Source organism: Sinohyriopsis cumingii, chromosome 16 (assembly GCF_028554795.1).
Source record: "Sinohyriopsis cumingii isolate HCF-2022 chromosome 16, ASM2855479v2, whole genome shotgun sequence".
NCBI lineage: Eukaryota > Metazoa > Mollusca > Bivalvia > Unionida > Unionidae > Sinohyriopsis > Sinohyriopsis cumingii.
In genome coordinates, this window is record NC_142976.1 from 13,308,733 (window position 1) to 13,452,911 (window position 144,179).

General features: G+C 37.7%; 1 protein-coding gene across 1 annotated transcript; it reads right to left on the reverse strand.

The window, feature by feature from the left end:
* Nucleotides 1-804: 804 nt before the first annotated feature.
* LOC149779964 (tyrosine aminotransferase-like) lies at nt 805-67,175 on the reverse strand. The gene is made up of 11 exons (XM_089936682.1): nt 67,098-67,175; nt 53,273-53,466; nt 47,911-48,015; nt 46,190-46,257; nt 39,962-40,120; nt 37,327-37,518; nt 33,639-33,721; nt 32,136-32,205; nt 22,418-22,630; nt 11,084-11,182; nt 805-8,688 (listed from the first exon to the last, which is right to left on the reverse strand). The coding sequence occupies exons 2-11, from the start codon at nt 53,418-53,420 to the stop codon at nt 8,560-8,562; spliced, it is 1,266 nt and encodes a 421-aa protein (XP_089792808.1). The 5' UTR covers nt 53,421-53,466; nt 67,098-67,175; the 3' UTR covers nt 805-8,559.
* Nucleotides 67,176-144,179: the final 77,004 nt, after the last annotated feature.

Below are 144,179 nucleotides of genomic sequence, written 5' to 3' on the forward strand. Positions count from 1 at the left end.
TTAGTGATGAAAACCGTATATTGATATCATCATCCATTCATGTTGATCAGTGATAACAAGATTTTCATGATGGCTGCTGTAGTTGATAATGCTGGTCATCAGATTAGCACCATTTTCATTTAGGACCAACCCTATGTCATAAGAAGTCAACTGTTGAGAACCTTATCTCAATATGACTTTCCATTCAGAAGGAGTAGTGATAACAAAATTTTCAAGTCTTTTGATGAAAACTGTATTGATATGACCATCCATTCCAAAAACTAACAATCACAAGATTTTCAAGATTGCTGCTGCAGCGATAATATTGGAAATCAAATTAGCATCAGATGGCTGCTGTGGTGGCCATATTGAACAACAGACTGGAACCATTCAATTTTTCATTTAGGTCCAACAAGACATCAAAAGAAGCCTTTTAGTGAAAACCACATTTGATTACTATCCATTCAGGAGTAGTGATAACAGGATTTCAAGATGTCCATGATGCACCATTTTCATTGAGAACTAACAAGATCATGGGATGCATGTGTGTCAGGTTTCATGGCAATCCTTCACATACTTTAGGAGTAGCAATTACAAACATGTGATAACAGAGAGATGGTGAAGAGACCATTCCATGGAGTCATCTGGTTTATGACCAGTAGAGATGAAATTGAATGAGCTGTGTAATTTTGTATACTACTAGATCAAGTATGTAATACATCAATTCCAGGATGAATGTGCAAGCCTTAATACTCTGTCTGTCTGTCTGGATGCATATAGGAAGTGAAATTACAAAATAATAATAATAATAATAATAAAACTACCTTTAAAAATAATCAAACTTTAATATAAGCAACTCAAAAAGATCATCAAGGAGAGATTCTACAAAATCAAGCAGAGATTCTACAAAAAAACCTAAGTTGTCATTCTATGCAATACTAATTTCTTGATCTACAGTAAGCTCACATGGCCTTGCAGTCAGATGAGCTAAACATTGCAATAAAGGCATGATATCTAATAAGTCATCTACATATACAAACATGCCAACCAAATTTTATTTGTCTACTATAATTGATTTTTGCTTCACTGTGCAAGCAGGGTGATCATAAAAAAATGTCCAAAAAATAAAAAATAACTGGATGAACTGAAAATTGTCTATAATAGCTGATAATCTAATGAGATGACATACGAACAGATCATCATATCAAATCATCTATATATACATAAACATGAACACTATATTCAATTTATCTCATCAAGTAGTTTTGGCACAAATGTGTTAACAAAGTTTTTATTACAACAGTAATAGTCCACAAAGTTAAAAAAAACATGCAACAATGTGAAATACTGCTGTCAGAGACCGAGCTCTAACACTTCAATGCACTATCTTACCTTGAATGACACAAAGTCAAGAGTCTGACTAGACAAGTTACCTGTACAGAATGAGACCATGTTGTTCTATTGACATTTTCACTGCTCATACAAACTGAAAGCTAAAGATGAAAGCTAACGTAATGCTTAAAGCTACTGTCATGTATATCATTTCTTTTGACATCAAAAGATTGAGAATTCTGGTGGAATGGAAGGTTAGGGAAATATTAAAGATCAAACAAGATCAAAGAGATGAGCATAAATTTGTTCAAGATTGATAATCTTGTTTTGATTTTATAATCACAAGCATATTCCAATATCCCTCTTAATATACGCAATCACAATTATAAATCTTTAAGCATTTAATCTCATTTCTTAACAAAGAATGGATTATACAAATTCGTTAAAAACTTTGCAACAAAATTTCTGAGCAATTACTTTTTTTGAGCATTTTATACTGAAATGATTTTTTAAATATACTAATTAGAAACTGTCAAACTATGTCAATCTTAGGATAAAAATGTTAGATATGTCTCTTTACATATCTAGAGTCACTTTTGAAGGGGAAAAGCCAACGGAGGTAATTATAGAAGATATCAACCGGCTGGTACCTTAGCTCTTTACCTGGGACTACCTGATCTAGTTGCTCTGCCAAGTGTCCAAATCAGAGGTCAAAGGTGTTGCATGATAAGCTTATGGTAATAAAAAATTCAATTTAAAAAAAAACGTTTGAGAATCCGACAGAGATCTGTGGGCAAGTGATTCACACAAAACTAAATACTGACATGAATCAAAGGTTGTTGCAAAACATTTGTGTTATGTGTTATCTCAGAGCATGTATACTAAGTCGTGTGTGTGTGTGTGTGTGTAAACTGTACCATATTAAACTAATACTAACATATGCTTTAACAAGCACACATCCCTCTTTTGATCAAAACTCTAATATAATTTTTTTTTAGCATGTCTTGGCCCTAGCATACTTTGAGCTGCTAAAATAAATCCAATCTGATTAAAGTCAAATCTCCACTGTCCTATATAATGATCTGACAGCAGCAACTTAGGGGTCATGTTCTTGTGACCTATGTTATTACCATAATTGCTAATTTTATCAGCCAACCAGATGAGGTCTTATATCTTCTTGTTTGGGAGACTGAGGAGTATGACTGAAAAGCATTAATGTGTGCTGTATGATTTGATACACTTTCAATTTTGTGAAAACGGCATTTCCATTGACTAATTCAAAGGTTATCACAACAACTCTAGAAGCGGTCACCGTCAGATCTTCAGGCAGGACAGTGGAGATCTGATTTAGAGCAGATTGAAATACATCATGATTTTTTAAGAGCCTACCTAAATACATGTTGTCCCATTAACACTTGACTTCGATCAGCATTAATAATGAATTTTTCATGTGGTTTATTAGGTGTGACTATAATGGGAGACCAAATAAATCTCAAAAGAGGAGAGCCCTTAATAGACAAAGGTACCTAACTCTTGAAGTATTTCAATACATGTGATGGAGTGCTATGTGCTTTATTAAGATGAGCTTTTAACCTCGTGAAATTTATCCACATATATTATTTAATTATATAGTGTGTATATGACAAATTATCGCTATATATATTTAAGCATACAGGGTATACATAATTTATCTAAATGATATTATTTAAGCATATAGTGTGTATTACATAATTTAACAACATGATACTGTTTAAGCATACAATGTGGGTACTGCATAATTTTTCAAGATGTTAGTATTTAAGCATACAGGTTGGGTATTATATAACGCATGTGAATTTTAACAATACTGTATGAAGAACATTTATCTATGCTTTAATTTTTTGCAATCATCTTGATATGGTCACTAACTGTAAAAATACTGATTTCAAGAAAACAGAATAAATATTAAACAGTGAATTTATCAAAAACAAAATACTCCAAAAATGTATTACGTCCAAAATGCACTCATTTAAATAATATACAAAACAAGTTTTCAAGAGTACAACAATGTCAAACCTCTGTTGTTTTATGTTACCTCCATATCCTTAATCTTGATGAAAAAACTTCAAATGAAATTACATGTATACAAGAATGCTTTTTATTCTGTCAAAATACTGCTTTCACATTTGCCGGTGTGTAATTATTTACTTTGTATAAAATGTAGACACACTGTACATTGGTATATCAACCCCGAAAAATGTTTGCTTACAATCACAAAAATGATCTAAGAATAATACATTTATAATATAAATAAAATATGAAATTAAACATGTTATTACAGTATAGTGACTAATTGCCAGTTGATTATGAAATTCTGATCTTAAAACATTTCTGTGTCATTTTTATTTTACAGTTTGGCCAGTCAGATATTAGTTCTTTGTTAAATTTATAATTTTTTAAAAACCAGCACAAAAATATTTTATAATTGTGGACAATAAAGTGGTCACTGGACTGACTGATGATAGAGATAGTGAAAATAATTCCTTGCAAAAATATTGTTGTAGAGTACTTGCATAACAAGTTCCACATTTATTGTGCACAGATGTTTTATCAAAACTAAGAAATCAGATTCATTATCCCATAAAGCCTTTATTAATGCAGACATAACAGTAGCAGATTCAGTCTGCTCTGTTTTTTTTGTTGTTGTTGATTAACTTATTTGCAATGTACTTGTAGAAAAAATTGAAGGTGAAACTACAGATGAAAAAGAAAGAAAGAAATCATGCAGTGTGTCTAATGTCAGACTGAATGCCAATCTACATTCAAATGATACGCTCTTGGCCATTAAAAAAAAACCTTACTGTAAAAATGTCTCCAACATAATTTTTAAGTTTGTAACACTAATTATTACATGAAAAAACTATCATTATGGATTTCTTTCCAATTTCTGCTTTCTTTGGAGTATATAGGAACTTTAATTCAATATTATACCAGTTCTCTGCAAAGGAGACACTACAAACCAAATCCTAAAACATCTTGTACCTTACTTTAAAATAAAAATATACTACTGCTAAAATTCTATCAGAATGAAATATTTTCACAAAATCATAAAATCAAACATTCAACCAGTAAAACTTTAAGGGGTGTTTGCTTGTAATGAAATTATATATTTGCTAATGAGGACTTAAATTTATGGCAATTTCCAACCTGACTGAAAGTAAATAGATGATGCTAGAAATAATAAAAAAAGAAATTTCTTCTAGTGAAGAGATTATATACAACATGTCTTGTACATATATCATAAATAAATGCAACATGGACATTCCCTTTAAGGCGTGGATCTAAAGTGTCATTCAATGTGAACCTAAAAGTTTATGACTTTTATTTCAACTTGATGTTTGCACAAAAGAAATTAAATATATAAAAATATACATACAACCAGTGAGAAAAAATTTATACCAAAAATGGGTAATGAAACGTCAGATATAACTGAAAGAAATAAAGTAATTTAATTCTAAAAACAAAATTAAACTCAATGCTATGAAAACTTGAATGTACCAAATATCGGGCTCGACCTTTTAGAAGTATAAAATATATAACACTGATTAATGGTCAAATCCTAATTGTATCTCTCTCACACACACACATTATATATATATATATATATATATATATACACACACACACTTCTATAGTAGTCAAAACTTCATTTATTCTAATAAGTTCTTGCACTCGTTCCTTTATAGTGACAAAGTTTGTCCATGTGCATCAAAGTCATCATATATTAAGTAAATCTGTCATATGCACTGCTGTAGGATAAGGAAAATTCCCTCAAGGGAACATTACTCATTGGCAGGAACAAGGCTTTGTCAGGTTCTGTACACAAATTATGAACCTGAGGATGGGATTTCTCAATGTCACACCAGTAACTATAGTTCATCATTTTTCTCTCGTACCTGGATTAAGCAACAAAGATAAAACAAGAAATATATCCTGGATGGTCTTGGTGACACAATGAAATTAAAGGGACATGCAAATTTAAAAAACATGGGCCGTTAACTATAACATTCTGCATGAAAATAATATGCTGGCCTTGACACTCATCTCTAAAATACAAAAATTATAAGAGAATGGAGTTAAATCGCATTAAATAAATAGAGAAAAGTCATTTACATTGAGGTTAATGTTGGGTGTGGACTGTTATATCTATGGAAAGCTGAACAAATGGACATGCACACAGACACCAAAATAATGCTATGTTGGGCTTCTGCCATGGTGAGTTTGAATGCATACTGACAATAAGGTAAGCTTGACAACAGGATGGGTTTGATAAAAATCAGACTTGAACAGATCGTGTTCATATAAAGCTTCATACCAAATTTTGTATCATTAGGTCCTTCAAAATTTATTAAATGGAAACTGAAGAGAAACATTTTAAGTCAAACAGGAGCCATACCTCCAAACAATGTTGCATGATGAAAACTGAACTGGGCCTAGGTCTTGTTAATGTTAAACTTAATGCCAAATTTAATTTAATGGAGACTTCCAAATATACTGAGTGGAAATAAAACTGAAGATTAGTGTTCCAAGTGAAACAGAGGCATTAACTTCACAGAATTTTTGCAGCCAACCAAACAAATATTTGACCAAGTCTTTTAAAAAAAATCCTTACAACAAATTTGATTTTAATTTTTAAATTAGTCCTTAATTGGTGACTAAGCAGAAGTGGAAGCGAAATTGAAGGGTAAAGTTCCAAGTCAGTCAGGGGTCATAACTCTGTAAGATTGTGCAAGAAATTGGTGATAACTGAACTTGATCTACAATGTAAAGCTTCACACTATACCTGATTTCAATCCATAAAGTCCTTCAAAAGTTATGAAGTGGAAATGAAGTTTGGAGCACACATGATACAATGTGATTGACCAGAATGGGCAATATCACAGGAGCACTGAAAGCATATAAACATAATGATTCACCTTTGGCACAAGTAAAGCTTTATAAATGACAGGCTGCCATTGAAAGTCCTTGTTTATTTAGAAAGAGGATACAATTTCCTTTATACTGCATTTTCCAATGTGAACTTTAAAGTGTTGGTAAAACACAACAATTTTCTTAGATAAAATCTGAAACAATAACGAACTGTCATGATGTCATGGATGCAACAGTGTAGGAAACACTAGAGCAGGAATGCTCAAATGACACTGCTACTGTGAGGTAGAACAGAGAAATTCTGCATTGGGTTTGTATATTGTAAGAAATGGTCCATACACATGGGAATGTGAGAAAATGACCCGTTCTGGGTTTCCAGTTACAATTCTGCATGTATGACGGAGTCTACTAATAGGAATGCTACATGAATTTTTTAAAATAAATCCACATGCGTAAACTATATATTATGATGAATGCATTAAGAAATTATTTTTAAAAAATGCTTTGAGTGCAATTTGGAGTTACATCCCTTTCCATTAGCACAACTACTATTAACCTTTCCTACACAAAGTTGTGTGTGTGTGTGTGTGACGTGTAGCATGATGTCCCACCCAGTCACATTATCCTGACACCAGGCCGACCAGTCCTAACACTAACCTCTTAATGCTGAGCGCCAAGCGAGGCAGCTGTTAGTACCAGTTTTGTAAGTCTTTGGTATGATTTGGTTGGGGATCAAACCCACGACCTCCTGCATCCGAAGTGGATGCTCTAACCACTAGGCCACCGGAGCGGTTCCTACACAAAGTTGAAATGTTGGGTATAAAACATATACATGTGGCTGCTATTTCTATCAAAGTATATAGATGAATACATGAAAACGCTTATGAACCATTCAATATTTGCTTTTGAATAAGGATGTAGATCACATTACACAGAAACTTAGCCATCCCTTAGGCTGCTATCCAAAATATCCTACCACAAAAGAAAGAACTGATACTCATAGCTTACATTTTGAAGTGTAAAATAATTTACTAAACATTTTTTTAATTTGAAGAAAGACACACACACACACTCTACACCCGAACTTTATAGTGCTCAACCCTATGTGTATTAATAAAATATTTTCAAGAAAGATAGTTACCTGATTGAGTGTTTAAGCTTTGGAGTTACCAGTAGAACAAATATTATACTGACCCTGATCTGTCAGTGTCTTATGTAAAAGCAGATCAGGGTCAATGTTGTTTGCAGTTGGTACTAACTATAATGCATGTATATACAGAAAATATTTTCCACTAGTCATGATTATACTTTCCTGTTAATGATGTTATTACATTATCAAAACTGATTACCTATAAGCCCCTAGCAATACACCTCAATGGATTAAGTACTTCTTAAATATACCAGTAGTGATTTATGGCTAAGCACCACACCAGTCTCAGATTTAGGTCAAGCTGTAAAACATTAAGCACAGACATTAAACTTAGACGAAGAGGTCAAACAGTTATTACAATTATTATCACAAAACATGCAATGTACATTTGACGATTGCACTGCATCCATAATAATGATCATCATTTTCTGTCTGATGTTTTTAAATACCTTATGCACAAGGCCTTAGGTTTATTTAATCAACGTATTGAGAATGTGGATGACTTGGAGGAGTAAAGAGAAATCATGTTAAAGATGGAAAGACATAACTCCTGAGACACTATTTTTTGTGGTCCATTTTACTACCATACACCTACTGATCTACATAATTTGTATAATATTTGTTTTCTGCATTTTCTTTTCTATACCTCACTTGAAAATTTATATCAACTTTCAAAATATTATTTCCAAAATTACTCTGATTTTCTTTAATGGAGTATTTTCTGCTATTGTTCCAAGTATTGCCATCAGTGAAACAATATCCAAGAGAGATAACTACTATTAGTTTTAATCATTTATCTGAATTTGAGTTTGCCTCCATTGACATAAAAAAAGGACATGAAAAGACAGTGGGTATATAATTTGTTACTAATGTTAGTAAGACAATGAAGCTTGTTACTTTTGTTAGTAATACAAGCTATATTTAGTAACACAGAATGGACATTATACCATAGGCATGGAAGAATTGAAATCCTCCAGGCCAAGAAGGATAAAAAAGATCATCCTTACTCTAATCTGACTGACAATTTAAAAGCTGTAAAAGCAAGTGAATACATAAGATGTGTGAATACACAGCTTGATAAATATACACACTTTGTAGGTATCATTATATCATTAACGCTTTCAATACAAATTGTGGAAAATAAAACATTTCATATTTGCAATTATAATTTCATTTAGAACCATTGACTTTTACATCGCCTCCATACCAACATCACAATAGTGCCTTGTACAGAACTCTGCAATCCTGTCACAAGCTAGCAATAGTTTGTCTCTTGGAATTGTGAGCACAACACGGAAAAACCCTGGGTACTGGAAACACTGGAAAGAAAAAAAATCATTATACAGAGATGTTGCCAGAAATTTTAGTAAGGGGGGAGGTCCCACACACCTACCTCCAGAGGGGAGGGGAAAATCATCAAGGGGGGAAAGGAGTAAACAGTGCTGAATGGTAGCTGATAGAAGACAACAAATTACAAATGAGTCTGAATACTAAGAAGCATATATGCATCCCATCTGGCAGACTTACTGAATATATAAGCAACCAAACACAGGACAGGACGAGTCTTGGAAGATCAAATTTCTGACTCTTTAACCGAATTTTTTCTCTCGAATCTACAAATTATTGTTTATATTTCTGAATACAAGTCATTTAAATTTTTTTCTATTTTTAGTAAAGCCTGCCATATTTGATATTGGATCTGCATAATTTGTACAAATTTCAAAGCCTTCAGGCCAGATGCTTAGTGCCAAGCTAAGTTCATATTGGTTCAGTGGTTTCTGAGAAGAAGCAAATATTGATGGATGACAGATCCATAACTGGAAGAGTGCATTCAACTATCAGATACTCCAGGGTCAGTTACTATGGTATATCCTTGGACAAGGCACATTGCTCACAAACTGCCTTCAAACTAAATGACCTACTTATATTGTTATACTGTAAAATATTATAGCAAATGAATTCTGTCCTAATGGTGGTGACCACAGTGAAAATGACTACCTTTTGCTGCTTTGAATATGGTAATGTTTCATCATGGAATCAATCATGCTTACAGGTAAATCATACAAATTAGTAGGCTTTTAAACCATTTTCATTTAATATAGCTGTTGTTAAACAGGTACTAATAGATGTAAATGAGGAAACATTCTATTGTATGCATGTCATGGGGGCCAAATTTTTATGCTAGGCACCTTCAAAGGAATTTTCTTAAAAATGAGACATGCAGCATATCATTTTCATCATTTTAAATTTTTTTCTTGGATAGATCATATGGGTGTTTTGCTAGTTTTACCATGAAGGTATAGTAAATTGACCCAACATTAACATTACAGTAATGAGGTTTGTTGTTGTTGTTGTTGTAGGGTTTAATGCCATTTTTCAGCACACGATAGGCTATAGATGGCGGCCAATATTAATGGTGGAGGAAGAACCTGGGAAAACCCCGGAAAGAACCACTGACCCACGAGAAGCTACTGGCAAGCTTTCTCACATACCCACATTGGCTGAATCCAAGACTCGAACCCACACAGACAGAGGTGAGATGGCAGTGATCCATAACGGACAGCGCTTTAGACCACTCGGCCACTCGGGGCCCCCTAATGAGGTTTGATTTAGTTGTCTGTGACCTGTTTCTGAGGTCTATGTAACTTCCACATGTCTGTGACCTGTTTCTGAGGTCTATGTAACTTCCACATGACTGTGACCTGTTTCTGAGGTCTATGTAACTTCCACATGACTGTGACCTGTTTCTGAGGTCTATGTAACTTCCACATGATTTTAATCTTAATGATTTTATTAGCCAGATTATCTGTGCCATAATAAAAACTGTATCATATTTAATTAAAAAATATTTGACTTTTCATGTCATTGGCCACTGCAGTTTGATAAACATGCAGTCAAGTATGCTACTGACAGAGTCATTGGCCACTGCAATTTGATATACTTGCAGTCAAGTCAAGTCTGCCACTGCTAGACACAGTCATTGACCACTGCAGTTTGATATATTAGCAGTCAAGTCTGCTACTGCTAGACAGAGTAATTGGTCACTGCAATTTGATATACCTGCAGTCAAGTATGCTACTTTGAGTACTTGAGTCCAAAACTTTGGTTCCCAGCCCTTGTAACTCCATACACAGTTAAAGCTAGATTAGCATTTGCCAGCAAAAAAGTTATCTTACCAAGTTTCCAATTAGAGAGTAGTGAAAGAATGCAAAAAGGTAGCTTAAAGGTTATCTTAAAATTTTTATAACATAAATCAAAAAATCTGTTGACATTACTTAATCGCTTCAGATCTGTACTTCATGTGTATCGTTTAATCATTTCAGATTTGTACTTCATGTGTATCGTTTAATCATTTCAGATCTGTACTTCATTTCTGAACAGAATTATGAACATATTAAGGTATACTAAATTAAGAAAGTTGTTGCTGTTGTTGGTGTTGTAGGGTTTAACGCCATTTTTCAGCACACGATAGGCTATACATGGCGATCAGTATTAATGGTGGAAGAAGAACCTGTGAAAACCCCAGAAAGAACCACCGACAAACGAGAAGCCACTGGCAAGCTTTCTAACATACCCACATTGGCCGAATCCGAGACTTGAACCCACACAGACAGAGGTGAAATGAAAGAAGTACTTTTATATATAATTAAGACACCTGGTAGATTAAGTATGATCAGTTCTGTATTAGAAATTTGATTATATCAATATGTTTACCTTAGCTGGAAGGCAAAAGACACTTTCTTCGCGAACCAAAGCTTCCGTAAATGCAACGTCATCTATGTACTCCGGAAATTTTTCCATCTCAATACCAATCTGCAAAACATGAAATGTACCATATAGCAGAATATTTTGTGGACATAAAATTGGTCAATTTTCTTCAATAATGGGATTTTAAATTTTGGAATAGTGACATTCTAGTAACATGGATGTAGAAAAGTTAAAAAAAATTAAAGTGTTAAATATTCATGGGATTTATTTTTGTCATCTAACTCCGAGACCACTAACAACTGCTGCCATATAGTATTAGGCAAACAGTAAGTTTCTGAAAGTAGTATGTTTTTCTTCAATCAAAACTTACAGTCCCAGTCATAATACATTAAAAGTATGTCCATTACCTTAAACAAGTTCATCCCTGCTAAGCCAAAAAGAGATGTTCAATCATTTTGGTTTGGTTTAGCAAGAATGGTGCTAAAAGGTCTGCTTGCTTAAAAAGTAGTTCAGATGAGAGCAGTCTCCCTTGGAAATTGGTTGTGTTGTTGTTGTTGTTGTGGGCTTTAATGTCAATTTTCAGCACACGATAGTCTATAAATGGCGGCCAGTATTAATGGTGGAGGAAGAACCCGGGAAAACACCAGAAAGAACTACCGATCCACGAGAAGCTACTGGCAAGCTTTCTTAGATGCCCACATTGGCTGAATCCAAGACTCGAACCCATGCAGACAGAGGTGAGATGGCAGTGATCCATAAAAGAGAGCGCTTTAAAGCCCCTATGGAAATAGGTATTGGCACAAAAAGTCTACAGTCATCTATTACTACTAAAGTGAAAGTTGAACACTACAGGGTTGCAACTGCAGAGAGAGCTTGGGAGGGTGTGCCTGTATTATGACTGGGTAAATATTATAAAAGAAACATTTTACTTTCTTCTTCAAATATACTGCATGATCATTATGTTTAACTTGGGCAAACAGGAGAAAAATAAGAGTAATTTCCCCTTACCCCAAAGTCTCCCCAGACTCCAGTCTTCTAATGTGTATAAAACAACTTTGCTATGAAGAAAATGTAGACTAGAGTTAGTAAGTGGCATAGAGAAAGATTTGTTATGTAACAGGGCAAATCCAGCAGAAGTAGATTAGCCTGCATTTTTACAGGTCTGCCACCTAAGTGTATATAAAAATATAATGAATCTGTGATACATGGTTTCAAATTCAAGAAACCTGTCTGTTTTCTTGGAAACCTGTCAAGTACAGTTACTATAAATAGAAAATAAGGAAACTATTTGATGTGCATGACCAAATGGTTGCACACTTCGAAAGAAAACGTAAGATCATTTGATGGAGGACTATGATGGATGCATGTGTTCTAGGCTTGAGCTTAAGGCAATGGAAAGCTTTTAGCTGAAAATTTTCATGGATTCTTACTGTTTAATAAGTACCATTCAAATCTGTTACTGTATTTACTTACATATAAGTCAGTTCCAACAGCATATAGACCCTGATCTGCTTTCACATAATGCCTTATGTGATGGCAAATCTGGTTCTGTGTAGGTTGCAATTAGATTCAACTTATAACGATTATACATTGTATTTCTTACTTGATTTAGTATGTCCACAAGCTGACACAACTAGATGAAATATAGGTGTATCAATATTAAAAAGTCATAGCTTTTGTGATTGAGCCAGTGATCTTGAAGCATTGTTGATAGTTTAATTAAAATTGCTGCTGAAATGCAGTAACATCAGCCATGACCAGTAATGGAAAAAGCAATTTTTGTCTTATGTCCACCAAATCTTGACCTGTGCAACCCATGGATGTGCTTTATCAAAACTTAAATTGAAAAATACACATTCAAAGTTTCATTAGCAGATGTCCATTATTACATATATTTAATTTATAGCATGAACTTCACTTTTGACTATGATTGTGGGTCGAGTTATTTTTGCAATCCTATTTTCATAATTGCAGTTGAGGGCTGTGAGTGGAGTTTATGCCTACCTGATTTTTGACAAAATTTTAGTTAGTCAACAGGATGTTGAGTGGAATTTGTTACACTGTTTGTCCTTAATAAACCTAAGCATAAAGATGCTGAAAATATTTCAAACAATATATGCAGATGTCGGACCTCAAAAACTTCAAGTGGACTGAGTGATATTTTCCAGTGTTAGGTGGTGTTAGACAGGGCTGCATGTTGTCACCACTGATTTTTCACTCATTCCAAATGACATGCAAAGAACATATTCTAAGAGTAACAGTTGTATTGATATAGAAAATGTGTCAAAACTCTTCCTTTTATTTTATGCAAATGCTCTCATACTGGCTGGTGCAGCATTTATTAGATTGACTTGTCCAATACTGACTGGAAACTTAATGTAATTCTTGACAGACAAGATAATGGTCTTCTGCAAGGGAGATATTGTAGAGGTTATGAAAAATGATACATGTATTTTAGGGATAAGAAACTTAAGGTTAGTGCTTATCAGATTATGGGGCTGTTTTCTCTTCAATGGGAATTTTTAGCAAATGCCAAAAACATTAACAGAAGAAGCATTTATGCAATCCATAGTAAACTGATTAAATTTGGAAAATTTTAAATCTTTTATTTAAATTTTCTGATGTAGAAAGAATGCATGATAATTTTTGTAAATATGTCTAACAGTCTGGCAAAATCAAGTCCTAACATCTTTGCTCATTAAGAAAGGTCAGATATCTGTTAAAACTGTATGCTGGATCTATTGAATATTGGTTGAAACTATCTGAAATGTCAGAGAACTGATTGCCAAAAATTATATTTTAGAACAGTTACCGTAACTTGGCTTGAGGGTACAAGTAGTTGCTGTACATAATGTCAATAATTTTAAAGAGTTCTGGTTTTGGTGAGGCATGGTACAACCATGAAGGGGGCAATAAGGAAACTTGTATGAATATATGAATAGAGCCAGACACACAAAACTGGCATGCAAAGGTTAATATTATGGACAGGCTGCAAGAATATAGGTATTAGACAGGCTGCAAGAATATAGGGTATGGACAGTCTGAGGGATATAGAATATGTACAGGCTGCAAGAATATAGGGTATGGACAGGCTGCAAGAATATAGGGTATGGACAGTCTGAGGGATATAGAATATGGACAGGCTGCAAGAATATAGGGTATGGACAGGCTGCAAGAATATAGGGTATGGACAGTCTGAGGGATATAGAATATGGACAGGCTGCAAGAATATAGGGTATGGACAGTCTGAGGGATATAGAATATGGACAGGCTGCAAGAATATAGGGTATGGACAGGCTGCAAGAATATAGGGTATGGACAGTCTGAGGGATATAGAGTATGGACAGGCTGCAAGAATATAGGGTATGGACAGTCTGAGGGATATAGAGTATGGACAGGCTGCAATAATATAGGGTATGGACAGGCTGCAAGAATATAGAGGATGGACAGGCTGCAAGAATATAGGGTATGGACAGGCTGCAAGAATATAGGGTATGGAGAGGCTGAGGGATATAGAGTATGGACAGGCTGCAAGAATATAGGTATTGGACAGGCTGCAAGAATATAGGGTATGGACAGTCTGAGGGATATAGAGTATGGACAGGCTGCAATAATATAGGTATTGGACAGGCTGCAAGAATATAGGGTATGGACAGTCTGAGGGATATAGAGTATGTACAGGCTGCAAGAATATAGGTATTGGACAGGCTGAGAGATATAGAGTATGGACAGGCTGCAAGAATATAGGGTATGGACAGGCTGCAAGAATATAGGGCATGGACAGGCTGCAAGAATATAGGGTATGGAGAGGCTGAGAGAATATAATGTAAGGACAGTCTGAGAGATATAGAGTATGGACAGACTGAGAACAGAGGGTAAGGACACACTGTGAGAATAAAGGGTATGGACAGGCAGTGAGAACATAGGGTATGGACAGACTGTGAGAACATAGGGTATGGACAGGCTCCAAGAATATAGGGTATGGACAGGCTGAGAGATATAGAGTATGGACAGACTGTGAGAACATAGAGTATGGACAGACTGTGAGAATATAGAGTATGGACAAGCACTGACAATATATGGTATGAACAAGCATTGAAAATATAGGGTATTGACAAGTATTGAAAATATATGGTATGGACAAGCATTGAAAATATAGGGTGTGGACAAGCATTGAAAATATAGGGTATGGACAAGCATTGAGAATATTGGGTATGGACAAGCAGTGAGAATATTGGGTATTGAGAAACAGTGAGAATATAGGATATGGACAAGCAGTGAGAATATAGGGTATGGACAAACAGTGAGAATATTGGGTATGGACAAACAGTGAGAATATAGGGTATTGACAAACAGTGAGAATATAGGATATGGACAAGCAGTGAGAATATAGGGTAACAGTGAGAATATTGGGTATGGACAAGCTGTGAGAATATAGGGTATGGACAAACATTGAGAATATAGGGTATGGACAAGCAGTGAGAATATAGGGTATTGACAAACAGAATGCTGGGTATGGACAAGCAGTGAAAATATTGGGTATTGAGAAACAGTGAGAATATAGGGTATGGACAAGCACTGAGAATATAGGGTATGGACAAACAGTGAGAATATTGGGTATGGACAAACAGTGAGAATATAGGGTATTGACAAACAGTGAGAATATAGGATATGGACAAGCAGTGAGAATATTGGGTAACAGTGAGAATATTGGGTATGGACAAGCTGTGAGAATATAGGGTATGGACAAACATTGAGAATATAGGGTATGGACAAACAGTGAGAATATAGGGTATTGACAAACAGAATACTGGGTATGGACAAGCAGTGAGAATATTGGGTATTGACAAACAGAATAATGGGTATTGAGAAACAGTGAGAATATAGGGCATGGACAAGCACTGAGAATATAGGGTATGGACAAGCAGTGAGAATATAGGGTATGGACAAGCAGTGAGAATATAGGGTATTGACAAACAGAATACTGGGTATGGACAAGCAGTGAGAATATTGGGTATTGAGAAACAGTGAGAATATAGGATATGGACAAACAGTGAGAATATAGGTTATGGACAAGCAGTGAGAATATTGGGTATGGACAAGCACTGAGAATATAGGGTATGGACAAGCAGTGAGAATATAGGGTATTGACAAACAGAATACTGGGTATGGACAAGCAGTGAGAATATTAGGTATTGAGAAACAGTGAGAATATAGGATATGGACAAACAGTGAGAATATAGGTTATGGACAAGCAGTGAGAATATTGGGTATTGACAAACAGTGAGAATATAGGGTACTGACAAACAGTGAGAATATTGGGTACTGACAAACAGTGAGAATATTGGGTATGGACAAACGGTGAGAATATTGGATATGGTCAAACAGTGAGAATATTGGGTATGGACAAGCAGTGAGGATATAGGGTACTGACAAACAGTGAGAATATTGGGTATGGACAAACAGTGAGAATATAGGATATGGACAAGCAGTGAGAATATTGGGTATTGAGAAACAGTGAGAATATAGGGTATGGACAAGCACTGAGAATATAGGGTATGGACAAACAGTGAGAATATAGGGTACTGACAAACAGTGAGAATATTGGGTATGGACAAACAGTGAGAATATAGGGTATGGACAAGCACTGAGAATATAGGGTATGGACAAGCAGTGAGAATATAGGGTATTGACAAACAGAATACTGGGTATGGACAAGCAGTGAGAATATTGGGTATTGAGAAACAGTGAGAATATAGGATATGGACAAACAGTGAGAATATAGGTTATGGACAAGCAGTGAGAATATTGGGTATTGACAAACAGTGAGAATATAGGATATGGACAAGCAGTGAGAATATAGGGTATGGACAAACAGTGAGAATATTGGGTATGGACAAGCAGTGAGAACATAGGTTATGGACAAGCAGTGAGAATATTGGGTATTGACAAACAGTGAGAATATAGGATATGGACAAGCAGTGAGAATACAGGGTATGGACAAACAGTGAGAATATAGGGTATGGACAAACAGTGAGAATATAGGGTATGGACAAGCAGTGAGAATATAGGGTATGGACAAGCAGTGAGAATATTGGGTATGTACAAGCAGTGAGAATATAGGGTATGGACAAACAGTGAGAATATAGGTTATGGACAAACAGTGAGAATATTGGGTATGGACAAGCAGTGAGAACATAGGTTATGGACAAGCAGTGAGAATATTGGGTATTGACAAACACTGAGAATATAGGGTATGGACAAGCAGTGAGAATATACGGTATGGACAAGCAGTGAGAATATTGGGTATTGACAAACAGTGAGAATATAGGTTATGGACAAGCAGTGAGAATATTGGGTATTGACAAACAGTGAGAATATAGGATATGGACAAGCAGTGAGAATATAGGGTATGGACAAGCACTGAGAATATAGGGTATGGACAAACAGTGAGAATATTGGGTATGGACAAACAGTGAGAATATAGGGTATTGACAAACAGTGAGAATATAGGATATGGACAAGCAGTGAGAATATTGGGTAACAGTGAGAATATTGGGTATGGACAAGCTGTGAGAATATAGGGTATGGACAAACATTGAGAATATAGGGTATGGACAAACAGTGAGAATATAGGGTATTGACAAACAGAATACTGGGTATGGACAAGCAGTGAGAATATTGGGTATTGACAAACAGAATAATGGGTATTGAGAAACAGTGAGAATATAGGGCATGGACAAGCACTGAGAATATAGGGTATGGACAAGCAGTGAGAATATAGGGTATGGACAAGCAGTGAGAATATAGGGTATTGACAAACAGAATACTGGGTATGGACAAGCAGTGAGAATATTGGGTATTGAGAAACAGTGAGAATATAGGATATGGACAAACAGTGAGAATATAGGTTATGGACAAGCAGTGAGAATATTGGGTATGGACAAGCACTGAGAATATAGGGTATGGACAAGCAGTGAGAATATAGGGTATTGACAAACAGAATACTGGGTATGGACAAGCAGTGAGAATATTAGGTATTGAGAAACAGTGAGAATATAGGATATGGACAAACAGTGAGAATATAGGTTATGGACAAGCAGTGAGAATATTGGGTATTGACAAACAGTGAGAATATAGGGTACTGACAAACAGTGAGAATATTGGGTACTGACAAACAGTGAGAATATTGGGTATGGACAAACGGTGAGAATATTGGATATGGTCAAACAGTGAGAATATTGGGTATGGACAAGCAGTGAGGATATAGGGTACTGACAAACAGTGAGAATATTGGGTATGGACAAACAGTGAGAATATAGGATATGGACAAGCAGTGAGAATATTGGGTATTGAGAAACAGTGAGAATATAGGGTATGGACAAGCACTGAGAATATAGGGTATGGACAAACAGTGAGAATATAGGGTACTGACAAACAGTGAGAATATTGGGTATGGACAAACAGTGAGAATATAGGGTATGGACAAGCACTGAGAATATAGGGTATGGACAAGCAGTGAGAATATAGGGTATTGACAAACAGAATACTGGGTATGGACAAGCAGTGAGAATATTGGGTATTGAGAAACAGTGAGAATATAGGATATGGACAAACAGTGAGAATATAGGTTATGGACAAGCAGTGAGAATATTGGGTATTGACAAACAGTGAGAATATAGGATATGGACAAGCAGTGAGAATATAGGGTATGGACAAACAGTGAGAATATTGGGTATGGACAAGCAGTGAGAACATAGGTTATGGACAAGCAGTGAGAATATTGGGTATTGACAAACAGTGAGAATATAGGATATGGACAAGCAGTGAGAATACAGGGTATGGACAAACAGTGAGAATATAGGGTATGGACAAACAGTGAGAATATAGGGTATGGACAAGCAGTGAGAATATAGGGTATGGACAAGCAGTGAGAATATTGGGTATGTACAAGCAGTGAGAATATAGGGTATGGACAAACAGTGAGAATATAGGTTATGGACAAACAGTGAGAATATTGGGTATGGACAAGCAGTGAGAACATAGGTTATGGACAAGCAGTGAGAATATTGGGTATTGACAAACACTGAGAATATAGGGTATGGACAAGCAGTGAGAATATACGGTATGGACAAGCAGTGAGAATATTGGGTATTGACAAACAGTGAGAATATAGGTTATGGACAAGCAGTGAGAATATTGGGTATTGACAAACAGTGAGAATATAGGATATGGACAAGCAGTGAGAATATAGGGTATGGACAAACAGTGAGAATATTGGGTATGGACAAGCAGTGAGAACATAGGTTATGGACAAACAGTGAGAATATTGGGTATGGACAAGCAGTGAGAACATAGGTTATGGACAAGCAGTGAGAATATTGGGTATTGACAAACACTGAGAATATAGGGTATGGACAAGCAGTGAGAATATAGGATATGGACAAGCAGTGAGAATATAGGGTATGGACAAACAGTGAGAATATTGGGTATGGACAAGCAGTGAGAACATAGGTTATGGACAAACAGTGAGAATATTGGGTATGGACAAGCAATGAGAACATAGGTTATGGACAAGCAGTGAGAATATTGGGTATTGACAAACACTGAGAATATACGGTATGGACAAGCAGTGAGAATAAAGGATATAGACAGCAAGTGAGAACATAGGATATTAAAACCAGATTTTTGTTTTGAAGAATATTTGCATTCTTTATTTGGAACATATTCAGTAAAGTGAGAGCAGCATTAATTGATGTTATACCTAATTCAGAATGCTTTGAGGAACTGAAAAATGAAGATCAATTCTGTCATTGCTGTGATCTTAACAGTTTGTATACAGTCTCAGTATCACTTTATTTGCTGTTGTCCAATATTTACAAACATTCGTGATATTTTCTGCTGCCTTGAGAAAAATTCCTACAGATACTACTGTATCAAATTTGTAAGTCTGTATTTAGTTGAGAAAAGAGAAAACTATTAAGAAAATATAAATATCTACAGTCTTGCTGCATTTGTTATACCCACCCGATATTTCTTTGTGTCTTTAATACGTATACATGTAATTCAGGCCAGTGGCCTACAATGCTGAAATAAGGCATTATTATATCATGACCATAAACTAAACTTTGAATAGATTCTGAAACCATTGCATAAAGTATTGCATGTGGGTATCTTGTTAGGTTTAATTCACTGGCCTTTGGTATATTACCAATACAATAATGAAGAATATACAGTAAGTTCCAGATTTATGCATATTAAACATACTGTGTCTCACGTTTATGTGAATTTATGTTAACACCCAAGTAGAAATATACATTTTGTGACATTTATATATACATGAATGTGCAGCATGGGTTCCCAAAGAGAACTGCAGTTTATGTGCATATTCAACTGGGATGAAGATTCCAATCCTCACTGGATTCAAGTTATACAAATCTGACATGTGCAAGGTTTCTCAGAAATGCAATATACACATAAATTGGGGGCTTAGCTGTATATTTAATCTGCAGTTTCAAGCAGAGGCCAAAAGCAGGCAATTCAATACAGATGGGTCTAAGTCTAGAAGAATCTTGATTTTTCTCATTCAGCACTTGGTGAAAGCACTTGCCTAGCCTGACACAGTCTCTTTCCTTTCATGCCCAACTTATCATGATTAGGTGTGGTGACCACTTAAGTGATACTGCCAGGATTTTATCTAAAGGGGAGAGCTCTCACCTTGTCACCAAAGTAATGTGGGAGAAGAAAAAATGGGGAGAAGGAAACTGTTGTAGTTCAATAATTACTTATCACTTAATATTCATCTCTCTTTCTTCCTGTTTCACTCTATTAGAGCTCTACTGAAATCAAAGTTTTTTAAAGACATTGGCTCTAGTTATATAAGCATTAACCTGTTGATTGTTTCTGAGCTTAATCTGTACTTTATCTGTGTATGAATATTGTATTGTGCTAAGATACCCCATCACAGTCTGCTGTTTGAAGGGGCATGTACATGCATAGATAACTTAACATAAAATACATGAATACAATACACATATTCCAACATATATTAAACATATTGAGAGTCTACTTCAATTCTGTAATTTATTTATAGTTTGCAACATTTTCAGCATTACTATTGTATTATAAAGTAGACCCACAGTAGCTTCAGCATTACTATGGTATTATAAAGTAAACCCACAGTAACTTCAGCATTACTACAGTATTATAAAGTAAACCCACAGTAACTTCAGCACAGTAACTTCAGCATTACTACAGTATTATAAAGTAAACCCACAGTAACTTCAGCATTACTACGGTATTATAAAGTAAACCCACAGTAACTTCAGCATTACTATGGTATTATAAAGTAGACCCACAGTAACTTCACCATTACTATGGTATTATAAAGTAGACACGGAGTTTGTACACAAAACGTCATCTTCCTAAACTGATTGTTTTTTTGTTAGTTTAATTTACATGTTATTATATAACCTCAGGTTTGCTTATTTTCCTTATTATTCTGTCACCTGGAATTTTTTAAATACTTCATTGTTATTTTTATTCATGAAAGGATATTCATTTCATTCAATAAAGCAGTCATGGATTAATACCAATGAACCTGACGATTCTGCATGATAAATATTTTCCTTATTAACATGATGGTACCCAGATCATAAGGATCCCCAATGAATTATAAATATGAATTTTATACAGAATTCTACAATATTCTATATCTATTCTATATATATATAAACTGCTCTGGCGGCCTAGTGGTTAGAGTGTCTGCCTCGGATGCGAGAGGTCGATCCCAGGCGGAGTCATACCAAAGACTTATTTTTTAAAAATGGTACTAACAGCTGCCTCGCTTGGCGCTCAGCATTAGGAGGTTAGTGCTAGGACTGGTTGGCCTGGTGTCTGGATAATGTAACTAGGTGGGACGTCATGCTACATGTCTATGGCATTATGCCCCAGTGCTAGACATCACTATAAACTGCCACAATGCACACATCATAGTGATATAACTGAAAAATTGTTAAAGCTACATTAAAAATCCAAATCAAACACACACAATATTCTATAAATATACAAATAAAAACTATTTTCGAGTAAATTTCACAGTGAACCATCAAGGAAAGACTAACTAACTTGAGCTGATACGCCTACACTATTTCAGCAAAGCACCTCCAACCCCATCACCCCTTTCTGTCTATTTTTCAAACATCTACTGCTAGTTTTTTTAAAACTGAAATCTAATTTTAATGGATCAAGTTTTCATTAAGTATGGCTCTCTAGGGGTCCAAAAAAGGGAAAAATTAATATTATCAACAATGTGGCTTCACACACAATTTTCCCACTTACCATCATATACATGGCTCCTTGTGGCATTACAGGCTTAAGACCAGCAATTCGAACTATGTTGTTGTAAAACAATTTTGCATTTGTTTCCACAAATTCAATGGTGTCTTCAAAAAATGTCTGAGGTGTCTTGGTAAGAATTCCTTCTACAGCTCCTTGCACAATACTGCTTGGACCAAGAATTCGTTGCGAAAGGCTGATCAGCCCCTGACGGACCTGTGACGTAATCATATATAGAATACAGTATGGCAATGAAAAGATTAGAGTAAATTATTCAAAAATTTTAAAGTGACTTTGTTACAATGAAATATTTCATGTATAAACTTGCTTATAAGTCAAATCCAACAGCAAACTGCACAGAATCAAACTGCCATCAAATATGGTTTTGGCTGATCTGGGTCTCTGCAGTTTGTTAGCAGAAATCAGTAGAACAAACATCATAGACCCTGATATACATGCACATTATGTGATGGCAGATCAGGGTTTTTTTGTTTGTAGTTGGACTTATAAGTGAGTATATACTGTATGTCTCTTTAAAGTACTTTTGGAGGGACACACATCATAAGAATTGCTCTAAAAACTCCTAGAGACCTGATAATCGGGAATACAACATTCAATTCTAAAACTCATTACAATAAACAAGACAACATTCAACTCTTGGAGACCTTAATATGGGCAATACAACATTCAATTCTTATAGACCTGACAATAGACAATACAACATTCAACCCTTAGAGACATGACAATATGTAATACAACATTCAGTTCTTAGTTTTGACAATGGTAAATACAACATTCAGTTCTTAGTTTTGACAATGGGCAATACAACATTCAATTCTTATTTCTGACAATGGGCAATACAACATTCAACTCATAAACACCTGACATAGAGGACCTGACAATGGGCAACACAACATTCAACTCTTAGATCCCTGACAATGGGCAATACAACATTAAGTTCTTCCTGGTAGTTATGACAATGGGCAATACAACACTCAGCTCTTAGAGACCTGACAATGGACAACATAACATTCAACTCTTAGAGACCTGACAATGGACAATACAACATTCAACTCTTTGATCCCTGACAATGGGCAATACAACATTAAGTTCTTCCTGGTAGTTATGACAATGGGCAATACAACACTCAACTCTTAGAGACCTGACAATGGGCAACATAACATTCAACTCTTAGAGACCTTACAATGGGGAATACATCATTCAACTCTTAGAGAACAGACAAAATGCAGTACAACATTCATTTCTTAGTTTTGAAAATGGGCAATACAACATTCAACCCTTAGAGTCCAGGCGATTGGCAACACAACATTCATTTCTTGTGTGTGTGTCTGTGATTTGGATTTTTAAATAGCTTTAACAATTTTTCAGTTATATCATTATGATCTCTGCAGTGTGGCAGTTTATAGTAATGTCTAGGACTAGGTCATCATGCTGCAGACATGTAGCATGATGTCCCACCCAGTCACATTATCCTGACACCGGGCTGACCAGTCCTAACACTAACCTTTTAATGCTGAGCACCAAGCAATGCAGCTGTTAGTACCATTTTTATAAGTTTTTGGTATGACTCGACCAGGGATCAAACCCAAGACCTGCCGCATTTGAGGCAGATGCTCTAGCCACTAGGCCACTGGAGATGTCACATTCAGTTGTTCATTTTGACAATGGTCAATACAACACTCAATTCTTAGTGACCTGACAATGGACAATAAAACATTCAATTCTAACAGACCTGACAATGGTCAGTACAACATTCAATTCTTAGAGACCTGACAATGGTCAATACAACATTCAATTCTTAAAGTCTAGACAATGAGCAAGAGAACATTCAATTCTTATGGACTTAAGAATGAACAAAACAACATTTAAATCTTTGAGACCTGACAATGGGCAACACAAAATTCAAATCTTAGAGACCTGACAATGGGCAATGCAACATTCAAATCTTAGAGACCTGACAATGGGCAACATATCATTCAACTCAAAGAGACCAGGTGATGGGCAATACAACATTCAACTCTATGAGACCTGATACTGGGCAATACTAAATTCATTTCTTAGAGACCTGACAATGGGCAATATGACATTCAAGTCTTAAAGTCTAGACAATGAGCAAGAGAACATTCAATACCTATAGACTTAACAATGAACAAAACAACATCTAAGTCTTAGAAAAATGACAATGGGCAACATAACATTCAATTCTTAGAGACCTAACAATGGGCAACACAAATTTCAATTCTTAAAGACCTGACAATGGGCAATACAACATTCAATTCTTAGAGACCTGACAATGGGCAATAGGACATTCATCTCTTAAAGTCTAGACAATGAGCAAGAGAACATTCAATTCTTATGGACTTAACAATGAACAAAACAACATTTAAATCTTAGAAAAATGACATTGAGCACAGACTCGATGATGAGCAAGAAGATATCCAGCTGATACATCGGACAATGTGCAAGACAACATATAAACTTTTATATAACTGACAATGAGCAAGACATCTTTCAGCTCTTATAGTCTTCACAAAAAGTATGATGACCTTTTACATTCTACAGAGCTAACAATGAGCAAGACAAAATGCAACTCCAATACATTTGGCAATGTGTAGGACAACATTCAACTCTACTACACTTGGCAATGAGTATGACAACATTCAACTCTAAAGCACTTGGCAATGAGTAGGACAACATTCAACTCTAATACACTTGGCAATGAATAGTAGGACAACAATCAACTCTAACACACTTGGCAATGAATAGTAGGACAACAATCAACTCTAATACACTTGGCAATGAGTAGTAGGACAACATTCAACTCTAATATACTTGGCAATGAGTAGTAGGACAACATTCAACTCTAATATACTTGGCAATGAGTAGTAGGACAACATTCAACTCTAATATACTTGGCAATGAGTAGGACAACATTCAATTCTAATAAACTTGGCAATGAGTAGGACAACAATCAACTCTAATACACTTGGCAATGAGTAGGACAACATTCAACTCTAACACAATTGGCAATGAGTAGGACAACATTCAACTCTAACACAATTGGCAATGAGTAGGACAACATTCAACTCTAATACACTTGGCAATGAGTTGTGGGACAACATTCAGCTCTAATACACTTAGCAATGATGTGGGACAACATTCAGCTCTAATACACTTGGCAATGAGTATGACAACATTCAACTCTAATACACTTAGCAATGAGTAGGACAACATTCAACTCTAACACAATTGGCAATGAGTAGGACAACATTCAACTCTAACACAATTGGCAATGAGTAGGACAACATTCAACTCTAACACAATTGGCAATGAGTAGGACAACATTCAACTCTAATAAACTTGGCAATGAGTTGTGGGACAACATTCAGCTCTAATACACTTGGCAATGAGTATGACAACATTCAACTCTAATAAACTTGGCAATGAGTAGGACAACATTCAACTCTAATAAACTTGGCAATGAGATGTGGGACAACATTCAGCTCTAATACACTTGGCAATGAGTATGACAACATTCAACTCTAATACACTTGGCAATGAGTAGGACAACAATCAACTCTAATACACTTGGCAATGAGTAGGACAACATTCAACTCTAATACACTTAGCAATGAGTAGGACAACAATCAACTCTAACACACTTGGCAATGAATAGTAGGACAACAATCAACTCTAATACACTTGGCAATGAGTAGTAGGACAACATTCAACTCTAATATACTTGGCAATGAGTAGTAGGACAACATTCAACTCTAATATACTTGGCAATGAGTAGGACAACATTCAACTCTAATAAACTTGGCAATGAGTAGGACAACAATCAACTCTAATACACTTGGCAATGAGTAGGACAACATTCAACTCTAACACAATTGGCAATGAGTAGGACAACATTCAACTCTAACACAACTGGCAATGAGTAGGACAACATTCAACTCTAATACACTTGGCAATGAGTTGTGGGACAACATTCAGCTCTAATACACTTAGCAATGATGTGGGACAACATTCAGCTCTAATACACTTGGCAATGAGTATGACAACATTCAACTCTAATACACTTAGCAATGAGTAGGACAACATTCAACTCTAACACAATTGGCAATGAGTAGGACAACATTCAACTCTAACACAATTGGCAATGAGTAGGACAACATTCAACTCTAACACAATTGGCAATGAGTAGGACAACATTCAACTCTAATAAACTTGGCAATGAGTTGTGGGACAACATTCAGCTCTAATACACTTGGCAATGAGTATGACAACATTCAACTCTAATAAACTTGGCAATGAGTAGGACAACATTCAACTCTAATAAACTTGGCAATGAGATGTGGGACAACATTCAGCTCTAATACACTTGGCAATGAGTATGACAACATTCAACTCTAATACACTTAGCAATGAGTAGGACAACATTCAACTCTAACACAATTGGCAATGAGTAGGACAACATTCAACTCTAACACAATTGGCAATGAGTAGTAGGACAACATTCAACTCTAATACACTTGGCAATGAGTAGTAGGACAACAATCAACTCTAATACACTTGGCAATGAGTATGACAACATTCAACTCTAATACACTTAGCAATGAGTAGGACAACATTCAACTCTAACACAATTGGCAATGAGTAGGACAACATTCAACTCTAACACAATTGGCAATGAGTAGGACAACATTCAACTCTAACACAATTGGCAATGAGTAGGACAACATTCAACTCTAATAAACTTGGCAATGAGTTGTGGGACAACATTCAGCTCTAATACACTTGGCAATGAGTATGACAACATTCAACTCTAATAAACTTGGCAATGAGTAGGACAACATTCAACTCTAATAAACTTGGCAATGAGATGTGGGACAACATTCAGCTCTAATACACTTGGCAATGAGTATGACAACATTCAACTCTAATACACTTAGCAATGAGTAGGACAACATTCAACTCTAACACAATTGGCAATGAGTAGGACAACATTCAACTCTAACACAATTGGCAATGAGTAGTAGGACAACATTCAGCTCTAATACACTTGGCAATGAGTAGTAGGACAACATTCAACTCTAATACACTTGGCAATGAGTAGGACAACAATCAACTCTAATACACTTGGCAATGAGTAGGACACCATTCAACTCTAATACAATTTGCAATGAGCAGGACAACATTCAACTCTAATACATTTGGCAATGAGTTGCAGTACATCAGTCAACTCTAATACACTTGGCAATGAGTAGTAGGACAACATTCAACTCTAATACATTTGGCAATGAGTAGTAGGACAACATTCAACTCTAATACACTTGGCAATGAGTAGTAGGACAACATTCAACTCTAATACACTTAGCAATGAGTAGGACACCATTCAACTCTAATAACTTGGCAATGAGTAGGACAACATTCAACTCTAATAAACTTGGCAATGAGATGTGGGACAACATTCAGCTCTAATACACTTGGCAATGAGTATGACAACATTCAACTCTAATACACTTAGCAATGAGTAGGACAACATTCAACTCTAACACAATTGGCAATGAGTAGGACAACATTCAACTCTAACACAATTGGCAATGAGTAGGACAACATTCAACTATAATAAACTTGGCAATGAGTAGGACAACATTCAACTCTAATAAACTTGGCAATGAGATGTGGGACAACATTCAGCTCTAATACACTTGGCAATGAGTAGTAGGACAACATTCAACTCTAATACACTTGGCAATGAGTAGGACAACAATCAACTCTAATACACTTGGCAATGAGTAGGACACCATTCAACTCTAATACAATTTGCAATGAGCAGGACAACATTCAACTCTAATACATTTGGCAATGAGTTGCAGTACATCAGTCAACTCTAATACACTTGGCAATGAGTAGTAGGACAACATTCAACTCTAATACACTTGGCAATGAGTAGGACAACATTCAACTCTAATACACTTGGCAATGAGTAGTAGGACAACATTCAACTCTAATACACTTGGCAATGAGTAGTAGGACAACATTCAACTCTAATACACTTGACAATGAGTAGGACAACATTCAACTCTAATACACTTGGCAATGAGTAGGACAACATTCAACTCTAATACACTTGGCAATGAGTAGTAGGACAACATTCAACTCTAACACAATTGGCAATGAGTAGGACAACATTCAACTCTAATACACTTGGCAATGAGTAGGACAACATTCAACTCTAATACACTTGGCAATGAGTAGGACAACATTCAACTCTAATACACTTGGCAATGAGTAGTAGGACAACATTCAACTCTAATACACTTGGCAATGAGTAGGACAACATTCAACTCTAATACACTTGGCAATGAGTAGTAGGACAACATTCAACTCTAATACACTTGGCAATGAGTAGGACAACATTCAACTCTAATACACTTGGCAATGAGTAGTAGGACAACATTCAACTCTAACACAATTGGCAATGAGTAGGACAACATTCAACTCTAATACACTTGGCAATGAGTAGTAGGACAACATTCAACTCTAATACACTTGGCAATGAGTAGTAGGACAACATTCAACTCTAATACACTTGGCAATGAGTAGTAGGACAACATTCAACTCTAACACAATTGGCAATGAGTAGGACAACATTCAACTCTAATACACTTGGCAATGAGTAGGACAACAATCAACTCTAATACACTTAGCAATGAGTAGGACAACATTCAACTATAATAAACTTGGCAATGAGATGTGGGACAACATTCAGCTCTAATACACTTGGCAATGAGTAGTAGGACAACATTCAACTCTAATACACTTGGCAATGAGTAGGACAACAATCAACTCTAATACACTTGGCAATGAGTAGGACACCATTCAACTCTAATACAATTTGCAATGAGCAGGACAACATTCAACTATAATAAACTTGGCAATGAGTAGGACAACATTCAACTCTAATAAACTTGGCAATGAGATGTGGGACAACATTCAGCTCTAATACACTTGGCAATGAGTAGTAGGACAACATTCAACTCTAATACACTTGGCAATGAGTAGGACAACAATCAACTCTAATACACTTGGCAATGAGTAGGACACCATTCAACTCTAATACAATTTGCAATGAGCAGGACAACATTCAACTCTAATACATTTGGCAATGAGTTGCAGTACATCAGTCAACTCTAATACACTTGGCAATGAGTAGTAGGACAACATTCAACTCTAATACACTTGGCAATGAGTAGTAGGACAACATTCAACTCTAATACACTTGGCAATGAGTAGTAGGACAACATTCAACTCTAATACACTTGGCAATGAGTAGTAGGACAACATTCAACTCTAACACAATTGGCAATGAGTAGGACAACATTCAACTCTAATACACTTGGCAATGAGTAGGACAACAATCAACTCTAATACACTTAGCAATGAGTAGGACACCATTCAACTATAATAAACTTGGCAATGAGATGTGGGACAACATTCAGCTCTAATACACTTGGCAATGAGTAGTAGGACAACATTCAACTCTAATACACTTGGCAATGAGTAGGACAACAATCAACTCTAATACACTTGGCAATGAGTAGGACACCATTCAACTCTAATACAATTTGCAATGAGTAGGACAACATTCAACTATAATAAACTTGGCAATGAGTAGGACAACATTCAACTCTAATAAACTTGGCAATGAGATGTGGGACAACATTCAGCTCTAATACACTTGGCAATGAGTAGTAGGACAACATTCAACTCTAATACACTTGGCAATGAGTAGGACAACAATCAACTCTAATACACTTGGCAATGAGTAGGACACCATTCAACTCTAATACAATTTGCAATGAGCAGGACAACATTCAACTCTAATACATTTGGCAATGAGTTGCAGTACATCAGTCAACTCTAATACACTTGGCAATGAGTAGTAGGACAACATTCAACTCTAATACACTTGGCAATGAGTAGTAGGACAACATTCAACTCTAATACACTTGGCAATGAGTAGTAGGACAACATTCAACTCTAATACACTTGGCAATGAGTAGGACAACATTCAACTCTAATACACTTGGCAATGAGTAGTAGGACAACATTCAACTCTAATACACTTGGCAATGAGTAGTAGGACAACATTCAACTCTAATACACTTGGCAATGAGTAGGACAACAATCAACTCTAATACACTTAGCAATGAGTAGGACAACAATCAACTCTAATACACTTGGCAATGAATAGTAGGACAACAATCAACTCTAACACACTTGGCAATGAATAGTAGGACAACAATCAACTCTAATACACTTGGCAATGAGTAGGACAACAATCAACTCTAATACACTTGGCAATGAACAGTAGGACAACAATCAACTCTAACACACATGGCAATGAGTAGGACACCATTCAACTCTAATACACTTGGCAATGAGTAGGACAACAATCAACTCTAATACACTTGGCAATGAATAGTAGGACAACAATCAACTCTAACACACATGGCAATGAGTAGGACAACATTCAACTCTAATAATTTGGCAAAGAGTAATAGGACAACATTTAACTCTAATACACTTGGCAATGAGTAGGACAACATTCAACTCTAATAAATTTGGCAATGAGTATGACAACATTTAACTCTTATATATGTAAATGTTCAAGATGACATTCAACTCTTATGGACGTAAGAATCCACCATACTAATGTGAGGCTAAGTTGACCTGCATGGACATAATTATTCCCTACATGGGTCTACTTGAATGACTCAAAGCTGATTCTAACATATCTGTAAATGTGTGTGTGTTTTGGATTTTTTATATAGCATTAAAAAATTTTCAGTCATGTCACTATGTCTGCAGTGTGGCAGTTTATAGTGATATCTAGCTCTGGAGCATCATGCCGCAGACATGTAGCATCATGTCCCATCCAGTCACATTATCTTGACACCAGACCGACCAGTCCTAACACTAACCTCTTAATGCTGAGCACCTAGCAAGGCAGCTCTTTGCGAAGCAGCTGTTATTACCATTTTTAAAGTCTTTGGTATGACTTGCCTGGGGTTCAAACCTACAACCTCCCACATCCAAGGAAGATGCTCTAACCACTAGACCACTGGAGCAGTAAAAATGTAATGAAGCATCTAATTATTGTAATATCTAAACACCTTCAGACTAGCTGTATTTATGACAATGTATAAAAAATAATACAACTGTAAAAAGGTATGCTCCATCCAGATAGGAAATCAGTATTATATTTGAGCCCTTGAGGATGGGTTTAAGATACTACAAACTTTACTGTGTTACCAATGATATACATTTTTGTTCAAGTACATGAAAGTTATCTGATAAAAATGAGCAGAAATTAAATACAAAGAAACTTGCATGTCACCAAATACTAGGCATACAAGAAGCACAGAGGGTTAATATTTCTTTTCTGTGTTTGGTGTTGAATGGAGTATCAACATAAGAAACATCATACTGAGTCAACAAAAGTAAAATTCCAAAAGAGGAAACCTGACCTGGTCTGGGCAGGATTTAAACCCATACTTTTCTGGTCATTAAGACTGGCTGCTCCCTGAAGGATAAGGATATGAGAGATTACGATATTTAATTTAATTTAAATGAATAAGCCTCTATAACCATAAAATGACATTTTCAGAATAGTATAAAAAATACTTACCTCTGCTTCAAATACATCATTTTTATCAAAAATAATGATCCATCCTAACCTCCAACCGGGTACAATAAACCTGCAGAAACAAATGAAGATAACTTAGTACCAAATATAACAAGAAGCCCAAGTGGGCCTGATATCACTCACTTGATTGACATCTGCTTAATGATGAAATGCATGAGAAGCTGGCTAAGAAATCTGGATCAGCAAGATGTTTTCTGTAGAAGTTTATTCCAATGCTGTTGTTTGCATATATTATGAAAACAAATGCTGTGCATTTCTCTTGGCCTTAATGCCAGATGCTTTCTGTCAAAGTTGGTCAAACTTCATTGATCAGCCTCTGAGAAATTTATTTTTTTTCTTTCATGAAGTAGCCATAGTTGATGACAGAATGGCATAATTTGTATAAATCTGAAATGCGTCTAAGATGCCTACTGCCAGATTTGGTCAAAGTCTGTTTACTGGAACTGGTTTTGATAAAACGTTGTCAGAATATTTTTCTGTTTTTAGTAACATTGACCATATTTGATGGTAGATCTGCAATGATTGCAGAATTGTGAAAATCCTTTATTCCAAATGCTTTCTGTAAAATTTGACCAAGTTCTGAAAAGTGATTTATGAGAAGCCCAAGCATAATTTTATAAATCTGAAAGCCCTTCATGACAATGCTTTCTGTCAAATGTGGTAAAATCTTGTGAAGCAGCCCTTGAGAAGAATTCATTTAAAGGTGTTTCTGTTTTTAGTCACAGAGGCCATATTTGATGGTGGATCAGCCCAGCTGTTATCTGTTTCACCAAAAGCTGTCAAGTAGTTTTGTAGAAGAGATGTTTCAAGTTTGTCTTTTATTACTGTAATGGTGACCATATTTGATAATGTAATGGGATTATCTGTGGAATTTGAAAGCCCTTCTTGCCAAGATGTTTTCTATCAAATTTGGTCAAATTATGCAGAGTTGTGTGTGTGAAGCTATTCCTCAAAGTTTTGCTATTTTTAGTTCTGAGAGTCACACATGAGATAGCATGAGTAGATGTGTTAATGAGACAATATTAGCTGAGCTAGTAAGACAGTATGAGTTGTTGAGCTAATGAGATAGTATTAGGCAAGTTAGTGAGACAGTACTAGTAGCTGAGCTAGTATGAGAGTATGAGTAGTTGAGCTTATAGTGAGCTAGTGAGACAGTATGCATAGTTAAGCTACTAAGACTGTATCAGTAGCTGAACTAGTGAGACATTATGAACTTTTAAACCAGTGAGAAGTACAAGTAGATAAGTTAATGGTTAGTGAGACAGTATTAGCTGAGCTAGTAAGACAGTATGAGTAAATGAGCTTAAGACAGTATGAGCAGCTGAGTTGGTGAGACAGTGAGCAGCTGTCAGAACTAATGAGACATTATAATATCTTTAGAATACTATCAAATGGAGTTGAAATAACTTTAATATTAACTTTAGTAACTGCAATGACATGCAATCATGTATTTCAACAAAAGCATGTCAATAATAATGAACATACCTTTTTGTGAGACCACTACAAGAAAGAACTGGCACAGTCTCTGTCAAAGAAGCTATGGGGTAATATGTGTTTCCAGCATATACCTGAAAAAGGTGCAAATGAAAATCTTGCTTAAAGCACAGCCCAGTTTTCTTCAATATCAGGTTGCAGTCATAAATTTAAGAGGACAAATATTTAGATAATATCTTTTATTTTCTCTGCTTTATTTCTTTCAAAATGTGGATTTACAAATTTAATCTAAAAAGTAATTTGGTCTAAAATTTTCAAAATATTATTAACTAAGTCATATGCAAGGAAAGACAGCCAAATGCAGTTTTGATCTTAAGAAAGTCAGAGCAGAGAAAAGAAAGACAGCCAAATACACTTTTGATCTTCTTAAGAAAGTCAGAGCAGAGAAAAGAAAGACAGCCAAATGCAGTTTTGATCTTAAGAAAGTCAGAGCAGAGAAAGGAAAGACAATCAAATGCACTTTTGACCTTAAGAAAGACAGAGCAGAGAAAGGAAAGACAGCTAAATGCACTTTTGATCAAGATCTGATATTATTATATGCTCATTTTTTTCTCCATTAACTTTACATTATCAGAATCGTTCAATATTACCTGATACTGAACTCACGTGCAAATACACATATTGCATTCATGTGCATAAAGGAACTACTTTCTATTTGTAAACAAACAATCGATGCAGACAACAGCACTTTTGATTTGCAAACAAATCATGTACACTCATGTAAGAGGCACTTTATGTTGTGGTTGTTTAAATTTGTTTCTGAATGAACTAAAACAGACTGCAACATACCAGCTGCTTTGGCACATTCCGCATTAAATTTGTTGATACAATGTTGCAGATTTAGGCTAGCTACAGTATACAACAGATGCAAGAAAGGGTCCTTACAAATAACATACAAGTGAAAAGTCGTATACTGTCTTCTTTAGCTGGTGATAAGAATGGCAAAAAGATATACTCAGTTTTACATCCTGAATTTCCTCAAAATGTATGTTCTTAGTTCTGCAAATCTGAATTATATGAGCCATGTCATAGGTTCTCAATCTTGATTACACATTTCGAAATTGTACTGTATTTTCGATGATAAGAGCAATTACGTCCTCCTTACTGCACTCAAAATGAAATAAGCACTAAATTCCATAGCGTCTTTTTGATAATTGCAATTGAAAGACTTCATATTTTTCCCACATTATGATTTCAAACATTCAGTGACAGAAACAGAAACACATTTGCAGATGTCAACATGCTTCTCCCTCGCTTCTTCAATCCCATGTATTTCATGTGGAATTGTCACATATAAATCCAGTCCATAATCATGAAATTTCGTAGAATCGAAAAAAATATACAAAAATCTATTCATTCCAGATCAAATGGAAAAGTTGTTGCAATGCGCATTCATTCACAATATGAATCCAGATTCCAATTTTAACTAGACCTGCCATTTTCTTTCAAAAGTTATGTTGAGTGCGCGACTAAGTTCAAATTTATCTGGGCGGAGTTATGTGCGCAGTAATAATGTTGTTGTTGTGTAATGATGAATATGCACTTGTATATTTAGTTTCGAATGCAGCATCCATTCAGTTACTTTGTTTCGTGTAGTGTATTTTGTTAATATAATTAAGCATCAGGTATAATATAAAAAATTAGCATATAATAAAAAGGTTACTGCATTTGTATGGGAAAATATAAACTCGTTTTGTTGGATGGATATAGTGCACTCCCAAGGTCGTGAAGTATTTCCATTAGAAAAATTTGTTCATATTTTCCCATACAAATGCAGTAACCTATAAATACTTTCTGGTAATGAAAGAAAATCATATACTTATTAAGAGTCAGTAAGAAAAATGCTTGGAGTCTGAAGTAGCCATCATTTCGATTTTTCTAACTAATCTTTTGAGAGACATGGTAGTTGAAAGCATAGGCAACTAAAGAAATTTTGTTTTGAATGCAAAAGTATCTCTCCTCCCCCCAAGCATGTCCTGCACTTTAAACAAAGTATTCAGCTCACAGTTAACAGAACCTAATCAGGTCTTGTGACCCACATAAAGTACCTAAGTATTAAAAGTGACAGATGGATATAAAGCAAAAAATCAATTTTTCTCCATTACTTAAAATTGGACGCTTGTAGAAGTAATCCAGTAAATCTGTTGCAGCAAATTCCTGCACATGAACACAAACCTCCAAATATTTATGTACCCCAAAAACGCATTCATATGCATATCTTTTACATTTGGTTACAATCAAGCATTTACAATTTAATATCTCCATGTTCTCTGTTTATCATTCACTAAGTTCTATTGTTTGCTTATCATTATCAGGAGTCATTCAAAAATGGTGTGGAATTGCATTTGCAAACATTTCAAATGTTTGTGAGACTGGTACTTTAGAAAGAATCAAAATTTTTAATGTTTAATAATTAATTTGTATGAAGTATAGTCAAATGATCAATATTAAATCATACTGTTGTATCTCTAACTTTGGTGGGGTACTTTTTACAGATTTAGTTCTTGCCTCAAACCATGACTTCAATGACCCAGTGAGAAATTAGCCACATGTGACAAAGATAACCCTCTCCATCTCATTCTGTGTTTCATTTCTATAGATCAACAAAGCTATTTGATAGCCGAAAGAAAGAATGAAAAAGAATTATAAAACATTTTAAATTGATTTAATGCACAAGCATGTGTATGGCATCTGGTAGCTGTAATTTGCATTTAAATCGATATGTTGTGAGATAAGTAAGGATAAAAGGAAAAGAGAAAAAGCTAAAAGTATTCAAACACTAGCATGTTATTTAAACTGAAAGAAAGAATTCTAAATGATACAGAAAAACCTGTCTTAAAACACCACTCTATCTGCCAAATAATTATGGGCTCTCAAGACAGGTACTCTGTCATTATGAGTTATAATACTATATAATCAATCAATCTGTGCTTTGAGGACCTGGTCTCTCTGAATAGGTGGTCATTCAAGACAGGTTTTACTGTACTAGTGTATGAAAATCAGATTTATTACTTATTCTAATGGATTTTTCATGTGAACTGGAATTATCCATTCAGCATGAATTGGTTTCATTAATAAGATTTTAAGGTACACTAATACAGTGCAAAGAACTTCACCAGTCATGTCATCCTTTTACCTGTGTAACATATCAATAAGGGAAACATTATTCTCCTTTGTCATCTTTTTCTCTAAAGTCTGGTGGCTGAAATTTGTTTGTACACAAGGCAGGCCCAATCAAATGATTTAGATAGCTGATCAAGTCTGTGATTGACATGTAAAATGATGACATCCAAACAGACAGGGGTCAGTTATGCTGAATTTGACCACTCTTTAGACCCTGTGTTGATGCCACAATCATCAGATGGTGCAACTTTATGGAGAGTGTTTTAATGTAGAGATCATTATGCATACACTTTTATACCAATTAGCATTTTGTTGGCTGCTTCAGCTCCCTTTGATGTTGAGTTTAAGTGATTGATGTTGACAAATGTCTGATTTGTGCTCATTAACAACTCACTATACACTGTGCTCATTAACAACTCGTTAACAACTGAAGCAACGTTTGTTGTCAGCCTAGTTTTGATTTCTATATGTAAAGTATTTTTATTTTTAACCTTGCTTAAATAAGCAAACTCAGGGCAGATTCATGGAATCACATGAAAGGACAAAAATTGCTTACAAAATGTTCATAGATTTCATCAGCTATGATTGGAATTTTGTACTTGTCTGCAAGATGCAGAATTTCAATTAGGTGCTCTTTGTTGTACACAGAGCCACAGGGGTTGGAGGGGTTGTTCACCACAATGGCTGCTGTCTTGTCATCAATGAGTGACTCCAGGTGTTCCAAATCCACTTGCCAGGATTTATTTGGCTGAAATAAAATTGAAATGGAAACTATCTGTTCATCGATATATTATTTTGTTTAAAAATCAAAAACTTCAAACCAAGTGACTGAAATTAAATCTATTCTTAACAGAAAATTTTGAGAAGAAATTTCCCCATCATTTTAAATTGGGCTTTTTCTTAAAGGTTGCAATTTAATGACTACATAAAGGAAGGGTTTGCCAATACAGTGTGGTTTTAACCCATTTGTTTAAGTTTTCAGCACATTTATTTTTTATAATAGGATATGAATCATCTGAATGCCTGTTTTATAGTAGACTTTTGGAACTTTAAATTTTTAAAAAAATCCATGTGGCCATCAGTAACGAGTAGTGAAAGTATAAAAGAAGGAAGATAAATAATGTCCAAGATTAATAAAATTTTTGTACCAATTACAGCTCTCCTTTGCTATAACATGGTAGCTGTGGTACATAACTGCCAATCACATTATGTATTGAACTGATTTATAGTGAGAACTGTCAAGTATACAGAATTATAATATACTAAGAACATGTTAGATACCGAATTGCAGTATAGGGGGAATGATCAAAATATGTTAAATTGTGTTTTCAAAAGGAAATACAGATATAACACTAATAACTTCATGTTGTAATCTTCAACACATGCTTCCAAAAGAGTACAAACTTAGCCAATCAGATGCAAGATCACCTCATTAATAGGCTTGGATTTGACTCATTCAGGGTACAATTCCTTAACCCAGTTACAACAGATAACTGAAAATCATTGCTGGGCAAATACAATTTTAAACAGCAGCAACATTTTCACATAGAAAGATGAATACAAGTTTTAAATATATGGCCATTTCTCCAGCATTGTTTTCCAGGTCAAGTAAGTGAGAAATGGAGTTCTTGCTCTGTCTTCCAAGTTCAATCAAAATCAGATAAAAAATATTGGTACCACAGTGGTAAGAAGCAATTGTTGATGAACAAACACCCATGCCTGCCTTAACATGATGTGTCATGTGAAAAACACTGTTACTGATACAGTCATCTTTAAATAACAAAAATATCAGTAACCTTAGAAACTTTTTGTTGTTGTTGTTGTTGTTGTAGGTTTAATGCCATCTTTCAACACACGATAGGCTATGCATGGTGGCCAGTATTAATGGTGGAGGAAGAACCCGGGAAAACCCTGGAAACAACCACCGACCCAGGAGAAGCTACTGGCAAGCTTTCTCACATACCCACATTAGCCGAATCCAAGACTCGAACCCACGCAGACAGAGGTGAGATGGCAGTGATCCGTAATGAAGAGGGCTTTAGACCACTCGGGGCCCCACCTTAGAAAGTAAAAACAAAAACAGATTTCTTTCCCACCATGATATATGCCCGAAATCTGTACAAACTGTCCTACCACTCCGGTGGCCTAGTGGTTAAAGTGTCTGCCTCAGATGCAGGAGGTCGTGGGTTCGATCCCTGACAGAGTCATACCAAAGACTTACAATAATGGTAGTAACAACTGCCTCACTTGGTGCTCAGCGTTAAGAGGTTAGTGTTAGGACTGGTCGGCCTGGTGTCAGGATAATGCGACTGGGTGGGACATCATGTTACATGTCTGCAGCATGATGCCCCAGTGCTAGACATCACTATAAACTGCCACACTGCAGACATCGTAGCAATATGACTGAAAAATTGTTAAAGCTATGTTAAAAATCCAAATCACACACACACACACACACACACACACACACAGAGTCCTGTTTCCTGCAGGAATTGCTTTTACAATGACAAGTTCCTCAGATTACTGTAATGACCCATTCTGACACTATACTCTAACATACTTTAGAAGAGTGTTGTACTATGAAGATGAATAAAGAGCTCCTTATAGTGTACCCTGTTACCCTGATGATGCCTGTATGTATTACATATTGAACAGTGTTGTTATATGGAGATGTACCATGCCTTCCTTAACAGTGTACCCTGTTACCCTGATAATGCCTGTATGTATTACATATTGAACAGTGTTGTCCTATGGAGATGTACCATGCCTTCCTTAACAGTGTACCCTGTTACCCTGATGATGCCTGTATGTATTACATATTGAACAGTGTTGTCCTATGGAGATGTACCATGCCTTCCTTAACAGTGTACCCTGTTACCCTGATGATGCCTGTATGTACTACATATTGAACAGTGTTGTCCTATGGAGATGTACCATGCCTACCTTAAAAGTGTACCCTGTTACCCTGATGATGCTTGGTTTCCACAACAGAGAACAATTCTAGGTTTCCATATACAAAATGACATTTGAACAATATTAAGAAATTCTAAGTACGATTACTCATTTTTGCATTCAGAGTCTGAGCTCAATAAATGTACTCAGGCTGTTCGGTAACCATGGCACCAGAATTACGTAAAATCACTTGTCAGTAAGTTAAATCTTTCGGTAATAGTGCTCATTAAGTAACTCACCAATAAATTATAGGCTTTGACCATAATTGCATGAGATTCAGCAAGAGTTTTGTAGATGGAAAAGCCCGGTCGTGGAATCAGCAGATTTTGTCCTGGGTTACACAGACAGGCAATACACAAATCCAAGGCTCCTGAACATCCACTTGTCAAAATAACATCCTGCAAACAGATCATGTGACAATGTTTATTAATATATGGAGATCAAGTGATGAATGTTGTGACTCAAGAAGTTTCTTCTCTTGTACGTATCTTTTAATCTACCACAGAGTGTGGCCTTAATTATCCTTGGCTACTCGGAAGTAATATGATTTGCTTCTTTAGTCATTCATCACCCCTAACTAGTAATAAATCAAATATAAACCATCTGACTTTAGGATGAACCATTAACTGTACAGACTATACATAAGATTCTAATTACAACCCACTTCCCATCACCACTTGCTGGTGCTATAATGATATCAGGGAAAAGGTTACCAATTAAAGTGGGTCTTTCAAAAATGCTAAATAAAATGCAAGCAAAATTCACAGGAACTTGGGTAAAATATAGTTACCATTGATATACCAAATTTATATGACAGGTATCTGTATGAATTACCTAACGTGTTTGCTAATTATTGATCATTAAATTAACACAAATTCAGTTAACATATAGTTATGTCAGAAAAACAGTTTATTTAGCAGTTATGCAGTTATCTACCAGTGTGTGTGTGTGTGTATGTGTGTATAATCAATGTTCTGGACAACTGAATTTGATCCATGTATCTGGATAAAATGGATCCAAAATTTAGTATAGGGGGCTCTGGATAGAGGTAGTACCTTTGTTGTCTGGCAGCTGCACTCTGAGTGGATGGACGCCCTGGCCCTCAAAAGGCACATCCATCTCCCAAATCTCTCACATCTGCCTCCAAGAAGGAATCATTCGCAGCATACCCCAGTACACCACTTCAGCTGGCGGACCTAATGATGCTGAGGGGGTGATGTTAATACTGCATCACTACGTGTATGAACGATTACAGTGAAGTCACCAGCTAGGGTGGAAAGTCTCTACAGATCAATGGCCAAGTGTTCGGGACCAGGGTGCACCATATGTATTAGTGGAATCGACTGTGGCTGACCAGCTATGGTTTGAAATAGCAGGGATGGCAGATCTCTTTGGCCATGGTTGGTCATCTGCCTAGGAGAGGGAAATGCCGATATAAAACCTACATCCTGTGGACCTTGCTGTCACCGTCCTGGATTGCTGGGCCATGCCAGATGAACCCCAGGTTTAAAGGGTGGGACCAGTTTGCCCAGACTGCGCTCCACCTAAAAGCTCCATTGAACAGGCATGAAGGAACCGTCTACTGTCTGCTGTTTATGTCTACCCCTAAATCTGTAAGACTATCAATCCCTGCAGCAATGGGAAGGGGGCAAAAAAGGCAGATGAAAGATGTCACTGGAAGCCGCAGTCCCAATCCTACATGCAGGCGACTCAGGCCTTTGGCTGTCTGATGTTGATCTGGAGATGACACCATCAGCCTGAGTGATCAAGCAGCCTTTATTAGGGACAGCACTGCATGTTCCACATGGAGAGAGGCCTAGAAAAAGTGGCCTAACCAAAGCTCGTCTCTTCCCCCTCCCCCAGTTGGCCAGCTGCAGCCGATGAGCATCTTCCATTGCGGTCAAAACAGCAGAAAAAACAAGGCATTCCCTACCTGCCTTACATCAAGGGAAAAGACTAAATCTGGCTTGTTAGAAAATTAGAACAATGCTAGACTCAACTGACAGCAACAGACCAGAACGATGCTCTGCCTTAACTGCACATAAACTCTTTTGTCTTTGTGTTGACATTACTGTACTTAGCGAAGTCCTTCTTTCAGAGGAAGGAAGTCTGAGAGAACTCGGCACTGGATACACCCTGTACTGGTCAGGAAAACCAAAGACTGAAAAACGACTTTCAGGAGTCAGTTTCATGATCAAGGACTCAATCGTCACCAAGTTAATAAACTTTTCCACCATTCACACCAACCGCATCATGTCCATGTGTCTCCCATTAGGGAACCAACAACACAACACATTCTTTGGTGTATATGCTCCAAAACTCCAGGCAGATCATTCTGAAAAGAATAAATTCTATGCTAACCTGTAAAGACTTCTCAAAATGTCCCAGAGAGTGACAAAATAATCATCCTTGAAGATTTCAATGCCAGAGTGGGCCATTCTTGGGAAACATGGCATAGCTGGCTGCAACGACAATGGGCGCCTGCTTCTTGAATTTTGTGCAGAACAACAGCTCACCATCACAAACACCATATTCCAGCAGAAAGACAGCCTGAAAATGACCTGGATGCATCCTAGATGAAAACACTGGCACCTAATCGATTACATCATAGCACGCCAGAGGGACTTAAAAGATGTCCTTCATACCAGAGTGATGCCCAGTGCAGAGTGACACACAGATCATCATCTTGTCCAATGCCAACTCAACTTCCACTTCAAGCCCAATCCTAGACAACAAGGAGGCACCTCATGAAGGAAGCTCCTGGTAAAAAAACCTGTTGTCTGCAGATGTCAAAGAAGATTTTCAAAAGAGCCTGCAGTCCAGACTTGAAGAACCTAATTTCCCACCAGATCTACCTCCAGAAGAGATGTGGAACACATCAAGGCTGCCATTCTGCAAACCTCAGAAGAAATCCTTGGATTCACCACTAAGAAACATAAAGACTGGTTTGATGAAAACAACCAAAAAAGCCAAGAACTGCTTGCCAAAAAGAGATCAGTGCACCATGCCCACTTCACTCAACCATCCTGTCCACAGAAAAAAGCAGCCTTTTGCCTTATCTGCAGCTCCCTCCAGTGCAGGCTCCAAGACATACAAAATGAACTGTGGACAAAGCTTTCAGAAAGAACCCAGCTGTACGCTGACATTGGTGACTACAAGGGGTTCTATGAAGTGTTGAAAGCAGTGTATGGTCCTTCCTTCCAAATACAGAGCCCCCTACGGAATGCAGATGGCCAAGAGCTACTCACTGACAAGGAATCTATCCTGAACCACTAGTCAGAGCACTTCACATACTCTTCAAAACTAGCCACACAGTCCAGGAGGCAGCTACTGATCGCATCCCCCAACAGCCATTAAAGATGGAACTCGATGGCATGAAACAGGGCTGTGTTATAGCCCCCACATTGTTCTCAATCTTCTTCAGCATGATGCTCCAAAAAGCAACAGAAGACCTTGATGATGAAGACGGCATCTATATCTATTTCATAACCTCTTCAACTTAAGGCAACTTCATGCCCACACCAAGACCTTGACAAAACTGATTAGAGAACTTCTCTTTGCCGATGCCGCCACTCTTGTTGCCCATATAAAAGCTGCCTTATAGCGCATAACATCCTGCTTTGCAGAAGCTTGCGAGCTCTTTGGTCCTGAGGTCAGCCTAAAAAACACCCAGCCTGCACCCAAGGAAGAGTACTGGCCACCAAGCATCTTCATTGACCAGACAGAGCTGAAAGCAGTCCACCAGTTCACCTATCTGGTCTGTGTGATCTCCTCTGATGCCAAGATCGACAAAGATATAGACAACAGACTGGCCAAGGCAAACAGTGCCTTTGGCAGACTCTATAAATGAGTCTGGTACTACACAAGTCTCAAGAGAGATACATATATCAGCATCAACAGAGCTGTCATACTGACCACACTCCTATATGGTGCCATATCCTGGGTCACCTACAGCCGCCATCTCCGCCTCTTTGAACACTTCTATCAGTGCTGACTCTGCACAATCCTCACCATCCACTGGAGTGACTTCGTCACCAACACTGAAGTTCTCAAACAAGCAGAGAACACCAGTGTTGAGACCACACTCATGAAGATACAGCTACGCTGACAGGGCACGTGTCCAGGATGGAGGATCATCGCCTGCCAAAGATCGCACTGTATGGTGAGCTGTCCACTGCGCACTGTGATAGAGGGGTACCTCGAAAGAGATATAAAGACTCCTTGTAAACGACTATCACTACCTGTGGAATCAACCACTGCCAATGGGCATCACAAACTGCTGACAGTGAAAGCTGGCGAGATACAGTTCACCAGGTCACTGTCACTTTTGAACAAAACAGATGTAGAAATGATGGATGGTAATATTTTAGTGTGGCTTTGATCAAGGTAAACTCAACTGACCTGGATCCTATTCATACCTGTCATGGTAGGTCAGAGGTGCACAACCATAATCCATGGGCTGGATCAGGTCTGCAAACGTGTTCTGTCCGGCCCTCAGGGCAAATTAAAACACAGAAATCTGGCTGATGAACTGTAATTATATTAAAGAAATTAGTATTTGTGGCCCTCGAGTGGTCTTAGAAAATCCAATCTCGCTCTTGGCCAAATAAGGTTGTGCACCCCTGTGGTAGGTGATTCAATTTTAACACTCACTTAGCAACAGTCAGGTGTAAGAATTAACTTTCTTCTTTGTATCTCACTGGCCCCTCCTCATCAGTGGCATAGCAAGAAATTCTGGGCACCACGTGGCAAAACTAAAATATGAGGCCCGTTCCTGATACAAAAATTGTTTCATGGGAATTTTGGGCTCCATTGGCCCTGCCCCCCAATGTGTGGGAGTTGTTTGGGAGGTTCCTATGCCACTGACCTAACAAAATGTTTTACTTAACAAGTTAATATAATTATTCATAATACCATTGAAATTATCATGATTGATTACATTTGATCATTTTTCTTTCTGATTTCTGTTATTCTTTTCTATATTGATTTCTTGATAAGAAAATTAGTTTAAATTATAGATACATGTAAGATGTAATAAATAAATATTTGGGGGATATAGTAGTAGTTCATATCAGTGTATAATCTGGATAATTTGCATCCAAATTTTTATGCTAATTATATGCTGTCTCAATTATTATGAATTGTAGAGCATGTATGAATTACCTTATACATTGTGAATCATCTGCCTGGCATCTTTCTATTACCCTATATCAAACTGTCAATACCCCACAGCAAAGAACAAATCATTTGTAAACTGTAACTTTATTAATTGCTTTAGCAATTAAAACATAATTCCCTCAAAATACCCATTGGCATATTACATTTTGTACTGAAAAATACGATTTGCATTTGCAGTGTTAAAGAAAAGTACCATATACACTTGTTATAAGATGAGTTCAACTGCAAACTGCACAAATCCAAATCTGGAGTCATATAATGCACCAACAGACCTGGGTCTATGCAGTGTGTTTGGAGTAATAAGTAGAAATAAAAACAAAGACACCAATCTGCAGAAGCGTTATGCAATGGCAGAATGAGTTATATGTTGTTTGCTGTTGACCTTGACTTAAAAGCTAGTATATACACAATGTGGTCATTTTGATCCACATTTCAATTAGTTTTTTTACCATAATTATATAAACCTTGATAGCCATTTTGAACTTGAAGAAGACGGGCAAAGGTGGAGTAGTTACTTAATATATGTGACAGGGCTATGCCAATTAGCAAATGGTGGAGTAGTTACTTAATATATGTGACAGGGCTTTGCCAATGGGGAAAGGTGGAGTAGTTACTTAATATATGTGACTGGGCTATGCCAGTGCAGCTTAAGTAAGATTCTCAAGTTTGTTACACACTCTATTATTGTCACTGATTATATACTTTGTAATTATTAACTCATTGTAAGTAGACTATTAAGCAACTCCATGATAATATTTAATGATTACATAACTTAAATTCCCTCAAGTCTGCACATTTTAAAAAGAATTATATATTTATTAAGTGCAGGCTTTGTAGTTGACAAATATATTTCTGCTGACCTTTTATGGTAATCAGAACAGTTATGGAAATAATTTCAACATAAAAACAGAACCTTTAGATGACAACTTCTTGAACATAGCAAGGCGCTAATCATATCTAAATGACTAAATGCAATCTATTCATTTGGTTTTCATTGATTCTGGTGTGACAAAAATTCTTCACTGGTCTCATTGAAATCCTTATATGCATGTTCCAATGAATCTGATTTTGGTGTACATTTCTTGTCCAGGGGAGAAAAAATAGAAACATTTTCTGGAAGGTCCATAGAAAACCTCCCATCAAGATTAAATAACTACTGGTCATTGCTTTTGATCAAACCATGTGTACTGTACAAAACAAGCACTCTTGGTACAATCTCTGCTAAATACATTTTACTGGTAGTACATTGGGCCTGGACAAAAGAAAGAGTATTCTTGATGAAGTCTTACCTTGGCTGTAATTTTATATCCCTCTTTTGAGCTATATTCGGCAATGGCAGCCCGTGCTTTCTCTATACCTGTAAATCAACATGATATGGGAGGTTATAGCACCATCAAACACATTGCTATAACTCTGTGGTCTTATTGTCAAGAAGTTTAGGAATTTCCTAGCGGAAAAACATGTCCTAGACTCATATTCAAATAAACATGTTTACCTCCAAATATAATGATCTAAATAGTTTATATATACTCTTATAGAAATATTAGCTATGTATTAAGTTGTTTACAAACTAAATGTCACTGGTCAGGTACAACATGAACTTGATTTTGGACAAGGTTAAGTACAAAAACAGATGTGTGTGATGTTTCAGTCTTATCGCCATGATGTCTGTAGTGTGACAGTTTATAGTGATGTCTAGCACTGGGCCATCATGCCACAGACATGTAGCATGATGTCCCACCCAGTCACATTATTCTGACAGCAGGCCAACCAGTCCTAACACTAACCTCTTAATGCTGAGTGCAACGCAATACAGATGTATATCACATATAATCATTAAGAATAGGCAAAAAATAATACAAATTAAATATACATAACAACACACATGCACATACACACAATTTTGTGTGTGTGTGTGTGTGTACAACATATTCAACACAAAATTTGAATGATCAATATTAACATATTATTGAATAAACAACAAAATAAACACATTTTCAGAAAACTTTATACAAATCATGTACTGTATATTTTAGCACATTCGTAATGAAATTAACTTAATCCACTCATCGCTTAATCCCTTCTTCTCAAATGCCCACTCAAATTCTTCCTACCAGTCCACCAAATCCTCTCAGGATTCCTACCAGCCTTTCTTGGCTGGTTGTGTACCATGACCTTGCTTTCATATCAGGTAACTTTCCATCTGGAATAAAAGTCCCAGGCATTTTCTGTACACGTCCTTTTCCAGTCCAAATCTTATAATGTTCTGTGTCTAACACCAGCTGAGACAGATGACTTTAGTATTCAAAGTTTATTAAGATATGTAAGTGTGCACTAACTTGCAATGATAAAAGACAAAAATCTAAATCTCCAAAATATGAAACAAAATTCAGTAATGGCTGTAAATGGAGATTACAGTGGCTGGAATCAAGTTCAAAGAGACAAGATTATGCATACAGCCATTCCTGTAAAGTCGATCTGAAGAAGTACTCCCCAAATTTGACCCAGAGGAAAACTGGATCCATTAACGATACATCATCTCCTATGCGTTGAACTCGATAATTGATGACTTCCACCAATACAATCCAGATAATGATTTCCAAAGAAATACTAAAAATGCTTTATGTACATACCAAAAATGCTTTATGTACATATAAGGGGAGATTATGAATGACATGTTAATGTGAAAGGACTGTATGCATGAATGGCAACAAGTTACTCTGAAAGGACTGATGAGATGAGATGATGTGCATATCTTAATATTTTTTAAAAAATGGAAAAAATTTTGTTTTTGTCATTTTTGTCTTTTTGCAAACTAAAGGACAATGACCATCCAACCCCATCTGACATAAAAACTCATACCAAATTTTGCTATTCTCCTGGTCTGTCCTAAACCAACATCATTGTTCTGCCACAAAAATATGCTCACTGTACTTTAGTCTTGCCCATAATACTGAACAGTACAATAACATAATTGATAAATATCCAACAGTTTGGTTTGGAATCTTACCAAAAGATGGTCCGTATCCGTTAAACTTCCCACTTTTCACACTTTCTATCATACTTTCCTCAGCTTCATCCGGTAATGCCATATTTCCAAATACAGTTGGATCCCCTGTGTTAAGAAAAAGTAGTATATTTGTCAAGACACAAAATGTTTTTCATATGTGCTTTTTGCCATTAAAAATAAAGTGTATGCACACTAAAGGTATGATTCACACCTACTAGTGATATATTCATACCGGGTATCTACTAGTATCATTCACATCTACTAGTGATATATTCATACCGGGTAAATATGTACTAGTATCATTCACATCTACTAGTGATATATTCATACCAGGTATCCACTAGTATCATTCACATCTACTAGTGATATATTCATACCAGGTATCCACTAGTATCATTCACATCTACTAGTGATATATTCATACTGGGTATCCACTAGTATCATTCACATCTACTAGTGATATTGATTTATTTACTAATGGTATCATTCATATCGACTAGCGATATGATTCATATTTACTTGTGGTTTCATTCATAATTCGAAATGATACTGATTCATATCTAATAGCAATACAATTTTGTATTCAATAATGGTAGTACTCACATCGACTAGTGATATATTTCATATATATTCCTAGTACAATGGAATCTGCATATTTATTTTGATTCTGGTCAAAAAGAGAGGGATCGTCCTGGGATTCACCAATGTCGCAAATTGTGATTTTATTTTCCTTATTGGCGACAAAATATACCATATGGCGATTTTTTGGGTGACATTCTTTTCCATTGTTTAATTTGATATTTTGAAGAAGGAGTGTGTCATCAAACATGAATCCAGGCGGGGTAAGTAATATATGTTAATTTTGCTCATTGATCTTTTATTTTTCTTGTCATTCCCGTGTTACGATTGTAGAGACTTAAACTTCGCAGTAAAAAATCGCAAAACAAACAAGTTTTGCATAATTGAAAATAATTTATTTCTCAAAATACAGGAGTGAAAGAATTAAATTAACTTACAGCATGGTGAATGAACTCCTATTTTCTAAAAGTCCTATCCATTCTAATAGTTCCAAGAAATACAAAAAACGTTCCAATAAAAAATGCCCCTTCTGTGCTGAAGTTTCAAATGTACAAAAATAATTAATTTCCAAAAGAATTCAAATAGTCATTCAATAAATTCAGTTAATGCCGTACTATTATTCCATCATGTCATGCAAAAAATAAATCTTTTCAAAAGCCAAGTCGGGAGATTGAATCCAAAAACATGCAGATTGGGACCTACCATCGGGAAGTTTTTGTGGCATATTTAAGCATCATTTTCACTAAATATTCTCTGATTCTTTGGGTCCAATACACCTGAAATTCTAAAAAAAGGACATGCCATTTCTCCCTGTGGAGTGTGTTATTTGCCCCCCCCCCCCCAATCCAATGTGCCCCATTCATATTCTATACAATAGCTGAAGGTTAGACTTAAGCCTCTTCGACACACTTTAAAGAAACCGCCTGTTCTAAAGTGAGTGAAAGCACTTGCAATAGATTGACAAATAAACCATGCCCTTTAGGGGCCCTGAGTGGCCGAGTGGTCTAAAGCGCTCTCCGTTACGAATCACTGCCATTTCACCTTTGTCTGCGTGTATTCGAGTCTCATGGGTATGTGAGAAAGCTTGCCAGTAGCATCTCGAGGGTCAGTGGTTCTTTCCGGGGATTTCTTTGTGGCTTACTACAATCCCGACTGATCATCATGTGACATTCTATAACATTTTAATTGTGCAAAGTCATGTAAAGATTTATTTTGTAATATAATAGCTGTATTGCTTGCTGTCAATAAAGTAATAACTATCCCATCTTTTCAATTTTCATTGCCTATTACATTAATAGACTTGGAAAAATACTTGTTATGGTGACATTTTTTGAAAATTGGTGACAAAATATTCAGGATGGCTATTTTTTGTGGTGACAACATTTTAAAAGCCAGGACCATCCCTGAAAAGGAAATTCATAGTTAATTAAACTGTGATAAATCAGTTAAAACATCATTTCTAATATTAGTGATACAGAACAAGTTACTATAACGTAGCTGAATTTGCAAGTTTGGTGGGAGACTGATGATCCCAGCACTGGCCTATAGAACAGAAGGCATCCATATGGGTCACTGTTAGAACTGTGACAATCAGACCCAAGGAAAATATACTTTCACTTTGGTGAGCAAATGAGTATAAGCAAAAAAAGCGGATAAAATAATGAGATGACCAAAATGCAGCTATCATCACATCCTCCTGACACTAACAAGCTAGACTGGCCCATGAGGCAGCAATGACTCGAATCTTATAAGCTAAATTTCATGAATGAAAGATTTCTCTCTCACAAAGGGACTGATAAACACTACTAATAGGAAATTCAATCCACCTCAAATAGTGAAAGTTAACAGAAATATTTGAACCTTAAGGGGCAGGAAAAGATGCTTCTCACCCTTTCTCTCCCTTTAAAAGCTTAATGCACTAACTGACAAAAAAATCGGACTGTCACAGATCAGAATCAGAAGTGGAACAACACGATGAAAGCTTGTGTTTGCTAAAAATCTGGCTGGCAAAGAGGAGAAGTTGCCTCATAGTTCCACTGACAAGGCGTGGACAAGGATAACATATCAAGATGCCCTTGCTGCTACTTCCAACAAATTATGAAGGCAATGGGCAACAGATTCCACCCTCAACAGGTTGAATGATGCTGCCAAAAAATGGTCAGTATGCGAGGCTAACTGACCTAACCCTTGGTCCTAAAGATTCAAGTGTTTCAAATGGAAGGCAGGCACAAGTCCCGATATCCAAATTTGAGATTTAATTGGCCATGAACTGGTATGAAATATATAGGTTGATGCAGAGACTAAGGATACCAATATGGGGGTGGGGGAAGAAGACATTCCCTTATGTTGTCAATCACAGTCCTGGTCCTTACTACATCTTTAGGAGGTGCAAGAAGAGATCTGGTTGAGTTTGAGCCCCAGAAATTTCCCAAGATAGACAGAATTAGTGTCCCCAGAGTTTTAAGGCTTTGGACACAGATCACTGATTAAAGATGGTAAACCTCATTTACTACTTTTCAAAGACCAGATCTACATGAATCTAATGGACTGTACCTTTAGAAGACTCATCAGGAGAGCAACTCTCTACCCTCCTGGAATGTTTGGGGGAAGAAAACCTATCCCCCTCCCTCTGTTTTGACTCAAGGTCATAACAGGAAGATGTAGGTTCACAGCCTGCAACCTCTTTACCATGTGGCCAAATGGCAGCATGAAGGGAAGGGAACAATTGCTTCCCTGCGGTGGAAGTCCTCGCATCCCATAGGCATCCACCATGTGGCCAAGTGGCAGCATGAAGGGAAGGGAACAACTGCTTCCCTGCGGTGGAAGTCCTCGCATCCCATAGGCATCTACCATGTGGCCAAGTGGCAGCATGAAGGGAAGGGAACAACTGCTTCCCTGCGGTGGCAGTCCTCGTATCCCATAGGCATTTAGACAGATTATATGAAAAACAGGAGGATGCCTTCATCAAAACCCCCTCCCTAGTCTGGTATGATCATTCCAATCCCTATTCCCCCAATGGGATGAAACTGCAGTCTGGAGAGAAGTAGATCTTGACTCAATCCTTATCCCAGTACTGAAGGGCTACAATTATATGGTGGCAGCAAGAACTCACCTTTTCTAGGTGCTGTCTCAGGGAATTCAAACAATTACTGCTGTTTTAATTCAGAAAGGAAGCAATGCTAAGATGAGAATGAATTGGTCATTGATAACTAAACTAACAACATAATGGGAAAATTTGCTGTGTGACCAGTGCCTTTCTGACATAAAGGTATCACAAGTCACATTAAAAGAAAATGTCAAATATGACGATTCATTATTGGAATGTTTGGGGGAAGAAACCCAGCAGTGTCAAGAATTGGTGATGACTATATTGCTAACAGAAATGATAACAAAAAGGAATACTATCCAATACTAAGTATGAGAATGAACTGGTCTATGAAAGCTAAACATGAAACATAGAGGGAAAAAATCTTGTGTGACCTGCATTTCCAAGATAAAAATAGCACACGTCACATTAAATTAAAAGTTAAATATGAAGATTCTTTACTGTAATAAAACAATAAACAGAATCCATAAGAGTCCATAGACCAAACTTGGTAAGGATAGGGGTATATACTATATACATACCCAAGCTAGACCTAAATGCATGGTCATATCATAACGTAACCAGAATGAAAGCTGAGAGAGAGAGAGACAGAGAGAGAGAGAGAGATTTGAACATAAATTATTTTTGATCAGGAGAAATTCCAAACAATATAAATGGTGCACATGAAGAGAAAACTAAAAAGTCATGATGTAAAACAAGTTCTGTATGACACTGCATTCAAGCAGCCAGTAATCGCTGCAACCAGAAAAAGAATGAAGGACAGTCAACATGGGCAAGGTATCTGTGGGTTGGACAAGAGGCAATCTCAGGTTCTATAATCTTCTTGTTCACTCTAATGGGAGAATGACTTCTTATCATATGGTCGGGGTATTTTCTGCCCAGAAATATGTCAGATATGCAATAGCAACTGGTTTTTTCTTACATGTAATTTAAAAAGCAAGGTTTCCAAGATGGCTGCCATGGCATACGACATGTCTTGGATGTATCACAACCGTAACTGACTGATAGAAATTCTAACACAAATTGTTAACACTGCTGACACCACAGCCCCTAGCATGGATGATTAAAACCTTTGCCTCACCATGTTGTTCTTGTTGTTATAGGGTTTAATGGTTTAACGCCATTTTCAACACAATACATACATAGCAGCCAGGATAAATGGTGGAAGAAGAACCCAGGAAAACCCTGAAAAGAGCCACCGACCCATGAGAGGCTCCTGGCAAGCTTTCTCACGTACCCACAGTAGCCAAGCCTGAGACTCGAACCCACATTGATAGAGTTGAGATGGCAGTGATCTGTAACAGTGAGCACTTTAGACCACTTGGCCACTCAGAGGTCCCGCTTCACCATGTTAACATAGGTGACACAATTAGATGCAATGGAAAAAATCAGTCATGACAATATCTCTGTAATAGTGGAAATCTCATATATTGTTCTCAACATGCATGTTAACTTGGCAATTTGTTCTCTGAATAATTTTGCTTGAAATCTTATTGATTTGTCAATTAATTCTATTCATATCAGTGTAGTCAATTACATGCTTATATTTATATGCAAAACTGGGTAGAATGAAATTAATATCACATAATTTGACATCAGAACCATTATAGGTCAATGTCAATGGTCAGCATAGTCTGAGTACCCTCTGTATAATGCTACAGGATCTACAAAATATACCTATTGACAAAGCAATCATGTCCTTTGCTGGATTTGGTGTCAATTTCATTCCATCAACAATGCTACGGATAGGATTAAAGGTGTTCTTGGCAAATTGTGATGAAGGTACATTCCAGGTACGGCAAACTTTCTTGGTGACAGGTTCCATTCTGTGAAACTTTTTTATGAAGTTAAAAGTATGCTCTCTTTTTTATCTGAAAGGAAAAAGTTTACAAATAATTGATTTACTAAATGCACAATTGGGATAACTTCTGCATTTATGTGTTTTAAAGTGATTCGATCATTTGATGGAAACTAATAACCATTGCAACCAAAATTAGTATCTAACTGTACTGATTAAAGTGTCTTATATACAGACATAAGGCTCAAAAGCATTTTGAAAAATACTTTCCTTTGCAAAAGAATCTGAACATGAAAGGACAGAACTATGCGATAAATATACTTCTCTCCTTGAAGACTGTTACATATATAATAGAAATGATAAAGTTTATAATCCAACTAATCAAATATACTGGACAGAAAAAAGGAAACAACCAGTATCACTGTAAGACACAAAATATATCCAAAATATAATTTTGTTTGCATTTCCATAAAGCCTAATTGATTTGCTGTAATTCTTATCAAAACTGTTATGCAAATTAAAAGGTATTACACTCGTTTTCAACGAAAGGACGATATCTACCATTTGTTATTGAAAGGCATAACATGTTTTTGCTGCCCCAAGATATACAATTATATTTTATTGGGTCCCAACAAACAAAAACAAATTAGATTTTTCTTTGTAAAACACAGATGTTCCCACTATTCAAAGAGTCCTAAAATTGTAGACAAAACTTTAAAACATTGCAAAAAATGAGATGAGAATCAAACCAAGTCATCTACATGGGAATCAAGTTTTCTACCTGTAGTGACTTTTGCTTAATTGTACTAACAAAGTTTTCAATTTTAAAAATTCCCCAAAAGTATTAAATAATTAAAAGATTGAAAAAGATGCTGTCATGGCATTGAAATCTAATCAAGTCATCTGCTTATGAATACAAATATGTGTACCAAATTTGATTTGTCTATATAGACATATGGACAGATGGGCAAAGGAACATACTGACTGGACCAAAGCAAGAGATAAGCAGTGTTATATCTTGCCTCCCACTAATTGGTATGTGTGTGTGATTTAGATTTTTAACATTGACTTAACAATTTTCATCATATCGTAAAGATGTCTGCAGTGGGGCAGTTTATAGTGATGTCTAGCATCAGGGAATCATGCTGCAGACATGTAGCATCATGTCCGACCCAGTCACATTATCCTGCCACCATACTTTTCAGTCCTAACACTGATCTGCTAATGCTTAGCACCAATTAGGGCAGCTGCTAATACCATTTTTAAAAGTCTTTCATATGACTCGGCTGGGGTTGAAACCTAGGACCTCCCTCATCAGATGCAGACACACTAAATGCTTAGGCCACAGAAGCAATTCCCACTAACTGGATCAAATTAAGACATAATCAGTTCTATATCAAGACATAAGCATTTATATATCAAGACAAAGGTAGTGCCCCAAATAGCCGAGTGGTCTAAACTGCTCACCATTATAGATCACTGTCATCTTATCTTTGTCTGTGTGAGTTCAGGCCGAAGGCATAGCCAAAGTGGGTACATGAAAAAGCTTGCCAGTAGCTTCCCTTGGGTCAGTGGTTCTTTCCGGGGTTTTCCCAGGTTCTTCCTCCACCAGTTATATTAGCCACCATGTATAGTCTATATTGTGCTTAAAAATGACATTAAACCCTATAACAACAAAACATAAAACAACAAAATGATGATATAGCAACATCTGTACAAGACAATGTGGAAATGTTCAACAATTTCTTCATAAGTATCTCCAGTAACAGTATTCAGAACCAGACTAACACCCCAATTGAACTTGATGCTCTTCTATTATTTATAAGAGCTAAAATTCCTGATGATAATTATTTTTCAATAGCTAATGTTAGTGAAGCTGATGTTTTTGATATGCTAATTAAGGTTAACATTATTCCTCTGGATTGGATGGTATTGGTCCATGAATTCTTAAAATTGCTGCACCAGAAATAACAAAGTCACTAACGCATATCATAAATTTAAGTATAATGAGTGCTAATTTTCCAGAAACACTGAAATGTGCAAAGGTTACACCTATCTTTAAGAAAGGAGAAAAGGAGGATCCAGGAAATTACAGACCAATATCAATTCTACCTGTATTGTCAAAACTATTTGAAAAGCATGTAGCCATTCAGGTCTATAAATTTTTCGAAACATACTCTCTATTTCATAAAGCGCAATCAGGATTTAGAAAGTATCACTCGTGCCAAACAGAACTTACCAAATTAATTGATCTTTGGCTGAAGGAAATGGAAAATGGACATATGACTGGGATTGTTTTCCTTGACTTCAAGAAAGCCTTTGATCTTGTTGATCATGAAATTCTGCTGCTAAAGTTGAACTGTTACAGGTTTGACAATCCTTCTTTAAACTGGTTTAGATCATACCTAAACCAAAGGTCTCAGCAAGTAAGCATTGGCAATATTAGCTCTCAAACTTGCACAGTTCATTCAGGGGTCCGTCAAGGCTCAGTTTTGGGCCCTCTCCTCTTCCTTATCTATATCAATGATCTACCATTAAATAATGAATCCACAAACAGATTTGTTTGCAGATGATGCAACCTTGTATACATCTAGTTCTCATATTGAAGTTATCCAAATGAGATTAAATTCGGACCTTATTAGAGTCCAAAACTGGGCACAACAAAACAGGATGGTAATTAATGAAGGCAAAACAAAATGTATGATTTTGGGGACATCACAAAAGCTACACAAGTCAGGGAACCCAAAACTATCTCTTGCAATAAATAATCATCCATTAGAAAATGTCAAACATGAAAGGCTTGTAGGTGTGTCTGTAGATAATAATTTATTATGGAATGACCATATTGATAAGTTTTGTAAAACACTGTCATCCGAAATTGCCCTTCTCAGCAGAATCAAGAAATATTTACCTATGGAAACTCGCAATCTATACTACAAGTCATATATTCTTCCAACAATGGATCATTGTTCTAATGTATGGGGAAACTGTGCTAAATCTGAGCTTGACAGGACTTATAAACTTCAGAAACGAGCAGCACGTGTAATTTTAGATGCATCTGTTGATCATCCCTCAAAAGCATTATTTACAGAACTCAAATGGTGCACAATATATGTCAAGATAGATTTTCACAAGGCAGTTCTTTTATATAAATGTCTACAATGAACTGCACAAGAGTATCTTCAGGACTTATTCAGGTCTTTTTCAACACAATACCAGTTGAGATCAATATCACATGGAAACCTTCTAATACCAAAATCAAGAACAGAGCAATTTAAAAAGAGTTTTCAATACTCTGGTACAGTTCTGTGGAATAAGCTTCCACTACATGTAAAATCTGCTGAAAATATTAGAGTATTTAAGAAAAGATATCATGAGCATGTATGTGTTTCTAATAGATAATGGAATTTAGTATTTTAATATTAAACATGTTAAAATAAACACTAATTATTGCTATCTCATATAATGTGCATTGTTATACTCTCCTTAAGAGGGCCTCAAGGGAGAATAGTCCTTGACTAATGAGTCACCCTCTATAAATAAAGCATTATTATTATTATTATTATTATTATTATAAGGAGTCTTATAACAAGACATGTGCAGTGCTGCATCTCATTTTCCACAAACTGGACCAAATCAAGAAATATGCAGTACTCCATCTTGCTTCCCAACAACTGGACCAAATTAAGACATGAGCAGTGCTATATTAAACAAAAGCAGTTGAACAAAAACAGTACTGTATCAAACAAAAGCAGTACTATATCAAGCAAAAGCTGTGCTATATCTCACTTTCACTAAAGTGGACCTGTCACATATCTGAGTTCAAGTAACATATACTGCACCTACAAAATTGGACGAGCCAAACAGCAAATTAATCATGCCTTAGACAAGTGGCCTACTCCTCCAGAAATGCCCCATATAGCTTGCGTCTCTGATCACCTCTGTCAACTAAAATCCAGCTCCTGGCCTTCATGTGTGGCTTAGCTTCTAAGTCCAGCAGATCATCTTTCCACTAACAGGAGAAGGGTGAAGGTGGGCCACTAGTAACTTAAAACCAGTCACTTCGGGTAGAGGGGACTTGTAAACCTTGTATGGCAGCTAATCAAGAAGAAAGAAAACTCTGATACCAAACCTCTTCTGCCTTGCAGCTATACCCACTCACGGTAAAGGCTAAGGGAGTAAACCCCAACAGAAAATCCAGAGACGGAGTCCCTAAGGTGGTCTGACATTGACTTCAACATCATTCCAGCAACTCCTGCGATGCAGTTGGTGCCAAGCTCTATTGGCATTCGTCATTCACTTGGGTCCACCAGTTGCATGGAGAGGGGGGATCTGCTGCATGAGCAACAGCTGATTCTCCATACCACCCTGCCTAGGCTTCATAGATCCACTACAGAGGATACTCCAGTGTCATCGTAAGGCATTGGCACAACATGGGAAGCAGCAGTTTACTGGTTCTAAGTCAAAGCTTGATTGGAATAGAGCTTGGTGCCAGGGATTGCTTCCAACAGTGGAAGAGATCACCATGTCTCACTGGACAGCTACCTCCCGCCTCAAGCTGGGTGGCCTCCAGTCAGTAAAGTGCTGCCCTGCCATGGCCTGCCTGCTTCACTGGGTATGTGGAGCTTAGAGAACCATCTTCAAAAGTGGGTCACAAACTCAAAACCAGACAAGACTCAAAGAAGAAATAAGAATACTCCAGCTCTTTGTTTCCCAAGATGGAACATCAGGACCATGTGTCCTTGATTCACCACTGACCTGCAGCACAAACACGAAGCACAAAAGACTGCCGTCATTAAGAGAACTCTCCCGACCAAACGCTGACACTCTGCCTTCAGGAAACCCAACTGGCCAACAGTGCCACCATCAGAGAAGCCAACAAAACCTTCTTTTGGTAAGGGAAGCCCTCAGATGAATCTAGCTAGCAAGGTGTTGGCTTCACTGTAAAGAACACACTATGTGTCTTCATTGAGCCTCAGTCATCAGGCACTAAGAAGATCCTTGCCCTCCGACTGTCACCATCCTCAGGCCCAGCCAATATCTTCAGTGTGTATGCCCCAACCCTCTGCTCCACCCACGAGGAGAAAGACAAGTTCTTTGAGGCTCTGGATCAAGCAATATCCAGTATCCCCAACAATGAAGGCTTCTACTTACTAGGAGACTTCAATACTAGAGTAGGAGCTGACCATGAGGCCTGGTCCACCTGTCTCAGCTCTCACGGAATGGGCAAGATCAACTGCAAGGGCAGCGACTGCTGGAGGTGTGCTGCTCCCATAGCCTATGTTTGACCAACACCTTCTTCAAATGCAAGGAGATCACCAGGTGTCATGGAGACACCCACGTTCAGCCACTGGCACTAGCTAGACTTCGTCATCACCAGGCATGCAGAACTGGCCAGTGTCCTCCTCACCCATAGCTACGACAGTGCCGACTGCAACATGGACCACTCCCTCATGGCCAGCAAGGTGTGATTAATACCCAAGAAGCTGCACCATGGCAAGAAGAAGGGTCGCCCACACATCAACACCTGCTGTGCAAGCAACCCAGAGAAGACACAACAGTTCATCAGCAAACTGCAGGAGGCTCTTACCAAAGAGACACCTGATGACACCATTGACTCCAAGTGGTCCCACCACCGTGACATTGTGTACAGTTCGGCCATCACTGCCTATGGGAAGAAGGATTGCAAAAATGCTGACTGGATGAGGCCAACTGGGAGGAGATGGAGCCTGTGACTGAGGCGAAGAGGAATGCCCTCCTGGCATACAAGGCTGCACCTAGCCCTAGTACACTACAAGCCCTCAGGACTGCCAGGAATAATGCTCAGCAAACTAATCGCTGCTGCCCCAACACCTACTGGCTGAACCTTTGCACCAGTATAGACAGCTGCCAACACCAAGACAGGGATGCAAGAGGCATGTATGAGGGTATCAAGAAGGCGACAGGCCCCCCACCTCCAAGACTGCCCCCTCAAGTCCAAGACGGGTGAAGTCATCACAGACCAGAGGAAACAGCTACAGTGATGGGTTGAGCACTATCTCAAGCTGCATGCAACCCAAAATGTCATCACCAACACCACCCTGAACACCATCCCTGACCTGCCAGTCATGGAGTAACTAGACACACCACCCACCCTGGAAGCGCTTGGAAAAGCCATCGCTTGCCTCACTTGTGGGAAGGCTAATGGGAACGATGGTATCCCACCTGAAGTCCTCAAGAGTGGGAAATCAGCACTGCTCCAGCCCATGCACACACATACTCCTCTGCTTCTGCTGGAAACAAGGACACATCCCACAGGACATGTGGGATGCCAACATCGTCACTTTGTACAAGAACAAAGGAGACCATAGCGACTGCAACAACTACAGGAGCATCTCACTCCTCAGCAATCATCGGAAGGCTTTTGCAAGATCGCCCTGGCATACCCTAGACTCTGCATCTACCAGTGTGGCTTCCGAGCTGCCCGGTCAACTGCAGACATAATCTTCTCACTACACTAGCTGCAGAAGTGTTGTGAGCAGCAGATGTCCCTCTACATCGCCTTCATAGACATGACATAGATATTTGACCTGGTCAGTCGGAGCAGACTCTTCAGGCTCCTGCAGAAGAGCGACTGCCCCCCACGACTGCCCGCTGTCGTCATATGGTTCCACGAAAACATGCACAGCACAATGGACTTCAATGGTGCAACATCAGAGGCCTTTCCAGTCAGCAGCAGAGTGAAGCAAGGCTGCATCTTTGCACCGACGGTCTTTGCCATCTTCTCCATGCTCCTCCAGTATGCCTTCAAGGACTGCAGCGAGGGAGTGTACATCCATACCAGGGCTGATGGAAACCTGTTCAGCATCACCCTTCTCTGTGCTAAGACTAAAGTCATAGAAGTTCTCATCCATGAATTGCTCTTTGCTGATGATGCAGCCTTGACATCACACACGGAAGATGGACTGCAGCAGCTGGTATGCCACCTCCTCCACCCTGTAAGGAGTTTGGACTGACCATCAGTGTGAAGAAAACAAACGTCATGGCGCAGGATGCAGACTCCCCTCCCACCATAGCCATCGATGGGTACGTGGAGAACTTCACATACCTTGCGTCCACCATCTCCAGCTTGCTCTCCATTGATGCTAGTCCAACATCAAATTATCACTGTACATATGACATCTCACTAATCAACATCAAATTAATAATGTACCTGTGAAGTCTCACTAATCAACATCAAATTAATAATGTACCTATGATGTCTCACTAATCAACATCAAATTAATAATGTACCTGTGATGTCTCACTAATCAACATCAAATTAATAATGTACCTGTGATGTCTCACTAGTCAGCATCAAATTAATAATGTACCTATGATGTCTCACTAATCAACATCAAATTAATAATGTACCTGTGATGTCTCACTAATCAACATCAAATTAATAATGTACCTATAATGTCTCACTAGTCAAACACGAAATCAATCATGCTGTAGATACATGAAAATGAATTAAATGAGACACTTCCTGTCTATTTTGATCTTACTTTAATCTTTATATATGTTTTATTCCTTGATTAACCTTCCATTAAAATCTGCCAAAAATATGATTATGATTGCTCTCATGTCTGTAATTAAAAAACATGACCCCACCTTTGCCACTTCAAACCATAATGTTATATTCCAAAAAATTACAAATTGATGAAACGAAAAAAAATTTAATAATAAGGATGAAAATTTATTAACGTCTATACATGTATATGTACATACATTTACATAATGGGCCTGAAATTGAAGCCAGAAAGAAAGAACTTTGATGGGTAAAATTCTAGGAATGTTTAGTATTTAAAATAGAAATATGTTTGTGGACACTGAAAATAGCCTTCTTTGGCAAGTTGAAAATATTACATATCAAAATGCTCCTAGGATTGAAAAATGTGAAACCCTGAATGTGTACCAGATTACATTTTTCTACCCAAAGTGATTTTTGTTTGCTGAACAAGCTAACAATGAAAAACAAAATTTGATGAACTATACTGTATGTCTTTCTGAAGCATAGAAGTATATGTTTTACCCCTGAGGAAATATAACTAAAAGTAGACTTTGCCCAAATAAAAAAGCAGACTTTGTTCCAAGTCCTGGATGAACATTAATACATCTTTTGGCAAAGAACCTTCAAGAGAACTTATCCCATCTGAACCCTACTTTTTTGTTATGCAGTAAAATACCAGATCAAGTCGGTTTTTTACTGGTATGTACGCATGGTAGTACTATAATGTACTGACCCTTTTCCTCCATTTCAAATATCAGGGTCAATATTTTACATTGAAGGATTAGTAAGCATACATAATTAATATAATAAAATAAATGTCTGACAGGGGATTTTATAGATATAAGATTTTGTAACTAAACAACTATGCAAGTAGGATAAATAAAGCATACAGAACAGTATTTTCTACTTCTTGCATTTTTAGCAGAACAAACTCTGGTTGTAGTCAAATATAACATTGTAACTGTTAAAATCACAGACACTTATTTCTATAAGCAAAGAAAGAAAACAATGGACAACATTCACCCCTCTTCTACTAATTATTGGTTGAAAGGGAGTGGGTGTTGGTAACAATTTTCTGTTTTACTGTCAGAAACTAGTGCCTGTTTTATGATCTCTCACCTGGTCTAACTAAACATAGCAACCCTAGCACCCCCACCCTCATAACTTTACTTTTCTTCCCAAAACTCCCCAAATTGATCTTTGCATCTAATTGATCCAGTTTACTTGAAGTGCTTAGTATATATATATATATATATATATATATATATATATATATATATATATATATATATATATATATATATATACACACACACACATACATACTGTACCTACCTATCCTAATTTTACAACCAGTGCAATAGGAAACATACATTTTTGGGGAGTAACTGAGATGAAATACAGAAGTGTAAAAGAAATCAAATGGAGCAAATAAATAAATAAAAACATCTGCTTGTACAGTTTGCTGTTGCTAATCCATTAACATTAATATGAAAATTGATATCTCTGGTATAAATCAATGAAACTCCAATCGAATATAAAGTAAAGTATACCATAATATACCAACTTTAAAAATAATGTTTACCAGTAGTCATGGAACCAAGCATAATTATATTTAGTTATTTCTGTCACCAGTTTGGAGACCTTTATTCATTGATGTTTTTTTCTAAGTTTTAATTTAAAATATGAATCCAGAATTACATTAATGGAAAACAGGCATTATGCACTAACAATATGAGATTATAGATGCTGAATTATAAACTTTTCAAAATTTCAGTTTGCTGTTCTTGATGTTCCTCTGTTGACATTAATGTACAGGATAGTGCTGGTCTACAGTAATGGAACACCAACATAGTGAATGGTATATACAGTAATGGAACACCAATATACAGAATGGTATATACAGTACTGGAACACCAATATACAGAAAGGTATATACAGTACAGGAACACCAGTATACTGAATGGTATATACAGTAATGGAACACCAACATAGTGAATGGTATATACAGTAATGGAACACCAATATACAGAATGGTATATACAGTAATGGAATACCAATATACAGAATGGTATATACAGTAATGGAACACCAATATACAGAATGGTATATACAGTACTGGAACACCAATATACAGAAAGGTATATACAGTACTGGAACACCAGTATACTGAATGGTATATACAGTAATGGAACACCAACATAGTGAATGGTATATACAGTAATGGAACACCAACATACTGAATGGTATATACAGTAATGGAACACCAATATACAGAATGGTATATACAGTAATGGAACACCAACATAGTGAATGGTATATACAGTAATGGAACACCAATATACAGAATGGTATATACAGTACTGGAACACCAATATACAGAAAGGTATATACAGTACTGGAACACCAGTATACTGAATGGTATATACAGTAATGGAACACCAACATAGTGAATGGTATATACAGTAATGGAACACCAACATACTGAATGGTATATACAGTAATGGAACACCAATATACAGAAAGGTATATACAGTACTGGGACACCAATATACTGAATGGTATATACAGTAATGGAACACCAATATACAGAATGGCATATACAGTAATGGAACACCAATATATAGAATGATATATACGGTAATGGAACACCAATGTACAGAATGGTATATACAGTAATAGAACACAAATATACAGAATGGTATATACTTTTTTATGGTTATAGCAAATAAAAACAACATATATATATATATATATATATATATATATATATATATATATATATATATGTATTCATTTATTTCTGTCTCCATTTCAGAGACCTTGTTTCATTGTTTTTACTTTTTGAAGTTTTCATAAAAAAATTGTTAACTGATTTGTGTTTTAGGAGCAATGGCTAAAACATCACTTAAACTTTTATTTCTTTCATTATTGACAGCTTTATAGTTATCATTATTTTATTGTAAAAAATATTAATAACATAGACAAGACAAACCTCAACTACATAATCAATGAAAACTAATAATGTACTGACAAATGCCACATACTCATACATATCACATGTGCCATTTATGTCCCCATTAATAATACATATCACATGTGCCATTTATGTCCCAATTAATAATACATATCACATGTGCCATTTATGTCCCCATTAAAAACACATATCACATGTGCCATTTATGCCCACATTAATAATACATATCACATGTGCCATTTATGTCCCCATTAATAATACATATTACATGTGCCATTTATGTCCCCGTTAGATAATACAAGCTGTTAAGTAGCATGACATAATTACATTATTGCATACTTTGAGATTTAACATCATTAAAGGTATTGACTATATTTATGAACACAAGTTTGTTTTGTACAGATTTTATTTACTGCATAAACTGTGACAACATTTTAATATAAATAATTGGACTCATGATGAAAAGAACAAATCACCTTGATATGTTTTTTTACTATCTATTGCTTTTCTCCAATAGATTCTCAGAGCAGGATTAGCCACCTCAAGTAACTGGGTTCTGGAACTGGGTTCTGGCTCTATCAATCTAGAACATACCATTCATTTCCTTAATTAACAGTACAGTTTTCATAAACATGCAATTCCTATTCTAAATTATAAAAGATGGGAATCATCAAAGCAGGGTCCTCATTCCAGACTGCACTAAATGTAGCTTATGCATTTGCCATTTTATCCTCACCTATCATCATTAGACATTATCATCATCATTTGTTTTCAAGCTGGTTCTTTGAACAAAGAGTTATACACTATATGTTGTTCCATAGTATCATGTATTCTCTGGTAAAGAGAATATAAAATATTAAAATAAACAAGAACTAAAACAATATTACAAGTTGATCCAAAATGTAACTTTTTTCTATTTAAGTCCACACAATAAATTTCAGATGGTCAGTGGTCCATTACTTAATTTTCTCTTACATTACTGTATCACATTACTGAAAATGACTATTTTAAATCATAACTTATTAAAATAAAAATCATACCTGGAGAAATAAATAAATAAATAAATAAATAAATAAATAAATAAATTTGTATTTGCTGCTACAGTATAGTCTGTCATACCTGGCAATAGCATCATCAAAAATCATATTAATGGTAATGAATGAAAAACAACAGTAAAATAAATTATAATTTTATTCCATAAAATCCATATCCAATCTTATCTGCAAAATGCTAAATTTCATGTTCCACCACTTCAATTTCTTTTACATTACTATATTTCATCTCTATTATTGTACAGCTATAACAGTACCAACTGAACAACCCTGGGGTGGGTGGTTGGGGTGGAACCTAAAGTGTAGGGAAAATTATATTGTGAAATAAACAACAAAACCAGCTGTGGTTAGTCTGTTATGTAAGAGTTGTTGTTTCTCATAGGCTTTAAAAAAGTTGAGTCTCTTGAGATAATTTTAATATATATCTAGATCATAGTTTGTACATGTTATGATCTTTTTCAAAAATGTGATGCAGATCATTAAACTGCATCTGTAGAGACCAGATAACTCTTCCCGTTTAGTTATAGCAGAGTTATCTCTCTTAAATGCACTGCATTACCTGATAATGTTCTTACCAAAGTAGCAATCTAGCATTGTTCTATACGGCAGTGTATTACACGCATGCTGAAGATGAATAAAATGTATATTTATTTCAACAAACTTGAGCATTGAGGCCAATTGAAAAACAATTGGTAATGTGATAACTACAGAGCTAAGCGCAAGCAATGGGGAATAACTCGAAGCAGCTTTAGTAACTCAATGGACCCGGAGTCCAAAAAAGGTACTTTTTTTAAAACAGTACCTTGCTTGATAAATTCTTGCATGGAATTACGGTATTTGTGCAAACCCCAGATGGTGGGTATCTGGCCTTATTAGACTACGAAATGACAAAACTCCATTTCATTGTCTTAACCGGCCAAATACAACGCAATACGTACATCATGAGAACTGGCAACATTTTCTAAGATAATTTTGATTATTTTAACTGATGTGCCTTGACTGAAATTGAGTTTTGAATTAAGCGGGTTAGGCTTGTATTCAACACTGGAAGATGCATTGCCAAGATGGTGAAAGTAATACATCAGTGACGTTTATTTTTTTCGGCTCGAAAATATGTTACACTGCAAAAGTATGTGAACTTTTTGGACCAAAATTGACACAGCATATAATAATTTGATAACTTTTGAGTCACCAGCTATGTAATTTTTATAGATCTGATCTCCAGCTTAAAAGGCATAAACTTCTGGGCTGCCTTTTTGGCGATTGTTGGCGCCAACCTATAGCGTATAAACACGAATTAACCCTTTCGCGAAGGGTGTTGTTAAGTATCAGCTCGACTATTAATTTACGGCTCGTTTACAACAACGACTTAGATTGAAACTATTTTGTCTTTGATTCGCCTAGATTATGCTTTTATTTCTGAGTAAATCAAAGCGAAGTGAATTCTAATATATACTCTTTGAAGATTTACCCCCAAAATTACCGTATATTGGAAAAACATGGGACTTCATTCTTTTCACTGTCTTATTCACTCGAAGAAATGTATGAATATCACACATTACGCTAGTTTAAGGCATTATAATAATAAAAAAATGTTTGGATCTTTGACGTGTTTGCAAATTCGTGTTTGTTATAGAGCAATTTGCTGATCTCCAAATTGGTAGATTTTAACTTTTGGTCAGTTCCTGACACAACATCTTAGGGTTAATGGGGAGGGGGGGGGAGGGGGATATAAATATGCAATAATAGGCCCCTGTAAATCCAAACAAGTTAATATTACTCCCGGAAAATGCATTTTTAACAATATATTTGAGCATAACTACATAAGTGAACCTTACCGTCTTTAGGCCGACATTCTCTCACCCACCCATATAGTATACAATTAACGACATATTAAGACCATGACAATCAAACTAATTCCTGCGCCACTTCCCTACAAGTCTGTTTTATATAATTTAATGTCATTTTTTGGGGACGGTACGGGTCAGTCAACAAATTTAAATATGTTGTCACGCTCACAGTCTCAGCGGTCATTTATACACATGATAAAATATTGTTTTGTGACAAAGATGACTCAAAGTCAATCAAAGCAGTAGTTAGTAATTAGTAGTTATAATGTTTTATACTCGAATAATCATACTTACAATGGTTCCAACCTTGAATAATGAAATTTCCTTGGGGAAAAAAGGTCGACTGGAGACGAAAGGGTATACTTATTTACTCCAGCTATGACCTTCAACTTCTTTTACGCGAGTTCGATTGGTTGGAATGCGTGGGTTGGGCACTGTACATAATACAGTACGAGTTTGTTTTGTGTTCTTTCCACTGCGAGATTGTCGCTATATAAGCCTTTCGAGGAAACACCGTAATTTGTAAAGATTAATATTGGATGCAGACGACAGTTTTCTCAATATGAACTGGTCTAGAAACTGGAAAACACAGTGAACAATCTGTTTTGTTGCTACAACGATAGCGTCCGTTTGGTTTGAAATGAGAACAAGATGGCATTAGTATCCTTAGGAGTCACCTGGCGACAGTCTGGATATAAATTTTCAGTTGATGAAAGAAATTATAAAGTTTTCAAGATTTGTTTTATATCCTTGACGTTTTTCGTTTTTGAAATCATTGATGGTACAAACAAACGTTAGGGTAAGCGTATGGTTTTTATAGTCTAACATTGAACCTGCATTATTTATCATACTATTATGTGCAGGTGCATGAATGAAATGCATACTCCTCTGTTAGGATAAGACATGTTTGTCTATTACAGTGCTGTCCAACCTTTTTGAGACCATGGGCCATTGAATTTTTTTCTTAAAACCGAGGGCCGCAGCAGAAAACTGAAAAGCAACGACTATATAGCTGCTTGAGCTCTGGCGGGCCATTTAAAATCAGCCCGTGGGCCGCATGCTGCCCCCGGGCTGCGGGTTGGACAGTACTAGTCTATTACATATCGGCCTTTCAGCTTTTCCTTCAGTCCTGACAAAGGCTACCATATTTATTGCGCATCATAATCGTTAGTGAATTTCAAGTATCAGAGAGGCACATTTCTTGTGTCCACTGGCTGTTTCTTTCTCTCAGTAGAAATAAAACATGTGATCTGTGCTATATAACACATAATTATGCAAGGGTTGAAGGTTAAAGGGGAGATCATGCTATTAGTTATAAAACTTCGCCCATACAATTCAAAACGTATTTTAGTAGCGTTGCCACCATTAAGCAGGTGTGGGCTTGGATATCGTTTATGTTTTGCACACTTTAAGTTAGATTGTAACTTAGACCTGTTTAGTTATGGCCGGATTTCACGATGACATTCTTCATGGAAACCACACTATTTGCATGTGAAGGTTTGTCAAGTGGGGTTTAAATGTACGGTATTTTTTTTTTAAATTGCATAGTTGTTATGTAGCAAGTATGTCAGCCTGGGGTTGATAAAATTACATGATTTGAAACACTAGGGATTGTTTCGTTTTTTTTTTTTTTATTGATCCAACGCAGAATCCTTATAACGTTCCACATTAAGCCTAAATCAGAATGATTTGTTTTTCTGTAACATGCAGACTTCAAACCAGTAATGAAGACCAGTCCCCATATTTCTGGAAACTTGTTAAGCAAGAAACTCAAGCTAAGCTCAACACTCCAAAGTCAGGTATTAAATGTGGAAGAAATCAACATAATACAAAGCTAGGCAACGACTAGAGGAAATTCAGCCGATAGTAGTATATGGGGGCGATTCAGAGACAAGGGGACTTTAATGTTAAAATAGTGTCCCGGCCCTTTGGCGACAATGGGAATTTAACATGGGGAAATATTTTATGGTTTTTGGCGACAAGGGGAATTTAACATGGGGAATACAGGACCGGCACTATAGCGACAAGGGGAATTTAACATGGGGAGCAGATGATATGCATTATAGCCACAAGGAGACTTTAATGTTAAAGGAGACTAGAAATCAAAATTTTCCTTTTGCGTATGTAATTCTCTACAGATTTTAATTCGACTGCAATGTTTATAAATTAAATATCGTAAGCGGGTAGTGATAATATTGCGTGGAAGATACCACAATTCCGTAAATTGCCGAGTTTTTCCGAGTTTTGATGAGACAACAAATCACGTGGTACCGTGACGCTATACTAGCCAGTCCTCGAATACAAACATAAACATTGGCGAGCGAGGTAGACAGGAGACAACATTTGGGTTGCACATTCAAAAGTTAAATCTACAGTCTGATATAATAGTTTATGTACTGTACTGGTAAGTGCTAAAAGAAATTTGTAAGGCACAGGCCCCGGGCAGGTGACTTAAATAAACTAAATTCCTGAATGAAATTCCACAAGCCCAGACAGTTCATACCTGTCAACTCTCAATCCGGGAGAAAAACCTCCCGATTTTGGGGGCATTTCCTCATCTACCTCCCGATCTCGTAATATCTCTCAATTTTGCGCAGCGAAGTCCCGATTATTACATTATGTCTGTCAATTTTCATTTGTCAGAAGAAAAAAAACAAACAACCCCAAACCATTTATAAATAGATATAACGTATGCAATCCACAGTCTAAACTGCCACACTGCAGACATCGTAGCGATATGACTGAAAAATTGTTAAAGCTACATTAAAATTTCAAATCACACGCACACACGTCTAAACCCGGCGCTGGACGAAATAATTAATATCATACAACAATTTTTTCTTCTGTTTTTCTTCTTCAGTAAATAGAACGTGAAGATTAAACATTATTCAAGTTAATTTCAGATTTTTTTAAAACAACTACAACAGTACTATAGTATAAAAAAAAAATTAAAAGAATAAAATTGTCACCAATTAGCTTAAATGAATGATCACTTTGAAATTTTCTCTGCAAACAAAATCACATCTCCATTTCCGCCAAAGAAACTCGGCCAGTTAACACCTGACATTCCTCTACCGTATATGAAAAGTTTAATTACCATGATTAAATTACAAGGAATAAAACAAAATATACCATGCAGTATATGTGGCCCTAAAGAACTAATTCTGAATAAATATTTTATTCAGCAAACAGTGTTACATGCATTAAAACTTAAACATTAGGAAATAAGGTGGGGCATAAAACTTGAGAAAAACAATTGCCACATGTACGGTAACTTGTGACTGCAGATTTGAACTGTTAAAATGAAGTCCATGGCATCGTAAGTAATAACAAAATAGGCATGGTTTATTTGGTAATCAATTGCTGGTGCTTACACATACACACACAGTCGAACATAGTTTCTTTTGAAGTATGTCCGAAGGGCAGTCCTTTTCACAAGATCAATGCAAGGATAAGGATTATGTTCATTAGTCACACTGGCTTTATTGTTTGCGTACTTAAATCAAAACTTGAGCTATTTTGCAATTTAGCCAGAACTGACCAGAATATGCAAAAGGGGCTGGTCATGGGGGAATAATAAGGCGTATCACAGGGAGAAAAGGCACGTCAAATGGGCGGTCGCACATTGGGGCAAGGGGAGGGGGGTCAATAGTCCCCCCCCCCGTTCTATTGTCAGACAGTAGCAGCAGAGAGGGTGAACAGACCATAGAATTCCGACAAAACAAATAAAACAAACAAATAAAATCATCTCGTAGAAAGGTCAAGATTTTACAAATGAACTTTTCCTTGAGATGTTTTATTTCTGTAATGACCGATTGTACTAATAAAACCTCAGTTCGAAATAGTATCTGAAAAAATAAAGTACTCTACGTGTTTATTTATTTCTTGTTTATTTTTTTGACGACCAACGTTGGTAGGTACCCTCTCTGCTGCTCCCCCTTCTGCTGATATTAATTAAATTATTATGTTATAATAAAATGATACATCCAGAATCTCATACTGCAAGAACAGCTCGAGAACGATTAGAAGCAATTAAAAAATTTCTTCCTGTCAAAGACTCATTTAGAAAAAATCTACAAGCGCAGCAAGAAGCACGATTTGAGTATGAAGAAGAAACTAAAAAACTATTTAAACCCGTCACTGCAGCTACTGAGAAAGTTACAACTGTCATCAAAGAAGATCTTCTTCCGGTATCAGAAAAAATAGCAAGAAGAACTAAACAGGCAAAGAAGATTTTACGAGACCTTCCAACTGACATAGCTGCAGCTCAACCTCCACCTGTTGGTGAGGAAATACTTGAAGGTATTGGAGAACTTCGTACTGAAGTCGCCGATGTGAGAAAAAAACTTGCATCTAAATCCAAATCAGCAGGAGAGAGCTTAAAATTAATTGCAAGATTTAACGAAGGAGTTGTTGAGGAAATTAGAAACACTGAAAGAGAGAAATTACCTAAGATGATATTAGATAATATATCTGATAAATCTAATTTTTTAAAACCCTTTTATGGAAAAACAAATAATAATGATTTCATTAAATGGATATATCGCGTATATTACAATAAAAAACAAGCTAGAGGTTCAGAATTTGAAAGACTTAATGAAGAAGTAAATAGACTTAGAGGGAGACGGGAACAACTAGGACAAGGAGAGTCCTCCCAGTATCAGCTTCCTCCACCTCTGCAACAAATAGAACAACAGCAATCTTCTTCGCCGCAGCAAAGGTTGAAGTCGGAAATTAAAAGGGCTAAAGAGTCACTTAAATCACCCTCCTCGAAGAAAATTCCTTCACCTTTACGTAAAATTTCTGCACCGAAAATGACATTTACACCGACAGATTCACCACCTGGATCACCCCCGCCCACCACTGAAGTACTTACTCCGGTAATGCAACCACCAGTATTTAAAACACCTCAAGATGAACCTAAAACAGGATCTGGTTTATGTCCTGATAATATCATCAATGACGTGTCACGGTTAGAAGTTCTCATAGGAGGAAAACGAGCTGGAAATAATTCACCAGAAATAACCAATGAAGCAGCTGATATTTGTCGGCGACTATTTCAAGGTGGTATCATGGATATCGGCGTTTACCGAGAACTTATCGATGAACTTGTTGATGACTAGTTGTTAGATAAATGGTAAATAAAATAAGATGATTATGCATGATAATCATCGTAAACCCACACAGGTTAGAGCGGTAAACTCACGATTACCAGTCTATAGTGTTATTTACGGAAATGGACTTGTTGATGTCATTCAGGGATTATTTACAAGGATAGCTCCAAAAGTAGCACCTGTTGCAAAACAATTATCGATGAAGGCTATTGATATTGTTCGTGATAAAGCTCCTGGTGTAATTGTCAATGTTGCTGGTAAGGCGTTCTCGGCGATCAAAGAAAGACTAGCACGATTATTGCGACGAAAACAACAATCACCGGTGAAACTGGCAAGTACTGAGGTGATGCCCGCAGACGTAAGTAAAATAATAAATCAGGCTGCAAATCAAAAACTAGCGGCGATATCTGAAGAAGCAGAAAAAAATATAACAGCAAATTTAATAGCAGGAAGCGGTCTTCGTCGACGATGATCATCATTTGAAAAATGGTAACTATAATAAAAATGTTCAGGCGCGAATCAGACCCAGCATTTGATATGGAGGCACCTGTCCTTAAGTATGAATCTATACGTGATTATCAATTTTATTCCTATGACGCAAGACTACCAAATCAGCGGGGGAGAATCGAATTACAGGTTCATGATACAAGTAGATATTTCTTGCCCGCTGAGGCGTTTATTGAAGTAGAAGGTAGACTTGTAACGGATGTTGTAGCTAATACGCCATATGCTGCTAATTTACGTGTTGGTTTTGTCAACAACGGGATCATGGCATTATTTAGTGGCGCCACATACATGATTGATGGAAAAAATATTGAATCAATTCAGAATGATGTCGACGTTGCTACAACAATAATTGGTCTGGCGAGATATTCTGACGACTTTACAAGATCAGCTGGTCCAACAATGATGTTTGCTAAGGATATTACCAACAACGCTGATCATGTTCAGTATACCAAAATACGGACACTTCGAGATACTGCAGTTGATCCACAACCAGTTGATTTTGAACACGCAGACAGACCAGGTGCTGCTTTTGATATTATAGGAGGCGTTAATGAGACTTACAACCTAGGATTTGCAACACGCCGAGCAGCTCTGTCGGGAGATAATAGAAATTTTTCATGTGCAATTCCATTATCTCACATCTTTGGATTTTGCAGAAATGTTAGAAAAGTCATCTTTGGAGCTAAACACACAATTGTGCTCGTAAGAAAAGGTGATGATAATGATGCAATCTGGCGAGGTGCTGGTGTTGTTGCTGCTGGTAAAGTAAATATATCAAAACTTTCATTGTGGATGCCAGTAATAACTCCATCTATTACTGAGGAACAAAAATTACTATCTTTTATGGATCAAGGCGGTAAATCATTGCTATCATGGTTAACAGTAACCACAGATGCTGCTCAAAGCAATATTAATGGTTTATTTACATGGCATATAGCATCACAACAGGGTGTTTCTGCACCACGACATATATTTATTGCATTGCAAAATATTAACCGGATAAATAATCAAGAACATTCGCATATGATATTTGATAACCTTGGAGTTAATGAAGTTTCCTTACGGATAAATGGACATCAAGAACCAACAGAAAATATACAACTAAATTATGCACAAAATCATGTAGCGCGCGCATATCATCGTTTAATGTCATTCATGGGACGTGATCAAAATATAGATACCGGTTTGCAAATATCACAACTAGATTTTACAGGTCTGTATCCGATTTATTATTTTTCACTAGAACTTCTTGATTTATCCAAACAATCTGTTGTTGATATACACTTTCGAGCTCATGTTACTAACCCTCCTCCTGATATACCCGGTCCACCAATTGTTCACGGCTTCTACAGAGCGATCGCTGTCGTACTTAGCGACAAAGCCATGTTACTTGAAGGTGGCAGTGGTCGAATGAGGGTCGTTGATGCACCGGTGGAAAATATTTAATCGTGTTATTTAGAAAAATATTATTTATATAAAAATGTCGTATAGTCATGTTAATGTTACTCTGACCCCGGGTCAGGTAAAAAAGCTTCAATCAAAAACCGCCAACAAATGCGGAACTAAAATATCACTAAAACGAGATCATATTAGTGGTGGTCCAAACAAATTATCGTTGACAAATAATCAGATTAAACATTTCAATAAAGCCCTAGAATCAAAAACTGGAGTTCAATTCCATCTCTCCCCGAGCGCCATCAAAGACATGGTTAAAACGGGTGGTATATTCCCACTTCTCGCGGCCATTCCGGCATTAATAGCTGCAGCTGCTCCAGCCGTAGCAAAAGCAGCCGCGTTAGGTGCTGTTGGAACAGCTGCTGGAATGGCACTAAAGAAAGCAACAGGGCAAGGATACAAAAAAAAGGGACGCGGCTTAAGATTACCAGGATCTCGTTGGGGGAGAGGCCTAAGGCTTCCAGGATCATTTCGTTAGACGTTCCAGCATCAAATTTTGATTTACTTAATGCCGCTAACAAATTAAAAATATCTGCCTTTAGAGGTGTTTTCATGCGAGATCAATTACCAAAACAACCAAACAAACTAGAAACAGGTATTATTAATCTCGATGAACGTTCTGGACCTGGTACTCATTGGGTATCATACGCGGTTGATCCACGTGGAATTGTTTATTTTGATTCGTACGGGTTAGCTCCACCTGTTGAATTTATCAAGTATGTCGCACCACTTCACGCAGGAACCTCTGGTTGTAAAGTTTGGTATTCAACGCTACCCACACAAACAATGACAGATCCGCCAATATGCGGCCGTGAAGTAATTAATGTACTCGACGCTATATCAAAATCATCCAGGCCGCCACATAAAGTCGTGCACGATTATACAAGCAACCGATTTGTTGCGCGTAAGGCGTTTTAAACAACGGATCTTATATAATGGTTGATATTTACGGAAGATCTTCTTCACGCGTTAAGAAAAAGCCCGGCGACGTTGATCTGTCGAAGTATGCGACTAAGGATGACCTCGCTGATATTATGAACCTGGCTAGAGTTGACCCAGATGAAGTTGTTATTTTTCAGGATCGATATGGTAAACTAAAAACCAGCAATATCAAATGGAATGATATAGTCCGGCGAGTACTCGGTGCAATTACGGATAATATTCCCGTGTTTACTGATAGCGGCAAAATCAGAGATTCAAGTATGTCACTTAAAACCATCAGAGATGAAATTGCAAAAAGTGTTGCTAATCGCGTGAGGAACACCGGTGACACAATGATGGGTGAACTTAGCATGAACGGGAACAAAATAGTAGTTTTAAGAGATCCAACATCTGACGAAGACGCAGCAACAAAAAAAATACGTCGACGTCAACTATGGCACCGTAGACGGTAAATTATCCACGTTACGGGCTGAGTATGACGTTCACGCAGGCGCTTTTGGAAGATTTCGAAGAAATTTTCAAAAAACCGATGATACCATAGATAAATTCTTCGGTACTCCACGCGCCATTGACATGAAACTCGTTGATATCAAAAGTAACCTAGACACGATCAAACAAACACAGCAAGACGTCGTAGCGGGAATTCCTGAGATTGTCAACAAAACAAATTTGATTAAAATTCCAGCTGGAATAACTCCCGGGCATATCACAAACATCGTATGCACGGTATCATCGGGATTTGCAACATGGTCGCAGCAAAATAATACTATCAAATATACCGCAACAGTCACTGGCGTGTACAGGCTGTCTGTGTTTAGTGCTGCAAAATTTGAAATATTTACAACGTTTCCATGGCGTCATTCCACCGACAGGTTTTCCGGGGTTGTATCTGTTATATTAAATATCGGAACCGAAGAAATATTTATTCTGGAAGCAGATGATAAGAAATTAACCGCAACATCCTTCTGGTGGTGTTTGGAATTTGTAGCTGAAACACCTCAATTGGTTACTGCATAAAAATATATGGACGGTGCACAATACAGATACAATCAAGCGCGTGAATGGCAGGCGGCGCTAAAAGATCAAGTCGAACAATATACAGTAAAAGTACAAAAATATCGACGACGATTAGTTGTCGTGGACGTGATTGTTTATTCAGTATCCGCTGTTGTTGCTGGAACTGGTGTTATATTATCAGCGGTGACAATGACGGCACCAGTAGCTATAACTATTAGTATTTCAGCAGCAACAACTATTGCAGGTGTGCTTAATATCATCACAAAAAAAATATGTACTTGCACGAACGAAAAATTATCCGATTACAAAATAAAATTACATACAGCGACGGTAGCATACTCGAAATTATTCTCGTTGTTATCAGCAAGTCTCAGTGATGGAATTATATCTGATTTCGAATTTTCAATGATAACCAAAATATACGACGAAGGTATCGGTATTAAAGATACAAGTATCAATAATGACAGAATTACTCCAGCAGATCGTGACCAACACAACTCCGCCAAAGATAACGATGATCTCGGTAAGTTCAGCTAATCCTGAATTTAGTATTAACTTTCCTACTGCAATTCCAGTAAAAGAAATAGCACTAGCTAAATTACGGGTATATTACAGCTGGCCAAATATCAGATCAAAATCATTTAATGGTACACCAGCAAATAATTCGCTCGTATTTGCTAACAACAACAAACCCGATGGAACACCTGACTGGGTTGTTGTTGGAATACCAACTGGCAGTTATGAGATTGAAGAGATCAGTGAGGAATTTGCGCGTAGAATAAAATCAATAACGGGAAAAGAAGCAAAAATATCAATTAATGTTCATGAACCCACCCTGTCCTCGACGATTGAAATAAACTCGCCTGATTATGCCGTTGATATTTATCAATCCACGATAAGATCCGTGCTAGGATGGCCTGAAATATCACCACCGATAACACCGATACCACCAGAGCCGAAAAAGTCTGATTATGTCACGGATAGGCAATCATATCATGAAATTAATCCATCATACGGGGAAGAACTACGTATTTTTAAAAATAAATCAATGCTCAGCAGGGTTTAAATTCACAATTTTGATGAGTTATGGGCTTTTAACAATTCCGGGGAAAAAGCAAATAGTTTTGTTATTTATCGGAGTGAGATTATTAAATATTTTCAGGAAATCAATCAAGAATGTAAAAAACAACTAGATCAACTAAATCAATATTTTAACGAACATATTTTTGACATATCAGCGTCATCGCGTGAAAAAATCATCACGCGTGTGGAAATATTAAATCAGCTTATATCAGATATGGAATATATTAATAACCGAATAGTTCAAGCAATGCTTAGTTTAAAATTTTCTGAAGGAACTTTTGCAAAAATATGGTTAGATAAATATAAATTAACAGAAGCCGATGTACCAAATTTTAAATTTCCCGGGTATAGTGTAACCGAGTTAAGAAAATCTGTCAGTGATGTCATTGATGAGTTTTTTCCTAAAATACTCGATGCATGGAGAAAATTAATTCCACCAGCAGTTGTTCTTAGATATGATAATGATCCACATGGCGGCGGAAGACACATATCTCCGGGGATCGTTGATATAACACCGACGGTCGCGGTCAATCTGGTTTGTGACGTAATCGATGGCAGCTATCAAATAGATCTCGGAAGATCAAATCAAGCTCAACAAGGATACATCCTGTACACGTTCACACCACAAGTTCCCCCTGGAAGTTTAATCGTGCAAGAACCAACTAATCCTGTGTATCTGCGGTGTCACAATAATATGTTAACACGAATCAATTTTAAGCTCACAGACCACCTTAATCGCTTAATTGACATACGTGGAGAAGAACTTGTAATAAATCTGTATGTAAAGTCGTAAGATTTTATCGTAGATCTTCATGTAATGGAGGGTTTTTACACACGAGGATTTCTTAACAGTTAGAAGAACATTTGTAACAGAGATCAGACTCAAATTCGATCAACTTAAAAAAAATAAATAAAAAAATATTTTATTATTACTGGCACAAATTTGTGTTTGGTACAAATTAATCGGCCTAGGCAACTAAAAAGCTGGTCGATGAAAGTAAAAATTAAAATTTCTATCACAAAAAAATAAGATTTATTAATTTTCCTGATTTTTATTATTTTTTTACTGAAATTGTACGAACTACTTGATTTTGACTACCAACTACCCCGTCAGAAACATAAAAATGTTCGAATTACTTGATTTTGACTACCAACTACCCCGTCAGAAACATAAAAATGTACGAATTACTTGATTTTGACTACCAACTACCCCGTCAGAAATAAGAAATTCTAACCTTGTCAAATTGTTCCTAATAAATTTTATTTATTATAAATTAATTTTATTTATTAATAATATTATTTTTACTGAAGATTTATTTTTTTTTTACTAAAATACAACGAAATTGCTCAATTTTCCTGATTTTGACTACCAACTACCCCGTCAGAAATCAAGTAATTCGTGCATTTTTCTTTGATTTTGACTACCAACTACCCCGTCAGAATCAAGTAATTCGTGCATTTTTCTTGATTTTAGTATAAAAAAAAATAAATCTTCAGTAAAAATAATATTATTAATAAATAAAATTAATTTATAATAAATAAAATTTATTAGGAACAATTTGACAAGGTTAGAATTTTCTTGATTTTGACTACCAATACACGTGGTCAGCGTTGACATGGACCCCAGTTACCAAAACTTTCATTTTCATTATCACCAGTATCGAAGTTACTCTGGATCGTTTCACCAGTAACGAAGTTACTCTGGATCGTTTCACCAGTAACGAAGTTACTCTCTGACATAATTTTTCTTAATAGTCTTATGCGAGTACTAATCGTTTTCTTTGCCTCATACTCGTGGGATAATAACGATTTAATTCTTTCTACGGCGGCAGAGAGAGGAACAAACTCCTTCACATGATCATCTTCTACGGTAGCTAGCGACTGAAACATTGCCGCCTGAATCCGTTTCATGAGCCTGTATTCAGATGATAGTGTGTGTGTTCCCTGGGTTTTACGTTCTTGTAAAATCTCAAAGTCAGAAACTATTTTTTCAGGATTAAGTTCATCAGATATATTAATTCCATCTTTTTTCAATTTTTTAATAGCAACAATTACATCATTGATATTTTCATGGTTCATTATATAATATATAAATCTTTAAAATAAAATAAAATATCCCTAGAACCCCTATCGAGTGTTTAGCGAGTTCGTCGGGATGTTTCAGGGACAGCACAACATATACAATGAATGAAGAGCCCCTATCGAGTGTATTAGCAAGCTCAGATTATGCATGGACGGCACAAACATATAACTTAACTAAGGAAATGGTTATATACAATGAAATGGATATATACAATGAAATGGTTATATACAATGAATGAAGAGCCCCTATCGAGTGTATTAGCGAGCTCAGATTATGCATGGACGGCACAAACATATAACTTAACTAAGGAAATGGTTATATACAATGAAATGGATATATACAATGAAATGGTTATATACAATGAAATGGTTATATACAATGAATGAAGAGCCCCTATCGAGTGTATTAGCGAGCTCAGATTATGCATGGACGGCACAAACATATAACTTAACTAAGGAAATGGATATATACAATGAAATGGTTATATACAATGAAATGGTTATATACAATGAAATGGATATATACAATGAAATGGTTATATACAATGAAATGGATATATACAATGAAATGGTTATATACAATGAATGAAGAGCCCCTATCGAGTGTATTAGCGAGCTCAGATTATGCATTGGACGGCACAAACATATAACTTAACTAAGGAAATGGATATATACAATGAAATGGATATATACAATGAAATGGTTATATACAATGAATGAAGAGCCCCTATCGAGTGTATTAGCGAGCTCAGATTATGCATTGGACGGCACAAACATATAACTAACTAAGGACAGTACAAACATGTACGCTCAGCAAAATCCCACCCACAATAATTAATCCAGTGGGTGATACGAAAATATGTATCAACCACAAGTCAATATTGTGGTTAAATTTTGCTGAGCGGGGGGGGGGGGGTTTGCGGTTCCCCCACTGTTATAAAAATCGCAATTATGCGCGCACCACCGACAAATTGTCAGCCATGGGGGTTCGATCCTGGACCGCGAGCGTCACAGTCCAATACCATACTGATTGAGCTATCAAACCTTGTTACGAACATATGTTTCGGAAGTTAATATATAGTTAAGCTATATAGCTAAGGAACCAATATTTACACTAAAACAGCGGTTTCTGAATAATAACAGTTTCTGAATAATAACAGTTTCTGAATAATAACAGTTTCTGAATAATAACAGTTTCTGAATATAAAACAGCGGTTTCTGAATAACAACAGTTTCTGTATTTATAGCAGCGTTTTTCCTAAGCAGACTGCGAATCAATAATAACAGTGGCATGAACACACCTGCAGATCGATTACCATGACAACGGTTTCTGTTCTGTACCTACACAGCTTCCTTGCGGATCAATAACATTGTCATGATTTCTCGTAATGTTGTATGATGGGAAATATTTAAAAACCATAAATAATACTTCTACGAGTAATTAATTACGATGTAATTAGTTAAACTGACTAATTACGATCATAAAAAAAATCAAAAATCTACGAAGAAAACTATATATTACAAAGTAATCTCCCTTTTATATAATCAAAAATTCAGTAGTGTATGGAGGACCTACTGTGACATAAATTAAAAAAATTAATTCAATGTGGTGATGATAGTTATTGATACTGAAAGGTAATTTTCTGTTTATATTTTTTCGAGAAGGTGGTTTTATATATATTTTCTGCCGCTCTTTGTACTGATTGCGAGTGAATATCAAAATATTTCGCAGCTGAATGCATTGAACGAAATATTATTTCTTCACCAGTTTCTATGTTTGTGGACTTTACTACCCTTCTAGAAACTGTCTTACATCTTCCAGTATTACCACGTGTATTATTCTCGCTGTGAGAGATAGCTTGTAAATTGGATAAATTATTGTTTTGAGTATCCCCGTCAATATGATCAATAACAAGACCGTCATTGATCATCCCATTATGACATTCATACGTAAATCTATGACATAGATAATGTTTTCTCCCCCCAACAGTAAACATTAGATAACCAAAATTATTAATATAACCAACTGATCTCTTCAACTTGCAGTGTCTGATGATACCATTAATATTTGATTCATAGTTTGTTATGACAGGATGTGGGACAAATATATTTTGCTCCATTATAATAATATTATTCGTTTAAATCATTGTTTGTCTGAAATCTTGATATATAATCCCCCACGGATTTTATAGCGTTTTCACCGCTATTATTTTTTTTGTCATAATATCTTTTAAGTTCTCTGAACCGTTTTCCGCCGCACTTTCCACATAATTCTGTTTTTCCTCGCACTCCAATACCACACCTCAGACATGGTATTGGTCCTAGACTTCCTCGTCGTATGTTTTGTGAGTGCATCCAACAAAATTCCTTTCTGCAGGATTTGTTGCATCGATTTACTGAGCCGATCATCAACCATCTGCATTGAGACATTGTATATATATATTTGTATATATATATATATATATATATATATATATATATATATATATATATATATATATATATATATATATATATATATATATATATATATAATTTTCTTTATTTAAATATTTGTTTTAATTATATGAACGAGTTTGAGAGATTATCCCAAACTAGGCCTGTTAAATATAAATTCAACCATGACAGATTATCTTCTGACTTGCCAGTACGAGATTTGGTTGATCCGAAAAATAAAAGTTTGATCTCGAAAATTCACGACGCCAAGAAAGAATTTTACACGGATGGTGCATCTCATACATGGTCAACGTTCAAGATTATACGCAACACTGACAAAGTCAGTGTCGACAAAGTCACGGACGCCACAATGAACGACAAGCGAGCGGCAACTATCATTAACTACATCGCTGAATACGAGGGCAATCAAAAATATTTCTTCAGAGTAAAATTTATTGTATTAACAGAAACAGGTAGTTGGATTATCCGTGACAAATATGATCCTGTCCTTGGCAATAATAAAACTGTCATATTAAGTAAAAATTCCAGACCGGGTCTACTGACGGGTATTGACAAATCGTATTATGAGCGAGCGTATCCTGTAACAGCGGTTATTTATGGAATCTATGAGATAAATAAAAAACCCAACGTTGATAAACTAGCGCCGATGAAATTTTCAAGGTTAAATTGTGTAGCTGAACGAGTAATAGAACACTTTACAAACGCGATGCGTGGAAATGGATTAACTGATTTAAGGCGTGAAAAAATAAACTCGTGGGCTGATTCAGTTAAGGATACCGGTGCTACAATAAAAGATGTTGCTGAGTTAGGAAAAATATTAAAATTTCCAATAACCGTAGCAACAATAACGGGAGAAGTACTGTACCAATCGAAATATAAATCGAAAGGAGCTCCAATAAATATTATCGATCATAACGCGCACGCATGGACTAACGCGGTAACAATATTTCCACGTGATCGAACTGTTAGATTTTACCCCACAGATATGTTTGCTTTTATTAAAGAAATAAGTAAAACCGATCCTGTATCGGTATGGTTATTTAAAAGTAATGAAGAAGGTGAATTTGATCAGTTTGTCAAACCAAACGGTGAAATATATCGCACAGAATCCCTCCATGACGAGATGAAAAATCTTGCGACGTTTTTACAGTGCAAGCACGCGGAAAATACTGACAAATTACTAACTAATTGTTTTACCGTTCCATCTGTTGCGGCTCATTTCGCCAGAGAGAGAAATTCATGGAAACCAACACGATTTGATTTACTCGAGGACGTATGCGCAAGTTGCGTCGAATATGGACATGGCGGATTATGGAATACCAAATATAATTACAATGATGTTATTTCGGTTGATATGGTTGCATGTTATCCAGGAAGTTTTCTGGGATACGGAGATTGTTCTGTGTACTTTGAAAGATTTGGTCACCCTACAAAGGAGATGACGCGAGTGGCAATTAATGGACCATTACCTGATTTTGATCTGACTGGATTCGCCTGTATTGAATCATTCGAGTTTAACGAAAATCTTCACAAGATTTGTTATGTTTGGTTTGGTAGACATTTTTGTGAAAAACGTTGGGCACCTATAGTTTTGTTACGATATATGCTAGATTGTGCGATACTGACATCGTTGGTGGTCAGTGAGGCAATTATATCATATCATGCACAGACCAAAGTTTGGTTGCCCATGTCAGATTCTGAAGTTATTAGCGAGTTTAAGGATGTTTCCGAAGATGATATTCCTAATAAACTCAAAACCGCAAAAGATCTCGGTAGAAAAATTATAGGTAAATTTACTCAAGGTGGTGCATATGATCATAAAAGACATCACGCACGATTAATTCTAGATGATGCCGAGTATGATTTTATAATCGCTGACACAACGGCGAAAAATATATTTGTAAATCGAGAAAATGTTTATTTATCCGACGGAACAAAATTAGGTACGATCGTTAGTTACATAAATGACGTCTCCCCGCAATATACTCATCTAAGATCTTCCATGTTGGCTTATGTTTCTATAAATTTATTATCGATGATTAATAGATTTCCTGAGACCGCAGTCAGAGTCGCAACAGATTCGTTTTATATTTCAAGTAAATATTTAGAACCTGTTATGAAATTTACAAGTAATGATGAACGATGGGGTTCGTGGAGAATAAAAAAGGAACTATTACACAATTACACAGAATCAGCAGATGTTCCAATGAGAGATTTTTATCGTAGGGGTAATAAAATATCAGAAATGTCGAAAGCACCATCGTTGAGTGATCCAATAACTAGATATAAGACAGTATATCTCAATGGACCTGGTGGATGCGGCAAAACAACTCGAACGAATAATGTTTTTAGAAATTCAGATATAATCGTGCTGACACCCACACATAGACTTGCACGTGAGATGAAGCAACGGCAAGTACAATCGTGTACGTATCATAGTTTCTTTCGGTGGCGCGGAGATACATGGACTCCTGAACGGATGGGAGAAAAATATATACCTAAAATAATTATTTGGGATGAGATATGAACGGTGTCATTGGATACATTAAAAACGTTTCTTGATTGGTTGTTGACGAAAAATACCGCCATAATAATGTGTGGCGATCATGGTCAACCGCCGCCCTTTGTTGGACCATCTCCACATGATTGGTTAAAAAATTTCTTTGATTATTACGAAGAAATAGATGATGATCATAGAGCTCTTGATGCAAATTTGAAGGAATTTAAAAAATTAATCAGATTACAATCAAACAAAATTCAGTGTGAAATAATACGTGGAGTGATCTCAGAGACATCAAAGAGTGATTTTTTAAATTTATGGAGACCCACCGATTTGATCGTAGCAAGTAGAAAAATAATCAGAGACGCTTTACAACAGCAGTTATTTCAACTACATAAAGAAAAATATTCAGAATTACCCGTACCGTTGTGTTATAGACCATCAGATACACGAAAACAGAATATTAATGTTGATATTCCAGGACCCTTGACAGAGTCAAGGAAACAGAATCTCGTATTAAATGATATTGTCGCCGTTGATATCAGTGTAGTCGAAGATGCAATACACGCTGACAAATCTCCATGGGTGTTGGGATACGCCATGACAATCCACTCGTCTCAGGGATTAACTATTTCTGACACACGAGTCTGGATTGTAGACGATCGCATCGAGTGGTCAAATTTAGTTTATTTAGCGGTATCGAGGGTCAGAAATATATCTCAATTACGTAGAATTATAATTCCTGAAATCGTTGATAAATTTAACATCATCGATGATGATATAATAAGAAAAAAATTAATCGGATACAAACAATCTGATAAAAAAAATAAACGTGACTTTGATCTTGATGTTGAATTTATTATTGAGTTAAAACAGCAGCAGAATAATCATTGCGCCAGTTGTAATTGTATAATGTTATGGCGGTATTCGAGTAATGATTCAAGACAATTCACCGTAGATAGAAAAGATAATAGTCGCGGTCATACACGAGAAAATACCATGTTGACCTGTCTTGAGTGTAATCGACGTAGAGGCGCTGGCACCCTTGGCGCTAGTGCTAGTTAAGTGATCGAAATCACCGGAGTGATTTTGGTGGTAGTTGTGTATCCGCGGGAATTATTTGTAGTTGTTCACGTGTAAATCCACGTTGAGGAGCGGCCGAATCTAATCTGTAGATTGCAGGTCTGGAAACGCCTACGTTTCTCCCAGTGGATCTTGTCACGGTAGATATTTTGTGTGTGGTAACACTCCAAATAGGATCAGTCGCTCTCGCTTTACCACCTTCAAGTTCACCAGGCTCATATAAATATCTGACTGTAACATCACCTAATATTTTTTGTTTTCCAACATCTTTTCGTTGTGTTGGTATATTTTTTTTTGTGACCGCGCTAATGGGTTTCATGTTGGTTGTTCGTGTGATCTCATTATTTAATGCAGCTATCACGCCTGGTAATCTTGCAACCCATTCGCGAGATCTTTTATCCTGAATAAATTCCCTCGCGTATTGATATCCAAATAACCGTTCAGCAAGTGTTCGATTAAATCGCTCAACAATTGCTTGATCACGGTGAATTGCAGTATGACCTCGTCGTATTTTGGTATTATGTTGTTTCATCAGCGATGATACTGGACCAAGAAATTCCTTACCAGGATCAACCTGTAGTAGCTGCGGCCATCGCAGACCACCTCGTTGATAAATTCGTTCAAACGCATCGGCTACTTCAGATGATGTTTTCGCTGATAGCGGCTCTGCTTCTTTATATCTACTTGCAACATCAACTACGGTTAACGCGTACTTGTACGTTTTTCCACGCACAGTATCATGCGGTAAAAACAGAATATCAGCTTGATGAACTTCATTAGGAACACTGACATCGAAATACGCGTACTGAATTTGTTTAGGACGTGGTAGATAAATTTGCCATATTGCCTGCCTGGACAACCACGCTTTAGCAGTAGAATGTTTAACCGCTGCTGCATCAGCAAGTTTACCAATTGCTGCTTTGCCTCTCCAGTATCCTCTTGGTGAATAATAAATTAATTCCATTATATATTACCAGCTCCAAGCGCTAATTTACCTTTCATCGAGGATCTTACTAACCAATTAGCTAATGATTCTCTAATATTTTTATTTTTTTTATAGAATTTAATGAATGAATTAATTTTACATCTGCAATATGCCTATCTTGTAGATTTTGACTTTTATAAGCTACATCATGAATATGACAAGCTCGATCAATAGCGTTTACTGGTTCCTCGCCTGGTTTTGGTTGATCTTGATTATCGAGCCTGATATCGAGTCGAGTACCAGGACCGCAATAATTATATCCTGGTAGATGTTTTTCTCCTGGATATTTAGCCCATGGAGTACCTGGAAACTTTGACATCAAATTAGCAATATCACCACCGCGCTTATTAGGTAAAAACGAAAATTTCTTTCTACCGCACACAGAACATTTTCCACCATACGCTATTTTTTTATTTTTTGTTATAACTGTAGCTAAATCAGTAGTTGGAGTTTTAACTCTACAGCGTAAACAATATAAATTCATGTTATAAAATATATGGATATAATTGATTTCTCAGCAACTCGGCAGCGAGAACCTGTTAAGCATCATCATGCGCTACCGAATTCCATCAGAATGATTATCATAGGACCATCTGGATCGGGTAAGACGCAATTATTACTTAATCTGATAATGAGATGGTTGAAATGGGATAAATTATATTTAGTAGCACCATCCGTTGATGATCATCGATGTTATGATGTACTTAAAGATTTCAATGAAAACGCACGATTACTGGATGAAGATAATGATGTTATAGAGTTTATAACCGATATTGATGAAGCACCATCCGTAGATTCCATAGACGGATTTATTAATAATTTAGTTGTATACGACGATGTGATGCTAGATAAACAATCAAATCCAGCCAGAATATTTTCCCGAGGTAGACATAAAAATACAGACGTGATCTATGTTACTCAACGATATACACAAATTCCGAAGGTGATCAGAGACAACTGCAACATTTTAGTTGTGTTTAATGGCGTAGACACACACACGTTGCGAAATATTCATCAAACTTGGTGTGGTGGTGACATGGATATAATTAAATTCAAAAATTTCTTCTCACGAGCGCAAGCTACTCCGCATGGATTTATAACAATAAATTTACATGATCCAAGAACAAGATATCGTGTGGGTCTCGATAAAATATTTGGGTAGCAGGGGTGATGATAAAATTAAATTTAATTAAACAGATATCATTAATATAATGAACAACTGTGCGTGGCTGCGTCAAGGAACAACAGATAAATGCAACAAAAGGTGCCGTGGAGAATATTGCAAGAAACATAATTATCTTATAAAGAAAAATTCTCATGCTGGTCCACGAAGTTGTGTTGGATGTAACAACGGCGTTAGAGGATTATATCAGATTTGTAAAAATTGCGGTGGAGATCGATATCGAAGTTTGATGAACTATTACAGAAAAAGAAAGAACATAAATCCAAAAATAGAAAAACCACCATCAGAACTTGAATATTACTTGAAACATAGAACAAATTCCGAAGATTCAGATGAAGATGAAACAGATGAGGAAAAACGACAGCGAGAACGCGTTGAAAAATATTCATCAAACTTGGTATGGTGGTAAATTAATAGCAGCAGAGAGGGTACCTACCAACGTTGGTCGTCTAAAAAATAAACAAGAAATAAATAAACACGTAGAGTACTTTATTTTTTCAGATACTATTTCGAACTGAGGTTTTATTAGTACAATCGGTCATTACAGAAATAAAACATCTCAAGGAAAAGTTCATTTGTAAAATCTTGACCTTTCTACGAGATGATTTTATTTGTTTGTTTTATTTGTTTTGTCGGAATTCTATGGTCTGTTCACCCTCTCTGCTGCTACAGTTAATGTGAAACTTTGACCTCTTATTTTTAATCGCTGCTTTTTAAACTGTCCAAGGAATAGTTTTATATCAGTTCCAATTATTACAGATTACTGTTTATTCATACTACATGTATATAATGCATTTTTTAAAAATTTTTTAATTGTTATAAGAGAACTGAAAATTGTGTTTTCTCGAAACACGACAGGTTTAGAATCTTATTTTTAGCAAAGCTTCCATTTGATTAAAATTAAATCTAAATTTCACCTAGGACAGTGGTGATTTGATTTAGATTGTCCCGTGTTAAGGTATGTATGTCAACATCTTGAAAATACATTTACTCATTTCACCAGCGCGATCAAAGTTTCTTCAGGCAAACAATTTTTGTTTCGACAAGCCTGACCGGCACCTCACTTTGAATACAGGATGGGCCGGTACTAAAACCAGAAGGGGCCCAGGGTGTCGGGCTATCAGATTTGTTTTTATCACTGCTGTTTTAGATAAAAGATATGTGGATTGATTGTTGCATTTTGTGGTCACTTACTCGTCCTTCTGCCTATTTTCGTATCTCACACGTTTCCCAGGATTTAAAATGTACAAAGGTATGTCTGGAACAGCGCCAACTTTTAGTCTAGGCCTAGCATTTGCGTATCTTTGAGCTGCTATTTTTTCATGATCCCTCTCGTAACATTCCTTTGAGAAATGTAACGAGCACATAGTGCTGTATGGTGTTGCTTTGAAATCGACTTGTTTGTAATAATGGACCCATTCTTTCATTATGCCTTTATCTTTCGGAAAAGAAAAAAAAATATGTCCACAGGCTTTTCTTAATGTTCTAATACACCCGTAAGCAACGCAAAATGGTCTTGTCTTTACCTCTGGCAACTTCCACTTGGGCTGCTGGAGTCGCTACTATGACGTCACATCCCGAAAGTAACCGAATAGGCGCGGAAATTTTGCATACGAGGTCACGGAAATTCAGCTCCTAGAAGATAAGCCAATATTTAAATATTGGCATTACGGTCGCAGATGATACTTTAGAATAAGGTTTTTTGCTATAGTACTTTTATTATTATTCTATATTTCCATTGGTTTCTGGTCTCCTTTAAAATAGGGTCCCGATACTTTGGCATCAAGGGGAATTTAACATGGGAAATTGAACATGGGAAACACAGGACCGGTACTTTAGCGTCAATGGGACTTTAACGTTAAAATATGGGGTTTGAACTTTGGCGTCAATGGGAATTGAACATGGGAATGTCACCTGGGGATCAATGGGAATTAAACATTGGTGACGTCATGGGTTTATAGGGTCAAAACCTTTTATAGGGTGAAATGTATTTGTAGGGACAAAGGGTTGATAGGAACGAACATAGACATACAGAAACAAACAAATACACATCCAAACACACAGAAAAGAGGACAGAAATATTCTAAAGAAAGACTCACAGATAGAATAGAGACTCGAAAAAGAAAAGTCTGTTGTATGGGTTCAAAAAATATCACAAGAGTGAACTGAAGACGCATGTGATTAAAAAGTGACCACAGAATAGTACATCCAAACAAGTCGTGATGTATTTCGTAATATGACTGAAATAATTTCCATGAGTCGCCCATGGCGTGATCGTTTGTGTGTTAGTTTTATTGTTTGTGAAGTGACTAGTGGTCAGGTACAGGAAAACGCGTCTGGTCATCTCGCGGTGCGAATAACAACTGAAACCAATTTGAAGCTAAGGCGGTGGAAAATATCGGTTAGCCAATGAAGTCACTTACAATGTGTAACACATTGTTTGGTTGTAAATTCAGGGCAAGCAGTGTAGCGACCAGCCGCACAAATTAAAAAACACACATCCGATCTTGTCCCTGTGCGAAAAGGTACTGAAGTCAATTCGAAGCGAACTCGGTCAGAAAATAAGCCTAGCCAATGAAATCGTTTATGATGAGTGACGCACTGTTTTTTCTAAGGTAGTGTTGCAAAATAATGCCAACGCAAGAGCGTTGTTACCATTGCAGTGCAGACAGATTGGAGTGTAAATTTACAACCCCTTTGTTGCGTATTGTACCATTTCTTCTTGCCACATCAAATATTAAACGGCCAGAGTACTGGTTCGCGTTTTGAAACTGACAAACATTTTTAATCTTCCTTAAACATTTTGACAAGCACACTCACATCAATAGAGACAGAAGTGTTACAGTACCGGGTGTCAGTTTTTGTTGGGTATTTTTTCCCCCTTCAAACTAGTGAATTTGTTGGTTTGTATGAAGTAAATAAACTAAAGTACAGTAAACCTCAAGAATGATAACCCAAGATGTCTGTCCATTGATGCATGTATTTACATCAGAAGAAATATGATCTCTAAAACACAAAGATATAAGACAAGCATGATTAGAACGAACACAAAGACAGCAAACTATAGTAACAAAGATGTTTTCCTTCACATCCGCGTAACTTAAAGTTTCAATCCGCTTGCAAGACGAACTTGGCACATTTTGTAGAGCTTGAAATAAAAAATCTGAACAAACTTAAGCACTTTGCTATAGATATTTTCTTTCGCAGCAACAGACTAAACAACATTAATACCGTTACAACAATAAATAATCATTGCATCTTCTATATAAAACAAAAAAGAAATACGTCAAAAAATAGAATTAAAGATTAACGATGATTAATCAGCAAAACCGAATTTAACAAAGGGAATGACATGTGTAGAAATGCCTCTCACTTTGAGAAGGTATTTGGATGTAATCTGCCGTGCACCAACAACTTGAAAAAAATGTATAAACAGAGAGAAACCTTAATTCAAAATTTAATTTTGTTCCAAATTGCTTGTGTCTTCAGGGAACATACTTAAGCACTACTAAATGGTGGAACAGGGAAGATACACATAAAAGCTTTGATATTTCTGAAAAAATGAGGTGATATTCCTACAGTTCTTAACCAGCTTTATATGGTGGGACGGGTCTGTGGGATATCCACAAATAAAGAAGTACAGATTTCTGGTCACGTTGCAAGTGTGTGCGTGTTTTGGAAAATGGTAAAAATTGGATACACAATTTTCTCGTGACACTTATAAAGTGAAGAGTCTGTGCAACTGTCAGAAGCCGAAGTCATATAACGTTTGTACGGTTTGTAAAGATTTCCACTTTAGAAAATGTGAAGTATCACAAGTTATTGTCACAAACAGAAATGGAACATAGGGGCTTGACAGTTGTTGTTTAGACACCTTCACAACTTCCTTGCTCTGTCTCATATTTTGATCTTAAGGAAAGATCACCTTTGTGCAGCAACAGTGGTAACAGCAGGAGGAGACGCCGTCACTGCTGTCGAAAAAGGGTACTTCTTTTAAAAATGAGTTTAGTATATTTTTAAAAAATATCAGATGAAGAAAAACGTGTTAAAACAGGGTTGGTAGAATTGTAGTCAGCGACAAAGTAGAAGTGACTGAGAGAAGGAGTCATCGTTGTCGAGTGGCGTAGTTTTCTGGAGTATGTACGTGTCGCAGCGACACAGTGCCACCGTCTCTAGCTCTCTTGAAGACACCAGCTGTCTGTTTTTTTTTCTTGCAACTTTTTTCTTTCGTGGTAGGGTTTGAATTGAAGGGTCGTCAAAATGTATGAGGTGTTTAAGACGCACCGCTGTCGTTGGGTTCATATATGCTTGGCTTTCAATTGCCTTTGTGAAATATACCAAGTCATTGTGACAACAAGAGGTAGAGAGGGTATATATGGAGAGAATGAACTTGGTTAAATCATTTCTGAATCAGCAATCGAGATGAAACGATCGCACGATTTCAGTGAAAGAGAAGAAGAACGTAAGAGGCAGCGAAGTGACGTATCGCCTCACACACGAAAAGAAGTGTTCGCTCAAATAGAAGACATGAGCGAACCTGAACCAATACCTTCCACGTCTGCGACCAGACATAGAGAGCCTACTCCAAACCAAAGTCCACCAGTATCACCCGCAAAGTATTACCACATTCGAGAGACGGAAAAGCGCTCCTCTAGAAAATTTAGAACTACGGCTTACACTTACAGGGTGAAGTTTAAAGATTTCAAGTCAGACATACTGCTGGAGAAAGCAGAAGAGTTCATCATCGAAGTGTGGGATTCTTTGTTAACCACATTGAAACAACAATGTGAAGCCAAGGAAGACGATCGCTTGAGACTTTCCATACAACACGACGGTTTGAAATCCCCTGTTTAGATCGAGTTTAGCAGTCCCGCAGAATTGACCCCTTCCAAAGTCATGGACAAGATTCAACACGTGCAACAATCCAATGACCAGTTTGACATCACCGATGGAAAAGCCACACTGTTCATGACCCACGTCTCTCCTCCTCAAGGGACCGGACAACGCAAAAAGGTGTTATTGGTGAACGACCTTCGCAGCACCAAAAATAGCCTCGTCCAAATTAACAACCCTCAAGACCAGATGTGTTTAGCCAGGGCTATTGTGGTGGGACGAACCTATGCCAGCAAGAACGACACGGCAGAATGGAAAAGAGCCTGGAAAACTATTCAAAAATCGGACCGAGCCAAACAACGAAGTGAAGCAGAACTCCTGTTACAACAAGCCGGCCTGTCCAAAGACACACCCTGTGGCATTCCTGAAATGCAAAAATTGCAAGATGTCCTAGCTCCACGCTACACATTGAAAGTGCACCCTCAAGAGTAGTGAAGGGGGATACATTAGCGACAATGGGAATTAGCATTACAGACCCCTCTGGGACAGATTAGCGACAATGGAAATTTAACATGGAGAAAAATCGTGGGACAGATTAGCGACAAGGGAAATTAACATGGAGAAAAATCGTGGGACAGATTAGCGACAAGGGAAATTAACATGGAGAAAAATCGTGGGACTGTTGAGCGTCAAGGGAAATTAACATGGAGAAAAATCGTGGGACTGTTGAGCGTCAAGGGGATTTGAACATGGGAATAGGGGACTGTATAGCGTCAAAGGAAGTTAAACAGGGTGGAATTGTATAGCGTCAAGGGAAATTGAACATGGGAATTTTTTTTTTTTTTTAAAAAGGGGTAGGCAATCGAAAGTCATTCTCTTTTCGAGAAATGTGGGTGGCCCTGAAAAGGGCCTTTGGGTTTCTTCTGCTTCTTCTTCTATTTCCTCCATTTCCTCATCCAGCCCCTAATCTTTCCCCAAATTCCTTTGTTCTTCCTCTTTTCTTTTTCTGGTAACCAGTCTGGGTGACCCATAGCCCTGAACTTCTCTTGTATCTTGATCCAATTTTAATTGACTTTGTCAAAGGCCTCTTTCTTCTTTATTGTTTCCTTATCCTGTCTTTCTTGACTCCATTTTTCTTTTATCTTTTTCACCTCTTCAATCATCACTTGTTTCATTATTTCTTCTCCTTTTTTCAACCTGTCTAGCCCCCTCTTCACATATGACAACTCCGTCCAATACACTATATGTTCTAGGAAGCACCGGACTTGGATGACATAATCCAGTGCTTCCTTCAAACTCCCCACTCTGACATAAGGTGGGTCAATAAATCCTCTTGATTTGTTGACTTCATCTTCTATCATTCCTTCTATTATATGTCTGGCGGCCTTTAGACGTTCGACTTGACTGGTTACCAAGTGTTCTTTATCTTCATACTTCCATTCCTTTTGTATCCTTTCTATAACATATTCTGCATCTATCATCCAGAAATAGATATGCCTCAATTGATTAAATAAATCAGTCACTTGCCTCATCTTGTCTAGATTATTCTGTAGAATGGTACGAACGACGAACTTTGTAGGTTCTTATAGTTAAAGCGCGGACGTGAAGGAAAACATCCCCTAAGACATAAAATTGATATTACCTAGATCATGACCAAACAACGCGCGGACGTGAAGGAAAACATCCCCCTACTTTCTCATTTCATATAATAAAAACCAAACTATACTCTTCACATACGCTAAGAAACAATAAAACAAACCCATAATCTACTATTCACACAAACTTACGTGAGCGGTTACAAACACAAACACAAACACATACACTCACACTATGAAAAAAAGAGTCAGTGTTTATATTCACACTACTCTACCTACACACATTGGCAAATTGATGGTTATTTCTTTTCTAGAGTATTGGGTAGCCCTGAAAAGGGCTGTTTTTTTTTTGAACTTCATGGACACCTGGTTAATGATGGCACCTTCCAGGCCTGGCGCCACATACACATCTTGTTCCCCAGTTGCTTTTTACTTTTTTTGGGGAGAGAGCAGAGGCGGGATAAATAGCTTCAGAATCCCAATTTTCTGTCTCTGGGATTCTGAAATTTCTTCTCTCCTTTTCCTCCTCTTCTTTGTTTCTTCTCTCCTCCTCCTCCTCTTCTTTGTATCTTCTCTCCGCCTCTTCTTTGTATCTTCTCTCCTCCTCTTCTTTGTTTCTTCTCTCCTCCTTTTTCATCCTTCCCTCTTCCACAATGGCTTCCGCGGCCAGTTCGTTCAACAGGCGCCTGGCATATTCCAGATGCACATGAAGTTCCAACAGCTTCGCTAGTCTGATGTTCATTCTGGTGTTGATCAATCAACAAGGGTAGCTGGACTGACGAGTGACTTTTAATTTATACTAAAAGCGCGGACGTGAAGGAAAACATCCCCCTAAAAACATAAAATTGATCTTACCTAGATCATGACCAAAACAACGCGCGGACCTAAAAGAAACACTCACTCACTTTTTTATACTACCCATTACTATTCTAAAAAATTTTCATTAATCACTTCAATATACTATTCACATACGCAAAGCAATCCAATCAAACCCCCAAATCTACTCTCCCCACACCTCTAACAACAAGAAAAGACATGATCTTAATCTACTATCCACACCAACGTACGTGAGCACTTACAAACACACAATCCTATACACAAACACATACACTCACACTATAAAAAAGAGCTAGTGTTTATATTCACACTACTCTACCTACACACATTGGCAAATCGATTGTTATTTCTTTTTCTAGAGTATTGGGTAGCCCTGAAAAGGGCTGTTTTTTTTTGTTTGCTATCGCAATCTTTTAGTTTCTAAGAATGCGTCGTCCTCTGAGGATAGACTTTCTGACGATTCGTCTGCTTCTTCGGAAAGAGAAGAAGAACTCTTTGGTGTCGATACGACAATCGACAAAGCCTCTGTCAGGTTCAGGTTCCTGCTGCTGCTGCTGCTGTTGTTGTTGTTGCTGTTGCTGCTGTATCTGAAGTCTGTACTTCTCTGTCCATTCTTCTTTCTCCCTGTTCACTTCTTCTCTGAAGAGCTCTTCTATCAGGTCTTCAGTGACTTTTAGCATTCTCACATTCTCTGTCTCTTCAGCTTTCGGTATCAGACTGTGTCTGACCCTATGCAAATTCACGTAGGCTTCATTTAGCTTAGCTAGTTTGGAGCACATCTTCGTAGGAGGATGAGTCGACAATGGATGGTTAGACTGGAAAACTGCCCCGGTTCTTACAGTCAAAGCGCAGACGTGAAGGAAAACATCCCTCCACGGTTTTCGAGCCAGAACGTTCAATGAGTGACATGAGAGAGATAGAGAGAAGTCAAAGAGCATGAATCAACATTTTTATAGCCAAACAAACGACAAAGGCATTTTTTTCAAAATACAACATTTTTTATTCAAAAATCACTTAACACTAACCAACAACAACTCTAACATTTTTAACAATAATCCAACATTATAACATCAAACATTTTTTTCAAATGACAAACATTTTTCTCAATTTACAGTCTACTTTAAACAGGGCTGACAACGTTGTGAATGAAATTGTGATTTGCACTGTTGGAAGTCATTAGGCCATTGATGGACACTTCGTTTCCTAGCTTGAGACAAAAGATAAGCATAATGGTCACAAAACCATCGATCTACTTTCACATCGTTTCTTGAAGAAGAACGAAGATCAAAATGAGTTACTAAATGTTCTAAGGAATAGCCCAGGCTGCGATGATGCAGAAAATACACACAATATTGTCCACACACCAAGGAATCTGTGCCTTGTAATTTCACATTATTGAATCGGGTGGTCTGAGCATTTCTTCTCATAAAGTCGATGATATCGTCTTCCAAAGGAGGCAATCCGTACGAATCAAAATATTCCACACATCCTTCTTGAGGAAAGTAGACGGCTACCCAGTGGGTTCCTGGGAGATGACTGTCGTCCGTGTTGATGACATAAGCTTGATGGTCTTGAGGTTTGCGATGAGGGAGTTCATCTTTAGCACAGACGACAGGATTCCAAGAAGCCGTATACGAACTGTGGTTCAAAAGGTAATAAAGTTCCCAGGTATCCATGTTTTTCTCTTCTTCACAGGTAATAATATGTCATCAATTCGATCCTGACATTTTGCTTGAAAATGTCTGACGAATAACCGTTTCTTCGTTTCGTCTCCTCACTCTGATTCAGGAGAGCTTCGATACGATGGATCTCTTGAGTGGTTAATGGTGGACAAGAATGTTCACGCAAGTCTTTATACCACTGATGCAACACGTCTTCGTCCGAGATGAGACTCCAAGCTTCGTCCAGATACTCGTCCAATTTTTCTTCTTGACTCAACATCAGGCATTTATCATGTTGAATTTGACTGGGATGATAGTTTTGACATCCATAGCAATTTTTCTTGATCAATTCCGTCATTTTTTCGACCAAGTGTTTGGCAAAACAGGAGACTAAATGGGCTTCTTGTTCTGGCCATCTTGACTTCATCATGATAACTTCTTCTTCTTTCACAGTCTCCTCATATTCCATGTCTAAAGTTTCTCCACTAGGTAAAGAGGGATAACAGTCTTCCATGGCTTCTAGTAATCTAGAATGACTTCTCTCAAACTGTTGATTTCTATGGTATTGTCGAATTCTGCATACAGGAGGACGTTCACTGTGTGATCTGGAGGTGGATTTGCAAACTGAAGTTCCACACGAATCTGACCCGATTTTATAGGGTGGAAATGTCCCTCGTCGCTGCCTTGGTCTGGAGTGAAATCAAAACCCCACAAAGCATAGCCTCCTGCATAATCGTCGTACGAAATACCGTGACTGGTGTTGGTTCCTAACTGTCCCGTGGCTTCGTACAGGGACAAGTACGATCTCAAATAATTCTTTGCGACACCAAAGTTGGGCTCAAAGGGCCGGGTACGCAAGGTCTTGCCGTCGCGACTGACTTCGATCTTGGACACATTGTAATGTTGAAACTCAAAAGGATTTTGATCGTGGGTTCCGTTGAAGGCTGAATTCCTGACGATACCAACAATCAAACGTTTGGGTAACTGTCCTTGGAACAGATGATCTTCGATCATAGATCGCTGTCCAGCGGGAATGGTGAAAGTTTTCACTTCTACGCGTCGTATCGGATGTTTGGCGGTCGTTCTGCTCAACGTCTGACTGACATCGTTTCCCACTTTAGGTAACACTTCCACACGACGCACGTAAAGTCTGGCTTCTTGAATGATAGTTTTGTATTCATTGGCATGGGCCATCAAATGGAAAGCGGCACTGCTACGATTCAGTCTCAGACGGATATCCACCCCGTTCAGCAAATACTTTTCTTGTAACCACATGTCCAAATGCAAACGATCCATGAGTTCTAAACTTCGCCCTTGCAGAATTTTCTTACGACGGTCGTTAAACCCCACATTGTGAGGATTGTCATCTTCTGTCAGGACTGTGTCGCTAAACGTGCCTACACCTGCCGTGTCAGGTTTCCATACCACGCAAGCATCCAGATGAGTATTCTTGGCTTCTTTTCCGTACGTCAAGAGATTTTCCAAGTAGGCACGATATGGGTAAGTATCCATGCTGCTGCTGACTAGTTTGTTATTCAAGTACAAGTCCACTTCGCTGAACAAGGAATGCATGAAATTGTTGACAGGAGCTACTCTAGCATCGCCTCCTGGATTGGTGTTGTCCGTTTTGATCACTTTCACTTTCAAATACAGGTAACTGCTATTCAGATCGATGTAATCTTCGGGTTGTCCTTTGATTTCAAACTCGATGGGAGCGGAATCCGTCAAAGAGGAGACGGGATGAAATTCCACCCACTGGGATTCTTGCATCGTCATCATGGTGGGGGGCATGGCAAACAGATCCAGTTCCGACTTGGAACAGGCGCAAGACTCTCGGTGCATCATTTTTTTCTCTTTCTCAATAATCGAAAACGTCTAAGTCTCGAACGGTTCTTCTTTTCTTTGCCTTTCTCGCTCTAGAAGTGTGAAGTCTGGTGAAAGGGTGTTTTCTTCGTCGTCTCTTTCTGCCTTGTCCTTGCTGATTGCCTGACTCGGTAGCGTGCAGGGCATTTATAGGTGTTTCTCGGCGGCCCAAAAGGTCTTTGCCCGTTTGCAGCAAGACATTTTTGCCTGCCCTCATGAAGGCTTCTTTAGGGTTTTGTTTGTCGATGATGACATTTTGGAGAAATTCTTTGCCTTGCGTCAGTGCTGCATCTTTCAAGGCGTGCAATCCGCGTGTCACCATCGGTTTCAACACTGGGGCCACCGAACGAAAGGCCGATTTTAACATATCTCCTAAACCGTGTCCTCTCTGTCGAGCAACCCCTCGGTACACTGGATACATGACTTACGAGTCGTGAGAGAACCGTTTTCGAAAATGGAGTTTCACTGTGACTTTTCCTTTGGTGAATGGAATATTTTGTCCCAGATCTCCTTTTATAGCAATGTTGACCGTGTCCAAATACGACTTGCTGACAGGCAAATAGTGAGGATGTACAAATTCGCGGTGAACATGGTAAGTGTTTCCACCTTCCTCGTCAGCGACCGTGGCAGAATCCACTTTGAAAGGAATGACACGCAGTAATGGTACGAAGGTGTGTCCCACCACGTTGTACTCCACCACATCGGAGTACACAAACATCAAATTCAGTCCTTGGTTCAGTTCTACCGGGGCACGAAATAACTTGCTAAAAGACTCGTTGTCGTAAACGATTGGTAATTCGTTTTTCTTGAGCATGGCCTTTCTCAGGTCCATGTCTCCGCCCAACATGTCAAACAATTCAGGACAAAATAAAATGGACGCGATTTTACTAACGTCAAATTTCATCGAGAAGCGACGAGCTGCTTTGTGGTATTCCATGGTGACACTTTTTTTGACACTTTCCAAAGCTTTCAGAAACACGACATTAAACCTGGAGGTTATGGTGCTGACCAAATGTTGACCACTAAAATAATAGCCTGGGGGAACGAACAAGTGATAGGTAGTGTACTTTTGATTTTTTGTGCCAGGGGTTTTCTTGTCATATTTGCCATAGGTATCCAAGTACTGTTGCAATTGTTCGTCATGAACTTCTACATCAAAAAAATTTTGATTGGGAAGGACATTGAGGACTTGGGTCGGGTGAATGACTAAAGCCACTTCCCAATGGGCTTCGTGATCTAAGGGGATGGTCTGAGGTAATTTGGCCGTGTAACAGCACAACGTGTTGTTGGGAAACACCTCCATGGAACTCTCACTGGGTAAGGTTAAGTAAAGTTGGTTTTCGTGACTCATAATTCCAGAGTTCTGTAGCTGTCCGAGGGGTTACTGGACGTCAGAGGCGTGTCTCCGCCTAAAATGGGGTTCTGGTTGTTATTGGAGTGGTGACTGGCACTGGCACTGGACACAAGGTTCCCGTGGTTCCCGTTCGAGGAGAATTTCAGGGTGGGATTGGGAAGCAGGTAATCGATGCAACTGCTCAATAAAATGGTCCACAATTGTTTGTCTCCTTGTTGCACACTCAAATTGGCGATGGCTGCCCCGATGACACAATACACCACGAAGATTTGGTAGAAAAAGACGATTTGCGTTTTAGGCACACGTTCTCCGCACCACACCCACAAGGGTTGTTTTTGTAAATCTTGCAGAGAAGAACTGGGTGAAGGAGTGGTCGACGTAGCTGCGTCTGTGTGAAAGGGCATGATGGTCACTTCTTTTTATAGTCGATGACTTGCGAAGCGTCGATCCAAGAATCAAAACTGGGTGGATATCCTTTCCAACGTACTTTGACTTCTTTGACACGTCGTTTGCCCACTTTACGGGTTATGCGTTCGAGAATGCTTTCGATGTCGTACACGTCGTCTTCTTTTTTGGTGACACGTTGTAACTCGGGCAAATAAAACGTTCCTTTGAGCACTTCTCCGTTCATGTCTTCCAATTTATAGACGGCAGGATGACGACCATGCACTCGTCCAGTGACACGAAACAATTCGGTCGTCCAGTTAGGTAAGTAACCTTTGTCGAAAGTGCGTTTGGATTTGCCAATGCGCACCCAATCTCCTACGGCCAACATTCCACTTTTCTTGGGGACAACCCTCGTCGGGGACGTACCAAACAGGCGCTCAAACACCAACACTTCGTTCTCGGGAGTCACTTCTTGCGGGCCACGTCCGATGCTTGGATGGTAAGATTGGTTGTACGCTTGCACCAGGTGCGGTAAGATGTCGATGTACTTCAGAGTGTGGTGATGCGTAAAATATTTCCACATGCGTTCTTTCAAAGTGCTTTGAAAACGTTCCACGATGCTGGCTTTGTTTTCGGGATTCTCGGTGGTAAAAAAATGAATGTCACGTTTCTTTAATTCTTTATGGAAAGCTTGGTTCAGAAATTCGGTGCATTTGTCCGTTTGCCATCGAAGAGGGTGACGACCGCTTTGTTTCAACACTCGTTGCAGGGCTCGCACTAACTCGCTGCTCGATTTGGAAGTCAAGGGTACGACCCAGGCAAATTTGGAAAAGACGTCGATGACACAAAACAAATATTTGTAGCCACGATTGTAGCTGGCCAAATGAGAGACATCGGCTAAATCGGCTTGCCATTGATGATCGATGCCTTCCACTCGGGTGCGACTTCTGGCAAACTTGCGTCGAATGGGTTTGTGTAAAGTGTAGGTAGCTTGTTCTTGTAACCATCGTTGCACTTGAGGTAAACGGAGACTTTTCAGTCGCATTTTGGCAGCATGATACAATTTTTGAACTCCTGCAGGATGGGAGGGATCGTAGTAAATGCTGGCTAAGACTTTTTCCATTTTTTGTGTTTGTTTGTGTCTTAATAAGACACCCACTCTTGGAGGATGCTACTCTTTTTCTCTTGGGGTATTTTCTTGGATTGCAATGCTTTGCGTGTGCGACCGGCAATAGGTGTCGAGAGGAAACATGCCTGAACAGGGGATATCGGTTCTTGTTTCACTTCTGTCTTCACTTCCGTCTTCACTTTCTTTTTCTCTTGTGATGAAGAAGGGGTGGCCATCATCTTTTTAATCCATCCAATTCTGGAGGTAGGTGGTGTTGTTAACTTGCGTACTTTTTCTGGTGGAGTTTGAAACCCTTCTTCTTCTTCTCCTTTTTCTGTCTTGGTCACTGGTACTGGTACTGGTACTGGTGATGGTGCTGGACTTTTCATCAAGGTCTTAAAATCTTTCAAAGTGGGTAGAGCTGTTTCGTCTAAAGCTTTCTGGTGAAAGAGTTGCAGTCGTTGCAAGCGTTGACGGTATTTTTGCGATTTTTCTGTTTCGGACAAATCTTGGCCATCCATCAAGGACTGCAATTCGTGTTGTAACTGGGACATCTCGCTCAAATTGGGATTGGGAGGTAAATGCGGGGTGCGTTGTTCTTGCCAACGATGGTATTCCATCCATCGTTTGTGAGGCACTAAAGCTAGTTTTCGTCCTTCCATGGGGTTGTCAGGGGTCGATTCTGAGATCTTGGGACTTCCGAGGGCCTTTTTATCTTGCTCCCACCAGTCCTCCCAACATGGTTCCCAAGACTCCTTTCAGTAAGGGGCCTAACAAGAGGGGTAAAATGCCTCCACGTTGGACCAACATCTTCTTCTTTTGACGAATGGGAATTTTCTTTTGAACCATTTGGCGAAGAACGTGACGATGTTTGCCTAAGCATTGTTTCTGGTGTTTGGACAAAGGGATCGTGCCTTTCAAGACGTTCAAACAACATTCGCACACGGTATCGATGACCTCTTTGGAGGCTGATTGAATGAGTTTTTTTCGTAGAGGTGGAGAAGCTTTGTACAGGACAGATAACATGTCCCCATGTTTGACTAAACGAGGAGGTAGTCCTTTTCTTTTCTTTCCTTGGGGTTGTTTAGAAGAGGAATGTTTTCTGGAGGGTGACATCTTTGAGTCTGCAGGAGCACCAAAAACACTGATACCCCGACTTGGTCACAGGCCTTTTTTATACTGGAACGCGTCGCCACTGATTGTCTTTACGTCGTATCAACTTCAGGACAGGCATGACACGTCGTGCAGGGGTACGCAACGGACTAAATCGAGCCAGTTCTTGCTTGGACAAATCCAGTAAACTTTGTAACATGCCTGATCTTTCTTGGACTTTGATTTTGGGAGAAGGTACTTTGAGAGCAGCAGCCACTACAACTAAATTGGAGGGTCCTGCCACTGGGGAAGTTCTTTTTGGGATCATAAACGGAGAAGTTCTTGGTGTGATCAACGTCTCCATGTACTCTTCAGTTCTTGGTGTCATCAACGGAGAAGTGGATGAACGTGAAGCTGCTGGAGACGCAGTCACCGCCGTGGCAGGTAGCGGTTTGCGAGTGTAAGGTTGCGTCCTGGCCGAAGTGCCTCTCTTGCGACTAGTGTTCTTCTGTGGGATTTTCTTTTTCTGGGGACTTTTTCTCTGTTTCTTTTTCTGGTGGCTTCTTTTCTTTTTCCGGGGTGGTGTCTGGTAAGAGGAGGGTCCCGCCACTGGAGAAGTTCTCCTTGGGGACCTGGTCTTTTTCTTCTTCTTGGGGCTTCGTTTGACTTTTTTCTTGGGGAGAAGTTTGGGGGCATTAGGATCCCATCTTAAGAGAGAGCGAATGATGACCCCTCCTAGAGTACCGCTCCCTCCAGGTTTCAAAATGATTTGTTTTTTGGTTTGAGTGTCGATGCGTGGATCGGCCACTTGGGTCAAAGCGACTTTGTTTCGATCAAAAATGCGTTTGGTTTGATGAGGAATCTGAATGATTCCTTGGAGTAATTGACGTGCCGTCACCGTGAACCATCGTAAGACTTCTTTGAGACTAGCTTCTAAGACACGAGCTCGTATTTGTGGATTTTTTTCTCGACTGATGCCATACAAGGCACGAATCAATTTGACGGGAAGATGCGACTGAAGGGACGTTATGTTGAGGTTGTGTGAGACAGACGAAAAGTGTCTGAGGTTTTTATAGATTTTTTTTTTCTGGAGTGAAATTAAGTCGAGGACGGAGACGTGTACAGGACAGGTCCTCCGTCTTGGCACCAGTGGTGAAACAAGTGGGTACGAAATCGCAAATCCTCGGGAGTCATAGGTTTCAAATCGACGAGTAAATAGGCGTGTGGAGTTGGAGTGGCATCTTCGTACGCCTGAGTCAGCCAAGGCGTTCCTAACTGTTTGGCTAAGACTTGCACTTGCGATTTATCTCGAGGGCTTTTAAACAAGACCACGTAATGCGCATTGAGACTGATGGTGCGATGGGCTTTACTTTGTTGAAACAAAGTTTGGGTGATGTAAACGACACTGGCATTACGGTGATGCCCTTTGCGCGTGAACCACAGTTTAATTTCTTCTTCGTCTTCTCCTAACATGTCAAAAATGACCAAATGGGTTTGACGGGAGTCAGAGACGATGCCGTCGTCTTCTTTAGGAATGCCTTCCAGAAACACGATGTAATCGCCTTGACCATCACGCAAGAGGCTGTACGCCGATTGCCACTCTTTGTAACACCACACGATCAGCTGAGGTGGTCGATCGATCAAATGATGATTATGTTCGATCAAACGTTTGACGAATTCGGTTTTGCCTGAACCGCTAGGTCCAGCAATGAGCATGTTAAAGGGATGGCGAAGATACAAAGCCTCCCAACTGGCACGATCTAAGTGTTCGTCGATGACTTTGACAGTAGAGGAAGAGGGAGCAGAGACAGCAGAGGTAGCCATAGTGTGAGGAATGTCACTTGTGACACGAAAACAAACAAGACAAGAGTTTATATACTTTTTTTCAGAACACGTTTATTGAATGTTTTAAACATGAATACGAAAGACAAAAATACATAAAAGCCAAAGGCTTAAGTACAAGGATAAAAGGCACATGATAACCATTAACGTGGAATAAACACAAGTGTCTGTACAACATGTTTTGGGTAAAGTTCTGACCAGTTCTATAGGGGGTAAGGTCACACAAGTGTCCTCCCGAAAGGGTCTTTCAGGCCTGTCCACGACAGTCCTGTCCTGCGTGACGGGTTCTTCTGGCACCGTCACTAACACAGGTTGAAAAGTAACTTTTTTCCTTGAACAACTCTCGTGCACACTGGGCCACTTCTTGGGTCCAAGCCTCAAAATCCCATTCTTTCCAGGCACGGACATCTGTCCAATGGGGGTGTAAGTCATAAGCTACACACACATCGTCATACACGTCTTGGGTAGCTAAAAGTTGACGAATCTTTTTTTCCCGTAGAGGTCGAGAAGTATCCAGATGAAACCGTAAGGCTTTGAGCAAAAGGAGTTTTTCGTGACCATTTAAGGCCATGGGGGTGTGGAAAGTACTGATCGTAAAGAGTCCACAAAGAATCGGCTGGTAAACGAAATCCCAGAAAACAAGTCACTAAGACACACACCACTTGTCGACCCAAATTGAATGGATACAGTTCTTGTAATAATGGATGGTAATGATCCACGGTTTGAATATGGTCATTGAGTTCCTTCCACGGAATCTGTTCAATGATATGTGACATAATCCGTGGCATGGCAGCCTGATTTTATAGTCTCTTTGTTTCGGAAGCAATAAAGGTAATTTCTAACTAGACATGTTCTTTCTCCAGTAGGGAATTTGAATGTTACATACTGTAACCGAAACGTCAGAGTTTGTCTAAATGTTTCGTCTTCCGCTAAGCAGATTCCACGTAACATATGTTGGTAATCCTTTAACCCGTCTTCCTCAATGCGTTGCAGTAGGTGAATCTCGAAGTAACCAAAATTACGAACGTTTAGTTCATCATTCACAAACTGAAAGTGTTCAACAAGGTCTGACCACTGAAACAATTTCTGACGAATCAGTCCTCTTATACCATTCAGGTACCAGTGGTTAAAGATCTGGTGACGTAACGGATGCAATTGTTCTTTACGTTTGACTTGTGTTTTGACCAGCTCTCGGTAAATCCTTTCTCTCAACTCCACAGGCAAGCCCAAAATGTTCTCTTGTAAAGTATCCATAAGTATATAGGCTGTTTTTGGAATCCTTGGGTGGTGGCCAACAGCCTCGTTTACCTTTGTGGCTGATGTAATATCCACTCATAATCAGTCTTCTTATACTTTGGAACAGAGCATAATTTAAAAACGGATGAATAACTTTGCGTTTGCGTTTCACTTGTATTTTGATCAGTTCTCGGTAAATGCGTTCTCTCAACTCCACAGGCAAAGCACGAATGGTCTCTAGCAAAGTATCCATGAATAGGTCATACTAAATCCTCTTTTGTCTGACACAAGTAATGTACCGTTTGCACAGACATGGTTTTACTTCAGTGTCGAATTTAAATCGTTTAGTTACTAATTTACACATTACAATTCGTTCAGAAGTTTCCTCTTTCACTAAGTTGACATTGTGTAAAAGATGTCGGTAATTCGTTAATTCTTCCTCTGGAATTCGATGCATTACGTTTACATTGTAGTAGATAGAATCGTCAATAACAAACCAATCCTTTTTAAAACCAGGGGGTTGTTGATCAATGTCTGTCCAATGGAACACTTTCAACTGAATCAGTCCTTTTATAGCATTCAGGTACCAGTGGTTTAAACACCGGTGACGTAACGGATGCAATTGTTCTTTACGTTTGACTTGTATTTTGACCAGCTCTCGGTAAATGCGTTCTCTTAACTCCATAGGCAAAGCACGAATGTTCTCGTGTAAAGTATCCATGAACAGATTATGGTAAGTTACTTCAGTGTCTCGGTCCCACTAAGGGTAAGTAATGACAATTCGGTGACCATCGAGCATGTTCTACGTAGGCCGAATCTTGCGGTTCCCAGTGGTGAAGTGACACACCGCAACTGAAGCACTTGGCTTTATCCCCTTCGCCCAAGTAGAACAATCCGGCTCTGACTAATTCTTCGGGGGTCGGTCCTCCCAGATACTTAGGCCATTTTCCTTTGAACGATTGAAGACTATTTTCAAAGTCGCAGTATTCCGACAAACGCACAGGGAACGAATATTCGTCTTTCACAGGTTCGTTTCGATGAGGGTTGAGTGACATGGGTAGGAGTTTGCTCAGGGCTGGATGACATCCGTAGGGGGGTAGACGTGAAGGTGAACATCCCCCTTTAAAACGAAACCCAGTAAAATGTCCAAGAGGACGAGTGGCATCGCTTTCGCATCCCTCAGGTTTGACACGCACAGCATCACTTTCCATGATAGGGGTAGTGAGAAAAAAGTTCCCATGATGCTTTACGGCATCGCTAAGGTCACAGCGTACAGCAGCATCGTACCCATCGCAAGGCTCGCAATCGCACTCGTCTGCAAACTCCGTTACGCAATTACAATGGTAACCACATGGACAATCGCAGTTTCCTTCCGGACATTTTCCGTCGCAATGCCTGGGTCTTATCCATCCAATATTAGTCACACTAGAGGAAGATACAACTTTTTTACAATCCCCAAACTGGAACGATGTCTCTTTCAAAGTATTCATCTTGTTCGCTTGGTCTTAGTAGTCACAATGAACTATCGATCTTGCCTAGAGTTCCTTTTTATATACAGACCAATACCGACGTGTCCATACGGTAAGGTGAAATGATTGGGAAGTCTAACTCGCTTCTGGTACACGATTTGATAGACTTTTTCCAAGGGCCGACTGACGATGTGGTGAGTGGGTAAACGTACAATCTTGTTGGGTTGGTGAGTGGTCACTTTAAAGTTTCCATCCTCTCCCGATTGCAAGGCTTCTTTCAGTACCCCAAAGTTGACCACACGACTGGTACGATAATTCAGAGTCAGTCCTTTCACTTTGCACGTCGTGTGCACTTCTCCTTGTGGGTCCCGATATTCGTAGCCGTAATTTTTGGGACCGCCACTGACGAAACTTAGAATTTTGTCGTCGGGATGCTCGTCTGTCCAGGCTCCTAAACGGTCTCCTTCGATCTCAGGGTGCTGTTGACTCGGGTGATGGATGTAAATGCAACTGTCCGTGTCAAAGTACAGGACGCGTTCCCCTAACAGTTCTAAAGCTTCGTACAATTTTAAGCGAGCATGAGCTGTCACGTAAGCCGCAATGATGGCATTTCCAAAAGGGTCGTCTTGTACAAAGTCCAGATCTTCTTCGTAATTGACCAAGATCAAATCCTCGCGAACGGCGTCCACTTGTTTCATGTATTTGGTTTTGTCGTGAATCATCTGGAAGTTGTTGTTGTTGTTGTGGGGTTTAACGCCATTTTGCAGCACATGATAGGCTATACATGGCGGCCAGTATTAATGGTGGAGGAAGAACCAGAGAAAACCCCAGAAAGAACCACCGACCCACGAGATGCTACTGGCAAGCTTTCTCACATACCCACATTGGCTGAATCTTAGACTCGAACCGCCGCAGACAGAGGTGAGATGGCAGTGATCAGTAACGAAGAGCGCTTTAGACCACTCGACCACTCGGGGCCCCCATCTGGAAGTAGGGGGAAGGTTCTGTCAAATATTCCGTCTTGGGTAAACACGGTCGTTGTGCCATTTTACCCCACAAGCAATTTAACATCACTTTGGCAAACGATCGCCTGCCTTCGTTTTTCTCGATGTGATCTAAAGTGATGCCTTCTTGTTCATAGTATTTCTCTTTGAATTGTATTTGGTCTTCGGGAGTGTGACACCAGGAAGGATAGCCGCTGGCTTCTTGCTTCAGTTTCAAAAAAGCATCCACGTAGTCAGCGAAAATGCCTTTCTGCGTGGGGTCACCCTTTTGGTATTGTTGTGTCTTGGGAAAGTGACAAATTTCGTACACTTCTAACAGTTGGTATCCCATGTCCAGAGCTTTGAACAATTCCACGCTGACGCACGTACCCGTCAAGGCACGTTCTTCCTGGGTGTGATGGCAAGGATGGTCTTGGTTGCATGTTTCGGCACAAGTACGGCACAAAGGAAACATCAGTTTGCCTTGGCAATGGTGAGGTAACACGGGATGGTACAAGTCCGTGGGAGGCAAAACTTTACACTTGATCAGACCTTCGTATTGTCGAATGTTTTTCAGGTCGATGTGTTCCGTCACAATTGTGGGTGCCCTACAGGAAAGCGACAATATTTGCACACGTAGGGATACAGCGAACACACGTCCAAGTATTTGATTTCTTCTCCTTTCTCTTCTTCGGCTTGGTACAGCAAACAGGTGGCATTGGTCCTTCCTCCGTACAAACTATCCCTCGGGTTCAGCGGGTCCATGAACTGGTAACTTTCCACGAGGCGTTTAAATTCGGGATCGGTTTTCAAACGGTGATCGTATTCGTGTTCCCACATTTCCACCATTTGGTATCCCTCCTGTCATAACTTTAGGCGTCGCTGACAAGTGGCCTGGTACAAGTCTTCCATGGTTCGTTGTAAAAACTGATTTTTAGTGCCACGGTCAGGGTAACAGACGGGACATCCGTGAAATAAGCAACCGTTAAACTCGTACACGATCTTGGGGTTTTCTAAGTCCCAGCCATCGACCGAATGCGTTCCAATGGTCTTTTCGCCCCCTCCGTTGCGGGCATGCCGAATCCACTTGTCTTCCTTGTCGCACAAGTAATGTAACCAGCGTAGGGCTTTGACCGAGTATTGACGTTTGACATAGTTGGTCGTTTGAGGACTGATGACAGCTACGGTGTTTTCAGGCATGAATCGTTGTCTGTACACTAAGGAACACGCTTTGGCAATGGTGCAAGCTTCTTTCAAAGGATCGACCCCTCCGTGTTCCATGAACAGTTCTCGAAATTTTCCACAGCAACGTCGTAAAATGTCCACGTCGGAACGACAATACTTTAACATTTCTTCCTGAAAGTCGAAAGGGTCCGAGGCGTGAGCCTGGTACCAAGCGTAGAAAGCTTCTCGTTGTTCGGTACGCATGTTGTCGGGGTCGTAATAGTGAGCCTCGGGCAAATGGGGTAGAACGGCGTGTTGATTGGCTTCCGTATTGAAAAAGTGTGGAAAATAACCTTTAGCCATTTCTGTCATTCCAAACGTTTTAGGCATTCGGCTCAAAGGCATGGCCAAGTAACTCATCGAATCTTTAAACTGCACTTGTCCCACTTGCATGAAAATGATTTTGGCTCCGTTCAAAGTGACTTTAGGACGCTCGGTGCCTTGTTCCGTATAGTATCTCAAAAGAAACTGTCCATCGTATCCGGAGAAATTGTGAGCCATCACCGTGGCATGACGATGACAATCTCCGTAACGTTCGATGTCCTCTTGGCTCCACGTCTTGTCGATGGGGTCTAAGACCCATTGGGCAAAATCGGCTAACGTGTTCGGTCCCCGAAAGATTTTTTCACGTCCTCCAGGAATCTTGCTGCAGTGAGGGCAATGACTGAAGATAGGTTCTTGAATGCACTTCTCGCACGCTCGATGAGCCACGCAGAAATTAGGAATGTGAATGCCGGTCTGTTGCATGCATTCGAAATCAAAAAAGATGAAATTGCCTTTCTTCTTGTGACCGTCCTCTTTCTCTGGTGGGGGTTGGTATTTTTGCACGTAGCATTGGTGTTCCAAGTCCACGATGTGATGACAAATATGACATTTTTTCTTTCCTGAACATACGTGTGCCTTGGCATTATTGGTACGTATGCCTTGTCCACACGTAGGGCACAAAATCAGCAGTTGACAAGCACATTTCTGCTGTGAACCTTGCGTCTTCAAATGTTGTTGGTAATAGGCAGGGCTGACAAACGTGCGCAGACAAGTTGAACAAGGCACTGGTCCTTCGCTCAGACAGGGTGGAGAGGCCAAACATCCTGAGCATTTCAATCCGCAATGCTTGTGTTGCTCTCGATTATTATAACCATGGTCACATTTCTCACAGTAATAACCGTATCCCAGGAATCCGGTGATACTGGTAATGGTATCGAAATGGTCATCGTGATAATAGACATGAACTTATTTTCCGTCCTTAAAGTCTTCCCCTCGAAACAACAGAGGCCCGCGCATTTCTTGAGGGTGCACTTTCAAGGTGTATCGTGGAGCTAGGGCATCTTGCAATTTTTGCATCTCAGGAATGCCACAGGGTGTGTCTGTGGACAGGCCGGCTTGTTGCAAGAGGAGTTCTGCTTCACTTCGTTGTTTGGCTCGGTCGGATCGTTGAATAGTTTTCCAGGTTCTTTTCCATTCTACCGTGTCGTTCTTGTTGGCATAGGTTCGTCCCACCACGATGGCACGGGCTAAACACATCTGGTCTTGAGGGTTGTGAATTCGAACGAGACTCTTTTTGGTGCTGCGAAGGTCGTTCACAAATAAGACTTTTTTGCAGCCAGTCCCTTGAGGAGGAGAGACGTGGGTCATGTCCATTGTGGCTTTTCCATCGGTGATGTCAAACTGGTCATTAGATTGTTGCACGTGTTGAATTTTGTCCATGACTTTGGAAACGGTCAATTCTGCAGGGGTGCAAACCTCGATTCAAAGAGGGGATTTCAAACCGTCGTGTTGTATGGAAAGTCTCAAGCGATCGTCTTCTTTGGGTTGACATTGTCGCTTGAGTGTGGTGAGCAAAGAATCCCACACTCCGGTGATGAACCCTTCTGCTTTCTCTAACGGTACTTCAGCCTTGAAATCTTTAAACTTCACCGTGTATTTGTAAGCCGTGGTTCTAAATTTTCTAGAGGAGCGCTTTTCCGTCTCTTGAATGGAATAGTACTTTTCAGGGTTGACTAAGGGTGGTGAACTTGGTTTAGAGGGTTTGGATTCTGGTTCACTCATGTCCTCTTCAAAATCACTGGCATTAATTTGTGCCAAGACTTCAGCTCTGGTACGAGGCGATAGATCACGTTTCTGCCTCTTACTTTCTTCTTCTTTCTTCTCAAATGAATAGGATCGTTTCATCTTGAGTATAAAACGTCAAATGACTCAAGTTTAAACACCATAGACTAATTTATAGTCATGGCAGACCAGCGTATATAAAAGGGTGTGTGTCTTGTCCTTTCACTATTCATTTCACTTTCAAACCGAGCACAACGATGGAAGAGACTAGCCAAATCGAACGTTTCATCAGAGCTTTGCGAGGGGTCATTAGAAAATTCTCTTCAGACCAGCCGACGGACTACTCTCCTTCCTTTCGAGATAAAAATGAAGATACTTGCTATATCTGTCAAAAGAAAGGGCATTGGTCTTCAGAGTGTCCAGACCGTCAAAAAAGAAAAACAGGGGCTAGAAAAGACAAAAGTCAAGATACCTGTTATTATTGTCAAGAAAAAGGACATTGGTCTCCAGATTGCCCAAAAAAGAAACAAGAGGAGTCAGAAGAAAAGAGGGATTCTTCAGAAGAAGAGAGGGATTTTTCAGAGGAAGAAAGCAGACAGTTGAAGAAAAAGAAACAGGAGAAGAAAAGAAGAAGGGAAGAAAGTGAGGAGGAAGAAGAGGAAAAGACTGTGACGGTGAAGAAATTAAAAAAACAGAGAGAGTAAACAATGAGATAGAAGAAGTCTATGAACTTTTTAAAGTGTTGTGTTGTGAATTGTGAATTGGATTGTAACTATGGATAAAAGAATACATTAATTATATAAGGTAAGTGTCTTTGAGTTTTGATTTTAAAATAAGAAGCTACACTCACGCACTCATATACACGTACTATAGGGGTAAAATGTTTTTTTTTGTTTTTTTTTTGATTTATTGGCAGTTGAAATTGTATTTCTTTTCGAGAGACGTGGGTGGTCCTGAAAAGGGCCTTTTTTGGTGTAGGGGGTGAGTTTAAGCAATCAACTTTGACTGCCTTAAGCCTTTGCCACGGCCAAGGCCTACTTCTGGACTGCCTACTGTTGATGATGATGATGATTTGGTTGAAATCACTAAGGGTGGTACGGTAGGCTTAGTCACAGGGTTAACGTGTTTAGCTCGGGAAGGTCGTATTCTCTTCGGTCGTAATAAAGAAGTCTGATACATTTGTTTCAGACTTCTTAACTCCGCTAAAATGTCTAACAGTATCGTGACCGTTTGACTTTCACCCTCTTGTTTCTTTGCTGCTACTTCTTCTTCTTGTTGTTTTTTTCTTACCTCTTCTTCTTGCTGCTGTTGTTGTAGGAGAAAAGCTTGTTCCGCTTTCTTTTGTCGTTGTATAAATTTCTCCAATTCTTCTTTCTGTCTCTGTCTAAAATTCTCCACTTGCGGTAATGAAGAAGGAGACGAAGGTTCCGGAACAAATTCTTGCGAGGTAAGAAAATCCAAAAAATCACAATTTACCTCTTCTGAAAGTAAGTCCGGGTTCCCTTGTGCGGTCTCCACTGCTGGTGCACCCCAATGGATCGTTTTCTGAGTTTCCGTCATGTTGAATCACTGTCGCATAGATTGACTGCACACAGGCGCTAGCGAATCTATATAGACCACGTGACGTCACAGACTGCTCTCTTCGGATTGGATGCGGGCTGACTGAATTTTGTCACGCGTGTTCGGATTGGTGAATGAACTCAATCCGTTTCAATCCTTCCTCTACCTATAAATAAGCGCAGTTCACTGCATTGATTCACCTGTTCTCGTCGCCTCACGATGTGGACCACAGTTGAATCATCCACCCTTGTGTCTTCCATGATGTTTAGGACGGACATGCTCATGTATGTCCGGTCCAAGTGGACTGTTGTTGATAGGACAGATACTAGTCTATGGATGAGAAGAGTTTACATAGAAAGACAAGGATGTCTCAAGAGGGTACTTGTGTATGGACCTGCAGTTAGAAGGAGTTTAAGAAGAAGAAGAAGATGTGACAGATGCCATCTATGTTAATATTAACATAAAACCAAAGGCCCTTTTCAGGGCCACTCATAGGTCTCGAAAAGAGAATGACTTTCGATTGCCTACCCCTTTTTTTAAAAAAAAAAATCCCATGTTCAATTTCCCTTGACGCTATACAGTCCCACCCTGTTTAACTTCCTTTGACGCTATACAGTCCCCTATTCCCATATTCAAATCCCCTTGACGCTGAACAGTCCCACGATTTTTCTCCATGTTAATTTCCCTTGACGCTGAACAGTCCCACGATTTTTCTCCATGTTAATTTCCCTTGTCGCTAATCTGTCCCACGATTTTTCTCCATGTTAAATTTCGATTGTCGCTAATCTGTCCGGGGGGGGGGTCTGTAATGCTAATTCCCACTGTCGCTAATGTATCCCCCTTCACTACTCTCAAGAAGTGCGCGGACCTCTGTTGTTTCGAGGGAAAGACTTTAAGGATGGAAAATACATTCATGTCTATCATCACGATGAACATTTCGATATCATTACCAGTATCACCGGATTCCTGGGATACAGTTATTACTGTGAGAAATGTGACTATGGCTATAACAATCGAGAGCAACACAAGCATTGTGGATCGAAATGCTTAGGATGTTTGGCCTCTCAACCCTGTCTGGACGAGGGACAAGAACGAGTGCATTGCCCTACTTGTCAGCGTACTTTTGTCAGTCCAGCCTGTTACCAACACCATCTGAAGACGCATGATTCCCAGCAGAAAAGTGATGTCAACTCCTGAGATTGTGCCCTACGTGTGGACAAGGCATACATTCCAATAGTGCCAAGTTTCACGTATGTCGAGGAAAGAAACGATGTCACATTTGTCACCAAATCGTGGACTTGGAACACGAATGCTACATGCAAAAATACCAACCACAACAAGAGGAAAATGAAGACCACAAGAAGAAAGGGAATTTCATCTTTTTCGATTTTGAATGCATGCAAGAGACTGGCATTCACATTCCTAATTTCTGTGTGGATCATCGAGGGTGTGAGAAGTGCATTCAAGAACATATCTTTAGTCACTGCCCTCACTGCAATAAGATTCCGGAGGGCGTGAAAAAGTCTTTCGAGGACCGAACACGCTAGCCGATTTCGCTCAATAGATCTTAGACCCCATCGACGAAACGTGGAGCCAAGAGGACATCGAACGTTACGGAGATTGTCATCGTCATGCCACAGTCATGGCCCACAATTTTTCGGGATACGATGGAAAGTTTCTTTTGAGATACTATAGCGGAACAAGGCATCGACCGTCCTAAAGTCACCTTGAACGGAGCCAAAATCATTTTCATGCAAGTGGGACAAGTACAGTTTAAAGATTCAATGAGTTACTTGGCCATGCCTTTGAGTCGAATGCCTAAAACGTTTGGAATGACAGAAATGGCTAAAGGGTATTTTCCTCACTTTTTCAATACCAAAGCCAATCAACATGCTGTTCTACCCCATTTGCCTGAGGCTAAAGACTACGACCCCGACAACATGCGTACCGAACAACGAGAAGCTTTCTACACTTGGTACCAGACCCATGCCTCGGACCCTTTTGACTTTCAGGAAGAAATGTTAAAGTATTGTCGTTCCGACGTGGACATTTTACGACGTTGCTGTGGAAAATTTCGAGAACTGTTCATGGAACACGGAGGGGTCGATCCTTTGAAAGAAGCTTGCACCATTGCCAAAGCGTGTTCCTTAGTGTACAGACAAGATGTCCCGTCTGCTACATTGATCGTGACACTAAAAATCAGTTTTTACAACGAACCATGGAAGTCTTGTACCAGGACACTTGTCAGCGACGGCTGAAGTTAGAACAGCAAGGATACCAAGTAGTGGAAATGTGGGAACACGAGTACGATCACCGTTTGAAAATCGATCCCGAGTTTAAACGTATCGTGGAAAGTTACCAGTGGCTGGACCTCCTGAACCCGAGGGATAGTTTGTACGGAGGAAGGACTAATGCCACATGTTTATTGTACGAAGCCGACGAAGAGAAAAGAGAAGAAATCAGATACTTGGACGTGTGTTCGCTGTATCCTTACGTGTGCAAATATTGTCGCTTTCCTGCAGAGTACCCGGAATTGCTAAAGGAACACATCGACCTGAACCACATTCGACAATACGAAGGCTTGATCAAATGTAAAGTCTTGCCTCCCACCGACTTGTACCATCCCGTGTTACCTTACCATTGCTAAGGCAAACTGATGTTTCCCTTGTGCCGTACTTGTGCCGAAACGTGCAACCAAGACCAACCTTGTCAGCACAGCCAGGAAGAACATGCCTTGAAGGGGACGTGGGTTAGCGTGGAATTGTTCAAAGCTCTGGACATGGGATACCAACTGTTAGAAGTGTACGAAATTTGCTACTTTCAAAAGACACAACAATACCAAAAGGGTGACCCAAATCAGAAAGGCATTTTCGCAGACTACGTGGATGCCTTTTTGAAACTGAAACAAGAAGCCAGTGGCTATCCTTCCTGGTGTCAGACTCCCGAAGACCAAAAGACATTCAAAGAGAAATACTGGGAACAAGAAGGTATCCCTTTAGACCACATCGAGAAAAACGAAGGCAGGCGATCGTTTGCCAAAGTGATGTTAAATTGTTTGTGGGGCAAAATGGCACAACGACCGTGTTTACCCAAGACGGAATATTTGACATAACCTTCCCGCTACTTCCAGATGATTCACCACAAAACCAAATACATGAAACACGTAGACGTCGTTCGTGAGGATTTGATCTTAGTCAATTACGAAGAAGATCTGGACTTTGTACAAGCCGACGCATTTGGAAATGTCATCATTGCGGCTTACGTGACAGCCCATGCTCGCTTAAAATTGTACGAAGCTTTAGAACTGTTAGGGGATCGCGTCCTGTACTTTGACACGGACACTTGTATCTACATCGATCGCCCGGGTCAACAGCACCCTAACATCGAAGGAGACCGTTTCTTTTAGGTGACTAATTTTTACCAATAACTGACCATCCATGTTTGAAAATGAATAGACAAAGAAAATCGATATAGCTCTCTTTATAGATGATACATTTTGGAGTCCATATTTCGTATACAGAACAAATCTGTAAAAATAAAAAGATGTGCTATTTCAATAACGTCTGCGTTTTCCTATCTACAGCTTTTATAAATGTTTCATGCGTGAAAATATTCTGCTAAAAAACACTGGCAGCTCCAATGTATAAATGTCTGTGCGCAGGGCCTGCTCTAAGATAAATGGCGCCATGTGCGAACTTCGCATTTGGTGCTCCATCCCCCTCTCTACACCAAATTTTGCATTCGGCGTACCCCCCAAACACATTTTCTGGAATGCGGCACCCTGTGCCTTGACACATGTCGCCCAGTTCTAAGGCCGGATTTGTTTATGCGCAACGTAAACGGTGCTTTTTTTTTTGGTTGTAATGACTAAACTTTTTGAGCTAGGATGCTATTTTAAAAAAAACAAAGAAATAAGAGCAAATCCACAAATTTCCACTTATCTACCACATCTATATTTTTGTTATAAAACATGAAGTTTCGTGCATTTGTTAGCACTTGCCAAAAACAGCAATTTATGTCTTTTCGACATTGTCAATTTCCAGGATTTACTGAAAACAATTCGTTTCAATAATTAGTGTCATCTGCAAAAAAGCAGCAATAGGTTAAACTATGTATAAGTCATATCATCAGTATATAATTCAATACCTTTACGATTATTACCTTTGAAATATGTCTCTGGATCATTCCGTAAGTTTGAATACCGTAGTGGCGATAATTTTTCTTCTTGCCGAACCACTGTATTACACGAGAAAAGCCGTAAATATTTACCATTAGCACTAATACTAGACTATAATGAGGTTTCTTAGCTAAAACCCTATTTTTTTTATTTATATAATGAATTACGAAAATATTAATGATCTTATTTCTGCAACAAAAAATTAAAAAAAATACGGCATAGAAATTCAACTTGATCCAGAAAAAAGTATTTCTGAATTTTAATCCCTGCGAACACGAAAATTTGAAGATATGTATATACTACCATCATATTATATATTCATAAAGATTATACAACAAACTATGTTCCAATCTTTATATACAGAACTTAAAAAATTCGTATCCCTCTCAAGCGTGATCGAAGAAATTAGATGAGAATTAGCTCACGAATACGAAACGAAGAAAATTATTAACACGTGGGTGAGGCAGTTGAAAAAGTGTACGTCAGATCGTGAAAGCGAAAGTGATGTCAGTGACTGTAGCAACAACGTCACTTGTGAAAGTAGTGATGAAATTGAAAATAGTGAAAGTATTGACAACGTCACTGATGAGAATTACGGCAATGTCGTGGTTAATTATCCTCTGACCTTTATTCTACCCGAGAAATAAAAAAAATTCTGTCTTTAATTTTTTTATATATCTTAGTTTATGGTAATATACACATCAATCTGAAGAATTAGACAAAAAAATTTAAGCTGATCAAATTTAATGCAGAATCTGATCTCACGTAATCATAAAAATATGTTCTCGCTGTAGGTCATTTAATTGTTCCTGCGTCAACAAAAAGTCTTCGTTGCCGTATTCATCAATAATTATATTAACACTAAATTGTTCTGTATTGACTGGAGACTGTGCCATTATTGTTCTGATGGGGTTTTCATGTACCTCTTTGTCTTGTATGAAAATTCGCACATGTTGGTACATTATATAATACCTCTTGATTAAATAATTAATTGTAAAAGACACTGCAAAAATCGTTTAGATCTTACATATAAATTTATATTCAGAGATTCTCTATTCGATATTTATTCTTCCATTTTAATTTTTCCATATTTATCATGACAAAAATATCAGAATCTAAAATAATTTTATTATAATAATTTTTATTTTTTTCTGAATTTTGTTAAAATGTCTTTTTTTTCACTAATTTTAGTTCAAATTTCTTTTCCCCTCCATTAATTTTAGTCGTTTTTGTCAAGGAAAATCTGTCAAATTTCATTTTTTACGAGGGTGAAAACCCTAGCGATTCTCTAATTGGTTTCGACGATTTTTTGATAAATTCTTGTATAACACACCTAAAAATTGTGTTTTCAAGTGTTTTTTGTCAGCTTTTTAAAGAGAGATTTTCGAGTAAAAAAAGAGAACTTATCTAAAAATGGTCAAAACCAATTAGAGAATCCTGGGGTTTTACCATAAAGAATTACAAAATCTAACAGATTTTCTTCGACAAGTTTATCAAAATAGATACAAAAAAAAAATTGTCATCTGAATAAAATAAATCTAATTTCACGTTGAGGTTGAAAATCGTCAAAAATCGTTAAGGTTTTAGATATAAATTTATATTCAGATTTTCATTTCTTAAGTCAATTAAGTGTCCGCTCTGGTCAGTAAGTTTGAAATGTATTTTTGAAAATAAATTATGACATCGTAGATAAACCGGATTAATCGGTTCTTGTACAATCAAATATCCAGGAGGTACTTGAGGTGTAAAAGTATATAAAATATATCCTTGCTGGGCCTGACTAGATTTTTCAAGATCTATTTGATAACTACCATCAATTGTATCACATGCAAGATCGACTGCGATTGTTGATGTTATATTTACAATTCCTGGTGAAATATGTCTGCCGCCACCGTACGGATCATTGTCGTGTTTGAGAATAGATGCTGGTGGGGCTTTAGAAAAGTTTTCGTTGATAAGATCGGTAAGTGATTTTTTTTAGCTCATCGGTGATAAGTCCTGGTAGTACAAATTTCAGTAGCTCTGCGTTGGTTATTTTGAAATGATTAAGAAAATACTGTTGTAGTGTTATTGTACTAAAGGGAGGATTAATAAATTCACCACCATGGAAATTTTCCACTTCAACGATAATTTTATTGATATAATCAAGGTCTGATGTAACCTGGTTTAGAAGTTGTATTGTTTCAATGACCTGTTGTTTTATATCTTCATAATAATACTGAGATAGAAAAGAAAAGAGATTTTGAAGACCAGAAAGTGATTTAGAGTGTTCATACCTAATATCTTCGAAAAAAATACATTTTAGTATAATTTTCATCAATGATTGGTTTTCTCCTTTCATTAGTTGCAAAACGAAAACGTGCTCCTAAATCAATCAGTTTTGTACCATCAGAAGCAATGAAAGTTCGTCAATACCCCACGGACATCCTTTCTGATATTCTGTAATTGTTATAAATTTCTTTTCGTTAGTGAACAAATCATTTAACTTTGGTTCTGGTGGTCCATGATACTCTGGTGGAATTTCAGGCCACCCTAACACACTTCTAATCGATGATTGATAAATATCAACGACGTCATCTTGCGAATTTATTTCTATCGCAGCTAATAACGTCGGTTCGTGAACTGTTACAGCTATTTTGAATTCTTTTCCGATTGTAAATTTTATTCTGCGCTGGAATTCATCGTTGATTTGTTCGATTTGATAACTCCCTTTGGAGTTCCGACAACATTCCAGTCTGGTGTTTCATCATCTTTATTTTTATTTGCAAATACAAGCGAAATATTCGCCTGTAATCCATCGAATGATTTAGATCTGATATCTGGCCAACTAGGGTATAATCGTAATTGTGCTAGTGCAATTTCTTTCACTGGAATTGCAGTTGCAAAATTAACATTAAATTCAGGATTAGTTGAGCTCACTGATATCACCGTAGTTTTGACGAAGTTGTATTAACGAAAATCTGCTGAAGTAGCTCGTTCGGAGTTGGCATTCTTATTTAAATCCTGATTTTCTAAATCAGGCGAGGATTTTATCAAAGATATTCCATTTAGATTTTAATCATCTCCGTGAACTCAAAATTTGATATTTTTCCATCACTAAGGCTTGTTGATAATAACGAGGATAATTTGGAGTATGCTAACGTCGCTGTGTATAATTTTATTATATAATCATGAAATTGTGCATTTTTACACGTGCATATGTTTTTTGCGATGATATTAAGAATACCGGCAATTCTTGTTGCAGCTGAAACACAAATTGTTACAACTGCTGGTGATGTCCTTGTTATTGTTGATAATAATACGCCGGTTCCAGCAATAACAGCAGACGCTGAATAAACAATTATGTCAACGATAACTACACGTCTGCGATATTTTTTACTTATACTGTATACTTGTCAACGATATTTTTTAATTTTGTTTGCCATTCACGTGCTTGATTGTATCTGAAACGTTAAACGTTGATCGGAAGGCTCATTATATTTTATTTAGTAATCAATTGAGGTGTTTCAGCCACAAATTCCAAACAACACTAGTAAGACGCCGCGGTTAATTTTTTATCAAATGGTTCCAGCATAAACGTTTCTTCGTCTCCTTTATTTAACACAATAGACACGGTTCCAGAAAAATTATCGGTTAAATGACGCCAGGGATACGTGGTAAATTTTGCACCGCCGAACACGGACAGCCTATACACGCCAACGACTTCTGCGGTATGTTTTATAGTGTTATTTTGCTGTGACCATGTTGAGAATCCCGATAACACTGTGTATACTATGTTGGTAATCTGTTTGTGGGGAATTTTAATCGATTACATTTTTTAACGATATCAGGAATTCCACTTATAACATCTTCTAGCTTTTTTTCCTTTTCTAATCGTTTCAATATCTGATATAGCTGTTTTAATATCACCGAGTTTTTGTTAATTTCAGATAATTGTACGTCAGCAAGCAACCGATTTCCAAAGAATTCCTCTGAGATTTCATTAATTTTTCTAAAATTGCCACGAAGATTTGTAAACATATTTACGTGAGCATCATACTCAGCTCGCAGCGTGGTTAATTTAGTATTTACTGTGTCTATATATTTTTGTTGCGGCATCTTCATCATATGTTGGATCTCTTAAAACAACTATTTTATTTCCATTCACGCTGAGTTCACCTGTCATTATATCACCGGTAGATCGCAAACGATTAGCAACACTTATTGCAATTTCATTTATAATAGCTGCGATTGTTATAATTGAGTCTCTGAGTCTACCGCCGTCAGTAAATACTGCAATATTATCCGTGGGGGCGCCGAGAACTCTACGAACTATGTCATTACATAGCACACACACACACACACACACACACACACACACACACACTAACCTACTCATTTATTGAGGTATTGTCGAAAAGTGGTAAATTAAAAATATGAAAAAGAAAGTGTCGAAAACTTCAGCTTTGTTGAGGTTCTTGAAACGATTATACATTGCAGTTACGGATATTATGATTTCTTTTTTTTTTGTCATCGTAATTATTTATACGTACATTTTTTTTGTAGGTTCCTTTGTTTGTATCTTTCGCATTTTTGCCTGTGCCATGCCTTTGTATTTACCAAAGTGTCTTCTCGTAAATGACCTGTAAAGTTTACTGGCTTGAATAACAATTTGTCTACTGTTTGTATTTTTTGCTAACGAGTTCACGATTATGGCTAAGTCAACATTACTAAATGCAGTTCTACATTCTTTAACGAACCATGGTAAGTCTGTACATTTTTGTTGTTGAGTAAAACGCACACATAAAGGACAAATCTACACTTTTAATGAAACCTGAGCTGATATCACCAACAGTACTTTGTACTAATTCCTTTTTATATGTGTTTACATTGTCATACACCATATTCAATCGTTTCTTTATCCCGTCTAAAGGTACTACAACAATATTATCATCGAAGATTCAGGTTTTGTGCGTAATCCACTGTATATATTCTATAGTCAGCTACTGGTACGTATTTACAGTGAATTGAAAATGATAATTCATACGATAATAACAGGTTAAAATGTAATATGGTGAAGTCATCTATCAAAGGAAAACCATTTACCGGTGATGACAGATAATTTAAAACGCGTTCTTAGTTGGTAAAACCGTATATAGTCGTCTATAAATCCAGTCCAACTGTAAACGACATAAATCCTGATCCGCTGTAGCATAATGCTTCTACAGATCAGGGTTTATATTGTTTGCTCTACTGATTACTCTTAACAAATTACACAGACCCAGATCTGCCGGCGTATTATGCAGCGGCAAATCTGGGTCTGCGCAGTTTGCAGTTGGTCTCGTCTTATAAGCAAGTATAGTCGTTACATTTACCGATACCTTTGTACGTAGTCTTGCATTACATATTTTGACATAATAGTTCTTTTTCAGCATCGGAACTTCAGTTATCGCTTTCCCATCGAAACATATTTTTATTTGTTATGGCAGCAATAGTTTCAATGTTATGAATGTTATGAGAGCAATAAACTTTATTATTATTATTATTATTATTATTCAAAGCGTTATATCACTAGCAGGCAAATTTTATATTAGCATTACATCTTATCTGCCCAAGATATTTTTAAAATATTCAATTCCAAAGTATTCTCCATGGTATAACAGTATTAGGGACCAGTTTCACACTGCTAAAAGAGAATGCCGTAAGACTGAGAGGATTTGGCTTTGCACCATCCTCACTATTCATAAGCAGATAAGAATGTCACAAATATAGTTCATGCAGCAAAGTCAGCCTACTAAAGAACAAAGATATCGGAAAGTTCCAGCTTCAAAGAGCTCGTCGAGATTACGAACAAGGTAACTTCAACGAATAAATGTATACGACTTCCAACGAACTTATATCTTGTCGACCTTCCGGAACTATTTGCAAATTTCTTCCGTGACAAAATTCAGTCTATTACATATAAGCTTGACGATACAATTTCAACTGACTTGTCGTCACCATACAATTGTGGTACAAAATATCAACGGCAACCTAAAACATAATTTGAACCTGTCTTTATAGATTAGGTACTAAGATTTATGATGTAGAGCGCCCCAGAGTCACGTGAACTCGATCCGATTCCGACATCACTGCTGCGGAGTGTTTAGATCTAATAGTGCCTTCACTAATCGATGCTATCAATACTTCTCTCTCATCTGAGGAATTCCCATAGTTTTTTTTTTTTAAACTGCCACTGTAAAATCTCTATTGAACAAACCGACAGTTGACCCTAACGATTCAAACGTCTAACCTCTCATTCATTTAATCACATAAAAGGTTGTTCTTTCCCTAATTGTATCTCATATGAATTCAAATAGTCCTTTTAACAATGTACAGTCTTTATATCACCCTAGCCATAGTACTGAAACTGCCCTTATGAGAGTCGTTAACGACCTTCTCTCTCCTTTTGGATAGTGGAAAAATTAGTTCTCACCCGCCTTGACCTTTCTGCGGCATTTGACACAGTATACCATGACATGTTAATTCATCGTCTCCAGCATGTATTTGATACTCACGATACAACCTTACCATGGTTCAAGTCTTACATAGTCAACAGGACACAGAATGTGTCCGTAAATGGAAAACATTCTAGCCCAGTTGATCTATGTTTTGGTGTTCCACAAGGCTCTGTTCTCTTCATTCTATACACTCAACCTCTCTCATGTGTCATACATAGATCGACATCCGGTGTCTCGCAAGCTGTATGCTGATGACACTCAAATATACAAATCTAGCTGCCCAGCTGAAGTTATGCTACCATTCAAGGCGTAGAGAGGTGCATTTACAATCTGAAATCATGAGCGACATGTAACAAGCTGCAGGTGAATGATGATACAACTGAAGCCATCCTGATCACCATGCAACGACTTTCTCATTCACATCCTTTACCTCAGACAATAAGTATCAGCAATACCATCATTAAATTTACAGTACGAAACCTAAGTGTCATTCTAGATACTACACCAACATGTAATGAGCATATACAAGGCTGCATATCTGGAGCTGAGACGCACCAGCTCCATTCGCAGTTTTCTTTCGGTTGAAGCCACCAATACACTTGTGTGTTCCTTCCTCTTTCAAGACTCGAATATTGTAATTCACTTCCATCTTGTTCATCTTATATCTACCACAGAGACTTCAAAACATTCAAAACACGGCTGTTCGGTTCGTCCGTAGAGTACGAAGAACTGAACACACCTCCCGTGCTATGCTACCTTCACTGGCTACCCGTTTCATCCAGAATATATATGAGCATCGTTAACTGGAGCTGAAACATTGTTTGTAATGAGGATTTCTAACAATAATTCAAGGGATTACCATATCACGCGCAGCATATACAAATTAAAAAAAAATAACAAACACAAAAATCTGACTGATCAAATAACAAAATCAGGGGTAGCCCATGTATGATATTGAAAAATTAAAAAAGGAGTTCAAAAAGATTAGAAAACAAAATTAGAAGTATTAATGACACAGTCAAAGTCTGGAGTCAAGAAGGAGAAGAAGAAAACTCACTAAACTTTTTTGTAACCTAGAAAATATGTTTTATATTCAAATATTGGAATTTTTATATTAAAAAAGTGGTGACTGTGACAAACAGATTGGCATCCTATTTTAAATGAAAAATCTGACTTTGAATTAGTCTGATCATTGTAATCCAGATAACTGTTAATCAGTTCAAAATATCGAAATTTACCAGACAACACTATATATATTCAGAGATTAATTACTTACAATGGGTTATTGTAGATTTTGATCCAGATAACTGTTAATCAGTTCAAAATATCGAAATTTACCAATGAAGACAATACTATCAGAGATTAATTACTTACAATGGGTTATTGTGGATTTTGAAAAATAAATAATAAAAGTTGCCGGTTCTTCGTAAGATTACAATCACTTATTACTTAGATTAACTGCAGCTTTAACGGTGAACTAACGACTACTCGGGAACTATAACTTGCAATTGGAACGGAAACAGGGATAAACAGTTACTAAAGGCTTTCAATTGGAACGGAAACAGGGATAAACAGTTACTAAAAGCTTTCAATTGGAACGGAAACAGGGATAAACAGTTACTAAAAGCTTTCAATTGGAACGGAAACAGGGATAAACAGTTACTAAAAGCTGGATATCATTTCACTTTTGAATACTACATAGAAACTTGCATCAACAACTATTGCAAACAGATCTGCCAAAAACTAATTAATACTAATCAACGGGTTTCATAACTGGTGGGTATATTCCAGAAAATATAAGGATTATTTCTGGCATAAAACAATATGCGATAGAAATTCATGCTCTCATTCCTGATTTTGAAAAGGCTTTATAATCACTTGCGTTAAAATTTAAAAATTCTAAAAATTTTAAGCATGTTTTGTCAATTAAAACACGAATTTCCAGTTTTAAATAATGGTATAAAATCCTGTTTAATAGTAAATGTTCAAGGATCCATTTGGTTTCCTTTTGAGCGTGCTAAGTGACAAGGTAATTCTCTGTCACAATGTATTATAGGCGCTGTGCTGAGATTCTGAGATACATTGTAATTAGGTCCAATTCGAATATGAATGATGTTATAGTTGAATATTCTGAATATGACTTGTTACAATTGGACGAGGATACTTCATTGATTCTTGACGCATCCCAGCAATCATTACAAGCTTGTTTAAGGATGTTAAAGTTGTGTGCGACTGGTTTGAGTTTGTGGGGTTTAACGCTATATTTCAGCACATGACAGGCTACGCATGACGGCTAGTATATTCGGTGGAGGAAGAATGCGGGAAAACAGGGAGAACCGCTGAGACACATGCAGCTTATTGCCAAGCTTTCTTACATACCCACGTTGGTCGATTTAGACTTGAACTCACGCGGATAGAGTTGAGATCAAATGTGTGATTGATCTGTAAAGGCGAGCGCCTTAGACCGCTCGGTCACCCAGGGTTCCTAGTTCTGTGCAAAGATCTATGATTTCCATAAGAAAACTGAATGATTTAAATCAGTATTATGTTACTAACAGGACCGATCAAATTGTGTTTAGAATGTTTGGTAACATGGGGTGGGTGGGTTGCACACTGTTTTGCATGAACTTATCAATAAATCTTAATGAAATGTCTAATATTAATTAAAAAGAAATTTACCCCACCCCAAAACTCCTCCCCCCCCCAACAATAATCTTCACCCAAATCTTTATGACGTAAAGTCTTTTTTGACTCGGCGGTACAACTGAGTGTTAACATCTGGAAAACTGATCATCTGATTATATGCCTACCAGACATAACTCCTGTTATGTCCTAAGGACTTAAACAGTCGAGCTATATAGCTTGTTCTATAGATTAATGTTCGACTGTTCCACTAAATTAAGCTTTCTGAGATAAAATGTATAACATTACAAATGATTGTGACCCCATGTATTCAAAATTAAATATACAAACAATATTTAAGATAAACCTAGTGTTTCTTTTCTTATCTTCTTGTGAGAGCACCTTTATAAGGGTAGAAACAACTTATCAATAAATCTTAATGAAATGTCTAATATTAATTAAAAAGAAATTTACCCCCCCCAAAAAACTCCTCCCCCCCCCCCCCAACAATAATCTTCACCCAAATCTTTATGACGTAAAGTATTTTTTGACTCGGCGGTACAACTGAGTGTTAACATTTGGAAAACTGTGAACATCTGATTATATGCCTACCAGACATAACTCCTGTTATGTCCTAAGGACTTAAACAGTCGAGCTATATAGCTTGTTCTATAGATTAATGTTCGACTGTTCCACTAAATTAAGCTTTCTGAGATAAAATGTATAACATTACAAATGATTGTGACCCCATGTATTCAAAATTAAATATACAAACAATATTTAAGATAAACCTAGTGTTTCTTATCTTATCTTCTTGTGAGAGCACCTTTATAAGGGTAGAAACAATTTTTGCGTGCACAAAGATCTTCAGTGCGAGATGACATTGTTTCGTAAACGAGACAGCGCGAATTATGTAATCGATCAATAGGTATTGTAACGATATACGCTTTAAAACTATACAGCTATAGATAACGTTTGGACAAGGAAGACAGAACAAATCCATGTGACTCAACCCGATTTTTAAATGTTGAGAGGCTTAGGTCTTGTGTTAATGTGCATGTGAGTGTGTGCGTGTTGCCACAAAATTAAGGAAAACTAATGCAAAACAAGAGGAAGAACACCAATATTATGGGTGAATCAGAGTTTTCAGAAGTTTATAGGCCTCGTATTCAATCCTATCAGCTATCAATACTAAAAAAAGGTTGCCAACGCACATGTGTTTGATGTAATCAGTGACTGTCTTATTTTGAGAATGGAACTTAACACAGTTGTATGTTGACTTGTATGTCTGAATTGTTTATCATAAGTTACTATGGTTTGTTTATTCAGGTAATCTTTTAAAGAAGTTCAAACTTTATTTCATTCATCTTTACAACAGAAAAAATAAGCAAAATAAATAATGTCATTTTAAATTTAGTGCATGGTTTATGGATAGACAGCATTAATAATCAATACATGGAAAAGATTGAAAAATGTACTCATCTTCGTTGATACTTTGTTAACATGTGGTTTCTATGGCAACCGTCACGTGAACATAATACTTATATCAGAAATTAAATCGAAACACCTCATACTTGTAAGATCTGTCATACGAAGTAATATGGAGAGGGGGCAGAAAATGGCCCTTATTCCATACAGTCCTTTACAAATTTTTTTGGAGAGATTTAGAGGGTTTGTCTTTTGGTTTTTAAATCCTGGATACGATATGAAATATGCTTTCTTTTCTTTTCTCATGGAGACTATTTTTAAATTTAGTGAGTACATTTGTCACTGGCAGAGGATATTTTTCAAAAAGTCAGCAGGTTGAGCCATCAGTTATGGTAATTTTTTCTCCAGTTTTTTGTTGTTGATCTGTTGTCGCTAGGGAGACGCATTTGCAATATATTTATTTCTAACAAAAATTGAACTTCTTGACGTTTAAAACAGAATACAAGTATTACATGCATTTTCTAACATGAAAGATAGTTCAAATTAAGTCAGACTGCTAACGACGTTTTTCTATTATTTGATGGTTCTGCGTTTTTCTCAAGTCAACCATTCAGATTTTTAAGGAATTTTCCTTGGTATCAGGTCTGTTCGATAATATTTCAATAGGAATTTTAAAAATATAAAATGACTAAATATGTCCAGAAATTGTAATTATCTGGCCAATGTCAAAGTTTAGATCACTGGGGGAAAAGTTCACTTTGAATTACGAGGACGTGTTAGAAGCAAACAATTTACACAAATTTATAGGAACAAAAGAAATATACCCATTATTGGAAAGAGTTACTTCGGTAAAATCTTTTATTTTATCTAACTTCTTTTATTTGTATGAAGTACGAAATCCTCCAAACGATATTGAACGTGAACTGAATAACTAAATTTTCCACTTTATTTAGCGAGATAAAACTGAAACATTAAATGAGACTATTTTAGCATTTTGGTTGGAACGGGGATTATAAGTCATTTGCTGTTTTGTGTGTCATATACACATTATTGGATTAGGTGCTTTTAGTAAATAATGATGGTATATGGCAAAAACTTATTTTGATCAAATTCTTTGAGCGTCCGCGTTACACGACTATTCAAATTAGAGATAGTTAAATTAAAATATATTTTTAGTCATTCGCGTGAGATTTTATTTATGCTTTATCACTGTAGAAAAATGTCCCATCAACTGTTCAAGAAAACGTGTTTCAATATAATTTAAATTCAGTTAATGCAGATAATTTCAAATTATTTGTAAGAGGGAGAACAAATAGCATTGTACTTATTCAACATACTGCTTTAGTGGCTTAAGTGTTTAGAGCGTCCGCTTTCGATGCTGGAGGTCGCGGGTTCTAACGCCGGCCGAGTCATACCAAAGACTTATAAAAAATGGTACTTGCAGCTGCCTCCCTTGCTGCTCAGCATTAAGAGGTTAGTGTTAGGTATGGTCGGCCTGGTGTCAGGATAATGTGACTGGGTGGGACATGAGGTTTACATGTATGGGGGGCCCCGAGTGGCCGAGTGCTCTAAAGCGCTCACCGTTCCGGATCACTGCCATCTCACCTCTGTCTGCGTGGGTTCCAGTCTCAGGCTCGGCCAATATGGGTACGTGAGAAAGCTTGTCAGTAGTTTCTCGTGGGTCGGTGGTCCTTTCAGGGGTTTTCCCAGGTTCTTCCTTCACCATGTATACTGGCCGCCATGTATATCCTATTTTGTGCTGGAAAATGGCGTTAAACCCTATAACAAACAACAACAATAACTTACATCTCTGCGTGATTGTGCCTCAGTGCTAGACATAAACTGTCACACTGTAGACATCGTAGCGATATGACTGAAAAAGTGTTCATGCTACTTTAAAACACACACACACACACACACACACACTTATTCAACATCTTTTTGATGCACAAAGTTCAGTATTGAGTTTTAAAGAAATGAAACAAAAACTCAAATTAATAATTGCATTCAGTGTTTTCATTTTATCTCAGAGATATTAAGGAAGTGGAAAAGAAAAATTAGAGGTCTTATTGACAGTGGAAAGTGTTTTCATGTACTCTTTGGCAGAACTTCATTTATTGGGGCAAGATATAATATTAAATTTATAAAGACCTGGTCGGAACAGAGACAAAAAAACAAAACAAAAACAAATGGTAGACACCAAATTTGGTTCAGTCAGTTAGAGTGTGCAGTTGGTGACGAGGAATGGTACACTATTTCTTTTGTTAAGCTGAACTTTGTACAAACGATACAAACCGATTAATTTATATTCTAAGAATTCTTTTGTAAGAAATACCAGTATGTAATCAACAAAATGGTGTGTGTGTGCGTGCTTGTGTGTGTTGTGCCTGTGTTGTGCGGGCAAGTTCGTAAAAGGTGCGAAACGGAAACATCGATGAGAATACACACCAAAATTTATCGGGGAAACACCTCGAAAAGGGGACGTCCCCGTTTTTCTAATAACAGCAGAAATGGATTGCTACGACTTTACTTGGTGAAAAACCTTGAAATAAGTATATCTAAGCACTTTCACATTTTGTCAGTATTTTTCACATCATTCTTTGCACATAAATAAACACGTCCCACTCGACTAAAAAATCAAGGCGTATCAGTCGAAAATCAGAGTCCCAATTTACGTGGTAAAATTCTCAATTATGCAGGAAACAATACCGAATTGTACGAGAAATGATTTAATACATGCATTGTAAGAAATATAGGATACATGAATATGTGCCTGCCTCTCTCTCTCTCTCTCTTTCAAACATGCCACTATCCATTATTACCAATGTTCTACAACGTCAAACTCAAAACAAAAATAACATCAATTCCTAATTTAAATATTTACAAATATTTGGCTCTCTCTGTGCGGGCTGCTCATAGGCTAAAATCTGAATATAAAGGACTGATTCCCAATCAGTGCTAGGCTGATCCCAGCTCAAGTAGATTTGGTGCTAGGCTGATCCCGGCTCAGTGTAAAAGACTGATTCCTAATCGGTGCTAGGCTCATCCCAGCATTACAGTGTACTCTGAGCTGATCCCAGCTCAAGCAGAATTGGTGCTAGGCTGATCCCAGCTCAAGTAAAATCTGTACTAGGCTGATCCCAGCATTCGAGTATATTCTTGGCTGATCCCATCTTCAAGTGAATCTGTGCTAGGATGATCCCAGCATTATTATGTATTCTGGACTGATCACAACTCAAGGATAATTGGAGCTAGGCTGATCTCAGCATTAAAGTGTAATCAGGGCTGACCCTAGCTTCTGTAGACTGTGCTAGGCTGATCCCAGCTCAAGTAAAATATGTGCTAGGCTGATCTCAGCATTAAAGTGTATTCTGAACTGATCCCAGCTCAAGTAGAATTGATGCTAGGCTGATCTCAGCATAAGAGTGTATTTTGGGTTGATTCAAGATGATTGGAATAGAGCTAGGCTGATCCCAGCATGAAAAAAATATTCTTATATTTTTCCTATTTAAAACTGTAAAAGAAATGTATCTAACGGGCATGGTCTTTACTTTATTAGTATAGCTTATGATTATTCACTTTGGGGAACAATGCCAAATTTAATTTGATATTAAAATCTATCAAATGAGAGCCCCCAAGAAGATGCCAGTTTGGAATGTGCAAATCCATTTGGAAGGACTGGTGTCTAAAGCACATGATACCAAATGTATGTACAAAACTATTCTTACGCAGAAAGGAGTCGGTTAGGGTGAACTCTTGTGTAGCACGTATAACATGACGAAGACCATCGTCCTAAAGTCCTAATTAGATGGTCCTCCATACCAATTTCAGCTGCAAGGTCAGTAAAACATAGATTTATCTGTTGAAAATGTCACATCTCGAATCCTCGGAAACTTGCCTGAAGAAATGCTCTGCAATGATCGAACTGTGAATTCACCACATCGCAAGAATCCCCTAACAAAAATGTCACCAGACACATGCACTGCAGCGACAAATCCACCTCTGGTGAAAATACTTCCTCACTTAACATAGCCGACAAATGCAACACCATCCTGTATGTAATAGGGAATCTGGGCTTTCTATTTGAAATGTTGTTCTTTTTATCCCTAGAATTGTACACTGCAGTTTGTCAGACTCCTGGAAGGGATAATATGCCCAGCCTGTAGGTAATGGAATATAATCCCTGCAAGGTACGGCTTAATTGTGGAATACTGCAGCTGCACCCTGGTGTGACAGTATGTGACGAAAAAAATCAAAACATCTTCTGAAAGTACGGGCACAGAGTAAGCATGCGCAAAAACGCCTGACATGGCCAAAACATTCACCAAACGCTGGAAGCTATTTCTGTACACTGACATAGTATTATTGGACACTGATAAACACCACAAGTCCAGGACACACTGTGTCAAAACAGCATCAACTCTGTAGCCGGAGGCACACAGCTGCAGTTTGATCTGCTTCTCGTTCTGAAATCGAGAAAGAGCATCAGCTGTAAGGTTATCCCTACCAGGTATATGGCGAGCCTGAATAACGAATTTTACTTTGGCAGCACACCATATTAGTCTTCGAACAAATTTCATTATATGAACAATGTTGGATCGGCCTTTGTCAATGATATCAACAGTTGCAGAATTGTCACAGTTCACCAGATATCTTTTCTTCCTCCAATGATTTCTATTTTAACACCACCAGTCCTGCACACATTGTGTCAAAATGGCACACAATATCCAGAAATGTTTGTATTCCATGCCACTGAATGACAGTGGAAGAATGATGGAAAATGATCACGCCTTCAATGAACCCATATGAAGTGCTCTCCAATAAACCCATATGAAGTACTCTCCAATAAACCTATATGAAGAGCAGTGCACTATCCAAAAGATGTTTTGTATTTCACAGAACGCCAGTGGAAGAATAACGTGTTGTAAGATGGCCATGTCTTGCATGAACCCATACGAAGTGAAGTGCTCTCCAATGAACCCATATGAAGTGAAGTGCTCTCCAATGAACCCATATGAAGTGAAGTGCTCTCCATTGAATCCATATCCAATGAAGTGCTCTCCATTGAATCCATATCCAGTGAAGTGTCCATATGATGTGGACGTCTGTATCGATATCTGCATCCACAAGACATGATAGAAGAAAACTGAAAAGCAGAACCAGGCTGTGGGAAGTGCTATGGTGATGTGCAACACGACCTGAAGTCAGCACTACATTGCTAACTGGAAATTATATCACTCAGGGAGGTTTTTTTAAAATCAAAATGATATGACTGGCACCTACCCAAGGCTCAAATAGTACTGTCTGATAGACAATGCTTAGGACCCTGATGCTGCTCTAATCCTGAAAAGTATGAGTTTTGAATAAATGAGGATTAAAACCACATAGCGCGAGCGATGTGCGCCAGGCTTGGTTGAAGTCCTGCCTAGTTATAGGACCCCTCCCAAGCGGAAAGTAAGAGTGGTTCCAAAAGCCACCCAGGTAGTTGTAAATAGTGACGCAGCGCATGGACAGGGCACTGGTCTTGTACGTTTTTGGGCATGACACTTAGGGAAAAGGGGTACTCTTGGAGTGTTTGTAATGTGCAAACTCGACAACTAAACCAACGTCACTGATGTGAACCCAAGAGAACTTAAGTCGGGTCTCCGCGACCAGGTTGTCTGTTATTTCTCCTAACCGCAAGAATGCATGAAGTGCAAGGAGAACCATGGACTTAAATAGAGCAACACGGAGGGCGTTGTGAGTGAATCTAGGCAGGACCAAAACGAGTTTTTGTATAATACATTTATCAGTGGTAGTCTGCGGCAAATGTTTTTGAAGTGTTTGCAGAAGTCATTGAATAAGAAAGGAATTGATTGGATCCGGGATATTGTTCATTTTCTTTAAATATCCAATATTCGAGACATGTGTATATAAGGTAGATACAGCATAGTGTTTTTCAAAAAGGTATTAAATGAAAATTTCCAAAGTGGTATGTGGAAAAAAGAATAGTGCTGTGGAAAGTTAAAGTGTTTGAAAAAATCAATGTAGTGTTTCTAACTACGCATGTAAGTTCCATGGAACATGCAGAAAGAGCACCTTTGACCAAGATTGACAATTTAATTACTCCCAGTGGTTACATTTGGTAGTTCTGGGACCGGTACTGAAATTCCCTATGCATAAGGTGAGAGCTGTAGGAATCTGTGCACCTTCTTGAATTTGTTGTTGAAGATTCTGATTCATTGTCTCCATGAATGGCAAGGATTCTGGTTGGTATATGGCGGCTGTCACTGAAGGGATGGAAGTTATCCCCTAGCCCTGCATTGTTGTCCATGACGGGGACATCCGGCGGCAATGATTCCGTGTGCCCTAAAAATAGCGTGTCAGATTGGTCAGTGCTTTCGTCGTGCCACTATTCCTGGAGTCAATCAAGGCGCGAAACACTTTCAGATAACGTAGCCAGAGTATTTTGCAATGTCACCACCGTCCTCGACAATTGGGTCACTGTCGAAATATTAGGATGTGATAAATGCACTTTCAGTTGTGCATGGGCGAAGTTATCTACTTTTTGAAGATGGACGCAAGTAGATGAAATACGATTTCAGATCAGCTATAAAAGTACGTACACATGAGAATTACATTGTTATTTTACTGCAGAAAAGCAGCAGGAAGGGTGAACAGACCAATGGTCGAAAAACGTCCAAATGTCTAAAATAAGCCTTCCTACAAATGATCGAAAAATAAAAAGCGTCGACAAAATTAAAAAAGCGTCAACACTTTACTGAGAAAATCTCTCTGGAATTTTTCTAATTGTCGTTGGTGATGTTTTTCTAGTTTATTATGCACGCGCTTTACGCAATTACGTCAACTTCAGGTCGCGCCCTTCCTGCTTCTATTAATTAAAATTTATTGTTATAATAAAATGGTACATCCGGAATCTCACACAGCTAGATTAGCTCGAGAACGATTAGAAGCAATTAAGAAATTTCTTCCTGTTGGAGATTCATTTAGAGAAAACGTACGAGCGCAGCAGGAAGCACAAGTTGAATATGAAGAAGACACTAAAAAATTATTTAAACCCTTCACTGCAGCTACTGAGAAAGTTGCAACCGTCATCAAGGAAGGTCTTCTTCCATCATTTAAACAAACCGAAAAAAAAATAGCAGCGAGAGCTAAAAAAACAAAAAAGATTTTACGAGATCTTCCAACTGATGTAGCTGCAGCTCAACCTCCACCCGTCGGTGAAGAAATACTTGAAGGAATTGGTAAAATTCGTACTGAAATATGTGATATAAAAGATCGTGTACCAGAAACAGAAACAAAGCAAAAAAGGGCTAGGGCTGATATAAACGATAAATTTACCGAAAAAAGTATTAATTTAATAAAGAAAATTGAGGATGTAGATAAATTAGCTGAATTTATCGAAATATTTTATAATCAGCGAGGAAGACTTTTAAAATCCGAGTATGTTGATGATGCTATAGGTCGTGATAACTGGCGAAAATGGATATTTCGTATACACTATGATCTTGATCAAGCTAAAACCGGTGATATTAGATATGTTGCGTTATTAGACTCAATAGATAGATTTTATGCACGAGTGCAACAATCACAAATACAACCTCCTCCACAACAGAAAAAACAATCGCCTCTATCACAGCAAAAACCACAAACTCCACCACCGCAGCAACAGAAAAAATCACAAATTCCTCAACGACAGAAAAAACAACAACCTCCTCGATCACAATCTCCAGAAGAAGAATTTCACGATGCACCAGGTGCTACTGGTAGTGGTTTCGGAGGTAATATTATTTGTCCCGATAATATTCTCAGTGACGTGTCACGGTTAGAAGTTCTTATAGGAGGAAAACGTGCCGGAAATAATTCACCAGAAATAATTAATGAAGCAGCTGATATTTGCCAGCGATTATTTCGCGGCGGCATCATGGATATCGGCGTTTACCGGGAACTTATTGATGAACTCGTTGATGACAAAAGTCACCGCGATTAGATAAATGATAAATAAGACAAGATGATCATACATAATAATTATCGTAGACCTGTAATGGTCAGAGTAGTGAACTCACGACTACCAGTCTACAGAGCAACTTACGGAGATGGACTTGGTGATGTTATTCGGGGATTATTTACAAGGATGGCCCCAAAAGTAGCACCTGTTGCAAAGCAATTATCAATGAAGGCTATTGATACTGTTCGTGAAAAAGCTCCTGGTGCAATTGTTAATGTTGCTGGTAAGGCGTTCTCGGCAATCAGAGAAAGACTAGCACGATTAATACGACGAAAACGACAACCAGTAAAATTACCAAGTACTGAAATTATGCCTGCGGAGGTCAGTAAAATAATAAATCAAGCCGCAAATAAAAAAAACTAGCAGCGTTGATGGATCAAGGATCTGATGAAGCACAAAGAAATATTACTGCAAATTTGATAGCAGGAAGTGGACTTCGTACTCGCTTGACAAAGTCAGCGCGACGATGATTTAAATCAAAGTTATATAATAAATGTTTAAACGTATATCCGACGTAGCATTCGACATGGAAGCACCTGTCGAAAAGGACAAATCAAAACGTGATTATCAATTTTATTCCTATGACGCAAGACAATCAAATCAACGTGGACGTATCGAACTTCAAGTTCAGGATACGAGTAGATATTTCTTACCCTATGAGGCATTTATTGAGGTAGAGGGTAAAATTGTGACGAATGTTGCAGCTGATACGGCATATGATGCTAATTTGCGAGTTGGTTTTGTCAATAATGGTATTATGGCGTTGTTTAGTAGCGCTACTTATATGATCGATGGGAAAAACATCGAGACAATTGAGAACGATGTCGACGTTGCTACAACAATAATTGGTCTAGCAAGATATTCTGATGATTACAGAAGATCAGATGGTCCATCAATGATGTTTGCTAAGGATATTACCAACAACGCCGATCATGTTCAGTATATTAAAGTACGAACACCACGAGGTTCTGCATCTGATCCACAACCAGTTGACTTTGAACATGCGGATAGACCAGGTGATGCTTTTGATATTATAGGAAGTGTTAATGCAACTTACAACTTGGGATTTGCAAAACGCCGAGCGATGTTGAAAGGTGACAATAGAGAGTTTTCATGTGCAATTCCATTATCTCACATCTTCGGATTTTGTAGAGATTTTAGAAAGGTCATCTTTGGAGCTAAACACACAGTTGTGCTTGTAAGAAAGGGTGATGATAACGATGCGATCTGGCGAGGTGCTGGTGTTGCTGATGGCAAAGTAATTATAAACAAACTGTTACTGTGGATGCCTGTATTAACTCCATCAATTACAGAAGAACAGAAATTATTGTCTTTTATGGATTAAGGCGGTAAATCATTGCTATCATGGTTAACAGTAACCACAGATGCTATTCAAAGTTCTATTCGGGGTTTATTTACATGGCATATAGCATCACAACAGGCTGTTTCTGCGCCGCGACATATTTTTGTTGCGCTGCAAAATAATGATCGGATAGGTAGTCAGGAACGTTCACACATGATATTTGACAATTCAGGCGTTACTGAGGTTTCTTTACGGATAAACAGACAACAAGAATCATCCGAAAATATATCGTTAAATTATGAACATAACCATGTAGCACGTGTATATCATCGTTTGATGTCATTCATGGGACGTGATCAAAATGTGGATACTGGTTTGCAAATATCACAGTTAGATTTTATAAAACTATATCCGATTTATTATTTTTCGCTGGAGAATCTTGATTTATCCAAGCAGTCTTTTGTTGATATACATTTTCGAGCTTATGTTATTAAATCGCCAGGTGGTGGTGTCCCCTATAGAGCAATCGCGGTCATACTTAGTGACAAAGCGATGTTACTTGAAGGTGGTAGTGGTCGAATGAGAGTCATTGATGCACCAGTGGAAAATCTATAATCGTGTTATTTAGAAAAAGATATTTATATAATAAATGTCATATAATCACGTTAATGTCACTCTGACTCCCGGTTACTATCAAAAAACGCCAACTAATGCGGAACAAAAATATCACTAAAGCGAGATCAGATTTCTAGTGGCGGTCCAAACAAATTATCGTTGACAAATAATCAGATTAAACATCTCAGTAAAGCCCTAGAATCAAAAACCGGAGTTCAATTTCATCTTTCTCCGAGCTCCATCAAGGACATGGTTAAAACAGGTGGTATTTTTCCACTTCTCGCGGACATTCCCGTATTAATAGCTGCTGCTGCTCCAGCCGTAGCAAAAGCAGCCGCGTTAGGTGCTGTTGGAACCGCTGCTGGAATGGCTCTAAAGAAAGCAACAGGAAAAGGATACAAAAAAGGGACGCGGCCTAAGATTACCAGGATCTCGTTGGGGAAGAGGTCTGAGGCTTCCAGGAACAATCCGTTAGACGTTCCAGTATCAAATTTTGATTTACTTAATGCTGCTAAACAACTAAAGATATCTGCTTTTAGAGGTGTTTTCATGCGAGATCAGTTATCGAAACAACCGAATGAACTCGAAACGAGTATTATTAATCTTGACTCGAATTCAGGACCCGGTACTCATTGGGTATCATACGCAATTGATCCACGTGGAATCGTTTATTTTGATTCGTACGGGTTAGCTCCACCTGTTGAATTTATCAAGTATGTCGAGCCACTTAATAAAAAAGTTTGGTATTCAACGCTACCAACACAAACAATGACAGATCCGCCAATATGGCGCCGTGAAGCAATTAATGTACTTAACGCCATATCAAAATCATCAAAACCTCCACATAAAGTTGTGCATGATTATACAAGTAACCGCTTCGTTACGTGCAAGGTGTTTTAAACAGATCAAGTATCTTATATAATGGTTGATATTTACGGAAGATCTTCCTCTACATGTAAGTAAAGTAAGAAAAAATCCGATGACATCGATTTGTCAAAGTACGCTACTAAAGATGAACTTGCCGATATTATGAACCTCGATGAAGTTGTTGTTTTTCAGAACCGATATGGTGTTTTAAAAACGAGTAACTTTAAATGGAATGACATAGTTCGACGAGTACTCGGTGCGGTCACGGATAACATCCCCGTGTTTACTGACAGCGGAAAAATCAGAGACTCAAGTATATCATTTACAACTATCAGAGATGAAATTGCAAGAAGCGTTGCTAATCGCTTAATCAAGTTTATGGAAGTTTCTTAGAAATTGTCAAAGAATGGCTCTTTTTGTAACTTATGTGCAATACTGATTCACAAATGATGAAATAAATAAGTAATATTCTGATTTAGTGATGTCACGAAAATTCACCCATTAACTCATTCGGCCCCAGAGGTTTTTGTCGTTTTTGCCTGATTTGTGCGTAAGAAAGACATTTGGGGTGCTATTTCTGAATACATCGTAATACAGCGGTTATCAACAGATTATCCATGAGAATAATGCCTAGTTGTATTAGAAACATCATTTTCCATTGGTTATTTTGCTTGCGCATGAGCAGAAGGGTAAAATTTGGAGTGGTTTTTTTTTTTTTTTGCTTAATAGACCCATCATTTTCGTATGAAAACGGCAATTCATTCCCAATGCCCACCTTATCCTAGTTTTTGCAAAGGTTCCTCTGTCTGTGTGCAGTTAAGACCGGTATGCCTTAGATCTGAGGCCAAAAGGTCTAAAATCCGGACACAAAATCGCATTCCGATCGTGAGCGAACTTTGGTGAAAAAAAAAACCGGGTCCAAAAAATGAGGTTTTTCTCTCTGTATTTCGTAGTGCAACTAGAACTTCCAGATTATTTGATATCATGTTAGAGCTGTATCTGTCTGCTTTTTTTATACCACCCACGTTGGTGTATCTTAAATGGCCTTGAGGGTGCAGAGCTTTGAAGTAGGGTACAGCCTCATCACGCCTACAGACGGGATCGGGGCCGAATCGGTTGAGAAACACCGGCGACACAATGACGGGAGAACTCAGCATGAACGGGAATAAGATAGTTTTGAGAGATCCAACATCCGACGAAGACGCAGCAACGAAAAAATACGTCGACGCCAACTATAACACCGTAGATAGTAAATTATCCACGTTGCGGGCCGAGTATGATGTTCACGTAAACGTGTTCACAAATCTCCTTAGAAATTTTAGAAAAATTAACGAAACCGCAGAGGAATTTTTTGTTACTCCGACCACCGCTGATATAAAACTCTCTGATATCAAAACTAACATAGACACGATTAAAAAACACTCGAAGACATCGTAGCGGGGATTCCTGCGATCGTTAACAAAATTAGTTTGATTAAAATTCCACCTGGAAAAACTCCCGGGCATATTACCAACATCGTATATCATCGGGATTTGCAACATGGTCAACGCAGAATAAAACTATTAAATATATCGCAACAGTCACTGGCGTGTATAGGCTATCTGTGTTCAGTGCTGCAAAATTCAAGATATTTACAACGTATCCATGGCGTCATTCAATTGATAAGTTTTCTGGAGTTTTAACTATCATATTAAACAAGGGAACCGAAGAAATATTTATTCTGGAAGTAGCTGATAAGAAATTAACCGCAACATCTTACTGGTGGTGTTTAGAATTTGCAGCTGAAACACCTCAATTGGTTACTGCATAAAATATAATGAGTACCTCAATCGACGATGCATCTAAATACAGGTACAATCAAGCGCGTGAATAGCAAGCAGCGTTGAAAGATATCATCGAACAATACACGGTAAAAGTAAAAAAATGACGACGACTGGTTATCGTCGACGTGATTGTTTATTCAGTATCCGCTGTTGTTGCTGGAACAGGTGTTATATTGTCAACAATGACAATGATGGCATCAGTAGTCGTAACAATTTGTATTTCAGCCACAACAACAATTGCAGGTGTTCTTAATATCGTTGCAAAAAAATATGCAACTGCATGAATGAAAAATTATCCGATTACATAATAAAATTACACACAGCGACGGTCGCATACTCGAAGTTATCCTCGTTGTTATCAGCAAGCCTCAGTGATGGAATTATCTCTGATTTTGAGTTTTCAGAAATGATTAAAATATATGACAGTGCTGTTAAAGGTACGAGTATTAATAATGACATCACAGGAGCTACTCCAGCAGATCGTGACAAACACAACCCCGCACAAGACCACGATGATCGCGGTAAGCTCGATTAATCCCGAATTTAGTGTTAATTTTCCAACTGCGATTGGTGCAAATGAAATTGCACTAGCGCAATTACGAATATATTACAGCTGGCCAAACATCAGATCGAAATCATTTAATGGAACACCAGCAAATAATTCGTTTGCATTTGCTAACAAGAACAAACCAGATGGAACACCTGATTGGGTCGTTGTTGGAATACCAACTGGCAGTTATGAGGTCGATGAAATCAATGAAGAATTTCAACGTAGAATAAAATCAATAACAGGAAAAGAAGCAAAAATATCAATTAACGTTCATGAGCCAACTTTATCAGCAACGATTGAAATACATTCACCTGATTACGCCGTTGATATGTATCAATCATCGATAAGATCCGTACTAGGTTGGCCTGAAATACCGCCAGAGCATCGTGGACCACCCGAACCGAAAAAGTCTGATTATGCCACGGATAGGCAATCATATCATGAATTTAAACCATCATTACCGTATCTGAGAAGTTTAAATGTGTTTGAAAAAATCAACATTTGTTGAAGTTGTAATCAATAATAATACTGAAGGTTGGAGATTTAAATCAGAAGAACAATATTCATCTATTGATCGATTTGATATTTATGATTATTTTCGGGAAATTGATGTAGAATGTGAAAAACAACTAAATCAACTAAATCAATATTTAACGAACATATTTTTGACATATAAGCGTCATCACGTGAAAAAATGGTCACGCGTGTGGAAATATTAAATCAGCTTATATCAGACATGGAATATTTTAACAACCGAATGGTTCAAGCGATGGTTAATTCAAAAATTTCTGAAGGATCTTCAACAAAAAAAATGGTTAGATAGAAATAGAGTAAAAGAATCTGATCTACCGAATCATAAATTTCCCGGATAAAACGAGGATGAACTAAAAAAATCACTCAACGAAATCATTGATGAGTTCTTTCCTAAAATTCTCGATGCGTGTAAAAAATAGCTCCACCCGAGCCTATCCTTAGATATAGCAACAGTCAACAAAATGACGGACGTCACGTCTCTCACCAGGAATCGTTAATATAACATCAACGATCGCAGTCAATCTTGTTTGTGACGTAATCGATGGCTTCTATTAAATAGATCTTGGAAAGTCAAATCAGGCTCAACAAGGATATATTTTATACACGTTCACACCACAAGTATCTCCTGGGAGTTTGATCGTGCAAGAGCCAGCCAATCCTATTTATCTACGTACACATAATCAGTATTTGTCACGAATCAATTTCAAACTCACCGACCACATAGGACGATTAATTGACCTGCGTGGGGAGGAATTGATTGTGAACCTACATGATTTCTGTCTTAAAGACTTTTATCGTAATAATTTTTGATCATAGATCTTTGATCAGAAATATTTTTATTTTTCCTGAAATATTTTATTTTTTCTGAAATATTTTTATTTTTTCTCAAATATTTTATTTTTTTTCTGAAATTGATGGGGTAGTTGGTACTCAGAATCAAGCAAACCAATCAATTTCGTAATTTTGATGGGGTAGTTGACACTCAGAATCGTGCAAACCAATCAATTTCGTAATTTTGATGGGGGTAGTTGATACTCAGAATTATGTAAAATGATCAATTTTTCAGAGAAAATAAAATATTTCAGAAAAATAAAAATATTTCTGATAAAATAAAATATTTCAGAAAAAATAAAATATTTCGGAAAAAATAAAATAAAATGTTTCAGAAAAACAAAATATTTCTGATAAAATAAAATAAAATATTTCTGATAAAATAAAATATTTCAGAAAAAATAAAATATTTCTGAATATTATAAATATTTCTGATAAAATAAAATAAAATATTTCTGATAAAATAAAATAGTACACGTGCTCGGTCGTTTCATGATATGACATAATTTTTCTTAATTGTCTTATACGAGTACTAATTATTTATTTTTACCTCGTATTTGTGGGATAACTCCGATCTAATTTTTTCTACTGCAGCAGAAAGAGGAACGAATTACTTCACTTGATCATCTTCTATAGTAGCTAGCGACTGAAATATCGCCGCCTGAATTCGTTTTATGAACCTGTATTCGGATGATAGTGTGTGTATTCCTTGGTTCTTATTTTCTTGTAAAATTTCAAAATCAGAAATTATTTTTTCAGGATTTAGTTCATCAGATATATTAATACCATAATTTTCCAATTTTTTAATAGCAGAAATAATATCATTAATATTTTCGTAGTTCATTATTATACAGTATATATATATATATATATATATATATATATATATATATATATATATATATATATATATATATATATATATATATATATATATATATATATCCCCATGTGAACCCATAATCGAGTGTTTTAGCGAGTTCAGGAGGATGTTTCAAGGACAGCACAACATGTATGATGAATGAATGAAAGACGACACAACATATAATCCCCTTATGAACCCCTAGTCGAGTGTTCTAGCGAGTTCAGAGGATACACAACACAACATATAATACCCTTATGAACTTTAGTCGAGTGTTCTAGCTGGTTCAAAGGGTATATGAAACACAAACCCCCCATGAGAGCCCCTAGTCGAGTGTTCTAGCGAGCTCAAGAGGGCATGTTTCAAGGACAGCACAACATGTATAATGAATGAATGAATGAAGTATAAACATAAATTTTAATTAAGGACGGCACAAACATTTATGAAATATATACAATGAATGACAATCCCCACATGAACCTCTATTCGAGTGCTTTAGCAAGTTCAAGGGGTATATGGAATATATACAATGAATGAATGATAGTACAAACATATACAATGAATGACAAGCCCCACATGAACCTCTATTCGAGTGTTTTAGGAAGTTCAGGGGGTACATGAAATATATACAATGAATGAATGACAGTACAAACATAAATCTTAATTAAGGACGGCACAAACATATATGGGGCCGTTCTCTACACAGATTTTGACACCCCCACATAATCAGCCCATTGGTGATACAAAACATGTATCCACCACCGGTGACATGATGGGGGTATCTTTTTTTCTGTTGAGTTTTGAAGGCTGTCGGAGCCCCAATTAATTATAAAAACGCTAATAAGCGTAACCACCGACAATTGTCAGCCATGGGGACTCGATCACCGGGCCTTGGGTTCAGTAATTCTACACGCATGCAATAGGCCACGGAATCATCTGACAAATATATGTTTCAGAAATTATTATATCGGTTTCTGAATGGATTGTATATATTTCTGCATTAAAACGGCGGTTTCTGAATGGATTGTATATATTTCTGTATGGATATAATAAAACAGCAGTTTTTGCATGGATTGTATATATTTCTGTATGGATATAAGAAAACAGCGATTTCTGCCTTGAAAAAATAGAGTCTTTAATCATAATAGCGAAAGCATCCTAAAATTGAATATTTTTCACCCACTGCACCATCAGATATTTTATAGTTACCTACAGATCGGTTTAAAGATTTCTGCATTATAACAGCGGTTTCTGAACAGATTGTAAATATCTGCACTAACAGCGTGTTCTGCCTCGATTTCTCGTAACAGATTTAAAAACAACTCGCTATATTGTACGATGTAAAATACGTTTATTCTTCTATTTTGCAAGCTAAAAAGACCATAAATATCTTTCTACGAGTATAATTATTGATATTAATTACAACGTAGATGGTTAATTGACTAATTACGACCGTAAAAATCAGAAATCTACGGAGAAAGCTCTATTACAGAATTATCTCCCTTTCGCTCAAGTTCAAAAATAAGTAGCATAAGAGTGAGGATTTCTGACAAAAAGATAAATAATTAAATAAATACTTAATAAATATAATTCTACGTAATTATTTGATAGTGATGGTAATTTATCTCATTAACAATATTGGAAGGTGATTTTCTGTTTATATTTCTTTTGAGAAAGCGGATTTATATATATTTTCCGCGACTTTTTGTCCCGAACGCGAGATAATATCAAAGTATTTCGCAGTTGAATTCATTGATTGAAATATAATTTCTTCTCTAG

Bases quoted from the DNA above. Each gene is read 5' to 3' on its own strand.
- LOC149779964 (XM_089936682.1), bottom strand. From the start codon at position 53,420: ATGGAACCTGTCACCAAGAAAGTTTGCCGTACCTGGAATGTACCTTCA. The intron at 40,121-46,189 runs GTAAGACTTCAT...ATCTGTTTGCAG, and splicing joins GATATAAAATTACAGCCAAG to GATGTTATTTTGACAAGTGG. The intron at 33,722-37,326 runs GTAAGCAATTTT...CACCTTTTTCAG, and splicing joins ATGAAATCTATGAACATTTT to GTATATGCTGGAAACACATA.